At 38.4% G+C, this 114,876-nt stretch overlaps 2 protein-coding genes across 4 annotated transcripts; one reads left to right on the forward strand and one right to left on the reverse strand.

The window, feature by feature from the left end:
* Positions 1-584: 584 nt before the first annotated feature.
* On the reverse strand, positions 585-71,446 carry col5a3a (collagen, type V, alpha 3a). 2 transcript variants are annotated; one of them, XM_051887454.1, is made up of 67 exons: positions 71,107-71,446; positions 52,891-53,058; positions 52,568-52,781; positions 51,011-51,173; positions 43,752-43,874; positions 40,964-41,413; positions 39,347-39,466; positions 39,128-39,253; positions 37,922-37,972; positions 37,784-37,825; positions 37,560-37,622; positions 36,574-36,648; positions 36,206-36,289; positions 33,024-33,080; positions 32,807-32,860; positions 32,646-32,699; positions 32,373-32,426; positions 29,619-29,672; positions 29,394-29,447; positions 28,979-29,023; positions 28,239-28,292; positions 28,093-28,137; positions 27,201-27,254; positions 27,034-27,078; positions 26,648-26,701; positions 26,295-26,339; positions 25,770-25,823; positions 25,155-25,199; positions 24,865-24,918; positions 23,179-23,286; positions 23,029-23,082; positions 22,692-22,745; positions 22,533-22,577; positions 22,317-22,370; positions 22,162-22,206; positions 21,984-22,037; positions 21,848-21,901; positions 20,811-20,864; positions 18,780-18,887; positions 18,469-18,558; positions 18,225-18,278; positions 18,033-18,140; positions 17,823-17,930; positions 17,691-17,744; positions 17,542-17,595; positions 17,340-17,447; positions 16,910-16,963; positions 14,798-14,851; positions 13,824-13,877; positions 13,592-13,645; positions 13,397-13,504; positions 13,272-13,325; positions 13,120-13,173; positions 12,986-13,039; positions 12,854-12,907; positions 12,661-12,768; positions 12,460-12,513; positions 12,266-12,319; positions 11,867-11,974; positions 11,420-11,473; positions 11,203-11,238; positions 10,877-10,930; positions 10,483-10,792; positions 7,783-7,895; positions 7,604-7,672; positions 6,703-6,936; positions 585-4,588 (listed from the first exon to the last, which is right to left on the reverse strand). In XM_051887454.1, exons 1-67 carry the CDS (start codon positions 71,183-71,185, stop codon positions 4,442-4,444), a joined length of 5,667 nt encoding a protein of 1,888 aa, XP_051743414.1. In that variant the 5' UTR covers positions 71,186-71,446; the 3' UTR covers positions 585-4,441. The 2 variants fall into 2 exon arrangements, with proteins under 2 accessions (XP_051743414.1, XP_051743415.1); XM_051887455.1 differs by lacking the exon at positions 40,964-41,413 and having other exon boundaries at positions 71,107-71,445.
* Positions 71,447-91,172: 19,726 nt separating this feature from the next.
* On the forward strand, positions 91,173-104,361 carry rdh8a (retinol dehydrogenase 8a). Of its 2 annotated transcripts, XM_051888712.1 has the most exons (6): positions 91,177-91,484; positions 95,030-95,191; positions 97,707-97,886; positions 98,080-98,173; positions 101,902-102,085; positions 102,273-104,361. In XM_051888712.1, the coding sequence occupies exons 1-6, from the start codon at positions 91,376-91,378 to the stop codon at positions 102,498-102,500; spliced, it is 957 nt and encodes a 318-aa protein (XP_051744672.1). In that variant the 5' UTR covers positions 91,177-91,375; the 3' UTR covers positions 102,501-104,361. The 2 variants fall into 2 exon arrangements, with proteins under 2 accessions (XP_051744673.1, XP_051744672.1); XM_051888713.1 differs by lacking the exon at positions 97,707-97,886 and having other exon boundaries at positions 91,173-91,484.
* The last annotated feature ends 10,515 nt before the right edge of the window (positions 104,362-114,876 follow it).

The raw sequence follows: 114,876 nt of genomic DNA on the forward strand, positions 1-114,876 counted from the left end.
CCAACAACATGAAGGCAATTTATTCACTTTCAAGAGGTGAGCGGGTATCTCTTTCTGGTTGCAGAATGCTTCGTTTGTGTGCTTATAAATAATTGCAGAGGTTGAGAGGGGAAAAGAACAGCGCATTAGCAAAACACGCAGCAGACAGGGACAGACGAAGGGGAGGTGAGCGGGGTGGGCTGCCAATTCCCTCCCCTATTTCATTGTGTCCCTCCGCAGATATGGTTAATTCTCCTTGGCTCACTTTTTAATCCAAAGCCATTTCATTATTTACGCACACACATACACACAAAGGGCTGTTTGCTTCCCCTTCTCCTCGTGGTTCCTCTCCTGGGGAAGGAAACAAAAGTTAATTGAAATAAATGAACTGGGGAGTGAATCAGAGTTGATTACATCTGCGAGGTAGGAAGTGATGTTGATTACAAGCGCAGAGAGAGCGAGAGAATGTAGCTGCGGCTAATGAAGAGACATGCTTGTCTGTTGCCTTTAGAGAAGACATCACAGTGCCTCTGATCCTCTCCAAAAAGACACTCGCCTCAGAACCGAAAAATTGCTTGCGCTCTGAAGACAATGAAAAGGTCTCCTTAAAAGAAAAGAATTTTTTAATTCGCTCATCACTTTTTCACAAATACAACTGTCAGGCAACGGATTAGTATTATCATTCATACTTTAGAATAACTGTACACTATGTAAAATTAGTAGCACAGACACTATACCAGGGGTGGCTAACCCTGGTCCTGGAGAGCCACAGTCCTGCAGAGTTCAGCTCCAACCCTAATCAAACACACCTGAACAAGCTAATCAAGGTTTGAAAGGTTGCTAGAAAACTATAAGCAGGTGAGTTTTTATCAGGGTTGGAGCTAAACTCTGCAGGACTGAGGCTACCAGGGTTAGCCACCTCTGCACTATACACAAGAGGGTTCAGAGGTCAGGATGGGCAAGACTGAAGTTAAGGATAATAGCAACAAGGTCAATTGATCGGTCAATATTTAGCCATTTTGGGATTGTCAGATTATTAAGTTTGTTTGTTCCACTTAATGTCGTTTCAAATCTAACAACCGTGTCAATAGATAAACATTTTTTTTGGCTTTATTTATTTATTTACTCTTTGGCATTGGCAGATTTGGTAGATTTTGTAGTTTGCTTAATTTTCCATATACAAATATCTAAACATTCTTAAATCAAGATAGCTATATAGATTTATCTCTGAATTATCGTAAATGCGAGTTTCCTAGGAAAAAAATTGCACATGAACGCCCTACCATTTCAAAAACTTGAATGCGATGAGCTCGTAATCGCGATTTCAGAAGTGGGAATTATCAAATTTTCGATAGCACGTGAAGGCAGCATTACTTTAGAAGCAAAATGACATGACAAGTCTTGTTTTCTGAAAACAATTTATCAAAATTAAGTGAGTTTATGCTTAAAACAAGAACAATTATCTGCCAATGGGGTAATAAAAACTAGAATGTACATTTCCTGAAGAAAATGTGAGTGGTGCTTGCAGTGGCAAAACTCAGCACTGGGCAGATGCTACAGTGATGCATGTAACTGCAAGAGAGCCAAACCATAAGTCTGTATAATGTTCTGGTGCTGAAATATGGCTTCTTTATGTTGCAATATGGTTGCTAGGGTGCTCTAAATGGTTGTTTTGCAGACTGGTTTCTCACCCGAAACAAAAGAGCCCACCCCTATGTCTGTACGATGCTCTGGTGCTGAGATATGGCTTATTTGTGTGTTTGTATGGTTGTTAGGGTACTCTAAATGGTTGCTAGGGTGTGATTATACAGTTTATAGGTTGATACTTAAAGACCTTTTGCCAGTCTGAGTCAAAAAAGCCCATCTCCATGTTTCTACAATATTCTGGTGCTGAAATATGGCTTGTTAATGTTGTTATACGGTTGCTAGGGTGCAGTAAGTGGTTGCTAGGGCATTATTTTCTTAACTCAATGTTTTTGTCTTGTTTTCCAGTAAAATAGCTAAAGATTCTTAAATCAAGATGCATTTACTTGAGAAGCAAAATTATTTAAGATATGTGACCCTGGACCACAAAACCAGTCATAAGTCGCATGGGTGTATTTGTAGCAATATCCAACAATACATTCTATGGGTCAAAATTATCGATTTTTCTTTTATGGCAAAAATCATTTGGATATTAAGTAAAGATAATGTTCCATGAAGATATTTTGTACCGTAAATATATTAAAAATGTATTTTTGTGAGTGGATATGCGCTGCTAAGGACTACATTTGGACAACTTTAAAGGAGATTTTCTCAATATTTAGATTTTTTTGTACCCTCAGATTCCAGATATTCAAATAGTTGTATCTCGGCCAAATATTGTCCTATCCCAACAAGCCATACATCAATGGCTTATTTATTCATAAAAAAAGACCCTTATGACTGGTTTTGTGGTCCAGGGTCACATATAAAGTTTTTTTTTTTTTTTAATTGATCAAAAGTAAGTGAGTTTTTTGCTTGAAAGAAGAAAAAATATCTGCCAATGGTGTCAGAAAAAACAAACATTTTAATTTATTTTATATTTTTAAGTTGTTTTCTCTGACTGCACTGACAGATTTTATTTTCTTGTTTTCAGCAAAAACTCATTTTTAATACATTTCTCAGGAAACAAGATTTTGCTTCTCAAGTAAATGTATCTTGATTTAAGAATGTTTAGATATTTGTACTGGAAATCAAGACAAAAATACTAAGAACCCCCTTTTTTTTTTGCATTGAAGTAAAAACGAGTATTTTTACCCCATTGGCATTGATTGTTTTTCTCGTAAGAAAGTGAAACCTTTAATTTTGATACATTTTCAGAAAGCAAAACTTAATATCTTATGTTATTTTCCTTCTCAAGTAAATTTATCTTGATTTTAGGATTTTTAGATATGTGTACAGGAAAACTAGACAAAATGCTGAGTAAGATTTTTTTTTTTTTTTTTTTTCAGTGAACAGCTAATATTAAAAATAACCACATTTTCTGTTTTCAGTTTTTCTTTGAATAAATATTGTGTAAAATGTGTTTAATTGATCTCCATATCTACTAACAACCTTTTCAACAGACAGTAGACTTTCTTTTTTTTCCAATTTGATGTGAATTTTGAGTAAACTTTGTAAAATGCATTTAATCTCAGCCATTTTGTCTACGTCTTTTACGAATTTGCTAGTATATTTTATGCACATTGCCTTTACATCATCGGTCAACCTATCAGTAAAGACGTTCAAAGACAGTAAAGAAGCTACTGACGTTCTAGATGATCATGTATCTTGCACCATGCAGAGTGTTTATCCCTCCATTAGTGTTAAGCACCACAGACATCTTCCCTTTTCCTACCTCTGCCCCTGAGACAACAAATTATCATTACACATTGCAAAAACAAATCTCTTTAGCACCACAGTGGGAACACACAACAAACAAGACAAACCAACACATATACACAGCACACAATACTCTGAGGTTGACCATCATAAATTCAGATATGAATGAGTTTACATCAAAAAGAAGCATAATTTAGTCAGTCTTCAGTGTAATGCTCATATGACACCTCTTTCCCAATCTAACACAGCAATTCTCATTCAAATATGAAGCAATTGAGCCATGTGGAGCAAAGGTTGATACGCTAGCACCATGGAAACATGGATCACTGACAGGAAAACATACTAGGCTGCCCGCTAACAAGACAAGCAGCTTAAGTGAGCGGACTACTTTACATATTAATAAGCAGCTGGGCTCCATTTGAGTCATGCACATAAACTGCTTTGCGTTTTGAAAAGCTTGGGCCTTATTTAACATTGTTTATGTATGAGCGTACACTGATTAAAGATGAGTAACACTGCAAGTTTGATGTGACAGGAAATATTCGAGCGAGGAATTACAAACAGATCAGGGTGGTATTTTCTTGTCAAAACTAGTAAAGAGGTATAACTTCGCCTCAGTTGGCATCACATTGCAGTCAAGGCAGGAAAATGGGTCTCAGAAATATTTACTCTTCAATGTCGAAGGCGATCCCTCAAGTGGCAAATTAATTTCAAATCATCGCTATCAAATGAGACAAACAAAAATGAGATCCGTGTCACGGGCTGTAAATTCAACATATATGCTTTGGGCTAGAACGCTCGGTGGCGTAGATGACAGACAAATGATGTACTGGTTTTTCAGCCGGAGCAGTTCTCGGAACTCTAGTGGGTCACGCCTCATAATTTAATCCACAGGTGAGTAGAGTATAGAGACAGGCAGGAAACGAGATAAAAAGACTTCCCTTTGATAAATGTGCTTAGTTCATCCTGGTTGGCATCCTTGTGTTGCAACCATGGAACTGAGGGCTTTTGAAACCCATCAGATGTTCAAAAGTCATTTAGAAACATGCCACAAACCCAAGGTTTACATATTACGCAATAAATATCACTTGTGGTAAGTCCTGCGATGAGGTGCTCTGTGTTAGCCATTAAAACACACTGCTCCAACATGGAATCCAAACTTCTGGTTGTTATTCCCAAAGTCCGATACTGCTACATCTATGAGCGGAAGAAGCTCTGATCGTGGAGAGTCAATCTGCAGCACGGTCCTCTCTTGACCCTTACGTGTCTGTGGGAAGAAAATGAAACATGAGCTGAAAGAAGCTTCCTGGTTTTAAGTAGCTTCTCAAGTGTATTTTTGCTCTGAAATGAACTGCTGAGTGTATCCCTGTGAGGTTCTGCGGCTGGATAATGCATTAAACTCCTGCTGAAATAGGCTTATTTGGGTGCTATTTTAGAATTAGCGTGTTCTGATTGTTTTTAGCTCCTCATTCTCCGCAGACGGAAGACTAATTTGGTGATTCATTAAAACTCAAAGAAACTAAGTGTGGGTGTGTTTTTTCTTAAGGAATTGTTAAACTAATACTTCCCATACAGACGAAATTACTGTTTGCAAACAAACACATGGTGACGGCATAACCAGGTTCTTCAGAAAAGAGCTGTTTTAGATCAGTGCTTCATTTAAAGTAGCTGAAAATAACCTGAAAATGTCCCTTTTTCAATTTTGATCTTGATCAGTGGATTTGGTCTGTGGATTTGAGCACAGATTTGCTTTTCATATACTCTAGCTCATCAGCTGGGAAATATTTTTAGTGTTTACTTTTACATGCCTCATTTCTTTTAAGAAATTGCACTATACTACACGTTTGAGGGTGTTTATTCACCTACCTGTGGACAAACTGGTTGCCTGAGAAACTAAAATTCTAAATACAGTTATATCTGGTCTTGTTGATAGTTTATATAGAGCCTACATATATTTCTTCACTCCAAACTAAACCACAAAATTAACAAACATTATAATTACATTATACACTACAGTTCAAATGTTTGGACTTATGCTCACCATATAGAGTAGTGCAGGTATGACATCAGAACCCAGAGGTCTGGTTCCTTCAGGATTTTTCAATTTATGAGTAAAATAAAGCCTGTAGTAAATATAACATGACAATACTTTGACATTTTGTTCTACAACGTACACTGCACACACTCACACGCCAAGCTGTCTTATCTAGTTACTTATTAAAAATTTATGTTTTCAAAAATGAACATGACTGCTTCAAAATTCATGTTTTCCATATGGATGTGTAATTTACGTTGTAGAACAAAACGTCAAAGTATGTCAAGTTATGTTTACCACAGGTTTTATTTTACACATGAATTGAAAAACCCCATTATAAAACCTCATAGGAAAATCTTGAAGGAACCAGGGGCTAATTAGTCTTCTCAAAAACCCCCACAGATCATTTATTCTAGCTTGTCAAATTTTCCCCCATTTGGATGTGAGCAAAAACACGCCATTTTTGTGTGTGTCCCTTTAAATGCAAATGAGCTGCTGCTCCCGGCCGCTTTCCAAAAGAAGGAGGCGGAGCTCTAACAGCTCGTGCTTTGGTTGCTCAACAACAACAAAGATGGAGAATCTCACGCAGCCAAAATGAGGATTGTCAGTAACGGTGTTCAGCCTTACATTGTTCAAACCAGAGTAGGACACCGATGGAAAAAGTTACTTTTAGAATGCATCTGGACGTTTTTGAATGGTTAGTTGATAAATTTATGTAGTTGCTGTGGAGTTGATTCAACTCATTGACTAGCATGTGCCGTCATGGTCATTTGTGAAGCAGTCTGGCGTAAAATGACAGCATGTTAACAACACTCTACTACGACAACTCTTCCTCTTCTCTAAAGCAGCCTAACATGGCCTCACCCCCTTTGTTGCATGTTCTCAGGGGCAGGGTTTATGTAAAATTTGGGGTTTGTGATGTCACCAACCCAGGAAGAAGCTCGTTGTAGTCCCTACCAGCCATTTGTTGAAGTCCTTAAAAAGAGATTTCTGTAAAAGAAAATATCTCCCTTTGCATTGAACTTTGAGCATTGTAAATTTACAGATGTTGTTTATGCTCAAACAGCAATATTACACACTAACTAAAGTTAAAAAAGTGAAATCATAATCAAGAACCCCTTTATTATTTTTGTGAAAACTATGATCATGTTTTTTTCAGGATTCATTGATGAATAGAAAGTCCAAAAGAACAATATTTATTTATCTTTATTTATTTACCTTACTGACCCCAAACTTTTGAATGGTATTGTATATGTCCAACAGAAACACTGCAGTGCTGCTCAGTGTCATAAATAAAAGCTTCTTGTGTGAGATCACTGTAATCTCACCTATAAAAATCACCTCACCTGACAACCATCATACAGTGACGTGATAAAGGGCGATTCGGCTTGCGTCATCTCCTCGTCGTTGCTGCCGCGGAACCGCACGGCATGTTGATGACTGTGGCTCGTCACATCGTACCAGCCGATGGAGTTCTGGCAGCTGTAGGTGAAGGTCTGCGTAGCTGTGGCACTGAGGAGCTTCAGGAAGGTCAATTGGACCACGGGCACTGGGTTTCCATCAGTGTCAATGTAAGTGAACTAAAGAAGTGGGGAATTATGGGTAAGCAGCACTTAATCAAAGACAATTCTGTAGACAAATTTATTGCGTGACATCCATACAAACTTGCACACCCCTGCTAGATTTTATTTCTAATGAAGGCAAGAGAGAGTGACATCTGTCTGCCTAAATCTCTATAACAAGGTCAGATGTCACACCTTACGAATGAGCTGCAAGTGAAACAGGCCTTAGCTGTTAGTCTCAAGCATCATTTAATGAGTCGAGACGGATGGAGGTCGCTGGCGTGCACTCAAGAGAGTTTGGCTCGAGGCGTTTCAGATAGAGACGCATATAAATTCCATCATATCCCTCTTCTAGACCAGACATAGCATTTATTTTTTTATTTTCATCAAAGACACACACCCATTGAGTGATGCATCTCAGTTGATTGTTTGACAGATTGTTTGTCTCTTTTTTCCATTTTTTTGCCATTTAATTTGAGAGTAAAAAGCCTCCATAACAATTGGTCTATTTATTGCATTAGACGATACGTTTCTAACACTTTGTGCACTTTTTGTTTATCGACAATAAAGAATTTGGAGGCAAAATGCTGTATAAAAAGGTGTATAGATCTAAACTTGGTGCTGCATACATGTTGACAGTCAGACAGTTAAAAGATGAGAGGAAAATATTTGATGAGAAAAGCACCTGTTTGCCCTTTCTGTACTGGCTGTACCAACTGCCCGGTTTTTCTTTGTTCCAGGCGGCCAACTTCACCTGTATTGAGAGATGAGGAGACAGATCAGACGTGTTTTTCTTCAGACTCCAGAAGGCCTGTTGAACTGAGACTGCAGGAAGACGTGTGTAGTGTACGTGAGTATGGTCACCGTTTCAAATCTTTTATCGGGGTGCAGACAGGTCTCCCCCTCCGCGGTGAAGTTACAGAAAACCTTGATGGAGTCTCGATGGCAGCCTTGGTTTGGGTCAATCCAATATTCACCTAAGAGAGGGTGGATTGCAAGATCTCTTTAAATAGTTTTAAACACTCGTTTAGCTGGGAAGACTAATATGGGCGCCAATTCAGTAAACTGTCACTTTTACTGAGTATTTCATTTCTAGTATCAATTAAATGAACACACAAAGAGCACAAACACAGCGTTTTTCTATGTAAATGTGAACCATTATAGATTTCACAATAATCAGTGCTATTTGCCAAGGTTATGTGGTAAATTACAATTCAATTTCTGAAGTTGAACTGAAGTTGAATCAAAATGAAAATAAAGACATTCTTGTAGCTCAAACAGTAGAGCATGGTGCTAGCAACACCAAGGTCACTGGTTCAATTCCTGGAAAATGCATGAACTGATAAACTGTATTCCACTAATATAATCCAAGTTGCTTTGGATAAAAGCATCTGCCAAATGCATATATGTAAATGACTTGAAGTTCAAAGAAATTCATATAACCCATTCTGGGAAAAATGGGGAAAATTTGTCAAGAAAAAAATTGAATTTTATTTTGATATATTCAGATGGTGTAGACAAATGCACATTCAGCATTTTCAAAAGCTAATTTAGGGATCTCAGTGGAGTGGAGTGATGCTATACAGTCCCAGTGAAGTACACTATATTGCCAAAAGTATTGGGACACCCCTCCAAATCATTGAATTCAGGTGTTCCAATCACTTCCATGACCACAGGTGTATAAAATCAAGCACCTAGGCATGCAGACATGCCTTATACAAACACTTGTGAAAGAATAGGTCGCTCTCAGGAGCTCAGTGAATTCAAGCGTGGTACAGTGATAGGTTGCCACCTGTGCAATAAGTCCATTCGTGAAATTTCCTCACTACTAAATACTCCACGGTCAACTGTTAGTGGTATCAAAACAAAGTGGAAGCAATTGGGAACAACATCAACTCAGCCACGAAGTGGTAGACCACGTAAAATCACAGAGCGGGGTCAGCACATGCTGAGGAGCACAGTGCGCAGAAGTCGCCAACTTTCTGCAGAGTCAATAGCTACAGACCTCCAAACTTCATGTGGCCTTCAGATTAGCTCAAGAACAGTGCGTAGAGAGCTTCATGGAATGAGTTTCCATGGCCGAGCAGCTGCATGCAAGCCTTACATCACCAAGTGCAATGCAAAGCGTCGGATGCAGTGGTGTAAAGCACGCCGCCACTGGACTCTAGAGCAGTAGAGATGTGTGTTCTCTGGAGTGACCAATCACACTTCTCTGTCTGGCAATCCGATGGACGAGTCTGGGTTTGGCGGTTGCCAGGAGAACGGTACTTGCCTGACTGCATTGTGCCAAGTGTAAAGTTTGGTGGAGGGGGGATTATGGTGTGAGGTTGTTTTTCAGGGGTTGGGCTTGGACCAGTTTCAGTGAAAGGAACTCTTAATGCTTCAGCATACCAAGACATTTTGGACAATTTCATGCTCCCAACTTTGTGGGAACAGTTTGGGGATGGCCCCTTCCTGTTCCAACATGACTGTGCATCAGTGCACAAAGCAAGGTCCATAAAGACATGGATGAAGGAGTTTGGTGTGGAGGAACTTGACTGGCCTGCACAGAGTCCTGACCTCAACCTGATAGAACACCTTTGGGATGAAGCGGAGACTGGGGTGGGATGTCATTAAAGTTCATGTGCACGTAAAGGCAGGCATCCCAAAACTTTTGGCAATATAGTGTATGTCAGACTAATGCGATTATAATGGGATTTTGGCAATATTGCGATGAAACTTTACCTCATGTAAACGCAATACTAAGATCAGACGAATGCAATTAAGCTCATAATCGTAGTAACCATAATCGCATTAAACTAGGTGGTGTACGCCAATTTTAAATGCAATAAACAGGCATGAAAACACCTTAATTGCATCATTACCAATTCTGACCAAAGTGCGCATATGCTTGGACGTACACAAATGCCGTGTGTTGTTCACACAACTTCATGAATGAAATCCGTGACATTATTATAGTTTTCTCTACTCCAAATCGCTAAACTCTGTCAACACAACTCACTGCACAGTCTCTGCTCCGTATCTTCATCCAGACGGTGCAAAGAACGCAATGGCAGCGTAGGCAAACCCGGAATTGTGATGTTCATCACGGGGCCAAATAGGCTAATATCCAGTACATCCATAAATGTATATTTTGAATTTGATGTGAGTAGATTAAAACAATGGCTGGTAACATGCAAACTGTATGCCTGTCTGAGTGTGGTATAACCATACTTATTAGCAAATAATCAGAGTAATGAAAATTGCATGTAAACTGGAGTGAAGAGTTGTGCTCATGTTACATAGTACTGCGAATAAAACCTTACTCTGATTATTAGAAATAATCTCATTATTACTGTGGTAGTCTACATCTTCCACCACCAAGAACTGGCCTGCAAGATGGCGAATTGCACTGTGATATTCAGATCATATTTTGAAATGTTACCTGATTTGCATATTTCCTTTAGTGAACAGACAGCATGTGCAAACAAAACAAGACAGGCACAACCAGCAGGCATTCTTAGTGAATTCCTCCCTGTGGAAGTAATTAATTAACTATAGGGAAATGTATGAAGCTTTCCTCACCATCTTTGTATTCTGGGTGACACAACATCAGCTCCTTGCATGTGCGGGCAGGACTCTCGAAGGTCCCGAGTGGTTTTCTCATGAGCTCCACCTCTGTTTTCATTGAGTTGAGCGAAGCGAACACCTCCTCCATGCCTTCTGGGTCATCCAGAGACTCGTCTGCCTGTAGAAAATCCTCCATGTTAAGCTGGACTACTTCCTCCTCTTCAGTCTCTGCCCTGGCTCCGACTCCTTGTCGGTTTGAATGTCTCCTTCCCTTTTTACGTCCCTCTCTGATTGGCAGTGGCTCGATCATGGTGGCTGGTGGGCCCTAGGGAAATAGAGTGATGGAAGTCATGAGGAGACAGGATAAAAGAAACAGACAGAAAAGTAAGAAGAAATCAAGGTGGCTCACAGGTGGTCCAGGTGGGCCAGCATGTCCTGGATCTCCTCTTGCACCGATGGCTCCCTTTGTGGGGGAAAAAACAGAAACAGTTTAGTCAGGCATCCCTAAATTTGGAACCTTCCTCAAAGGCCACTGCCAACTCAGTGCTTCATATGGCGATCCGTTCAGAGGGATTATCCAAGTTGGAGCAGCAGGATACAACTCTGGCACTGCCAATGCCTTTCACTCAGGTTTCATAACAGAAGCAAGAACTTGGATCAGAACAAACAAATACTATATAAACAGAGAGAGGCTGAAAAACAAGATTGCAGAGAAAAAAAAAAATATATACCAACCTGGTCTCCTTTAGATCCTTTCTCACCTATTGCACCCTACCAAGTGAGAGAGAAAGTGATAGTAATGAAAAAAAGCAATATGATTTCACAAATCAATTTAAATATCACAGGTACCTTCAAAAGCAGTTGCTGTTCCACAAACAAATAAATAAATAAAAAATAAGGGCTAATGAATAAATGTAGTGAGAAAAGTAATGCATCTGAAAAGGCAACTCACAGACAACCCAGGGGGTCCAGGTGGGCCAGTAGGGCCAGGGGGGCCACCAACTCCCTATTATCAAGAGATCAAAATAATGTTTCCACTTAGACCATCATTGATTAATGTCATTCATGACAAACAATTCATCAATTCATCATTCATCAACACTTGACAAACAATCTGAAAACAAAATAGATAGCAGTTTAAATTCAAATGCATCTCAACTTATAAGATACTGGCCATGTAAGATATAATTCAATGTTTTTATTTCTCATGTTGAAATGCTATTTTCTTAGGTTTCTTAGCATTTGCTCAATGAGTTCTGATTGGCTTGTTTGTGGTGGAGAATTTCCGTGCGTTACAATTGCCTACTCTACTTTATTTATACATAGACAACTCAGAAAACTGTATATACATATACTGTATCAGTTATATTTTTTTATAATAGCAGAGATGTATACATACACCATCTCCTTTGGGGCCTTGTACTCCCTGATTTCCTGGCAGGCCTCGATCTCCTTTCTCTCCAATCTCTCCTGGAGGTCCAATCAGTCCAATAAGCCCACCATGACCCTAGACAGCACAAAGAACAGCAGAGCTAAAATGTGCACCAAGCCATTACAATTTCCACATGCCATAATTTTGCAGACACAAAGAATATTTCAGCATGAGCACATTGCCCGAGAAGGTATTCTTTAAGAGTTTTATGGATGGCTTTAGTGAGAGATGTAATCGACATTTTCAAGCTTACATTCTCAGCTCTCACAGGCTGTATTGTTTGTGTCTTATGTAAAAAACGAACATATCTATGATGCAGTCAGGTATCATACCTCAAACTGTCAAGTATTTATGATGCTGTCATACCTTATCTCCTTTAATGCCAGGATCTCCTTTCAGTCCTGGTAATCCAGCTGGCCCCTATATAAAGCCATTCACAGAATGCAATTTCATTGCGAGGCAGAATTTGCTGCAATCCTAAAATCATTTGTCTTCTTTTCTTAGACCAGTATTTGATATAGTTGTAGATCGATATGGGAGAGAAGTGGTGGAATCCTTACCATAGGTCCTGGGGGTCCTGTTTGCCCTGGGGGACCGTTTAACCCTTGCTCCCCCTGGAGAAGAACCAGGCAGAGCGATAAGTTCAAGATCGATTAAGCAGTCAGAGAGGTCATTAATAAGTGCGGGTGAGTCACGTGGTTAGATATCTGCTATCTACAGCAGACTGATGTACTGTAAAAAAAAGATGTGCTTAGACTCACAGCAGAGCCTGGAATCCCACGCAAACCCTCTGGACCAGGGTTTCCAGGGTGTCCCTGTGGTCCGACAGGCCCTATCTTCCCCATTGGACCCTCTGTACCAGCAGAACCCTGAAGACAATATTCTAATGTAAAAACATGTACATGCTACATACAGTATGAAATTTTAGATGAAGATTTATTATAAAAGACTTACCTTTGCCCCCTTTTTTCCCTGTTTCCCTTCTTTTCCCTCAGGACCTACATGTCCCTGTGTAGAAGCAGACTAGTGATTAGATAACACAGTATGGAAATCATTCTGTACACAATCAACAGTAGCCAAACCCACCCTCCGTCCCGGTGGCCCTGGAGGGCCAGGCTCCCCTGAGGCTCCTTGGGGTCCCTGTTAAAAACAGAATATTTGTTTTAATTAGTTTCACAAATTATCATTGACATCACAAAGTGCTCAAATACTCTACTTACAGGGTTACCGGGATCGCCATTATCCCCTTTAGCTCCTGGTCCACCATCAATACCCTATAACCAACAATTATTCAAATCACCATGTGAATTCACAATCAAAATGTGTAAGTTTTAAAGCCTGAATTGATTCAGGAGTTTTCTTGCGCACTTACATTAGCACCTGGCTCTCCAGGGGATCCCGAGTCTCCAGGAAATCCAAGGGGACCCTATTGAGAGAAATGGATGATTTCAGAGTAAAATCCTCCAGACAGTTTTAACTATGGGAATAGTTACTCACTGGGTTCCCTTTGGGTCCATCTGATCCAGGTGTGCCTCTGATTCCTGGGGGACCTGCAGCCCCAGAGGGGCCGGTATCACCCTTCTCACCCAAGTCACCTTTTTCTCCCTTGACATAGAAGCAATAGGGAAGTTAGTGATACATAGGGGATGAAATACTAATGAGAAAAAGAGGTAACAAGAAGAAATTACTTACAGGGGGGCCAGTTTCACCCACATTTCCTGGATTCCCTGCTTCTCCGTCCTCACCCTAGACAGAGAGCAAAGGAGACAAACAAAGAGAACAAAGCAAAAAGAAAGCGATCATCCATCATACTTAGGCTTACATGTTTACATAGTTACAGAGGCAGCACCCTCCAACATATAAATACAACCTCCCCCATTAATCAGAAAAACACTTGTACATAGACACAGCGAGAGAGGTCTACCTTTTCTCCCACCACTCCTGGCTGGCCCACTCCGCCCGGCATGCCCTGAGGACCCTTGCCACACAGAACAAAACTGAGTCAGTTTCATACATAATGCATGCAAGGCTGTCTCCTCTACTTGCAGTGTGTTGACATTACAGTGATGAGATTACAGACTACTGAGCACAGTCTCTGTATATATGTAATCACATTTTATTAAGTTAAAACGCCATATTGTTCAGCTTCCTCCTGGCTGAGGCGTTTATGGCTGCAGTGGCTGAGTATGAATGTCTAAACTAAAGTGGCTGCCCTGGTCTCTGGAGTCTCTCTGCTGAGTGCCTTTAAGTGGGGTGAACACATGAAGCCAAATGGATGACCAACACATGTATACAGGCCGCTTTCTTCATCTCTTATCCTGACTACCTGTGCCGTGTTCATATGATGGGCACAATCAGCCCCGTTGCACATCTCCTGTCTTCTCCAGCTCTGGGAGAGTGCTGGCGTACGGGTCACTGCCGCGTCTGTCTCTGTTCTCTCACTTTTCAATTATTAACACATGGGAGATGTTCAAAGGCGGCCATTAATAGAGGTAAATATAACTCTCTCTCAGGGATGATAGTCTAATATTCCTTAATCATTCATAGAGAAGTAAATATAACTCTTGCAGAAGGATCATATCCCACTTCTTATTAATAATTTAACACTCAAAATCAGCAGAGGGTGGGCAGATAGAGATACGGGGAGGATGAAAGACTGAGGAAAGAGAAATGAGGTGTCGTATGTGACCCCATAACAGCCTAGGGGGGTTTCATCTACGGCACGGCAGAGTGTTGATACACAGGACGAGTCTTTGGAGTTGTGAGACAAAGACTCCTCATTATGTCTCAGCAGTACTGAGATGTTTAACTACAAAACAACCCCTAATCAGCGCTAATATACTGTCCTGCACTTGAACCCAGGCTGATGGGCAGGAAGGAAAACACAAAGACACTTACCTCTCCTCCAATGGGTCCCTGGGGGCCGCGTGGACCATGTTGTCCTGGAGGGCCCTGATGAGAAGCAGAAAGATTAAGCATTTCCTACATATCGTTAGACATGTACTCTCTTTCGCTCTCTCTCCTCCTCTTTTTACAATCAGCACCTTTCTCGATTTCATAGAGGTGTTTTTTTTTAACATCTCTGACATGGCGGTGACAGGCTATTACGGGCGGGCTGATTTTCTCTCTGTGTGCTGTGTCTGGGTTTTAATGAGGACCATCTTACTTCTCCATTCTCTGGTTACACTGCATGAATTTTCAACTCCTGAAGCATACCTCTTACTGCTGCAAAGGGCGGAACACGAGCCATTAATCAAACTGGCCGAAACCCATTGCTAGTGTACAGCATGCGGTCTCCTTCGTGAGATATTAGTGCTTCGCAAGGCATCTAGCTGGATAGACTACAGCGAGGATCAACACCAAGGCTGAGTGTGTAGTCTCAAAAATATACAACATCCCACACTCGAGAATCCATTACAGAGGCTTAACACAAACCAGTATAGAGAAAACGGGAAATTCAGTGGCTATGCATTAGGTCCTGGAAATCCCATGATCCACGGCATTCGCTCATGGATGAGACATTCCCAGTGAGGTCTTGTGGCTTTGTTTTTGCTCAGTTTTGATGCACTTCATCTAATCGTGCAAGTGTGTGGAACCGTTGAGAATCTTGTTTTGCATTCCTTCATGGTTGACGGAGCCGCGAGAAGACTGTCACAAAGGAGCGCTCTCATTAGACAGCCCAGGCTCACGGTAATCTGATTAGCAGCTGTCATGCTGCCTTCCACTTCAGAACCAGCATCACTCTCTCTCTTCTGTCACTTTCGACTCACACGGGCTTGACGCTCATACACATGAATGATGCCCCAGTCTCACACGGCTTCTCTAACGGTTTCCTCATCTCTCACCGTATTATAGATCTCTACTGACTCCTATTCTACACACACACACACACACACACAGTGCCATTGAGAGAAATGCTGTGCAGGTTTGGAACGATGGACTGACTTGGTTTGATACTTGAGTGAATGATTATTTCCTTAAAGGGTTAGTTCACCCAAAAATGAAAATTATGTCATTAATTACTCACCCTCATGTCGTTCCACACCTGTAAGACCTTCATTCATCTTCAGAACACAAATTATTATATTTTTGATAAAATCCGATGGCTCAATAAGGCCTGCATCGCCAGCAATAACACTCCCTTTTTCAATGCCCAGAAAGCTACTAAAGACATATGTAAAACAGTTCATGTGACTACAGTGGTTCAAGCTTAATATTATAAAGCGACAAGAATACTTTTTTGTGTGCCAAAAAATAAAAAAATAGCGACTTTATTCAACAATATGTAGTGATGGGCGACTTCAAAACACTGCTTCATGAAGCTTTAAAGCTTTACGAATCTTTTGTTTCGAATCAGTGGTTCGGAGCGTGTATCAAACTGCCAAAGTCACGTGAACTATTGAAGTTTCAAAACACTTATGACGTAACGAAGCCTCGTTTACTGAAATTATGTGATTTTGGCGCTCCGAACCACTGATTTGAAACAAAAGATTTGTAATTTCATGCTGTCAGCAATGGCACCACATGGAAGAGAAATGTCACAAGACCTGAGAAAGAAAATAATTTCTTTACACCAGAAAGGTACAAAGTACTAGATGTAGTAGTTTTTGTTGTGGGGTGTACTCATTTTTGCATCACCCTAATTTGAGTAAAACTGAAAAATGTGTAATCTAAGTTATATTATTAACCTTACTTTCATGTTATAAGTTAAACAAACTTAGTCTTGTCAACATTTTGGAATTTTTTTTTGTGTTCATTGAGATGCACTGTATACTTCTTTATATTTAACCATTTAATGGACTCGGGTGGAGAAACACTTCAACACAGACTACAATCAGTTCAAATTCCATTTCAGCTTCTTGTGAGGTATGGCAAATTCTATTCAATTCTTCAATTTTGCCCAAACCTCCTCCATGCATTGTGTAGCATATATTGGTATTAAGAAGATTTTAAAAAGTGATTCTAGTGCCAAAGTATTCATATAATGACTTTATAATGTGCAAATCTTACCAAAGATCCAACATGGCCACTCTCTCCCTTCTCTCCAGGGGGTCCTGGCATTCCCTAAATAAACAGATTTAAATTTAGAGCCATACCGTTTCAGAATTAAGGTGGATTAACCCCCTCAATGAACTGTGAAAACTATGTCCCATCTGGATGAAGATGAACTAAGATTTTGCAAACACAGGGCATTCATGCTTGCAGTCAATAGATAAGGACATCTGGAACTGACAGAATGCTCAATATGACATGCAACAACTCAGGGATGCAGGTTTAAAATGGCAGTCTAGTTACAAAAATGTCCAGCAAATCAAACAACCCTCTATTATTGTTTTCTCATAGACCACAATTTGATTTTGTCGGTTTTGTTTTGTTTAACCTTAAGAGTCACAGTGCGCAAAAGATGGTCTGAAAAGACAAATGTATGTGGCGACTGTACCTGCAATCCTGTTGGTCCAGTCGCCCCTTTAAATCCACGTGGACCTTCATCACCTTTTGGGCCGTACATCCCTTGCTGTCCCCGGGGCCCTGGTTCTCCATCCAGACCCTGAAAGAGACATCAGTGCTGGACTGTGAACACACACAGAATTCAAAGCAATCTCTCACACATTGGGTCACACACACACCACACTAATACATACTGGTGAACCTGGCTGTCCAGCAGGTCCTTGGCTCCCAGGCGGCCCTGGGGGACCCTGTGAGATAAGATACAGAGATGCAGTGTTACATACCTCTAATGAAATTTCATGTAATATTCAGTGCTTATGACAAGATAGAGATAGATACTCACCCCCTCTCCTTTGTCTCCTTTGCTGCCTTTCTGCCCTGGTCCTCCTGTCTCCCCCTGAAAAACATACCCGTGCCCATAAATAACAACCAGAATGAACATGCGCAACTGTTGAAAAACTATTCAAAACTGTACCTTATCTCCGTCTTCTCCAGGTGGACCAGGTGACCCTGCAGCACCAGGTAATCCCACAGGCCCTTGTTCTCCATCTCGCCCAGCCGGGCCAATCGGACCTTTCTCACCCTGAAGAGGAATGGAGATAATTGGTTAATTACCCTTGAAGCTACTCTAGCACAGCAGTAAATGTTCTCATTGCACAGAGTACAATATCCTGTTGACTCTCACCGGCTCGCCCTTCTCTCCCATTGGTCCAGGGGGGCCGACACCTCCTGTACGACCAGGCTGACCAATGGCACCTGCAGGCCCAGAGGGTCCTCTCTCTCCTGTGGCACCCTGTGCAGACAGAGAAATGCAACATTTTAGTTAGGTGAACTATATTGTGGGAAATAAAGAAATGACAATGGAAAAATCACTTACAATTAGTCCTGCAACACCAGGGGGGCCCTCTCCACCCTTCAATCCAGCAGTACCCTAATAAACCATAAATGTAAGAAAGGGGGTAGCTGAAAATCCACGTCACAAAATCCAACAGCAACTGTTATCTGCCTATTTGTACAAAGCCTGCTTTCATACTGGAACAGTTGTGAGCTACGCAAAGGCAGCAGCCATCACAGTGGGGATTATGAGAAGATATTCTCTCAGATACGCTGAGGTACATTACCGGAGTGCCAGGTAAGCCTCTTTCTCCTCTGAATCCCCGACGACCAGCAGGACCACTCTTCCCGGGAAGCCCTGCGGGGCCTGGATCTCCCTGGAGACCAGAGAACACAGAAAGATGGATCTCTGTTTCCACAACTCTCTCACTCATTAGGAGTCATCCATCACTCTTTATAGGCACTGAGTCATGCTGGGAGCTCTATTCATATTGAATGAGCAGAAACATATGGAGTGTAATGAGCAATGTAACTTATAACTAGATGAATGTGTTTGGTGTGTTTTGTGATGATGATAATTCTAATGCTGATATCTAACCTTGGTTCCCTCTTTGCCTGCAGATCCTGGCAGACCTTGCTCTCCAGGGGGTCCCGGGGCACCTGGGTGTCCCCTGTCACCAGTGGGGCCAGTCTCCCCAGTTTTTCCCTGAAATAGGAGACAAGTGAGACTAGGGCTGCTCGATTATGGCAAAAATCATAATCACGATTATTTTAGTCAATATTGAAATCACTATTATTTAACACGATTATTGCTGGGCGATAATAATCAAAGTCTTATTGCATATTATAAAACAGTTAGTTCCTGTCCTTGATTCTGATTGGTCAATAGCTGTGTTTTATTCACGATAAAACATGGCTATGACCGCTTCACCCAACGGTTCTGTGTATCACTACACAACACCCTTAGCAACCACTCTTAGCAACGTAAACTGTATGTTCTCAATTGATATTGTTCATTGAAGCTTACTGTATTATGTAGACTATTGTGAGAAAGAGATCAAGTGAGTGAGTTTATTATCTGCATTCAGATTTAGCATTTTCCTTCAGGTCAGTCCTATGTTCATAATAAAAAATCTGTTTAAATGTCCGATGTATTATCCTGTCCTTTTAACAGTTAAGGGGATTTCCCGTGACTGACAGCGCTAGTCAAAGCATTTGTCAGTTGCGTCTTGTACCGCGTTCACAACAGTTCAGACTTTTCAATATAAAAGTCTTCGCTACTGACTGACACACTCATAAAGACAATATTTGCTGCCATCTAATGGCGTAATAATGTAACTTCTGTTGCTGTTCACAGTCAGGGACTATTTTGTCCTGGCGGAAGGAAGGCTTTTAGTGAAACTTTACTTCATGAGAGTTGCATTGATAAATATTTTTGGCTTTAATATTTGTATTGTGTGGTAACCGTTTTATAAAAGCAATAAGGTACTCGGGGCTAGTGCTGTATCGTTAATAAGTCACGGCCGAAGGGCTTTGCGTCGTGCCTAACTACGCCTTTCAGCCAAGACTTATTCACGATACAGCACAGCCTCTCGTACCTTATTGCTTACATATGAGTAATTTTAGATATCAGTAAAATTTCACAATTATCAATAAGCTACTTCAGCAAAAAAAAATGAATACTAGGTCAACTAATGTAGCTACAGTAAGTAAAATGTCCTCAAAACAGTTACAGAAGACAAGTAAACAGTCAGCAATACAATAAGAACAAAAAAACTAATTACAAACAAAATGGACAAATAAATACAACAGAACAAAAATACAAATTAAATAGACAGCACATCTTCCTGAAAAACATAAAGCACTAACAGTGGTATTCTGGTAAGTTATAGCCTACAACAGAAGTAAACAAATGTAAAATAACACTGCATAGTCTTCACTGTATACATTAAATATAGATTCATCCTTATTAAAGTTACAAACGTTACTCATTCAACACAGTGATTTTATCTTTGTCTTTTGTTGTTTGATTAGCATTAATGACACAGACTGAAGCAGTAATATTGGGCTGCTGTCACTTTAAGATCTGCATTGATCCAATATACTGTTACACACGTGTACATTCACTTTTGTGTGTAGGTTATTTGACCGTTTAGGTGCGAATCCAAAGCCCACAGTATACTTTGCTTATGCGCGTTCCGCTCCGTCTCGGAGCGCACACACAGAAAGCTGCCTGGGGAACAGTGTCTCTTTCGCGGTTTAATGCGCTTTTAATGACACTGTTTAATGTTAGGCACGTCCCGCAGTTTAGCAACAGTAGACTGCATTTTACAACACTCACTTATTCAGCTGAATTAGATGTTAAGTTTGGCTTAGGAAGGAACTAAAGTGCACTGCTGTGAAGGAAAGGATGTTGCCCTGGGCAGAATGTGGCAGCGGCACAATAATCGTTTTACCTCAATTATCTTGTATTCATAATCGTTGGAAGCCAAAGTCGAAATCGAAAAATCAATTAAGATTAATCGCACAGCCCTAAGTAAGGTAGCTTTATTGGATCAGATCAAACATTCATAATTGGTGAATTGTTTCAAGGAACTGAACAAAGACCAAGCCTGTATGATCAACTCACCTGTGGTCCAACCACTCCTGCAGGCCCGGGGGGACCCGTCTTTCCTTGAAATCCCTATATGAAAACAATTGAATGTGAACATAAAAAAAAACAAAAAAACTATTTCAGAAGCAAAACCAGCTGATCTTAGCCTGCAAAATTTGCTTTTCCTACTGTTTTTAAAATAACTAATTACTAATCAATGTATCTAGTTATGGGAATTCATTTAGACCTGTAAGGTTAATCAACCCCAAATGCTGTCCTAAGCATACACTTGAGATGTGATGCCTCATATACTGTCGGGTAGTAGTATGCTGTGAAGTCTGCACTAGCTCGGCATTAAGGGCACATAATGGCTCTTATGAGCATTTGTAAGTCATTAAATAACAAATGGGACACACTTAGCGCTTTTCCACTGCGTGGTACTACTCGGCTCGACTCGGTACGGCATGGCTTGGCTCGCTTTACTTTCGGTTTGTTTTTCCACTGCAGTTAGTACCGCTTCAAAGTGGGCGGGATTATAGACAGATCGTTATAGTTGCGCCGCCTCTACTGCCATGGATCTGCTCCTTATCTACCGAGTCTGCACCTCATCTACTGACCACAAAACAGCCATTTCTTTTTTCAAGTTGCGTGCGACGGTCGTTTAAAGCAAGTCGTTTCGTGAACAAATGATACTGCGGTGGCTGTTACTGACTATTTAAATCTAGCGGGTTTGGTGTCTCGTGTTTCAAATCCAATGACGCTGGTAGTGACGATTTTCTCTGACCAATCAGTGATCTGCAGTGTTTACACATCACATTAGTATCGGTTCGCTTGGAACCTCACCTCAGGTGGTACTATTTAAGCGAGCCGTACCGAGCTATCCCATGCAGTGGAAAAGCGGCAATTGTGGTCTCAGGGTCTTTGCTCAAGTTCACAAGTGTCCCATGAAGTGTCTTATTTGTCATTTAGGGATTCAGAAGAGTGCTCACAAGTCACATCAAATGTGCCATTTGGGACATGACCTTGGTCACCTTTCTTTGAAATTATTCTTTTTAAAATATGAACTGACTTACTGGTTCTCCCCGTTGGCCTGGGTGACCTGGCAACCCGTCCTTTCCCGCAGGGCCCTGAAAAGAAAGAACAAAAAATGTAAGAGATATTCTCTCTTTCATCCTCTCAAAGAGTTTTCTTTCTTTACTGGTCACTTACATTTGGTCCCTTTGGCCCAGCCTCTCCATTGCGTCCTTGAGGTCCTTGAGGGCCCTAAAGCAGAGCGGAAGAAGCACTGGTATTCATTTATCTCCGGCAATGAAAAGAAATGTGAAATCTCACATTAGTCTGGTAGATTGACCGTGTAATATGAGGAGAATTGTAATAGATAACATACTCTCTCTCCTGTGGCACCTTGTGGGCCGTCATGACCAGCAGAGCCCTGAGCATAAGACAAAGAAACGGACGTCACATGAATTTAAACATATACAGTACAATCTATTTAAAAGGGCTTCTATAGGATCATTATCTGTATGAGGATGGATTTCTTACCTTTGCTCCTGGCTTCCCTGTCGGTCCTCGTGCTCCTCTTCCCCCACGTGAACCCTGAAAACAGTAGGAACCAAACGTGCAAATATGCTTAGAAGCAATGCATGATTAAAATGATTGTTCAATCAATTATTATTGGCTGTTTCCTCATTAATCCCTGCATGTGTATAGTTTAAAACAGTTGAGGTGTCACGTTTCATTAGCATGCTAAAGACTTACATTTGGACCTCTTTCACCATCAGCACCGGCCTGTCCAGCAGGTCCCTGTAAAAAAAAAAATATATATATATATATATATATAAAAACGAGCGCACACACATTAATGCAGCAGGGTGTGTGAAATCCCTCGGACAGTGTACAATGGCACTGGCCTCTCACCCTTTTTCCCTTCTCTCCTTCCACCCCAGCTGTTCCAGGAAAGCCCACTGATCCCTGTGGACCAATGCGAAGGTTAATCAATTACCACATTCCATTCATTAATCAACCTCTGCATTTAATTAACCACAAATTAACCTCTGAAGTCCAATTACCATAAATAAGCCAAATAATAATTGCAGCTTCAGATAAGCTATTAATAAAACAGACTCTAAATGGCCATTAATCATCCTCAGTAAAAATGTAATATGGAAATATAAATATACCATGACTGAGACCTGCGGCTTTCAGATTTCAGTGTAAAAATCAGGTTATTGTAATTTCAATAATGGTGCTTTACCTTGGACCCCTGTCTGCCGGGATATCCAGGCAATCCTGGAACTCCAAGTTTGCCCTGCACATGAAATGAGTAGTCAGAAAATTAAAGAAAGCAAAATAATTGGAATATACACAATGCCCAATAGACTGTTGGTATAGAAGGAGCAATTACCTTTTCTCCAGCAATGCCCGCAGGTCCAGGCTCTCCCAGGGGTCCTGACTGACCCTTCGGCCCCTCTGGTCCGTCTTCGCCACGATTTCCAAGAGCCCCATTTTCACCCTAAGCATGCATACACACAAAGTTACTTTTAAATCTACAAATAAAATATACATCATGCCATCTATAAAAGTACTTTTTTTTACATTTTCTGAACAAACTGTGTGTGGTCAAAAGTGTGAAGTCAAAAAGGTTTAGATCCACTGTTCTAGAGTGTTCTGGATGGTTGCTTTGCTGTTGCTAAGTGTGGTTGTTATGGGACTGATAGTGTACGTGTTATAAGTGGTTAAAAGGTGTTTGCTAATTTGGCCCAAGTTAATATAGTCCACCTGTGTCTAATGATGCTTGGGACTCAACCAAAATGGGTTTTTGCCTGTTTTGAAAAAAATTGTAAATCTGATGCCTTTAAAAATTAACAAAATACTAGTGCAGTCAAACTGATTAATCGCAAATAATCGCATCTAACATATATAGCTATATATACATACATATATATATATATATATATGTACACAGTGGTTAACATTTGAAGTGGATCAAAACCTTTCATCAAAGTTGTCCTAAAACCTTTTTCTTAGGACAACTTAGTTCTTAGGACAACTTTGATGAACTTTTTTGATCCACTTCAAATGTTGACCACTGTATATATACAGCATATACTTCTATAGGCTAAAGTAGCAAGTATATAGTAGCAAGTAATCTCCCCTTAGACTTGAGCAATAGCAGGAACCTGGCTCTCCTAAACCTAAATGGGATGGGAAAGGACTGGAAGGCCAAGAAAACTTTCAAAATCTGAAGTCTCTCAGATTTTCTTCTTAAAAAATAAAAATAAATCAGTGGTTCAAACTGCCAAAGTCACGCCCCCCAGTGGTGAAATTGAAATTTCGAAACATTTATGACGTAACGAAGCCTCGTTTACTGAAATCATGTGACTTTGGCAGTTTAATATACACTCTGAACCACTGATTCGAAACAAAAGATTCGTAAAGCTTTGAAGCTTCATGAAGCAGTGTTTTGAAATCGCCCATCACTAGATATTGTTGAATAAAGTCGTTATTTGTTTTTATGGCACACAAAAAGTATTCTCGTCGCTTTATAACATTAGGGTTGAACCACTGTAGTCACATGAACTGTTTTAAATATGTCTTTAACACTTTCAGATGCCCAGAAAGCTACTAATCATCTTGCTGTCAATGCAGGCCTCACTGAGCCATCAGATTTTATGAAAAATATCTTAATTTGTGTTCTGAAGATGAACGAAGGTCTTACGGGTGTGGAACGACATAAGGGTGAGTAATTAATGACATTTCATTTTTGGGTGAACTAACCCTTTAAAACATTGCTAAAACAACAAAGCTGCTGGTGGTTTTTGACTTTTGCACAGTGCTGTATATATTACAAACTTTTATGCTAGATGTGATTAATCACGGTTAATCGTGAATAATAGCGATTAATCGGTTTGACAGCACTACAAAATACCTCTACTCAGCAAGCTGCATGGTATGAAGTGTAATTTGTGTCTGTAGCTCATACTAAGGGCATGGGGAATTGGTTGAAACATTATGAGCAATAATAATAACAATGTTTGCCTTAGCAAGCACCACTAATTACGGCCTATTCAGGCTGAATGGAAAGACTCACTCTGTCTCCTTTAATGCCCATTTCACCCTTGGCCCCTGGGAAACCATCTTCACCCTGTAACAGACAAAAGGAATTCAATTATACAGAACCACCATCAGATTGCTCCACACAGATGAAAACATAGAAAACACAGACACACTCAGGAAGCGGCAGAGAAAATCATGCATCAAGTGAAGCCACTATCTGTAAACACTGTGCCTTATCTCAACACTGATAACTGAACTTTTTGTCTTCTCTTCTCTTGGCTTTGTTATGAGAAAACAAGCGGATTATTTTTTTTTTTCTCTCACCTTCTCCCCCTTGCTACCCTTCAGTCCCCTCACCCCATCTGCGCCCTGTTTCGAAAAAGAACAAAATGTATCAGTGTGTGCCACAGGGATCTCTGCACAATCTCCAAACCTCAGTTAGGGAACGTTCACCTGAAAGACAGAATCTCAGAAATGATTTCTTGACATGAGTATACCAGCACTGACTGTTTCAAGTAATAAAAGTCACAGCTTGCAAAATGCTGGAGGTAAGACATACAGCTACAAATATAAACAACCATTGTGACAGAACATAGACATAGACGATAATAATCTGGATGACGCCATCAGAGTAGATTTATGTGCTAGCAGGATAAATCCGTTTTTTATTCTTTGACCACATGCTGAAGGCATAACACACTTCTATACAAACAAGCCCAGACAGGTTTCGTTTTCCTCCTTGTTGCGTTTTCGACTGTCCATCACGAGTGCTTCGCACTGTCAAGGTTTTTCCGTGGAGAATTAAACAGATCTACCTGAGCCAGTCGTCTGCCATGCACCCAAAGTCAGACTGTCAATCAAAAGTCTGCCATCCTAGACCAAATGTCTTTGAGTGTCTTTGGAGCTAACCGAACAAGCTGCAATCTCAAAACTGCTCACCTTCACTCCACGGGGCCCGGGATATCCAACCGGCCCTTGTGCTCCTGATAAACCCTGAATAGAAGAAGAGACAGTGTCAGTTTAATGTTCAGGCAGTGAAGGGGAAAACACTGCACTAACAATACCCTGTCATTAATCTACGATTGAACTATTGCGGCCCATGTGTGCCAACGACAATACATTAGAATGAACACTCAGAGCTGAAGACGTAGCGCGAGGGTTCGAGGTGAAAATGAAACAATGGCCGCACAATGCCGATGGCTTGATTCAAGTGTGCAATTACTGCGATAGCGCACACATAAAAGCACGCCGATATGCTTTGTGAACTGTGATAATTTAGCGACTGCAGCTGGAGCGCCTATAACAAAAGGCTTCAGACAGAGGGGACGGTGAACAGGGCAGAGCTTTTCTGTGTGGTGCCGCATTTAGACTCTTGGCTCTCTCCGTTTCCTCTTCAAATTGTCACCGCTTATTCAGGTCAGTGGAGCACAAGTGTGTGTGTGTGTGTGTGTGATTGTAACCCACCTGGTGTCCCTTCTCCCCAGGGGGTCCCTCTCTTCCAGGATGACCCTGTGATTTGAACAGGATAACCAGGTGTTAGCATGACAGCGGGCTGATTAGGGGACATCCTGTTTCTGTGAGAGAGCTAATGAGCCAACACAAAAGGCCAGGCCTGGACTAAGGACTCAGCATCATCGCTTTTGCAGCATTCTGTGCATGAAAATTATGCTGTGAAGATTTATTGGGAATGTTCGTGGTAGATGCCAATATGTACATGTCCATATGCACCATAGTGGCCCCTGCTGGCTGGTAGGAATATATATTTTTTTTAAAAATTTAAATTTAGTCCTATGATGGTTTTGGAGAACAGTACTTACTGGAGGACCATCAATCCCAGGAAGGCCCTGCATTCCAGGTTTGCCCTCGGGGCCCTGTTTAAAAAAACACACACACATGCTTAATATTGAATCCTCTGGTCCAAACCACAAACCAAAACCTCCTTTATACCCAGCATGCCCAGCTTGTTAACTGCAATCAATATCCATAATGTGCTTAGGCACATTTGAGAGAAGATGCGTGTGCATGCGTATGCGAAGTTTCGCTATTGATTATCTGTCTAGCTTCATTTGGAAATCTGAATAAAGGCACGCACACAACAATGCTCACTCACCCACACACAATGTTTCTTTTCAAATACTATCTAACTAAAGGGTCAAAGGTCAGTGCTTTAATATTGAAATAAAGCAAGACTTGTGGAGTTTACCTTCTCTCCTGGCAGACCTATAGGCCCCTGCTGACCAGGAAAACCCTGAAAAAGAAGAACATAACTCTTTATTCAATGGCAAAACAGTGTGTTTTGTTCTAACAGTGCGTATTTGCATTGCTGGCATGGATTCATTAGGCAGCACTGAAATGAAGATGGATGTATACCTGTATGCCTGGGTTTCCCTGTTGACCTGAAGGTCCAGGTTCGCCAGGGGGTCCCTGCGAAATGGGGAAGAATGATGATAATCATTATTTTGTAAAGTCTTTAGTTTAGTGAAATCCTTCTGGGAAGAACCTATTATTATGATTAAAATTGACATGGTTGATAATTTCATGTATATTCTCTCTTTTTCACTTTCTGAAAAAGATTTGTAGCACTAATACCACAAATTCATGGGCAAAGTATGTGCATTATTGGTGATTTAACTTTGTGTTTTATCACTCTCTGGCTGCCACAGAGAACGATGGGAAATATAGTTTTGTTGTGCAAAGCTGCCGCCTCATAAACTGGCTAAATGAGTAGTATTTTCTGCCAGGCTTTATAGCTGATCTTAATCAACAGTACACAAAGTGCATACAAACTAAAATGTACAGTCAATAAAAATGTAAAGGAATAACTTGAGCTCTATCTGTGGCATGCTGTTGATTACCCCAATTTGTAACCAATATCAATTAGCTTCTCTTATGATTCTTTCATTGGAATGCCCCCAACTCTGAAAGTCAGGGCTCAAAGAAAATCCCATCTTGGCACTGGTAATTAAACCACTGTGGTTGCCAATCAAGTGAAATCATCTAGTAAATACTATCATTCCGACATGACTTGAAGGCAGTAGATGTCAGCTGAATAGATGAAGGCTTGAGATAACTTTCTTCTACAGTTCTCAAGGGCTCTGTTACCCTGTCTGCCAGTGCGGGTTACGGGTTATTTCTCAATGGTGACAACATCTAACATGTTGTTTCAAACAACCACACTAAACCTCCAGCTGCTCTTTTCTGGAATTATTTTATCTGCAGATATTGTGTAATACATGCACAGAAAACTTCATAGCAGACTCACCATGTTGCCCTTTGCCCCTTGAACACCATCGACGCCTTGAATTCCCTAAAAGTAAAGCACAAGGTTTTGTTTCACAATCTTAATAGTACCATGTTGTGCATGCAAACTAGCCATAGTGTAACTCTGATGGATGGTAATTGTTTTACCTGCTGCCCAGGTGGACCAGGTGGCCCTCTTGGCCCCACAAGTCCTCTTAGCCCCTGTAAAGAAAAAACAATCAGAAACTCATCATAAACTCCCATTAACACAAATTTCAAGTGCAGTATGATCGAACAGTGCGGTATGATCGAACAGTAATCTCTACAGATTAGTGTTGTTATATGCACGAGGGTGCTTATGTACATCTGTTTAAGTTTGTGCTGATGTGTATGTTTATATATACGTGTATAGATCCCCTTGCCTCTAGTATGTGCATGTCTGTGTGTGTGTGTGTATGCATGGCTGGCGTGTGTGTTTTGTTTTTGTCAGTCTTGGTCTTTGTACACCGGCCAAGCCACCTGTTCCAGAGCCACATCTGTGATCTCCAGGGAGGTGATTGATATGGAAATATAATCATGCAGGCCAGGATTTCATCTCTTCCCTTCACCAATCTCCCAGCTCATCTATCTCCATCCCCGCATTTATCTCTACAGCATCTCTCTTTCTCTCGGCAGGCACGGAGCTGTAATAGCGCTCAAGTCTCTTTCTGCTCTGGGTGATCCATTTAAACAGCCGGCGCCCAGTGGATCACAGCTCACCTGCCGAGACTTAAATGGTGCTTGAGCCACCGTTAATCAGGCTGTGCCAAGCAGGGACACGGGGCTGCCCATGGGATGTCAGAGACGTGTATGTGTTTATGTGCCCGTGTGCATGTGTATCTATCTGTGGGTTGGGTTGCGTCACTCACAGGTTCTCCCGGTTGCCCTCTTGGTCCAACAGGCCCATCCGAACCCTGTAATAGGAAATATCAATCAACATCAAGTTAGGAAATATAATCATCTTCATTGTGGTAGACAAAATTATGTGAGATCCAGCCTTAAGTCTTTGAGGAAGGATGTCAGAAGGGTTATGTATGCAAAAATATTCCCATTCTTGAAAGCTGTGATCAATGTGAATCGCTGCTGCATACATTTTTCAACTTTGCATAATGAGAACATCCCACACAGTGCACAGCTTGTCTCTTTCATGCGATTTGTGAGTACACACCTGAGGCAGTGCAGGCGATCTTTAAACGGATTATTAGCAATCTGATAAAAGCCTCATTTAGGGAATTGCACAAAGCTCCGAAAAACACGATAGAAGAAAAGAAGAATCTGTATTACCTTATGACCGGGCTCTCCAGGTGGACCCTGGGGTCCAGGTTTTCCCCTGTCTCCCTGAGGAATGTTCACATGAAAGTCACATTTAGTCACAATATTAAGTCTAAAATAGATCTGAGGATCTATTAAAAGTGAAGCAGAGCATTTAGGCACATCTAAGAGCCACTCTTGACTGAGCAGTAAACAGACTGTGTGATTTGATTAAGCAATTTGGTGTTCCCTACTCACTCTATGTCCTTTGTTCCCTGGAAGACCAGGTAGTCCATCAAAGCCCCTGTCACCCTGCAAAAAAGACAGAGATCCATAAGAAAGACTGACAAATCAGCCGTTTCAAACACACACATCCACCAGCACACTTCATTAACTAAACAGAACTCATGTTTTTTCACAATGTCATGTGCTTTTCTTCGAACGCACAGACGCAAGCAGTGACTATGGGCCAGAGGTGTGTGTGGCATGTGGCAGCGTTTGACAGGCTGCCTCAGAGGAACCTTCCCATCTGCTGTGATTCTCAGCCCGCATCCGGTGCTGGGACTCGGAGAGCTGCGGGAGTACCTCACACTTCCTCATCAAACAAACTGCTGTTGTGCTAAATAGCTCTGCGTGATTTATTTACTGACGGGTCTTGCAGCTGGACAGGGCTGAATGCTTGCTATTGTCAGCGCGCACAATAAAACACAGCCCTCAATAGCAAACGGTTCCATCAATGGCCCAAACTATTAGGGTCAAATTAAAGTTTCCGGTGTTCCCATTTAGCTCTGGCAGCTGAATCTACAATTTGAGCACATGCATACACACATAAACTAACCAAACACAAAAACTGGATATTTGTGATATTTGCCCATGCAAACTTACCAACATATAGAGCGCTGCGGGAACGAGTCCTAAAACCAATAAATTAGCATTTTTTCACTTCTGGTTCCATTGTCTTAAAATAAATGGCTTTTTTGAATGGGTTTTTGGTTAACACAAGCTTAAAATACCAGTGGTAGACGAAGTACAGAAATCAAATACTTGAGTAAAAGTACAGATAACCTATTAAAATATTACTCCATTAAAAGTATTAAGTACTCATTTTACTACTATAAAAGCACTTGATTGTATCAGTATTAAAAGTAAAAAGTACTGATTAATGAATGTTTGTTTATTTTGCTATTTTATATACTCTATCCTCCTGCTAAAAATACACATGTTGGGGTAATAATGTTCCAAGTTAGTAACTTACATTTCGTGCTGTCAGTCGCATAAACTCTGATTATCTCCTGTTTTGAGTCTGACTTGTGAACTGCAATCCGATCGGTCCAATTCACAAAAGAATCTTTGAGTGATTTGCAAACCATTTTAGCAGGTTCACTGAAAAGAATCAACTTGGTCACAAATCGAACACCGATATCACATCTTGGAGCAGGTGATGATTTCTTCAGTTCAAAATAATGAGGAATAACATGTTTTTTATCAAATGTAGTGGAGTAAAAAGTACAATATTAGGCTTTGGAATGAAGTGAAAGTAAAAGTTTCATTAATATTTTTTAACCTTTTATGTCTTGAAAAAGGTGGCTAAATGGGACTACAGAGGTTGTCACGGATAAGTAATGTTAAACTCATCAACTCACTAGTTCACTTTTATAGCCTAATTGTGTTTATACTCGCATTCTTGCAAACTATTCTAACCCAAACTTTCAAACTTGTAGATTTTAACCCTCTGGTCCTCCTCGGTCAAAAATGACATTTTACATTTTGAAATTTTTAATTTTTTTGCTTCATCAGAATGGGTTGACACTTGGTGACTTTTGTTGCATTAGCTATGTGAACACACACACACACACACACACACACAAAAAATCACAGACATGATTCGGATATGTTAAAAAAATAGTCACACTTCAGTCAGTATGTCAGTCAAAAATGACTGACATAGGAAATGAATGGGAAATACGAAAAAATGCGAAAACTCAGAGAATCTTTTGGTGGTACAAACTACAATTCAGCCACTGTGCAGAAAAAAAGTGCACAGCAAGGAAGGGGTGACACTCTAAAATGTCAAGAGCGCAAAATAGACACAACTGACTGTAGTAAAATTAATGCAAAAACCGACACTTCAAATCAACATTTAAAAAAAAAATAAAAAAAATAAAAAATCTAAACCTTTACAAAAAGTAGTCTTTGAGAATGTTGAAGTATAAATCCAAACCCAAAACTTAATAAAAATAAGTATTTATGTCTAAAAACCACTACAGAATTTATAAGCCACTTTAAATAGAACTATATAGCAATCTAGTGGTTACACCATGACATTACATAAGTTTTTCTCTTCTTACTCCCACCTGATGGCACTAATCGATCTAAAAAAAATGCCTTGTCTCCATGGAATACTGTTTTGAAAAATAATTTAAAAATATATTAATAAAAAATTTTGTATGATTTTCAATGTGGAAAAATAGCTAATAAAAATTGTATAAATATTGCATAGTATCATAAAATACCCTCAATATTAATCACAAAATATTAATGAACAAAAATATATTACATTGGTTTTCCTCAAAAACAAAAAAATCACATTTTAAGGCTTCGGTCATTTTAAATGTGACCCCTAAACGAAGAGGATCAGAGGGTTAAATAAAGATTTAAAGAGTTGGTGTAGTTTGTTTATATCGTAACTTTTCTTCTGGGCATCAAAATTCATTAAGTTGTGTTTATTTGTGAAGATTGTCTTGATGAACAAATGTGTAAGAGTCATGGTCACAGAGCTTTTTTCTGCAGAAATCCAAAAGCCATTGGAAAATGGTTTTGTCAAGGAAAACAGGGTGAGGCTAACTTCCAGATTGGCCTACAAAGATAAGTCATCACTGCAGCACTCTTGTCACAGGTTGAAGTCAGAGAAGTAACTCGAATTGGAGATAAAAATGATGTTTATGGTGGAATAAAACCACAGTCCCTATTATCGTGCATGGTATGTCCTAATGGGACTATATGGCGAATCACCTTTGCTCCTGTCTCTCCAGGAGCCCCTCGACCTCCATCTGATCCTGACCGGCCCTGCAAGGTGAAACACAGAATACCACTTCATCATCATATTCTATGCACCACTGTGCACTCCTTATGCAATATTCATGAACCAAAAAACACAGCACATCAATATAGAAACTGTTATCGCCCAATTCATATTCATGATGAGTTTAATTATATGGATCACACTTGAACTCTGATCACTCCACCATTGATTTTTTACACTGTGTGTGAGATGTTCAGTCTTACCCTCTTCCCAGGTTTCCCATTAAGACCGGCAGGACCTGGCAACCCACGTGGCCCCTTAAATGAGAGGAATAAGAAACAGACAGAGAGATGGAGATGGTGAGTGCAAGTTTTTTTAAAGGCTACTGAATGTAAAGAGGAAATATAAAAGGAAATGTCCTCACTGGAGGCCCATTCTCTCCACTGTCCCCTTTCAGTCCACTGGGACCTGGAAGACCCTGGAACAAACATACATTTTCAAAGACAGAAAGTATCCACTGAACCCCCCAAAAACCCCCAATGCAATCAAAATTTGAAGAAGATTGCATAGGCTGTGCTTTAAAAAAAAAAAAAAAAAAAAGTCTGAAATAAACTAGAAAAGAAATGTGAAAGATTTCTTACCACTGGACCTGGCCTCCCTGTGAGACCTAATGGACCTGGAGGACCCTTCAATGATAGCTAGAGGCAAAGAAAAATAAAAACATACAGGAAAAAGTATTACATTTTTCATCACCCAACAGTAAATAAAACACTGTCAGCAGAAACAGCCGATTAGTCACGTGGGTTTAAAGTTCGCTACGTGAGAATTTATTCGCCAAATGCTTCTCCATCTCCCATTATTCACATTAACTCATATTAACAAGCTTTTTTTGCGAATTAAGGGATTTTTATTCAAAATTTGGCACTCGTTTTTGATGCGATACTTCAAAATGCGCATAAAAACAGTGATGGAAACAAAGCTAGTAACAGTAAAGTCTTGTTATCCCGCAGCTTATACCATGGTCATTTGCCAGCATTGACACGTTAAATCTGTCATTGATGTATGAAGCGATACATTTGACTGGAAGTGTTAAAATGATGGTTATTTTCATCAGCTACCACTAGTTAGATCTAGCATTCTGTCCACTTTGAATCGGACACAGAGATAAAGTAGTGCAGTAAGATTACATTTATTTGATTGAATTATAACTTTTATTTGAATGAATTAGCTTATCGAGAGAGTGAGAGTGAGAGAGAGAGAGAGGTGTGTGCGTGTGAATTAACTGTGTCTGTACAGCATCTCTCTACTAGCAATGAAGCTGTGAGTTTAATAACTTCAAAAACAGCGACGTTACAACCTCCTTGCTGAGTAATATAATATAGTGATTCAGTAGCGACGTTAATTTATTAATAAAAGTCGCGGGGCAGTGTTGACAGGGGAATAGCACTGAATCTTGGGCCCTTTGCCACTTTTTTGATCACTTTTTTTTTATGAAATAATAGTGTACAACTATACACATAGCACTCACTGACAGAAAAATGGCTGTACTGTATATCATGTATACAGTGTAACACTCATATTTGTGTATGAATTGTGCAATATTTAGAGCACCCCAGTATCTCCTTAGACATAAAAAATACAGTTTAACAATATTTGATTGGAATTGTGTCTTATTAATAGACATTGTGCCTTGTATTGCAAAATATTACAATGTTTCCAAACTATTTAACAGTGTAGGTACCTCTACAAACATGATGGACACAGGATTGATATTACCGTGAGCCATAAATGACATGTCTGATGTTTATGCTACTATCAGTGACATGTGTATAGTTTAGGAATAATAGCTGCTAAACAGTATAAGTGGTAGTAATAATGGCACTTGTGATATTACTTTAAAGTGCCCCTACTATGGATTTTTGAAAATTACCTTTCATGCAGTGTGTAATGTAGCTGTATGTGAATGTAAACAGTCTGCAAAGTTGAAAAGCTGAAAGTGCATCATAAATAAAGTTATTGTCTCTCAAAAAAAGAGTCGACTCTGAACCGCTTAAACAAGTCATTTGTAATTCGAATCACATTTCCACGAAGTTCATACATCACGAGTTATTACATTTTTGTAATGCCCACCAACGTTCTGCGTGGTCATCCCACGAAAACTTCAACCACTCTCAAACGCTGTAGCTCGTTCGTGTGGATAACATGTCGACAAGACACCGTGCTCTGCACTGTGAAAGGAAATTTGGTTTATTTTTACTTCCAAAGGATGAGGCTGTGAAGAATCAGTGGTTAAACATGGGACATCCTGCTCAACATCCTGCTCAAGTCATCCTAGCGATGGAAGTTCGGGTTGAATAACTAGTTCTTCCAATGTTTCATCATCGGACTCGCGCTCGGATTGATATGGTAAAATACGCCATTGTTACTGTCTTTACAGTGTGTACAATCGCTGAGCTTTAGGAAGCATACGGAGCTGAATCAGTTATGGTAATGAGCGTTTGTTTCCGACTTGCTCTGTAAGCAGTAGACCAATCACAAAAGACTGGGCCATCTGGCCAATCAGAGCAGAGTAGGCTCACGGAAAGGAGGGGTTTAGAGAGACTGATTCATCTGACGAGTCGTTTGGGAATCATTGAAAAATGTGGTGATGTGCAATGTATATTATGAGAAAATGAAAAGTGTTTTTTGACCTTTGATGCATGTAAACCTGTTGTAGGAGACCTCCTAAACAGAATTAGGAACCTTTTAAATAGCATAATGGGGCACTTTAATTTTTCATGACTGTTACTGAGATGGCCAATTTATATATATATATATATATATATATATATATATATATATATATTTTTTTTTTTGGATTCGTGAACAATAGTTGCCTAACTACAGGGCTTCTCTTTACTCATTCTCAGCAACATTAATAGGAGCTGCAGCTCCAGTAGGATCTTGTGATGAATTTTGTGAGTGTTTTAATGTTTTTAATAGTTTTTGATTATATACATTTTTTTTTTTTACAGTTTATTATCATCACGTTACCTTAAAATGATATGACCAAGTTTGCTCATATTAATATTTTAATGTAAGATCCACAGAAACATCACTTACATATTGTTTTCCATATTTACAGTTTATCTCTAACGATTTGTCACATACTTTTCGTGTTACTTCGGTGTTTAGGAGTACAATAACAGCATTCATCACCAGCTTAGAAACAAGTTGTTTCTCATTATGCAGGAAAATGCAGACTCCCGTGCAGAAAGCATCTATTTACACAACATAAACAGCAGCATATAAATATAAAATAGGTATAGGCTTTTACTTAAAATTTGTGACGAATTGTTTTCCCTTATTATGTTTACTTTCCTCCTCTTTTTGCCTGATCTTTGTTTGAACATTGCATGTGGCAATTAAACTTACTTGTAACTACCTGTGCATTAAACTGTTTAATTGCACACCTTCCAGCCAATCACGATCGAGTATTCAGACAGACCATGGTATAAAAAACTATATGGCTCGAATCCTTCAGTGCAAGTTTACAGGATTCTTCCACCCATTTTATTTTCTGCAGGGCGAACTATTATAAGTCTGATAGTTAAGAGGAAAAGACACCTATTCTCAACAAGCAACACAATTTAAGGGTAGCATTCATAGCTGTATCACTAGCAGTGCAATATGAGTTACAGTATACTCCAAAGTTTGATATTTTTTGGTTTATTCAAATCCCTAAACCTAAATATGAGAATTAGCAAAAGTGATGATTGTGTCATCAGCTAAACAGTGCTGATAAATGAGTATGTAAGTGCCAAAGACAGTTTGGGTGTCTTACTTTGGTCTGTTGTAAGATGGCTTGAGCCTGCGCCTCTTGAGAAGATATGACAGGTCCCTTCTGAGAGTCTCCTCCATACTGGAACTGAGGGGAAAAAAAGAGATTACTCACTAAATATTTCATACACATCAAGCAAGTCACTATTAAAGATATATTTTAACATGTTTAGCACACAAAAAATGGAAATATACTGAATGCCATTAAGTCTGACTATATCACAGCTCCACCATGTGGCCAAAAAATGCTATTGAGGCTCAGGCTTCATGTTTTGTGATGTAAAATTTTAATTATATTCCTCTGGCAAACAACTCTTACTAATATGATGCAAGTGGTTTAAGTGCATTACTGAAGGAATGATCTCATCTTACGGGTAACATGAGCAAAGTGCCTGGAGGACCCGGTATCCCATCAGCACCGGGCAGCCCTGGACGCCCCTCCGGACCCTTGTGTGAGGAGAGACAATTATTTCAGTTCCTTGATAGAGCATTTCTGTACGTGCATGTGTGCACAATTGTGTTAGCAATACCTATTTGACAAAACAATTGCATGAGCAACAGCATTCTTTGCTTATTCCCTGATATCCATTGGCTTGTTACATGAATGCAAACTAACACCTAATGATTGGGGTTTTTTTTTTAAAGTGTTGCCTGTATCAAAGCATGCTGTGCTCATTTGTCTGGTGTAAAACTTTTAGCAGCTCAGCTAATCAAAGCTGTCAGTCACCAGTCCTCTCCCAACAACACAACTCTTCAACCTTCAAAAGAACAGATAAAACCTCCGGCTGGAATATTTTCCTTTGCCTTTCAGCTTCGGAAATGTAAGACCTCTATAGAGGTACAAGGCCAAAAAGAGCTTACATCTCAAGTGAACGCGCTTTCACAGCCTGGTCTGATGTTTTTACTAAAACTCAACTCTTTTGTGAAGCTGACACCCCAGAGAAGTTGATTCACAGCCGACCAGAGGCGCTAAACTGAGCGGAGACAAAAGAATAATCTATCTTCATCCCCACTGTCAGAGGTAAATGATGAATTTAGGCTCTTTACTGCAGTTGGAAGTCTGCAGTTTCTCTCACCCTGCTAAGGGATTGTGTGTAAAAAGTGAGTCATGCTACAAGAACAGACACACTGTCCAGAACAAATTAGGTCAAACTTTCAGATGAGTCATGGCTTCTTGATGCCTAAGGTCTCCGTAGAGGTTGGTGGTCCCTTCGAGCGGCTCTGAGTCATTGGTGAGGTTTGTTCCATCTACACACGAGGCCAGTCATCTCGCCCCGTCCCCCTGGATGTGTCCTGCTTGTCCTCGTCTCGAGGTTCATGCTGGGTCTTGTGGGTCAGGTGATTATGAGAACACTCACCATATCACCTGGGTCTCCGCTGGGTCCTGGGGGGCCTGTGATGCCAGGAATTCCTGGAAGACCCTGGGGAATAAACAGACACAAATTAAAACAAATGTTTTTTTTTTTGATAAAAAAAAAATGCCAGACACCACATCAAGACCACATGCAATCACATGAAAACTAAGTTTTGTTCTTATGTTTTTGCAAATCATTCTCAAAAACTCAACAGTATTGTGACTTACTGGTAGTCCTGGTGGGCCAGGAGGTCCTTCAAAATATGTGCCCTGGTTAGTACAAAAAACAAGGAGATTAGCATCAGATTGCCAATGTATGTTTGTGAGTGTGTATAAATGTGTGTAACTTCACACTCCAGCACTCACTGGTTCAACGACAGCTGGCTCTCCCTTCTGTCCTTTCTCAAATCGCATGCCCTAAAGAGAGGAAGAACAGGTGAAAGATGAGATCTTGGTTACAAGTGGTTGAGATTAGAGTTGTTACAATATTGTACATTTCAGTAGTTAATGACCTCTGAAGAAGGCAGAAGGGTGACCTCTGGCCCTATGTGTGACGTAGGACGTAGGACGTAGGTGTAGCGTAAGCTCAGGTGAGAATTGACGAACACGGAAGCGTAGAGAATGGAGCTAAACAAAACGCCGGTCATGTATTAGAAGTCTAAAACGGATACTAATGCAAATCTACAGTATGGCCAAAATAACTCACTTCTGTTCGCTGTCTTCCTTTGTTGTAAACAACACGTGGTTTTCAAGAGAGGCGTCAATTCTTACCTAAGCTTACGCTACACCAGGGTTCCTCAAATCCAGCCCTGGAGGGCCACTGTTCTGCAGAGTTTAGCTCAAACCATGACCGAACTCACTTACCTGCAATTTTCTAGTAACTCTGAAGCCCTTGACTAGCTTGTTCAAGTGTGTTTGATTAGAGTTGGAATTAAACTCTGCAGGGCAGTGGCCCTCCAGGGCTGGATTTGAGGAACCCTGCACTACACCAACGTCATACGTCGGGTCAGAGGTTACCCTTCCGCCGGAACTTCACTCTCTCGTGAAAGTGCGCCCGGCTGTTGCCGGAAGCCATTGATTATAGTTTATAAAGTTTTAAACATGGATATTTTTCAAAAACCCATCGCTTCACTTCAGAAGGTATTTATTAAACCACTGAAGCCGTATGGATTACTTTTATGATGAATGGATGCACTTTTTGGAGCTTCAAAAACTCTATTCAATGTCATTACAAAGCTGGGAAGAGCCAGGATATTATTTAATATAACTCTGATTGTGTTCGGCTGAAAAAAGAAAGTCATATACACCTAGGATGGCTTGATGGTGAGTAAATTATGGGATAATTTTCATTTTTGGGTGAACTATCCCTTTAAGAACATGCATTTCGGTACTTCTCTATTATTGTTTTTACGGTTTGCATATTTTGAAATAAAACTGATACTGTATAACTGCATTTTAATTTTATTTTAGTATCAACTTTGTACCAAAGTCATCCTTAGTTGGCATGAAGAGGAAATCCATATTTGCCTGTGTGTTGTCAGTAATTTTTATTACAGAGGTACAAAACTGTACCTCTCCATCCCATGTGCCCGGCTTCTCCCTCGCTGCGTGGTCAAATCGGTCCTCATAAATCTCATATTCCTCATATTCCTGCTCAAAGCTGTCCGAGCCGTTTTTAAATTCATCAAAGTCCATGATCTATGAAAGAACAAAACATATCAACAGCATACAGTCAGGGTTATCACCTTGAAAATGCTCGCAAAGCCCGGAAACAGAAACCAGAGCACATACCTCATAGCCTGTGATATTGGGGCCAACTGTCACTGCAGAAACCAAGAGCTCATTGTGTTCATCGCCATAAAGGTCATCACTAAACTCCTCGACCTCTGGTGTTTTAATCGGCCTCTCCTCCTGCACACCGACACAGCAGAGTCAGAAGTGGCACAACCATGGCAACCGCAACCATGGAGATACCGAGCACAGTCCAATCTACACTAGTTTGGCTTCACTGGGCATCTGAGCCTTAGAGGCTCGAAATATAGTCTACACAAGTACATAAATGCAATGCGAATGAGTTGCATTCTCAGCGTTGCCACAAGGGGGTGCTATATTGTGAGTCTTACAATAAAGTTGTCTCAATCTGCACTTTTTATCCTTTCAAGTCAGCTAGTGTCATGGCTGAGCAACAGTATGATGAAAATCTTGCTTGAAGTTACAGCATTAAAGAGTAACAGATGTCTGAATATAACTCTATCACCCCCTTGAGTACTGAGATTTGTTTGAAATGCACTTGCACTTGAATTTGCAGCTGCATTTGTGTACTTTGCATGTTTCTAGCCTAACTGTGCTCCACATCTCCAGGTCACTGCTGACTAATTAAAATGTTATGGGTTATAGAAACGTTCTGGTTACAAAGCCGGCTTCAAGGCATAAATACTGCTGAGCTGGTGAGTGTGGGGTAGGAGGTTTTAATAACAACGGAAGATGTCAGCACGAAAGCCGTATGTTCTGGTGGCAGCCATAACAGCATGAAAAGAAGGGTGAGCAAACTTGGCACAGTGATACTGGCATCTGAGTTTTACCTCAGCAGAAGCTTGATTCATACAGTAAAAACTACATCTATCAGAGCTGTCAGAGGGAAAAGTATCAAAAAGATGCATGAAAATGGATTTATGTCAGACACAGTCCTATTTTTCATTCTGCCTTGGAGCACATCTTTCAGTTTCAATCTATAAAGTGTGCCAAGTCAAGAAATAAAAGTACACTCTAAGTGTAACTCTATGACAAAACCTGAATAATATATGCATCATGTCTCACATTCAACTTGTGATGCGCATCAAAGTGTCACTGTTGAAATGAGCCATAATTCATATGCATTTTGAGTCAACACATCTCACTAAAGCTGCAAACTATGACTACCAGTGTTGGGGGTAATGCGTTACAAGTACGTAATCAGATTACTTTTTTCAAGTAACTAGTAAAGTAATGCATTACTTTTAAACTTAAAACAAAAAAACTGAGTTACTTTATCAAATAAGTAACGCAAGTTACTTCGTTTTCCCATTTGTTGACTGACACTTGTCCTATCCTCATGTTGAGAGAAATCATAAAAAGTAAATAAGTAACCCAATTAGTTACTTTTTTAGGGAGTAACGCAATATTGTAATGCATTACTTTTAAAAGTAACTTTCCCCAACACTGATGACTACAATATAGTTATTTTATGACCACAACATCTGGGAAGAAGAGTATCGGTGGAGTTATTTGGGTTGTTATAATGGCAGAGGCTGGTTAGTGCAATGGATGACTGGTGGTTAAAATGTGCGAGGGAGGGTCAGTGATTGGTCAGGAGAACGATAGTGAGGGAGGAGGAAGTATGGGCAACCACACTGGCACTTAATGTTCTACCTCCACCTCCATATTTGGGGATTCAGAAAATGCAGTTGCCAATACAGACTGGTCCTCAAGATCTGTCACAGTAGTGGGTCTGGTGTGTTCGTCTTGATAGGTGTCGGGTTCATGAGTGGGCATGTCGGGTATGGAGTCCATCAGATCCACTGTTATTGTTGGAGATTGTACTGGTGACTTGGGCTGCTCCGTCACAGGTGGATTCGGTTGCTCTGTTGAAGATGGTAAAGCTCCTTGGTGAGCCAAATACTCCGGCAGCTTAGACGAAACCTCAAGGAAACCTTCTTCAAGAGCTTCAGCCTCCTTTCTCTTCTTACGAGATTCTTTTTTGCCTTTCTTGTCTCTCTTTTTTTTGTTCTTTTTGCCTTTGCGTTCTTTTTTGGAGCGTTTCTTTGGTTCTGCAGGCTCGTCTCCCTGCATGACGTCATCAAGGTTATGGATGGGATTGGCCTTTTATAGATGGGGCAAGAGGTCAGGGGTTGGGTATAGATGAACAGAATTAAAATTGTTACGTTCAAGACATTCAGACAGTTGGACAACACAACATACTGACACATATATCACTGGCAATCTCTGCATAATTTCATCTTAAATGAAGGTGGCTGACTGATTCCACTAGACTGTATTATTCTCTTTGCAAATTAGGTCAGAGTTCAACTTGTTCTCAATTCAGATATGCGCTACATTATCAGCCCACAATTCAGAGGGTCAGAGTTGAGCTACTTACAGGCTATTATGAGAGGCCCTGACTGAATGGGCTTGATGAGGCCTGTCGGGGGGGAGATTATATGAATAATGTGAAAACCAAAGCGAGGTGTTGAGATGCCAAGTCGGGCAGTATAGAATCGGATCAGTGTGAGCTCTGGTAATAGGTCAGTAATGTGAGCAATGCTGATGAATCCCGCCATTAGTCCCTGTTCTCTCAGCTGTTGTGAGAACTGAAAGCCAACTGGCTCTGCCTTTGAATGGCTGCCGATAGACTCTTTCCCTTGGGCCGACTTGGAGAGAGACATACGCAGACATTTACATTCAGCACACTTGCACAAAACTGGGTGTGGGATTTCTGAGGAAAAATGAATGTACGATGACCTTAAGCGTTCCTCCCAGAAGGCCGCAGAGAAATGCTAACCCACTGACATGATTACTCACTGGGCTGACTCACCCGCACGTGCACGTTCACAACAAACACAAATCATCGAAATCGGAAAAAACATGTTCACAATGTCCACACACACTGGGGCAGTCTAAGGGGTCACTACTGATTTAAAAGACAAACTGGTGCTGTTCACATTGGAAGTGTTCTTGCATCCTGTAGATAGCTATTTGTTAGTATTCTCATTCAACTCAATGATAGTTGCTAGGCTGGCGCAGAACCCCCATAATTATGCGATTTGAAATCTGCCATCTTTGATTAAGAGAATACAGAACTTTTTGAGCCAATCACCTGAGCCGTTAAATCCATGTGACTGGAGCCGTAGAAAAATGTCATGACAACACTCAGACCCTGTTTACACCTGGTATTAAGATGTGTTTGGGTCGACTGGATCACAAGTAAACAATGCTAAATACAGGTGTGAACGGGGTCTAAAACATATTGAGCTTGTAGACTTTCGACCACTTCCAGTGGTAGTCGAAAACGCATTCGACCGAATTGCTTTTGTGGTGTAGACGGTCATGTGGTCGAATGTATTCGAACAGCCACAAAAGACCACCTACTTTCCAACTACTGACCTAATGTGTAAACATTATGGGAAGCGATAGCCAGGTGGGATTTAAACTTTGTCGGCTGAAGACCTAAGTTTGGTTTGAAAATGTTGAATAAATGTACCAAGCACAATGTTCTCTCACCATTCCTGACTTCTAACACACACTCACTGCGTTCGGCTGGTCTTGTAGCTATCAGAGCAGAAACAAAAGCTGATGTTCTCCATATGTTTTTTTGTCATCTCCGGGCACGTTCATATGTAAATTGTGCAAGCTTATTTTGTCCATTATCGAAAGATCTGAAAAAACCCATGCCTAAAGACCCTCCCCTCAAAGAAATCAGGACAGAAGTGATTGAAAGTGGACAAGACCAAGACAAAGGAGACCAGGTGTAAACGGGAATGTGTCTCCCTCGTCTACTTGAGATCCAATCGACCAAAACTGATATTTTATTGTTATAGTCTAATGATTGTTTTCTTATTATTGTGCTAAAAAGCAGAAATAAAAAAAATAAAAATCTGTTCTGCAGTTGTGCATTTAAACATAAAAATATCTCTATTATATTGGTTAAAATTGGTTGATTCCTAGAGCTAACGGTGCACTAGTGCTTCTGAACTAGGGGACAAGCAATTTAATTCATATGCATTCCTGTGCTGTTTGTTGGCTCGCTGAGATGAGTGTGCCGGGAGCCGAGCCCAGAAGCCAGAACAGTAAAAAGTGCAAACAGATAAATGTAAATGTGGAATTGAGAAGCCAAGGCAGCTCAACCACTCAAAGTAAGTTTTGACAGGGCTCTTCCAAAGAGAGGAAGACATTTTTGTCAAGCTGGAACAAATTATAAAATTCTTCATAAAATTAGCAATTCTGTGGAAAACTGTGAGGCTGGTTGCTCAAGGTTCGTTGGAAAAACAAGTGTCTCATGTTTGCATATGAGGAGGACAGTACAGGATGAACTGAATGGAACAATTAATCTGGGCAGAAAAACAAGATGTCATATAGATGTAAAATAAATCAGTTGGAAATAAGAAGGCAGTGAGGTTTTTTTGACTACATGAGGAGTCACACTCACAGAGGAATCACTAACCTCGTCATGATCCAGGCTCTGGGTACTGTAGGGCAAAGGGCTGTCGCAATCGGGAATGTAATCTTGGCAGTAGTCAGCCGCAGCCCGAGGATCATCCACGAGCAGAAGCTGCTGGATCTCGCCCTAAACACACAAATATACCATTCACGTTGACTGGGTAAAATTCACATGTACTAGTGTAATACTGGTGATCAAAGAGAAATAAGACCCCATTTAACACTTTATAACTGGAGAACATGCCGATGTAAAGCAGAAAAGTCATTTAAGGTGAATAATAACTTGTGCAACACTGATGAAATCAGGGTAAAACTGGTTGAATGCATTTTGTTTGCATATAGCATTACATTTTGAAGTTTATGCAATATTTTTTATGCAAAAAATACCTTTTGACAGTTTCTTGACTTCCCTCTCACCCACTGCTCCTCTATCAGTTGACATTTCTCAGTTCTTTATGTTTATTTTGTTCTTTTATTCATTTCTACCTGGCATTGCTTCAGCGTGAGAGCGTCTCCACTCACTGCCATGTTTCCCTGATGCGTGTGAACTACGGTAAGTTGTTAGAGGCGGGGAAAGGTAGAATGATAGAGATGATATTGCACTAGCTACAGTTTAAATGGTGAAAAGGTGCAAGGTAAGATGTAAGTAGCTAAATATTTAATACTTGTTTTACAATAGAAATGTTAAATGACCAACAGTAATATCCAGTGAGGCAAAGTATTTTGTGTCAAAATTTTCAATTTTTAATTGAAAAGCCTCTATCATTTACATGATTCATGTAATTCGTAATAGAATAACGGACATGATTGACTAGACAAGAAACATTAACAGAGCCATTTTTGCCATATTAGACGTGATTATGTGCAACAGCAAGAGTCATGGTGTTTCAGTGCATATCTATTTATCTAGCTACCTACTTCTTATTTAAGAAGCAATACCATAGGAGAGAACGCCCCCTATTGAAAGACACTTATAATTCCACTAAATTGGTTAGACTTTTTGAACAGCCTAATGTTCAGACATTAGCACAGAACATATGATATCCACAATAAAGAGATCTTTCATCATAAGGACAGCGGAGAATCTGTGACTCATCACTGAGGTCCTGCCAGTACATCAGTGGGTGGAAGAAGAAGAGGAGGTCAAAAACTGGCAATACCCAAGATACCACACAAACTCACTCGGCAGTCGAGCACAGCCAAACCACAGCATTTCTCACATTAATCTGACATGTGCTGGATCTTAAAAGAAAAATAAATCAGTATACCTAGCCAACTAATTACACTCCACTGATCCCACCAGTTTATCTTTTGGCTGAAATTAGGGTCTCCTTATAAGACATGCTTGACAACTCAAGGACTCAACAAGCCAGTTAACACAGTTCTGTGTGTTTTTAAAACAACCATTTATGATCAGTGAACCAGAGTGTTCGTTTTCTGTGTTCTTGTTCTAGTTCAGTTCTCCAAGACTTCTCCAGCTCTTGAGTAATTTGTAAGAATCTGGAAGCAATAGTCCTGACCATAGTCCCCAGGCTCCCGAGCAGCTCTCCCACGCTGAGAGATTTGGACCGGAACATAAGCCCTCTGGATTCCCCTTGAATCCAGGGCCTGGGAACTGGCCTCAGATCAGGTCAAACTTACACATCCCCCAGTACCAGCCTCACCCAGATCACTCTGACCTCATGACCCAGATGCAGCTCTATTGGACCCCGAGAAAGATAAACAAGGCGAATTATTCATCATTTATCACAGTGGTTCTGTACAAGGATTTATGAGTTTTTCTGTTCTTTAAGAGCACAAGACGTGGTAGAGACTCTTAATCATGGCACAAATCATGTCATGCTGCTATAGTGACTGTCTAAAACCACAGGCTTTGCTGCCCAGTTAGTCAGTCAATGACTTGCACATTTATTTAAGGAAACTGGCTTCAGACCAACTTCTAAGTCATTGTCACATCTGGTTAGCCTTAGGGTTAACAAAGTGACTATCTAATGACTAAAGGGTTTTTCCTAGTAGAAAATGAATCGGCGCATAATGAAGCTATATTATGCACATTTAAGTCTTGATTTTGTTTTTGAAGTCTACTAGAATAGATTTTCATGCTGGAATTTTCAAGAAAACATTATTTTTCACACATTTACATTATTGCAGCACCTCTCTTTCCAGTTTGTCAGTAACGCTCAGTTTTATTTGAGTGTTTTTGGAAATGTCACACCCCTTATCATTACACTACTAACTCAACCAGGCCTTCACAGTTCTTTATTTGTGTATACCTTGGGCTGGAATTATTGAAATGACGACTATTGTGACTATTGTAATATTGGACACACCCTTCAGCGAAAACTCTAGATCTTCGCAATTTAACATCACAAAGGCTTTTAGATTAGACTGAAAAAATATGATATTGATCTGATAAAATCTCTAGGAGTAATTTGTTAAAGTAACATCTGGAAAAGGCAAAAACTGCAAATATTTTGCAGAGAAAATTCAAAATATCTCACTTCCTGTTGGGTTTTCAGACTTTGCACCCAGTGACTTTTTTGTAGGTATTGGGCTGATACATGTGTCTACCGAATTTCATACTTGTACGTGAAACTTAGGCGCTTAATTGAAATATTGTAGGTGGCGCTATCGAGCCATTTTGCCACACCTAATTCTGAAACCCTTATCAGACGTAAAGTTTTTCCACTTCTGACGCGTGTGCAAAGTTTCACGAGTTTTCGAGCAAGTTTAGGCCCTCAAAAATGCAATTCATTTTGGAGAAGAAGAATAATTGACTGAGCAATTACAATAGGGTCCTCATACCATCGATGCTCGGGCCCTAAAAATAACCTTCAAAAATTGTCCAGATTTTATTGGACAGTATATTAAGAAGATATTGGATTGGGATGTGCCATGATTTTTTCAGGTTTTGGACAACTATAGTGAAGGAAGCTCTTAATGTGGTTTCTTGCTCTTAACAAGATTTAATGAGACATTGTTTTGGGCTGGATTTTGGCTATACTGTAAGTATGGAATGGGAATTGTGTTTCTTTGGGTGGGGTTCCGTCAAAAACAGCTAAAGCTACAACAGGCAAAAGTATTGCATGGGAGGAGTTGGGGAGGTAAAGTTATTGCAGTGGGCAGCTGGAGGAAATGTGGCGTGTGCTACATTGTACTTGAAGAAACATCTGTTTTTTTGTGGTGGAAGCAGATAGAGGACACTTAAATGTCCATTAGACTGACAATAGCATTCCCTTTGAGTGTTTCTGTGGCTTTCTACATGAAGCCTCACTGGCCAGAATGTTAGTTGATGTCCTGAGGGTGCAACCCCTCCCTATGCTCTCTGCTGAGGTCCAGCAGACATAAACCCGACGATACAGCCAAAAGCAGTGATGGCTCTTCAATTCTAATCTATATCTAGCTAGAACCATCAAGCACAAGCCAGAAAAGATTAGTCATGGAGTTTCAGTGCATGTTCAAACTTATCAGCTTATTCATCTGAATGTTATATAAACACACATCAGAGTCATCTAGGCTGATATGAACCCAAGCAATATCCAGCATTTATCAAATGTTGAAACTCATGAAGACTCCAGAACTGTTAGTCAAGATAATGAAGATCTTCTAAAATAGGCAGAGTAGAAGAACAATTTGAATTCATTTTGTCACTTTTTTCTATTTAATGACACAAAAGCACCATAAAAATATAATATATTTTTTTTAAATGAAAGTATTCTCTATGACTTGTGATGCTATATTCTGAATTGAGAGTTTTGGGTGAAAAACAGACCAAAATTTAAGTCCATATGCACTGTTTATCTTCCACTGTTAACCAGTAGCTTCAACCAGATCAATGAACTGAACTTGTGAACCAGAACAAATTCATGGTTGAATAAGTTAGGTATTGAGAACTGGATCGACCAAAAGATCTGAATCTGACATTGTTTATTCTCTCATGAAAGAGAACCAGTGCACATGTCAAGATAATATCTTGCATTTCTGTTGTAGCATGACTTCAAGAATTTAATGTTACTTACATGGTGTTTTTTTTTTTTTTTTTATCATTTTGGAGCTTGACAGCCCCAGTCTTCATCCACTTTTATTATACTGAAAAGAGTGGATATTCAAACATTCATCTTTTGTGTTCCACGGATTAAAGAAAGTCTAGACATGGGGGTGAGTACATCATGACAGAATCGGAAACTATCCATTAAAAGTCTACCTTCGCCGATTTTCAACACACTTTGTCTTGTTACAATGTTGGAAGTATATTTAAATGAACAATGTTAACTCGTTATCCATGTTACCTGGAACTGGTTTATTTGTCAGCAAAAAGACTTTTGACAGCTCCAGGGATTTCGTGAAAATAGTCATAGTTTGACTAAAAGTTTGCTAAGAAGTATTTCCTACTAAAGCAAGGCGGTATTTAGCTCTGGTCAAGTGTCTCCACAGCAGACTGGTGGGAGTGGCCTTGGATGGCATAATGCCAGTGCATTATGGGTGTTGACGTTTTATTACTTATTTGGCCTTTTTCTCAAGTCAGGTAGCACCGATTTAATTTTTTTTTTCTCCTTCTACTGTATAGGCAGCCAAGTTTTATTGAAAGCCCATTTTGACAGCAGTGAACTACCCCTTTAAGGGGTGTTGATGCTGGGATAAACCAATAAATTAAACTCAATGAACATTCTCTTTATAAGGCTCCAGAAAAACACACTCTTCAGCAACACATTTTGAAATAGCCTGAAATAGCCCTCAAAAATGGACAATGAACAAACAGGGAAGGGTCATCTAAAAATCCAATGAATGTGTGCTCATTCAGACAGCACTAATTCACAGGTGAGCAGGGTATTACTTCTGTTTTTTCCTCTCTGAGGAGACAAGACCCCAATGTTCTCATCCTCTGATCCACTCTATTTCAAAATATTCAATTAAACATAAAACAAACAGACTGCCACTGCTTATTCCATTAAAGCAAAGCAGGGAAATAAACACATATGAATTTTGGATGAACTTAAATTATACTGATCTGAGAGTTCCTGTCACCTCTCAAGAGAAATATCCTGTTTGCTGTTTGTTTGAGACTCACAGGGGAGTATGATAGGCATATACTGCAGCATTTATAAAGATGTTGATGAGAGGAGGGTTGAAGGAATATGAAAAAAAGAGTAAAGGGTGAGAAAGAAAGAGTTTGAATAAGCACAAGAAAGCCTGTTACTGTGTTTAGCTGTTCGATCTCACAAAGCCTGTCCAGAACATCTCTCATCATATTTCACCTCAGCCCCAATATAAACAATATTTGAATTAAAAAATCTGTAATGTAAAAAATAAATAAGTACACAATGAAATACATTGTATTGTAATGCCTTTAATTTTATTCAAATAAGTTAATAATTATCTTATTACATTAAGAATTGCAAACATTACAAAAGTAAAAAATACAGACGCATTATAATTATGATTGGGGGTGCTTTAAATGAAAGTAATGTCACAAAAAAATTATATTATTATCCCCAAATGTAGGCTTTATTTTCTATGTGCTGAATTTAATTTTTTTTTTTTGGGGGGGGGATTTTGGGGTACATAGACCTAGACATTACTTTGTGAGATTCATTTAATCAAAAGGATTGTTACTTATAGGTAGATTTCAAAATCAATGCATATCTTTAAAGGCTGTTTTTTTCAAAATTAGAGCCAGAAATCTGCACTTCAGTAGTACATACATCAAAATTGACAGTTATATTCCCATCTATATTCTGAAGGTTTTCATAGAGGGGTTTGTTCATATATCATTCACTTGATTTATAGAATATTTCATTCCCTAAAACATGGTGGTGAGTTTTTTTGGCAGCTGATCTGAGTGCAGAGGGGTTTGTTCATATCTCATTCACCTGATTTATAGAATATTTTATTCCCTAAAACATGGTGGTGAGTTTTTTTTTGGCAGCTGATCTTTAAGTGCATATAGCGATAGATGCTATTTACACCAGATGCTGTTTACACTAAGTGACAATAGCGGCATTTTCTTAGCAATATGCTGTTTACACTAGGTGAAAATAGCGATAGATTCTATTTACACCATGTAAAAGTATCAGTTCTTTGCAATAAGAGTAAATAGTAATTAGATGCTATCTATACTTCATATTGGCAGATACTATTTGCACCTCAGTATTTTTGTACATTAACAGGATGCAATAACAACATAGAGTATAAATGATTATATTTATTAAAATTATTAAATGGATGCTGCCTTATTGGGAGAATAAAAACCCTCATTACACCTTCCCCTAACCCTACCCAATAAACACGTAAACACTTGTTCGCAGTTTATGAATAAGCACACTTTTAGAACATTATTTTCATCTTTATGAAAAATAAATGCGAGCTCGGCAAAAGGCAGATTCGAACTTGTATCGATCGCGTTAAAAGCCAGGTCTACGAGCCTTACTCACTTTTTGCTGCGCTATTGAAGATGTTGAATTCTGTGTCTTTTTTAAAACTTGAGCGGCCCAACCAGACATTGGTAGGCGGAGCTAGTGTACATACCATCTGCCAATATGGGACGCTATTTGCTCGTAGTGTAAATAGACACTCTGTTTTTTTTTGTTTCCCTTGTTGTTGACAGTATTCCAGACATCCCACCCTGCAAACACTCATTTCCGGGAGGTTATAATATAATATAATATAATAACAAATTTAATAATTCTCGTAAGCCACGTAACACGAGTTCGTTCATTCAGTAGTATTTATGTGCCGGAAGTGAAAGTGATGTGGTGTAGTGTGACAAATTAATAGGAAACCCGAAAGCAAGTGGTCACAGGAGACGCATTTGAAACGCATCTTAATCCAGGTGGAAACAGGGCTTCTCTCTCGCATGCTCGATTTCTGGGATTTTGTCAGTGTTTATATGTGATTAAAAGCCTAAATTCAATCTGTTCATCATATAAAGTGATTGAGTCTCTTCAGAAAATTTGGACTAGACAGTTCAATTCATATGGATTAGTTTATTATCTCTTTGAACTTTTTCAAGTGTCAAAGTGGTAGTTACATGGACTGTCAACGGAGGGACAGAAATCTCTCAGATTTCATTTAAAATATCTTCATTTGTGTTTTGAAGAAAGTCTTATGGGTTTAGAATGACATGAGGGTGAGTAATTAATGACAAATTTTTTCATTTTTGGGTGAACTAACCCTTTAACCTGTCCTAACCTGGCTTTTTGTGTGCATGTGAAAATATTTACATGTCTTTGTATTCCAAACACCAGGATATCTGATGATTCGTACCTCAAATACTTCCTCATCTAGTAACCGTGTCCCAAAAACAACGACTCCATCAGTGCTGACCACAGGGTTGTCTCCGCGCATTAATTCCAACGTCTGCACCTTCTTACAGTCCAGGTAGAGTGTAACAGACTTGCCCTCCACACTGTAGGCTATCCGATGCCATCTGAGAAGAGATGACAGCAGGGTTAATCGGTGTCAACAACAGCAGAGCTTTACCACAGTGCAAACCCAAGGGTAAACATGATATTTACTGATCTTCCAAGAGCATAGCTATTAGAGGTGGATTATGGGTCGCCTAAATGTGAAAGAACATTCTATAAATGGGCACACTGACGCTGCAGTACCATAGTTTGCAAGAGACACTTTTAAAGATCCCTCTTCTTCCAACAGTTATACATGTTGGAATATGTCTACTAGTAATGATTTATTAATGAATGCATGGCATGATTCATAGTGCATAAACTGTGATTCATAGTGTGAAGAAGACTTAATTCCAACACTATTTGACAGCAAAAAAAGTTCACTTTCTCTGTTTACACCTAATATTAAAGGGATAGTTCACACAAAAATGAAAATTCATTTACTCCCCCTCATGTTGTTCCAAACCTGTATGAGTTTCTTTATTCGGTTGAACACAAATGAAGATATTTTGAAGAATGTTGGTAACTAAACAATTGACGCACCCATAGTATTTAGTCAATGGGTGCCGTCAACTGTCTGGTTACCAGCATTTTTTAAAATATCTTCTTTTGTGTTCAGCCGAAGAAAGAAACTCAAACAGGTTTGGAACAACTTGAGGGTGAGTAAATAACGACAAAATTTTCATTTTTGGGTGAACTATCCCTTTAACATCTCAGCTGATCTGATTAAAGTGCACAGCACTAAATACAGGTCTACATGCAGTATAAAACATTTTGTGATCAAATCACTCAAACCATATTCTAAGGTAATCAGAAAATTATGAACATATTGTATTTGTACTGTAATAAACTCTTATATGTTCTGATGCATCACGAACAACAAAGAATGACAGTTTACTCACCAAACACGAAATTAAAGACATGTTAATATCAGGTGTAATCTGTAATGTACCTCAGCAGATGACATATAATCTGACCACCTGAGATGAATATTAATATCAGATGTTAAATAAGGTCTTTAAATGTTGTTACTCACTCAATCCCCATTTAATTTACACATTTGCATGAGTGAAACTGAATCTAAGTAAGCTAGTTTTCCACTCTGATTTAATTTATGAATGAATGTTCTTGGTCTTATGGTGAACAATTCAACCACACATGTTGTTCCACAGAAATGTGATCTTGTAATCGTTGGATAATGTTTACCAATAGCCCATATATTATTATTGTTGGCTATTCAGGCATTATTTTGGCACCATCCCATTCAGTCTAAAAAAAAAAAAATCAAGTACAACATTCCTTCCGTTTCACTATGAAATACATCAAATGGGTTGTGAAGGGCAAATTTAATCTTTGTTCAAAGAAAGAAAACTTCAGGGCACTCCAAGGCTAACTAAGAATGCATGAAAGCACTCACTTCCCATCAGCCAAATTGATTTTCTTAAAAATAGGGTAGAGCTCTGGAGCCGGCTGGCCTCGGTGGTCTTCATAGAGGAATACGGGTGATCGGCCCATCTCCAGCCCCAGCTGTTGGACTCCCTGATCATCATACAAAGACACCAGGAAGAACTGAGAGTTCTTCTTAGCATTCACCGTAGTCATCAGAGAGAAGTTCTCAGGGAAAGCAGAATCTATGAAGAAAACAGCAAAGCATTGTCCACATATAACACAATTTACACTTCAAAACCCAATGGGCTCAAAAGCTTGAGGTTGTGAAAGTACATTTCAAAGAGTCCATACCTGGAAAGAACTGTTTAGTTGGGGCGCTGAGTTGAATCTTTTTGTCTATCCTGTAAGCCATGTCTATTATTGATGTGTCCTTTCTCTCGGTGCACAGACCGGCCTCGACTGACACTCCCTCCATGTCTTCAGACAGCTCCAGGACCCGTAATACATCGATCAGATTAGCTGGAGAGAAAATGTAAACATACTAAGTTTCATTTCTAGGCCACCATAAACTACCCTTGTGAAAAAGAAGTATGCTTTAGTATACTTTAAAACTTATTACGGAAATATTATACTTGAAAAGAATATGCTTAAGTGAGAACTGAATGTAATGTTTTTGGGCATTAACTGCATGTTAAATGCAATTAAACGAAATGTATGTATGAACTATTATAATATGCAATTATTTGAACTTTAGAGTGCTTTTCTGTACATCTTTATATGTAATTTCATTATTACTTCTGTTGTCTTTGAAATATGCTTAAAGTGTATGTACTGACAAGCATATGTGATCAACTAAAATATATTTAATATATTTAAATATATTTGTAATCACATATTTGTAATGATGAAGTTGCAATTTAGTACATTTAAAATATATTAACTTTAAATGTAATATGGAATAACACAAAGCAGTTTAAAATTAAAACTGCACGCGATTTGGCAAAGGCTGCGGTTATTTTATGCGCAACTTGTCAGTGCTGTACGGCTCTGTGATCAGTAGTAAATGCTTCTCCATGTGAAAGCCAGAGGGCGCTCTTGCGCAGAAACTCCAAATATGCCCTGCCGCAGAAGAAGATAACACGTGTTGTATCGCTGTAGCTGAATAAACAGAAGATTTAAATGCTTTGATTGATTAAACATGACTAATAAACACACGACTGCCTTATTCTGTGTAAGAAGCCACATCATCTCACAGAAGGATGCTCAACTGATGTTATAAAGTGAGTTTAGAGTAAAAACATGTTATTAAATGTTGTCTTTTGTTGGACAAGATGCTAATAAATGCTTCTCATGTCTGGAAAGATGTTTGACGCGTGTTGCTTTTTCAAATGTACATTATAAGCGATTCAAACTCGCAGTGCTTTCAGATGGATTAGCATTTGGAGCCATAGTTCATTGACAAGCTGCATATATAAAAACAATCGCAGCCTTTGTGATTTCATAATCGCACTAAGAATCGCGTTTAAGTTCAATGTTATTTTTCGTATCGTGCAATAAATCGTGCAGCCCTACCATAATAATCAAGTACTTTACATGTGCTTTAGTTGTGCATGCAACACATCAAAATAAATGTACTTCTTTAAAACAAAAGATTAAAACATAAATGTACATTAAAGGAGCTATATGTTAGAATTTTCATGTATTAATCACTTTTTTATTGCCAGTGTGTGAACAGCTTGTAACAAAACTTTAAAAAATTAGACATTCCCCGACTTCCTAGGCTGTCTATGAAAGCCTGAAGACTGATTTTTATGTTAATTTTTATCATTTTTTATCATTTTTTTTTTTTTTTAATCTTTTTCGGGACATTTTTACTGAGAAAATCAAAATGATGTTATGGTTACGCGGACTCCAGAGAGCCTGTCTTCAGTTCAATGACACATGAAATCAATGCTTATCCAATGTTCAGGATAATGCCAAAAGAGACATTCTGTACTGCAATGTTGACATTTCAAGCAAAGAAAACAGATTAATTCAAACTATAGTCTCACATAGTCAGATATAGTCCCACATGCTTTCTTAACTGCTGCTTTCTCACTGCTGTCATTTTTGTGTTTATTTTGTTACTGAAAGGAAAGCGCACCACACAAATTTACATTCATCTAAATGTCGCTCTCAGCAGCGTGGACGGCGTTGGGATGTTCGTTAAAAGTAAATTGCTGCAAAGGTATTTCCAACTTTTAAACGAAAATTAAAAGAACTTTGTCATGAGTATATCGGGGCCTTGAATCACATTCAGTCTCTTGTACGCCACGTGTACTTGAATGCGAACCATAATTCGCTGGCTGCAGTTTACTTAACGGCCACTGGTGTCGCTAATAACAAGGGTTTCTGAATTCTACATACAGCCCCTTTAAAAAGTAAAACTTTTAATTTAACATTATTACAAACTACACTTCTCAAAAGTGTACTTAAGCGTGTTAAGAAACAGTAATGAAAGTGTATTTAAGTACACTTAAGTGGCATTTTATTTAAATAATATTATATTATCTGTAAGTATAGTTTTTTTAAATATACTTTTTATGATTTTTTATGACACTAAAAGTGCACATTCAATACAAATAAGTGCACTACTTTTTCAAAAGAGTATGGCTAGGCTAACATACTATGCTGTTTGGCAGAAAAGTTCTGGAAAGTCTACTCAATGTTACATGTGTCTCTATCGAAAGAGTACTAGTTAGGAACACTACAAGGAATTTGAAGAAAAAGACTAGAGCCCGATGGCCCTGCAGCTGTATTATTCACTAAGCCAATCCCCTTTGGGTCACAGCAAGAATGAACAACAAGCTGAGAGTTTGGCTGCCGTTAGTTTGCTGATTTGCAGCCAGCTTAAAGTGTGCTGATCTACTTGGAACCTTCAAGATACAGTCACGTTCAAATCAAGGTCACAGATGGATATCGATGGGGTGTCATTATAGGATAGAGTTATGACACAGTCTAGCCTGAGATAGTTAAACACACACCTGACAGCTGACACCTGCCAACACCTCTTTAAAAAAAAATGTCTCCCTGACTTCCACTGTCTAATGTTTACGATGACTTGAAACTTAATGCACAGGAAAGTTATAAGAAAATACTTTTTTGGCATTGTTTAATAACTGCGGTTTATGTTTTACTGATATTATAGTCTATAATTGAACAGGCTAATCTAATAAGACTAACCCTGGGAGTTTCTGATGACTGAGGTTTGCCTAACCACAACCCTTGGCATTGTGTGTCAGATGCAACAAGGATCCTAAATTTAAATTGCCCTCCTGTTTCCATGGCCCTCCTTTCTCTCCTCTGTTAATTAAACATGTGGGAAGAGTTTGTCCATGCCAACTAACTGCCTGCCTGAAAAAAAAAAAAAAAGAGTACTGCATTTTATGGCATTATTTATTTGTTTAACAGATGCCTTTATACTGGGTTTGCTCAAAGCATGGCAACAGACTTGTAAAAAGGCAGTGCTGAAATCAAGGCGAGACTCAAACACAATGGAAAACATCAGGTACTCATTTTCAGACAGGGCTGTGTCATTTCATCTCCCATTTATTACATTACAAAGACCTTGTAAATAAACAGTTCTTGGTTCAATGCCCATTGTCTCACAAACACGCATAAATGCGCCACCCAACTCAGCCACATCTGTTATTGTTCACTGGTTTAAATTCATCAGTCTGAGGTGAAATGTATTTGACAGTTCAGTAACTGGGAATGGGATATGGATGATTGGGAAAATACAACCAATTGAGAGGGCTGATGTCTGTTTTTTTCCTTTCTATAAACTATTCTTATGCTATCTTTTAAATACACATGTACACATACATACATACATATATATATATATATATATATATATATGTGTGTGTGTGTGTGTGTGTGTGTGTGTGTGTGTGTGTGTGTATGTACTTCACAGGGGTTGTCAGAGGCAATTTTTTGTTTTGTTAGACTTTGCACTTGACTGATTGTGGATTAAACAGCAGTCAGAATTATGGTTTTGGGTCACATGTGACTGAGATGTCGAGTCAAGATGTCTGATGTTTGCTAGGCTGAGTCCTGTGATAATTGGGCCTATTCTGACGCAGATTACATGCAGATTACATGTCTGCTGCTCAGACATATAAACACCACTGACTTACGGACCTGTTTCTGCATGTGCTTGTGAGTATGTGTATACAAATATATATATATATACCGTTCAAAAGTTCAGGTCAGAATGATTGCCTTTTTCAGAGTGTCTATTTACACTAAGTGCAAATAGTGTCCCTTGTTGGCAAATGCTATTTACACTAGCTCTGCCCACAAATGTCTGGTTGGGCCACTCCAGTTTTAAAAAAGACGCATAGAATTCAACGTCTTCAGTGGTGCAGCAGTAGCTAGTAAAGCTTGCAGACCTGGCTTTTAATATGATCAATGCGGGTTCGAATCTGCCTTTTGCTGAGCTTGCATTTATTTTCAATAAAAATGAAAATAATGTTCTAAAAGTGGAAATAAACAGCGAACAAGTGTTTAATAATATTAAAAGTGTTTATTGGGTAGGGTTAGGGGAAGGTGTAATGAGGGTTTTTAATTCTCCCAATAAGGCAGCATCCATTTAATAATTTTAATAAATATAATCATTTACACTCTATGATATTATTGCATCCTGTTAATGTACAAAAATACTGAGGTGCAAATAGTATCTGCCGATATGAAGTATAGATAGCATCTAATTACTATTTACTCATATTGCAAATAACTGATACTTTTACATGGTGTAAATAGAATCTATCGCTATTTTCTCCTAGTGTAAACAGCATATCACTAAGAAAATGTTGCTACTGTCACTTAGTGTAAATAGAATATATTGCTGTTTTCACTTAGTGTAAATAGCATCTATCGCACATAGTGCAAATAGCCGCTGCCTTTTTTTTATTCAGCAAGAATGCATTAAATTGATCAAAAGTGACCATGAAGACATTCATAATGTTACAAAAGATTTTTATTTCAAATAAATGCTGTTTTTTTTTTTTGTTTGTTTGTTTTTTTACCATATTTTTGATCAAATAAATGCAGCCTTGGTCAGCATTAGAGATTTATTCTTTTTTTTTTTTTCTTATTCTTTTTTTGTAGTTTGCTTAAAGGGATAGTTCACCCAAAAATGAAAATTTGATGTTTATCTGCTTACCCCCAGGGCATCCAAGATGTAGGTGACTTTGTTTTTTCAGTAGAACACAAATTATGATTTTTAACTCCAACCATTGCGGTCTATCAGTCGTATAAGGCTGAACAGTATTTATATCATTTTTCACCTTTAAAACAGCACTATGTCCAACTGCCTTAAGCATCCGGTTGGTGAGGTCTGAACGCGCTCTGACAACAGAAGTGATCTCTCGCACTCATTGAAGTATAAGCGCGAGACATCACTTCCGTCATCAGAACACGTTTTCAGACCTCACCAACCGGATGCTTAAGGCAGTTGGACATAGTGGTGTATTAGAGGTGAAAAATGATATAAATACTGTTTGGTTTCTCGCACAAACCGATCATTTTGTGTCTTAGGACATCAATGTGTCGTCACGAGCCGCAGGGTTTAATTTGGATTTGTCTGTGCATATTTTTTTGACTCTTATAGATGGAGTTCCCATTGACATGCATTATATGACTGACAGACCTCAACGGTTGGAGTTAAAAATCATCATTTGTGTTCTACTGAAGAAACAAAGTCACCTACATCTTGGATGCCCTGGGGGTAAGCAGATAAATATCAAATTTTCATTTTTGGGTGAACTATCCCTTTAAATAATCCTGCAATGTATAGGTTAAAAAATGGTCACATCATTAAAAGCTATACTCTAAAAAATGCTGGGTTAAAAACAACCAAGTTGGGTTAAATATGGGCAAACCCAATGATTTGGGTTGTTTTGACCAACCTGCTGGGTAGTTTTATGTAACTCAACTATTGATTAAAAGTTACTATATGGCTGGCTTAAAATTAACCCAAAATAGGTTGGAAATTAAAAATCAGACACATAATTACTAGAGGCAACAATAATAATCAAAATGTGAACATTTATTAATAACCAGTTTAATAAATGTTTATTATTTTATTATATATTAACTATTATTTATTAAACTTATTTAAATTTAAACATATTAATAAATGTTAATTTCCAACCTAATTTTGGGTTCATTTTAGGCGAGCAATATAGTAATTTTTAAACAGTAGTTGAGTTTAATAAAACTACACCCTCTGGTGTCCATATTTCATTTTCTCTATATTTAACCAAACTTGGGTTGTTTTTAACCCAGCAGTGTACACAAGAAATGATACAATTATACAAATGTTGCTAAAAATAGTTTTAGATAATGTATAGAGTCCCAATGCAGTTTCACTATTTGAAATGTCATTTTTACCCACTTATAGTTAAGTTACCCACTTATAAACCTTGCTGCTCAAAGTGTCAATATCATTTGTTTACCAAACGCTGAGACTGAAATTCTAGAGGGAATGGTTAAAACACAGCACTGTTAAATATCTGCCCTCTGACCTCAGAGAAATTCACATGACAGTAATAACAGTAGCCCATTGGTTTGAGAACAGGAGTAGAAATGCCTCCTCTGAGTGAGAATTCTTCAACACATTCCCAAGATACTCATAATGAACGTGTTCATGAATGCTCTCAAAACAAAGCATCCCAGACACAGACCATTATGTTACTTCTTAAGGAAATACAAATAAATGGTGCATCAACATTTATGACATTAAACCAATAACATCTCAAACTAACTGCAATATTCTATGAAGTAAGTATACCAATGTTTGAGATATTGCATGGGAAACCAGACTATTATGCCTACAAATAACCTTAAATGGGTACAAAGTCAATGTGTTTACAAGGACATCAGTAGTAGGATAGGAAAAGAACTCACATGCCCAAAATAAACCCTGGTTAACAAATCTTTTACAAAACAGACCGAGATCTCCTGAGGTCTGGGGAATGTTCCTCCCCCATCATCATCATGAAGGGGCCTGGGGCAGGTGGCTGGACGCCATGTTGGATATCCGGAGCCGGTCCAGAAGTAACATGCTGATGCTCTGTATGTCTGCCAACAGCCAAACTGAGCCAAGTCTACAAATCACATTCATCAGAGGTTTTTAAACCCAAGGCGGTGCTACCTGTCTGTTTTATTCACCTGTACACTTCAGCCAAGTGCTGCTCTCACAGATCTACCTGTAGCTATGTCACCTACACCTGTCTGGGTGCGGTCGTCTGAAAATGCTTCATCTGCGGGGCTTATACAGTAGAGAATGCTTTCCAGCATCACCTCAAATAACTGCTGAATGAATTCAAGATTTATGTGAGTTTAACAAAAAACTGTAGCAATTGCAAATTACTTTGAATGCTTGATGAATGAACCTGCTCACCCCATAAACATATTTATCTGTGTATCTAGCACTAAAAGGTATAGTTCAGCCAAAAATGAAAATTCTGTCATCATTTACTCACCCTCATGTCTTTCCACTGAAGAAAAAAGTCTTTGGCTAGACATCAGGATGGGTAAATGACGACAGAATTTTGGGGTGAACTAACCCTTTTGAAAAATAAGTGTGCTTAATTGTATTGGATGTGCACTTGTAGTGTATTTCAAATTTTAAAAGTGAACTTGCAAATAATAATTAAATAACAGGCCAGTTAAAGGTGCAATATGTAAAATTTTCTGTCCGCTAGAGGTCGCTAGAGGCCTATTCAAAACAAAGGCATAGCTTGATGACATTTGAGCGCGGAATCTTGGGACATGTGGCCTTCACCTCACAGCCGGTGGAAAATAATCGGGATAGGACTCAGATATTAACGTTACTGTAATATGAAGCAGAGCGGGACCGAGTGTTGTGGGACAACACGATTGCACAACACACACCGCAAGCGGCGAAACTTTTATTATGCCACAGTCGCCGGCGCCGCTGCCGCTTTTCTGGTCATGAGTATGAGGTAACACAGCTCTGTTTATCATATTAGATACATTTGAGAGTGTTGAAAATGATGTTATAAAGTTACTCTGTGCGTTCGCTCAGCGGCTGCTGTGAGACACTTGTTGCACACTGCAGTAAGATAGATCGATTTTAGAATATCATATTAAATGCTGGATGGCTTGTGTTGATTCATTGTGTTGATGCAATTCATTTTAAAACATATTGTATGATGGAGAAAATGCTGTATTACTGTTACTAAAAATAAAGCTGCATCTGATTATGCTATGTTAGCTACTTGAAAAATAGTGTTTTTCTCTGAGGCATGGTAAAGTATGGTACTCGCAAAAAATCAAGAAAATTAGATTTAAATAATAAGACTAAACGTGTTGAGCTATATAACAATAATTAGTTTTCTTTCTATAAATATTTCAAAACAGTTGTTCCCTTGTCTATTAAAACACATAATATATTAAAGCATCTTTGGTGTTTCCATGGTTTCTACAAAAAAAAAAAAAAAAAAAAAATCCATATTTATAACTATAATCACTGGCTTCCTGCATTGGCCATACGCGAGTCTAGTTCTGGCGGAAGAGTGACCTCTGACCCAAAGCATTACGTATTGACTAACGCAAAAGTGCAGAGGATAGAGCAAAACAAAGCACCGATCAAGAATTAGAAGTCTAAAACGAGAATGTCGGAGGATTTCGATATAAGAGAAGAGGAGCTTGAGTTCGTTTCCCAGCCCTATTTGTTTGAACAGTGAGAGGCATCTATTCTCACCTAAGCTTGTGCTACATCCTACATCATACGTCATGCGTCGGGTCAGAGGTCACTCTTCCACCAGAACTCGACTTGCATACGGCCGTTGCCGGGAGCCAGTGATTATCCACCTTATTCCTGACGAGCCGACTGTGTTTTGAATTATGGGTGGCACTTCCGGTTTGGGGAACTTCCATTCAAAAAGACTGAAACGAATAATTTTAATTCATAAGGTTGCCCTACAAATAAAGCTTATCGGTCAGTTTGACTGACTGAGCTGTCATTATTCCTTAATGTTTTATTTTCAGATATCACGAGAATAACGTAACGCTTAGTATTTAGACATGTTATAACAAGAATATCTATGGCAAGAGCTCTTTTCAGTCGCTGCATTTTTTTCCGCAGGATTATTTTCTCTTTTTTTTTTCCGTTTTGCATTCTGCTGTAATAGTATGAAAAAGGACAACATATACTGCACAATTGTGGTCTGTTCTCTAGATTTAATTTACAATTTATCCCATTAATAATTCACTAGAATGCAAGAAGAATCTCTTGTTTTTCTCCTCAAATCCTCACGTCTCTTTCCAGGTTTGTTTCCACAGGTAAATACAATTTATCATCTGTCAAGATGACGGAAATCACTTTGAAATAGTATCACGCAACATAATACAGATTACTACAGTGATACCCGTTTGTTATTGCTGTGGAAAGAATCGCGCTTTTGGGGTTATTCATGGTCTGTTGAATATCTTGTTGATGCTTTTACACTTTTAAATGTCCTTTTAACGTTATTTGGTTCAAGGGTGAGTAGAATAATTGCCATTTAAAAAAAAAAACCAAACAAACGTATTATTGCATTCATAGAGCACTTAACGGAAGTTACACCCATAATTCGCGCAAAGCGCCATGGGGCTTAGGAATAAGGTGGTTTATAAAGTTTTAAATATGGATATTTTTCTTACAAAAACCCATCACTTCGCTTCAGAAGGCCTTTATTAACCCACTGGAGCTGTATAGATTACTTTGATGATGGATGGATACGCTTTTTTGGGCTTTAAAATCTTGAGCCCCATTCACTACCATTATAAAGCTCGGAAGAGCCAGGAATTTTTTTAATATACTGTAACTCCGATTATGTTTGTCTGAAAGAAGATACTCATATACACCTAGGATGGCTTGAGGGTGAGTAAATCATGGGATCATTTTCATTTTTGGGTGAACTATCCTTTTAAGTGTTTTATTCGAAATTACATTTAAAGTCAGTACATTTCAAATGTACTAAATTGCAACATCATCTGTACAAATGTGTGATTACAAATACATTTCAATACATGATATACAAGCTTCAAAAAAAATGATATTAAAATATATTTTAGTTTATCATAAATGCTTATCAGTACATTCTGCAATGCACTTTAACCATATTTCAAAGAAACACAAGTAATTGTGAAATTACATATAAAGATGTACTTAAATCCTACTCAAGTGGGTCAAAAAAAGTTCAGCTAGCTGCATTTAATATAAATTTAAACTATATTAAATTTTCATTCCATTGCCATGTTTCTGAAAACATTACATTAAGTTCACACTTAAGTATATTCTTTACATTATAAGTACTCTAAAGTATATTATTTAGTATACTAAAGTGCACTTTGTTTTCACAAGGGTATCCCTTTAATGGATATCCATCATTGGGTTTGTCACATTGCATCCCTCTTCCCCTATGCAGGGGGTTTCCGCAGGGGGTTTCCAAAGGGGTCAGAACAACATCAAAAACAGACCAACTCAAACACTGAAAATATTTTTAGAACATTAAATGATTACTATTCCAATCTATCCCAGTAAACTCTGAATGAACTAGTAAAGTACTTTGGTTAAATTCTATTAAAACATTATGTTACTGATCTAATATTTGTACTAATATCTGTCACATAACACAGGATGGTTTACACTGGCTACACTCGCCCCGAACATCCTTAGAGCATCATCCTTATTTTCCTGCCGTCTACGCAGTTCTCACATTGTCTTGCATCTTTATTTACTGAAAGCAGTTCACTTGGGATGGGAGTCTTGGCTAAATTATTAGCTGTAAAATACACTATAATTTAAGGGAACTCCCTTTAGTGTTCATCAGTCTGTGTTTATCCTCCCACATTGATTCAAGACCACAGGAATATTTACCACACTGTGAGAATGACTCCAGTGGTCCACACAGTTTCTGCCCACAGCTTTTTAAAACATTATACCACAACCTAATATATATATATATATATATAAAACCATAAATATTCTGAATAATCAACCTAATATGAAACCATATTGTAATTTAACATACAACTGGAGGCGGAGCAATATCTGTACTAGTCTAAATCTGTGACAAACAACATTCATCACCCTTCTGAGGCTGGATATAATTGAATTACTGGTCCTGACCCCTGACCTCAAGAGGCCTGGAGCCAAACCCTGTAGACAGCAGAGGCAATGAAGCAAGGAGAGATGGAACAATACAGCTCAGACACGCCCAAAGGCACTCCAGAAACGCTGTCCCAGCTCACCACCCCTCAGTCACGGTCACACACTTTAACACTCTTTCCACATTAGACAAGCAGTTCAAATCTCAAATTTCGTTCTGTGTGGTGTTGGGTCCTATTTCACATTGTTTGCCTTTCAACAGTCTTTAATTTGTTCATACTCCTCCAAGAAAGCGTAGGATGTTGGTTATATGCGTGGAAATAATCAAATGAGATCTCCCCTATGGACTAACGTTAAATGAAACAGATGGACAAACTGCACAACAAAAATGTTTGTGAGCTTGGAGCATAAACGTGACTGAGATTTGAGTCCGGGTCTGTTTCATGTTATCGCTAATGTTTGGAAGTCGTTCAGACTGGTGGCTGGATGCTGTTAGAAAAACCTGGAATCTCCCCCACCACAGCAGCGAACTCTTCCCCTTTTGGAGTCACGCTCCACTAAACCCACAGTTTGGACGGAACAAGATTGTTTAATACCATCTCATTTTGCGCAACATGCAACCAGATCCCCAGCTGAAAATAAAGGAACAGGGAGTTTGCAAAATGTTCTATTTCTCTAGTGTCTTGAATTGAAGACAGTGGGAGCAGTATGTGGGCTTAGAGACGGCGCTGTGGAGCACTGTGGGATTCTGTATCCAACGTACTTAAAGTCTGGGAACTGCTGAGTGGACGACACTATTGTGCCAGGGAGCTGAGCATCATTACACATCAGTCTCACATTCCTCTGACTGTAAAGTAGGTTCTGTGATATTTGCTCACTGCGAGACATCCCTGTATGTGGAACCACAAAGGAAACACCTGCATCTCTATGTCCCTCTCTGAACACTGCTGTCCCCCACCCCAGTATACACATTAAACACACAAACCCTCCCAGTCTAAGATGTGCAAGCGCACTGGCACACCAGACAAAGCTTTCCATTAAGAAGTTACTGCGGTTTCCACAATGTACAGTTGTTCAGCTGATTTTCGAGGCCAAAATCTAGTAATTTAAATAAGAATCCACACGATCGGGAATTTTGTGTGAGTGGAAAGATTTTCCCACGCAGATTTAGCAACGAGTTCAACTTAGTCATGCAGACTCACCACTCTGACCAACAGAAAAATGCTTGGTTTGAAAGTGACGTTCATGAGTTTGCACTTACATATAATCAGATATTGTATAAAATATCTGTATTTGTCATGCTGTCCAAGGAGAAGGCTCCAAGCTCGGAATTTGGCCCGAAACCTGGGGGCTTGAGCCCCTGCCCCTTTAATTGCTAATAGTAAAGTGCGCATTTGGTTGTACTGCGGTGTCCCTGGAACACTATTTTGCCCCAGTGGAGGTCTATGCACACCACTGCTTCATACATCACTTCACAATTGACCTTTTTAGCCAATGAAATTTCAGTAATGTGACAGCACCTTAATCCATTCGTAGATTGGCTCTGTGGTGTTTTCAATATTTCTGTTTGTTTGAGTGGCCCAACAAAGTAATTTTGAAGCCCAAAGTGTACTTTACTTCTTGGGCCTTATCAGGTGCAACGCAAGTGTTTTTTGCTAGTTTCAGCCTGACACAGTTATCAAATAGCAAATGCATTTGTGTCCATTTGTGCACCCATGGGTGTGCTGGTCTGAAAACGAGGTGTGTTCAGGTGCATTGTTGGCGTGTTGCTATTTTAAGGCAACTGAAATAGACTGCGCCATTGACCAACTGAAACCTGCTCTAAAGTCAATGGTGCAGTATTTGTTTTGTTATTTAAAGAGCGCGTTAGTAATATGCGCCTATATACGGGTGCACAACTCACATACATTCTGCTTATTACACACACAAGGAAGCGCAACAGCACACACACATGCCAAATATTAAAAAAAAAAGGATTACAATATAAAAGATTATTATTGTGTGAATAAAGATAAAAATGCTTTGGTGGAATCCGGCTTTTCCCATAGATGGTTTGTTCGCACACTTAAACCTTGCGCACGAGCAGATCCGTCTCCTCGCTAGAGAAGCGTCCAGTTTTTCTGCTTTCAAATTCCGCCATGTAAATAGTGAATCCGCTATGGCGCAAGCGCAACTGGCTTTTAAAGGGAATGGGAGATGAGACTCTGATTGGTTTATTGTATATTACACCCAAAACACACCCATTACTCATTAAGAGAATATGGACAACCCTTTTAGACCATGCGGCGGGCGCGCCAACCATTTTTCCCGTCATTAAACTAGCAAAAGTGGATTCGGACATGCCCAAAGCCCACTTGCGGCGTGCGCTTTAGACCATGCGCTTAGATTATTAAAATAGGGCCCCTTATGTGTACGCTAGGATTCGAGTCCTACTGAATCGCCTACAGTGCATACTCTGGGCCATTGATTCAAGGTAGTCAATGAAAAAACTGAATAGACAGAACAGAGAAAAATGCTTGCAAATTTCAACAACAATGGATGACTATGTAGATGAGAGGTTGTTCAAGGAGGTTAGAAAGTACCCACATTTGTACAACTCTACACTTTAAAACAATGATGGGTTGTTTCAACCCATGTTTGGGTCAAGTATGGACAAATTTGATGGACAAAAATTTAAACCAAAGGTTGGGTTTGTCCATATTTGACCCAAACATGGGTTGAAACAACCCAGGATTTTTTAGAGTGTAGCCTAAGAGATTATAAAGATGTGAATATGGGTTATAACTCCTGGTGAAAGTTCTGTTGACAGAGTGGAAGTTGTTGTAATGCACATGCGTCGACCGTCTGTGTGCGCTTACACATCAAATGGAGTATACTTTGAAAGGCTATGTGTACAGCTGTGCGTGTAAATTATATTTTGGGCTTGACTCAACCAATGGTGTGATTACAGGTTTGACCGAACAGTGTTCAACAAGACTGGAGTGTTTAAAACTCCCTTTGGTGTCTCTAGATGTGCCGAAATCTTTGCTTATCTAACTTATCCTTGATAATCAAATGGCATTAAAGCAGAAACAGGCCACTCATACATATATGAATGGGAGAAATCACAAAGTTAATAAATGGAAAAATCCCAAGAGAGTCCTCACACCATTGGTGCTCGGGCCCTAAATATGACATCTGTAGTCCCATATTAAGTGAAAGTGACATTACATGTAGTCATGTATGGTGTCCCATACTTTGTGCTCTGCATTTCACCCATCCAAGTGCACACACACAGCAGTGAGTATTGAACACACACTGTGAACAACACACACCCTGAGCAGTGGGCAGCCATTTTTGCTGCAGCACCTGGGGAGTGATTGGGGGATAGGTGCCTTGCTCAAGGGCACCTTAATTGTGGGTAAAGAGAGAGGAAGAGAGGTCTGTTCATTCATTCCCCCCACCTACGTTCCTGCCGGTACTGAGACTCTAACCCGCAACCTTCGGGTTACAAGTCCAACTCTAACCATTGGGCCACAATTCACAGTTAAAGTCAGCATGAAACGGAAGTTGCGATAAACTTTTCTTCCCTATTGTGATGTATAACCAAAACGGCTTCTCAAACAAGAACAATTTATTTGATTTTGTCCATTGGAATTGATTGGATGGTTGATGTTTGCTATTGCTGTGACCTTGTGAGTGATTTTACGATAGTTGTCAGATTTTATTTGTGACTTAAAATGTTTTTGCATAATCTTTGCCAAAAGTTTTGATTTAATCTTTCCCCATTTAAGAAGACAGGAGCTGCACTTGCATGACTAGAAATAGTTATCTAGGGTAGTTATGAATAAGGCTACAAAGTGAACTGAATTGGGCACTTTGGTGGAAAGCAGCAGGAGAGGAGATGTTTACATGGGGACTTTGATGCAAAATACAGTATATGGTCATATAGAAAAGAGCATGGAGCTCTGCTTCTGTGAGCCAGATGTTTGTATTGTTATTGGATGGATGACACATTTTGCACAGCAGCACCATTGGCCCACGTTCATCAGCAGCAGGGAGGCATGTCTGTTTAGAGAAAGAAAGGGCTCTTTTGAATGGAAAATCCCATACTCATCGGCCTCTTGTCTTCAAATATTCTCATCCATACTGTTTCATGTATTTGTTTGTTCAGTGAGATCAAAAGGAACATGCATGGCTGCTCTACTGCAGGAGTTTCCAAACAGGCCGTGTGAAAGGTGAGGATCAGGGGCGGCAGAGCGGGAGGCACGAGCAGGCATGGTAACACATGATAACCATAAAGAGAAGATGCAACATCAGAAATAGTCCGCCCACAGCCTTAAGAACTCAAGGCCTTTGAAGACAGATAGATTAGATATAAATATGGTGAGGAAGAGAGAAAGAAGAATCACAAACAGAAAAAAATGCCTTTGTTCTCCATGTCAGACATGACAACAAACTGTATTTCCAAAGACTTATAAAACACATGAAACTCACACCAGACTTTCTCGGGGCGATCAGGCAAATACCCGACAGCTGACTCAACTAACCACATCCTGCTCCGTCATATAAGCATCCACTGCTCACCAGACAGGAGTGATACCACTGTGGCTGCGCATCTCCTTACATCTCTGCAAATGGCCTTCATACTGAGATGAAGTCTGACTTATCTGACCCGATCAACATTTACAAGGAATATTACTATTAAATGGATATTGATTGCAATTTTAAAAAATCTGCCAATTTATCTGTATCCTCCATTCACTTTAATCACAGCAGCACTCAAGCTGCATGAACTGCATGATGATCTTGTTCTCCGGCATGATTTGAGATGAAGAGCATCTTGAGTTTCAACAAAAGCAAGAACATCAGACTGTCTGTACAAAGAGTCACATGATCAAATTTCACTAAATTAATATAAAATTTAAATATCTCTTTTTTTTTTACATCATAATGTTTTTTTGTTGCTGTTTGTTTCAATTTTTTAACTAGGCTTCATGTTTATGCCTAATACAGGTTGCACCCCTCACTTAAAGGGTTAGTTCACCCAAAAATGAAACTTCTGTGTTTAATTACTCACCCACGTCGTTCCCAACATGCAAGACCTTTGTTCATCTTTGGAACACAAATTAAGACATTTTTGATGAAATCCGAGAGGTTTTTTATCTCCCACAGAAAGCAACGAAATTACCAAATTCAAGGTCCAGAGAAGTATTAAAGACATCATTAAAATACTCCATGTGACTGCAGTGGTTCAACCTTAATGTTATGAAGTGAGGAGAATAGTTTTGTGCGCAAAAACAAAACAAAAATACAAACAATTTCTTCTCTACCCTGTCAGTCTCCTACGCAGTTGACGCAGTGCAGCGCTTACGTGTTTATGCCCGAACGGCACCACAGCGCATGTGTGTGATACTGATGCATGAGCCGGCCAATACTGAATCGATGTTCTGACGTAGAACGCAGAAGTTCTGCAATGTGTCTTCAACATAAACTGCGTATGAGAATGACAGGGTAGAGAGGAAATTGTTGAATAAAGTGGTTATTTTTGTTTTGTTTTTGTTGCACAAAAAGTATTCTCGTCGCTTCATAACATTAAGGTTAAACCAATGTAGTCAAGTTGACTATTTCAACGATGTCTTTACTGCTTTTCTGGACCTTGAATGTGGTAATTTTCGTTGCTTTCTATGGGAGATAAAAAAAACGTGGATTTCATCAAAAATATCTTAATTTGTGTTCTGAAGATGAACGAAGGTCTCACGGGTTTGGAACAACATGAGGGTGAGTAATTAATAACAGAAATGTCATTTTTGGATTAACTAACCCTTTAAAAGGACATGTGAGAACTTAGATGCACTGCATCATGTTTAAAAAAGTAGTGATTATATGCTGTATACTCTATATAATCACTATAAACATACCACTGACCTTTTCACACTAAACATAATAGCAGCATGCATCGTTTAATATTTTTTATGCTTGTCATACACGTAAAAGACCACCATAACATTACAATTATGATTTTTTTCCCCCTTATAGTTAATAAATCAATTTAATTGTATAAGATACACAATACAAAACCATTTTTCAATTGAAATTGCCCACATCTTACTCGGCCTGCATGGTTTGGGGTGATGGTGTTGACATATACACCACATTGTACAACAGCACAGTTGGCCAAGTGCCCAACAGGAATTTTAATCTACTGGAGTAGGTCAGTAAGCACTCATTCACGTATGTCTCAAACCAACGTTAAACTGTTTCACAGCAAACCTGACATGGGTCACGAGCAAACTCAACCATGACGTGACAGTCTGCTGGAGAATTCCCTTCCTTGACTATTCCAACTATGCAACTGCACCTGATCAATGATGTTACCCTAAGAGCATGGGCTACTAAAGGGTTGAAAAAGCAATTTATTGGTATAATAGAAAAACAGGACAGTGTTGTGAATTGTAACACCATCAATTTAAGCTATTAGATAGGTGAAATCGCTGTCACATGCACATGACCACTAAAGTGACAGTAGAATTAAACCTTTTTTCAAAGTAATGGATGTTACAGTAAATGATAGAACTACTAGTATCTGAATCAGCAAGCTTGTGAGTTTAATTTGATATATAACCAAAATCAGTTTAAAATAGAAATGTCAAATAGAGGTCAAATAGAAATGTCATGTCTGAGGAGGATTGTAACATTTTTGTACTTCTACTTGACACACAAAGATTGCGCACAGTTTAGACCTACATTTGACACAGTTGTGAGACTGAGTAACAAATGCTAACTAAAATTGTAAAATAATAATGAGGGTGGTTGGGGTTAAGTTTTTATTATTATTATTATTATTATTATTATTATTATTATTATTTGATGATTACCACAAAAATCCCAAAATTCAATTAAAAAGCAAGTTTTATTTGAAGAAAAAGAGGCTATTTAAAAATTTTAAAAAAGCTGAAGTTTATATTTAAATACTTGAGACAGCTGCAAAGCACCGAATAAATTACGCCCAGATAATAAAAATGCAGTTACTATGAGTAAGTAGAGTAGTAAAGTGTGTTGGAAATCGGCCTTTTTAGGAAACATAAAGCGCATTAGCGGCTGTCAGTCATCCTAAAAAACTCAATGAACAAGTTCAAACCGGCGGAACACTGAATATTCAACATTTATCTCAAGCCTCCCCCACAGTGGAGCTCGTTATAAAATGATTAAGGAAAAACTCTGAGTGATGCGCAAAATTCACACGACAACGCCACATTTTGCACAACTTTTCTAAAACAAATGCTATTGACTCGAATCCGCATCTGTAACAAGTGCACAGGAAATAACTATGTCCCACGATTTAAAAGTATTATGATAAGGCTATTTAAAGCTCTGGTGGGGAAAAAATATATTGTTTTAAGTTTTCATTTAGGCTACTTTACCTGTTTGCGTCGTTGTGGCGCACAGAGAGAGAAGCAGCGGTACTATCGCGCAGACCACCGTCTCCTTCAGCCGCCTCATGTTCAGGACCCGTTACCTCCACTCAGGCGCTTTATCACACAACCAGGAGATTAAGACTCAGAAAGCCCAGAAGCCATATGCGTAGAGAGAGAAAGAGAGACAAGTGCTCCGGACCCGGTCTGTAGCTGCACAAGATGGAGAGGCTTTTTTTCTCTGAGTATCCTCCTCTCCTCCAAGACCTCTAAGCTCTGTCCCTCTCATTCAGTTTCTGCCTCCAGTCACTCCTTTCCAAACTTTCTCCCACGTCCCCTCCTCTCCCTCCAATGATGCATTTATCTAAACTCCGATGCTTAACTCCATAGGACACGTGTCAGAGATTGATTGTGATATGACGTTGCTTTAAAATGTATGCTGACCATTGTTTAATTCAACCTAATGTAGTAATACACTAACGTTTTAAAGTAAACAGAAAAAAAAAACATCTTAAATAGCTTGATTTACTGGTAAGTCCGGTCTTACTGGTTTTAGAGGGGTTTTGGGCACTTTTCAGCAGCACGGCCAGAGTGCGAGACCATCTTAAACCAGCTAAAAACCAGCCTAACCAGCTAAGACCAGCAAACCCACTTAGGCTAGTTTAATGTTTTTCCCCAGCTATTTTACTCAGTATTTACTCAAAATTCAAAAGAATAAATAAGATTAGTATACAACAGAAAAGAAAGAGAAATTGTAATACATTGTCAGAAGGTTTTCGACACATTGGTTTGCTAAAGTGTTTACATTATGAAAGTGATAACACTTTTGTATGGGTAACAATTCTCACTTTTAAATAGATGCTTATTAGCTTGCATATGGGCTGTTATTAATGCTTTATTCTTCTTGACCATATTCTACATACCTAAATCCTACCCAATACCTGAACTTAACCACTACAACTACCTTACTAACTATTATTAAGAAGTAAATTGGGAGCTTATTGAGGCAAAAGTTGTAGTTAATACACTGTAAAAAAAGAATTGCTGGTTTAACCTAAAAAAAAGTAAGTTACCTGGTTGCCTTAAAATTTAGAGTTCATTGAAATTAAAAAATTGAGTTAATACAATGAAGGTGATTGGTTTAATCAACAGAAACTCAAAATATTATGTTATCTGAACCACATTAAAGGGTTAGTTCACCCAAAAATTGAGAATTCTGTCATTAATTACTCATCCTCATGTCATTCCACACCCGCAAGACCTTCGTTCATCTTCAAAACACAAATTAACATATTTTTGATGAAATCCGAAGGTATCTGTTCTGGACGTCAAAAGGTGCAATGACATTGCTGCCTATGTGTGGATCAGATACTCTTGGATTTCATCAAAAATATCTTAATTTGTGTTTTGAAGATGAGCGAAGGTCTTGTGGGTTTGGAACAACACGAGAATGAGTAATTAATGACAGAATTTTCAATTTTTGGGTGAACTAACCCTTTAATTATTGAAGTTGATTTGACAAAAAAAAAAATATTGTGATAACAAATCATGAAAATAATTTTTTACAGTGTAGTAAATATGTTCCCCAAAGTGTTACCATGAAAGTCGTATGAGAAATGCCATCGGTGTTCAAACCTTGAACTTCAGTAATAAAAGAATGAGAACTTGAACACCTCTGCTCAGTTAATGAAGCGTAGTGAAAACAGTGGAAAGGTTATCTGCTGATCTCTCTCCTCTCAGACTAACAATGCACCCCCAGCAGCAACAAGATCATGACTCCATGATACCACACAAGGTGGACAGTGGCCCCAGGCCCCTCTAAATTACACTAGTATTTATCCTAACATATCATTAAATTGCACAGTGATTATTTACCCATTACTCATTCTCCTCAACGTATCAAAATTCCACACAGCAGATCATGTCTAAGCAGAGTGTTTTTTTGCATGTCAAGGCTGAGATATTTTGCATAGAAAAAAGGGAAAGCCCACTGGGGGCTTCTTCCTTTGACACAATATATCCTTTTTATATTGCCTTGCAGAGTTTGCAGCGCCGCTGAGGCACTTTGGCCAAAAATTCTGCTGCGGCTTTGGTTTGGACTCGCAGACTGACAAGCCTTTGCGAGATAGATTCCTCTAATTGACAAAAATTAATGGAGCTGACATCGCCATAACCCAGGCTATGACAGACCTTTGTGGATGAGCCAGCACTCAGAGTTTAAAGAGAAAGACATGATAGGAAAAGTGACGCTCTTCCTCTGACAGCCTTCCTACTTGGGAGAAAAACACAGAAAACAAGCGTGGGACACACTGTGAAACATAACAAACTCTCTTTTCTTCATTCTCTCTCAGTTGTATCCTGCAGCCCCCTCACAGCATGGCCTTGTACATACAGTATTTGTCTATTCACAGGAAATGCTTACTGCTCTCAGGTCACTTTTCATGTCTTTCTCTGATTATTACAAATTATTAATGCTAAATACCATAAAAATACATCAGTTTTGGGTGTAATGCATTACTAGGTTATTCATTTCTGTAATTTAATTTCTTTTCCCTTGAAAAAGTAAAGTAAGGGATTACTCTTAAAGGATTAGTTCACTTTCAAATGAAAATTAGCCCAAGCTTTACTCACCCTCAAGCCATCCTAGGTGTATATGACCTTCTTCTTTCTGATAAACACTCTCAGAGATATTTTAATAAATATCCTGACGCATCTGAGCTTTATAATGGCAGTGAACGTGACCCACGAGTATGAGCTGCTGAAAGTGCCTCCATCCACATCCATCCACCGTTCACTGCCATTATAATGCTCGGATGTGTCAGGATATTTATTAAAATATCTCAGAGAGTGTTAGGATGGCTTGAGGGTGAGCAAATGGGCTAAATTTCATTTGAAAGTGAACTAATCCTTTAATTTGTTGTAATTTAATTACAGTTACTTCTGATGCAATTGATATACAGTGGGTACGGAAAGTATTCAGACCCTCTTAAATTTTTCACTCTTTGTTATATTGCAGCCATTTGCTAAAATCATTTAAGTTCATTTTTTTTCCTCATTAATGTACACACAGCACCCCATATTGACAGAAAAACAGAATTGTTGACATTTTTGCAGATTTATTAAGAAAGAAAAACTGAAATATCACATGGTCCTAAATATTCAGACCCTTTGCTGTGACACTCATATATTTAATATATTCTCATATATTAATATACACTCATATATTCAGGTGCTGTCCATTTCTTCTGATCATCCTTGAGATGGTTCTACACCTTCATTTGAGTCCAACTGTGTTTGATTATACTGATTGGACTTGATTAGGAAAGCCACACACCTGTCTATATAAGACCTTACAGCTCACAGTGCATGTCAGAGCAAATGAGAATCATGAGGTCAAAGGAACTGCCTGAAGAGCTCAGAGACAGAATTGTGGCAAGGCACAGATCTGGCCAAGGTTACAAAAAAATTCTGCTGCACTTAAGGTTCCTAAGAGCACAGTGACCTCCATAATCCTTAAATGGAAGATGTTTGGGACGACTAGAACCCTTCCTAGAGCTGGCCGTCCGGCCAAACTGAGCTATCGGGGTAGAAGAGCCTTGGTGAGAGAGGTAAAGAAGAACCCAAAGATCACTGTGGCTGAGCTCCAGAGATGCAGTCGGGAGATGGGAGAAAGTTGTAGAAAGTCAACCATCACTGCAGCCCTCCACCAGTCGGGGCTTTATGGCAGAGTGGCCCGACGGAAGCCTCTCCTCAGTGCAAGACACATGAAAGCCCACATGTAGGACTCCAAGATGGTGAGAAATAAGATTCTCTGGTCTGATGAGACCAAGATAGAACTTTTTGGCCTTAATTCTAAGCGGTATGTGTGGAGAAAACCAGGCACTGCTCATCACCTGTCCAATACAGTCCCAACAGTGAAGCATGGTGGTGGCAGCATCATGCTGTGGGGGTGTTTTTCAGCTGCAGGGACAGGACGACTGGTTGCAATCGAGGGAAAGATGAATGCGGCCAAGTACAGGGATATCCTGGATGAAAACCTTCTCCAGAGTGCTCAGGACCTCAGACTGGGCCGAAGGTTTACCTTCCAACAAGACAATGACCCTAAGCACACAGCTAAAATAACGAAGGAGTGGCTTCACAACAACTCCGTGACTGTTCTTGAATGGCCCAGCCAGAGCCCTGACTTAAACCCAATTGAGCATCTCTGGAGAGACCTAAAATGGCTGTCCACCAACGTTTACCATCCAACCTGACAGAACTGGAGAGGATCTGCAAGGAGGAATGGCAGAGGATCCCCAAATCCAGGTGTGAAAAACTTGTTGCATCTTTCCCAAAAAGACTCATGGCTGTATTAGATCAAAAGGGTGCTTCTACTAAATACTGAGCAAAGGGTCTGAATACTTAGGACCATGTGATATTTCAGTTTTTCTTTTTTAATAAATCTGCAAAAATGTCAACAATTCTGTGTTTTTCTGTCAATATGGGGTGCTGTGTGTACATTAATGAGGAAAAAAAATGAACTTAAATGATTTTAGCAAATGGCTGCAATATAACAAAGAGTGAAAAATTTAAGAGGGTCTGAATACTTTCCGTACCCACTGTAGATACTGTATAGACTATAGAACAATACTATATAAAGCAGTAGTGGATTTAACATCAAATGTTCATCTAAAATGTCTTAAAATGTATGCTTTTAATGTAACCTTCTCCCATTAAATACTTTGGTCAGTTTAAGAATAATTTATGCAGTTTTATATTATTTTTTGAAAGAATTAAAAGTGTAGTGTTATGTCTATCCTTGTACTGTTCAACTGGTCGAGGTTGATATGGGATTTAGACAGTAATTAGTTATAAGTAATGCAATACTTTTTAGAGAGAGTTATCAGTACAGTAATCTGCACTGTTGAAGACATAATTAATAGCTAGTATATTTACTTTTTTAGTGTAACTTACCCAACACTGACATACATCACCAATCTGTGGCTTCTGATTGGCTCAGGGAGCCTAACAACGTTAAGAGCTCCATGCAATACAATAAACCTACTGTTCAGTAAAAAGGGGCCTTTCTCAGATTCATAAAAACAATCTAGTCAGAGTGATAATCCACCCTGTGGATGTGAAGATAAACATGGGACGGTTTTTTGGAAGTGCACAAAGGGCACAAAAGAAATAAGAGCCACTGAGATATTCAGATATCTTCACAGATCCCAACTGATCCTTTGTGTAAACTATACCCTCACACACGCTTTCACCTCAATTTAGTCAGGCTCTCATAAGTTAGACCTGCATTCCTTGTGGTTTTAGCAGATAGTTACTAAGAATGAAGATGGACATTTAAGCAGAAAGTGAGAAATTCCAAATTCTCGCAGTCAGAAGGATTCAGGAAGTCTCAAGACAATTCAAGATGGATTGGACTAAATGTGGTCTGTCCAATCAAGTCACAGATAATTTGCTTTAAGTCTATCATTATCTACTCTCATGTCGCTCAAAGCTCACATGAGTCTTTTTCCAGGAAACACTAAAGTATATTTTAAAAATGAAACCATCCAATGCAAGCAAATCACTGGCTGTCAATTATGATGGATGGATGGATGGATGGATGGATGGATGGATGGATGGATGGAAGGAAGGAAGGATGGATGGATGGATGGATGGATGGATGGATGGATGGATAGATAGATAGATAGATAGATAGATAGATAGATAGATAGATAGATAGATAGATAGATAGATAGAGATGTTTTTCGATATTACATCATTATTCAAAGTTAATATTTAAACTAAATTGCAACTTTGTAAATACAAGACATGCAAGTTTTAATAGAAATTACATTTAAGTATATTTGAGTTTACCATAAATGTTTGTCAGTTCATTCAGCAGTACTTCAGCCACATTCCAAAGACAATAGAAGTAAATATGAAATTACATATAAAGATAAAAAAAAAAGCACTCAACTTAATACATTTTATATATTCATTTAATTGCAATTATCATGCCATTAAGTAAGCAATAAGGTACGAGAGGCTGTGCTGTATCGTGAGTAAGTCACGGCTGAAGAGCGTTGTCAGGCATGACGCGAAGCCTTCAGCTGTGACTTATTCACGATACAGCACTAGCCTCGAGTACCTTATTGCTTTTATAAAACGGTTAATACATTTATTACAGCCAAAATTATGTATCAATGGAACTTTCATTAAAGTAAAATCACTAAAAGCCTTCCTTCCGCCGGAAAAAACAGTCCCTGACCGGGAACAGCAAAGACTGTCTTTATGAGTGTGTCAGTCAGTAGCGAAGACTTTTACATTGAAAAGACTGAATTGTTGTGAACACGGAACAAGACGCAACTGACAAATGCTTTGACTAGCGCTGTCAGTCACGGGAAAACCCCTTAACTGTTAAAAGGACAAGATAATACATCAGACATTTAAACAGATGTTTTATTATGAACATAGGACTGACCTGAAGGAAAATGCTAAATCTGAATACAGGTAATAAAATCGCTCACTCTATCTCTTTCTCATAACACTCGTCTACATATTATAGTAAGCTTCAATGAACAATATCAATTGAGAACATACAGTTTACATTGCTAAGAGTGGTTGCTAAGGGTGTTGTGTAGTGATACACTGAACCGTTGGGTGAAGCGGTCATAGCCGTGTTTTATCGTGAATAAAACACAGCTATCAGAATCAATAACAGGAAGTAACTGTTTTATAAGTGTTATAAGTGTTCACATATTATTTCTGTAATGTGTACACTTTATGCTAAAGTGTACTTCTTTTTCAAAAAGGGACACATTGAATAATGATACATTCTTTTGCCATTTTTCAATCTTTTTGGTTTAAAAAAAAACCAGCTTTACTTCACTCTTTTTCATATGAGACCCACTCCACTGGCCAACAGCAGTCTTTGAATTTGAGAAAGACCTCAGCTCCAATGAGAATCACTTCACATAATCAACATTAAATGCCCAGACATCTTAAGAAAGTTTCTAATTTCTAAATAACACTTCTAAAATTTGCAACAAGACTTTGAAATTTGCTGCTTATATAAAGGCAATACTCACATTTGAGTAATTGTCTAGAAGCTCAAAAGTCATCAAAACCAATGTCTCTTCAAGCCATATGTTAATGATTAAGTTGTGAAAGGACCTTGCTGAGAGTAAAGAGCGTAGATCAACACAACTCATGCACTAAAGGCCTGTGGTACTCTAATTTCATAAATAGAGAGCTTTGCATTTATATTGTGTTTAAAGGCTTCATGTTGCATTTGGCACTTTCTCTGTTTGCATGAATCACTGAAAAGTGACAGCCGCTTTTGTCTACCCGGGACGTTCATGGAACATATGGCACACCACGCAGTTACATTAAAGCACATCTGTAACTCGACACAAATTAGTCTTGTGTAACAGTTCAGAAATGTACAGCAGATATAAGAGCTGGCAGGGAATGAAACCATTAGATTTCCTTGACGAGGAACCACAGAACAGCCACCCATAGAGTGTGATAAAGAATCCCCATCTTGACTGCACTTCTCCGTTTTGAGGTCGTATCAGTGACATATGTCTGACAGGCACTTGAGTAAAGTGCTTTTGCGTATCTGCAGCATTCATCTACACACGTCTCTTCCTGCGGAGTCTCCATGAGTTAGTGATGGTACAGATTTCAGGGAACCTCAGATAAGAGAAGAACTTGTGGAATGATGCATGCAGGTGAGATACTGCTGACAATATAGAGGCTAATATTCCCACAGAATTAATCCCATTAACCACAGCAAGAGAAAGTGAGGGTTGATCTGAACATCTGGAAATAACAACTGCTTTCTTTAATGCTTTACAAAGGTAGAGCATGCTGGGACAGGACAGCAATCTGTTCAAAAAAGGAAAATATGCATCTGATGTTTCAGTGTAATAAAGCAACTGAGTCTCCACTGCTGCCAAAACATAATTTGAGGGATTTTGAGGAGAAAAAATGTCTTTGATATTTATCTTTTCTCGATGGGAGCCTTTTCACCCGTAAAGAATATAATCCTGTTACATAATTCACTGTGATACCTACATGTTCACAATGTCAGACGTTTTGGCAAATTTCATTACCTCAGAAGTCCAAACAAATATAGTGAGCATACAGATTTCCAAAAATATTTATGTCCTGAACCATATACTATATAAGTACACATTTAAAAGTGCACTTTGCAATAATGTCAAATTAAAAGTTTTACTTTAAAGCACACTTTTAATAATCTTTTGTCATGCTTCAAAGTATATGTTGTGTTGATTAACATAATAAAGCACATGTGAAATGTTTGATTATACTTTTAACTGCAGAGTATTATTCAATATTACATTTAAATTTCATATATTTTAACTATACTAAATTGCAACTTAAGCCCTACTTAAGTGGGTCAAAAAAGCACTCTAAATTTCAGTTAATTACATTTAGTATTAATTTAAACAATAACACATCTTCATTTAAAGGGGTGGTTGATTATGATTTTACTTTTTTAACTTTAGTTAGTATGTAATGTTGCTGTTTGAGCATAAACAACATCTGCAAAGTTATGATGCTCAAAGAGACATTTTCTTTTAAATGATTCGCTGTTTAAGGACTACAACAAATGGCTTGTACGGATTGCAACGAGCTTCTTCCCGGGTTAGTGACATCACTAACCCTAAAATTTACATAAGCCCTGCCCCCAAGAACATACAACAAAGGGGGTGAGGCCATGTTGGGCTGCTTTAGAGAAGAGGAAGAGTTGTTGTTGAAGAGTGTTGTTGCCATGCCGTCATTTTACGCCGGACTGCTTCACAAACGACACTGGATTTGAAGAAAAGATTAACATGACGGCACATGCTAGTCGATGAGCTGAATCAACTCCACAGCAACTACATAAATTTATCCACTAACCGTTCAGAAACGTCCAGTCTCATTCTAAAAGTTGTAACTTCTTCCTGAGTCTCTCCATCAGTGTCCGACTCTGGTTTGAACAATGTAAGGCTGAACACCATTACTGACAATCCTCATTTTGGCTGCGTGAGATTCTCCAGCTTTGTTGTTGTTGAGCAACTGAAGCGCAAGCTGTTAAAGCTCCGCCCTCTTCTGGAAAGCGGGCAGGGAGCAGAAGCTCTTTTGCATTTAAAGGGACACACCCAAAGGGTGTGTTTTTGCTCACACCCAAATAGGAGCAAATTTGACAAGCTATAATAAATTATCTGTGGGGTATTTTGAGCTGAAACTTTACAGACACATTCTGGGGACACCAGAGACTTATATTACATCTTGTGAAAGGGTCATTATAAGTCCCCTTTAATTGTAAATGAAATGCAATTAAGTGTCTGAAACATTCAGTTTACACTTATTATTTCCATAATAAATTCCATAAAATTGGGTAAATTCCTCTTGTAAAACGTATGCTAGAGTGTACTTTTTTTTACATAACTTTACAATCCATATTTCAAGCAGAAAAAAACAACACTACGCATGTCATATTGATTTTTCATCCAATCACAAAAGTGTTGATTTGACAAGCATGCTCAGTGTCCTTGAGGGCAGAACTGTCAAAGTGTCTGCAGTGAGCTGTAGATGTATGACAGATTTTCTGTAATCTCACACTGTTGCATAACTGCTTTATATGCATGATGGAAGGAAAGATCAATAAGAGGGAGCCAGCTAAGAGAAAGGCTCCTGGTATACCTACAATTAGCTCCATAAGTCACACATGACCAGTGATTTACTGACAGACTGTAGTAGTATATTTCCACACATGGTAATATATGATTCACAGCAGATTCCCTACAGCATATCAGATTCACCCTTGTGCTGTGTTGAAAACTCTGTAACACCTTTTGTGTTCCAGGTCAAAAATGACCAGCCTTTTAAAAATCGCTTGTAAATCTCTCATTATGCTATATTGTCACCAAATATTAGAATCAATCTTTTGGTCAACTTGTATTTTTTTTTTTTTTTTTTTTTCAATTTGGACAGGTTTTGTATTTCTTTTTGGAGGCCTCATTGATCTGAGGATAAATTTCATCTCTGTGAAAAAGAAAGCCTGTAATACTCAAAATAGTTTGTGTACATGAACTAGTGTGTGTGTGTGTGTGTGTGTGTGGTAGCGTGAATATATCCACACATGCAAAGGTCTGAGGCCTTTATTTTTGCAAGCACAGATGTAAATATGTGAACATGATGAACGCTAAATGTTTCTCTTATTTTCAATCTCCCCCATTCATTTTCAATCGATGGTCATTATTGACCAATAAAAGCTCAGATCAATGAGGCATACAATCAGTCAATTTCAAAAATAAATACAAAACCTGTTCTAATTAAAAGAAAACAAGTATTTTCTGATAATATAGCATAATGAACACAACCTGAGGGTTAAATCACAAATAAAACATCTTATTTGTGAAATGTTATCATCTTATATTTCACGGCTACCTGAAATTCTTGATTCTGATTGGTCAGTCAAGGAATTCTGCAAATATTGTAAACTCTTCTCATTTAATAAAATAAAAAAATTGACATTTATTTGGTAAGCAGCCTATGTTTCACATTGAGGGCTAATAATTCAACAATAGTGACCAGCTTACTGTACCTTATCCCTTAATTATTTGAATAATAGCTTATCATGGCGTAACCATATTTTAAAAGAGCCAATCAATGTCCTCCTTAAATCCTGGGTAAATTCCCACACAAACTTTCTCACGATCATTCGTCAAGTGTCTGAGAAGAAAAAAATTTCACAGCTATTGAGGGGGTCATCTTTAGGACGAAGTTTGTTTGTTTGTGTGTGTGTGTGTGTGTGTGTGTGAGGAGGTGGTCTGGACTGTGCTGAGGAAAATCTACATAGGTGTAGATTTGATGAGAATACTGTATGACTTACAAGCCCAGAAAACACCTGAAATTGCTCTATTAAACATCTTTGATTTCATTAGTTTTATTTTCCGACACTTCAAGCACCCAAGACCCAAAGATGTACAATTACAAACTACTCAATGCAGGGGGAAAAAACAGTCTCAGCTCCTCACTGTAATTGCTTTGACCTCATAAAAACACTTAATACCTCTTAAAGAAGAATAAAACATGAAATTCTTAAGGACGAGGAGGACCAGACTTCCTGTAATGAAGCACAACTCATTCTTAATGTGGAAAATGCCTGCTGTAACAACAACACAACAGATTTTTCCACCTCCGTTTTGGTCCGGATTGCTGCGTTTGAGGGTGGAGTTCTCAGTGTGGTGTTTATTTTGATAATTACCAGTGTGGTGGTGCCCGAAATAATTAGCATGCAGGATCAATTTTTTTAATGAACCGCTAAATCAATGAACACTTCTAGGCAGTGTTGTCTTCGTTTTCCTCATCTGTCTGCTCACTTCCTACAACTTTCCATTCTCTTTCTTTCTTCTGTCCCTCTCGGTGAGCTCGCCTCCCTTTATTTAAAAGGCACATATTCTTTTTCTTTCTCGTCGTTCCTTCCCTTTTCTTCCCCCTGCTTTTGTGAAGTTTGCATTCCACACCTCCTCATCAGACAGCAAACAAAAGAGCAGAAAGCACCACTCTTGACCTGCAGCAAACATTCTTGTGAATGTCTCTCTAACACGCCTCCAGCTGCCCAGACAGAATGAGCCGAGAGCCTTGTGTGCTTTTATATACAGTGGATGTATAAGAAATATTTCTTACTCGCAATTCAGTGGTTAGAAAACCAGCTGTGAATAGTAAAGTATTTTAACATAATCATATTTAGTAATTTTACCATAATAGTAACCAGCGTTGGGGAAAGTTACTTTTAAAAAATAATGTGTTACAATATTGTGTTACTCCCTATAAAAAGTAACTAATTGTGTTAGTTACATTTTATGGAAAGTAATGTGTTACGTTACTTATACATTACTTTTTCTCACCTGGTCTGGGCTTGCTTGTTTTTTTTTTTTTTTTTTTTTTTTTTTAAAAAACCTAAACTATTTTTGACAAATGTAAAGGAAATGCAAATTCACTCCTGTACAGTAGAGGGCGCAGCTCAAACAAACCTTTCAGCTGTTCTGCCATTCTGGATTACAGAAGAATAGGACACAGGAGTTCAACACTATTACTTGACATTGGTTAATAAAGTGAAATTAAATTCAAGTATATTTGTGTTATTTAACATATTTAATTATTGCAGGTTTGCGTAATATTCTAAGTTTGCATTTCACTGTTTTTATTCATTTTGAGAAATACGTGCAAGTGAGACGAGTAAATGCATGTTCACATTTAGAACTACAATAACCATCATGTTTACACACAACACCTCTGCACTTACTCCCGATTTCTCTCAACATGGGGTCAGGAGAGCTGTCAGTCAATAAATGTGAAAACAAAGTAACTTGCATTACTTACTTGAAAAAGTAACTCAGATATTTTGTTGTAAATTTAAAAGTAATGAATTACTTTACTAGTTACTTGGAAAAAGTAATCTGATTACGTAAGTCGCATTACTTGTAATACGTTACCCCCAACACTGATAGTAACAATTTCATCATGATACACATATGGAAATATAAAAATCATTTAAACTGACAGTATTACAATTAAAAAAAAAACTTTAATCCTTTGGAAATAGTTTAATTTTAATTTCATTATTTTACATTTATTTTATTTCAATTTACTTTACTTTCTTTTATTTTACTTTATTTTTACTTTAATTTAATTTTTCTTTAATTTTATTTATTTGTGATCTGTGTGATCTGTGACCAAAATGCTATCCAATGGTCAGTCCAATCAAGTTCCACAGATCATTTGCTATAAAGTGAAAATTCTGTCCCACCATTATGTTGCTTAAAACTTTTCCCCCTGGAGCATAAAAGCAATGATACCTTATACAACCCGAATTCCGGGTTGGGACATTTTTAAAATTTGAATAAAATGAAAACTAAAAGACTTTCAAATCACATGAGCCAATATTTTATTCACAATAGAACATAGATAACATAACAAATGTTTAAAGGGAGAAATTTTACCATTTTATCCACTAAATGAGCTCATTTCAAATTTGATGCCTGCTATAGGTCTCAAAAAAGTTGGCACGGGGGCAACAAATGGCTGAAAAAGCAAGAAATTTTGAAAAGATTTAGCTGGGAGAACATCTAGCAACTAATTAAGTTAATTGATATCAGGTCTGTAACATGATTAGCTATAAAAGGGATGTCTTAGAGAGGCAGAGTCTCTCAGAAGTAAAGATGGGCAGAGCTGTGAAAGAGTGCGTAAAAAGATTGCGGAATACTTTAAAAACAATGTTCCTCAACGTCAAATTGCAAAGGCTTTGCAAATCTCATCATCTACAGTGCATAACATCATCAAAAGATTTAGAGAAACTGGAGAAATCTTTGTGCGTAAAAGACAAGGCCGAAGATCTTTATTGGATGCCCGTGATCTTCGGGCCCTCAGACGACACTGCATCACTCATCGGCATGATTGAGTCAATGACATTACTAAATGGGCCCAGGAATACTTCCAGAAACCGCTGTCAGTAAACACAATCTGCCGTGCCATCTGCAGATGCCAACTAAAGCTCTGTCACGCAAAAAGAAAGCCGTATGTGAACATGGTCCAGAAGCGCCGTCGTGTCCTGTGGGCCAAGACTCATTTAAAATGGAAAGTGTTCAAAGTGGGAAAGTGTTCTATGGTCAGACGAGTCCAAATTTGACATTCTTGTTGGAAATCACGGACGTCGTTTCCTCCGGGCTAAAGAGGAGGGAGGCCTTCCAGCGTGTCATCAGCGTTCAGTTCAAAAGCCAGCATCTCTGATGGTATGGGGGTGCATAAGTGCATACGGTATGGGCAGCTTGCATGTTTTGGAAGGCACTATTTCCTGAAATCGGGTTGTAATTATGTTAATCATGCTCTTTTCTGCACAATAAAGATGCACTAGCTGTCAAGTTCAGTTGCCATCTTGGTTTAAGACAAGATAATTATACATTAGGTCAAGATTTTAACATGGGTCTCTAGGTTTGCTAAATTAAAATTTTGTCACAAGACTAACACGACTTTTTAAGTGAGCCGAGGTAACCACTAGTTCCTCCTCAAAAAAAGGGGGAAAAATGATACTCCTTTGCAGGTCCCATCCTCAGACAGAGCAACCAGAAGTCATAGGTAATAGATGAAAGGTCAAAGGTCATATCCAAATGCGGTAACTGTCAAACAAAGTCAAAAATAATACATTCTAATTGTAAATTATGCATGTAGAAAAGCTGACGTGGACCCATAGTGAGAAAGAAATATGCACATGAAAGTAGACAGAAAAAGTGGCTGTGAAGACAGCAAGCAGAGGCCTGTACTGCTACTTATTTATTCAACACACACTCTCCTTTTCTCTCTATCCCTCTCTAAACCTGTGTAAGTTGCCAGAGTGATTGCTTAGAGGCTAAAATTCCCTCTCCGGCACTCAGGCTCATCCATTTAGTCCTTCTACCTAACACACATGCACACAAACACACCTGTCTACTTTCTCCCAAAGCCGGGGAAAGTAACCTCATACACAGCCACCCTCTCACCTATCCATTTCCCTTATGCAAATTTAGATGCAACTGGTTAAATCTGAGCAAGGAAAAATTAAACACTAAATTCACCAAACAATTAACATCTTGTCAAGGCACCAGGCACAGAAAGCTCATTGTTCGTGAAATATAGAAAGAAAAACATAAATATTGAAAAGCGGGTAGAGGTTTATATGAATATATCTATGAAAGGGAACTGTCTTCAGAATAGTTTTGATGGCATTTTCTTGTCCTTTCACCTCCGTATATAATAGTGTTATAAGCGCAGAGCTGCTTTGTGTACAGCGGTAAACAAGGAAACGCTATATAGCTGCTTTTCAATAAGCGCCACCGACTGACAGAGAGTGAATTTGCATTTTCATTCAATCCGTCTTCTGTTTTTGTTATGTGCAGGTGTCTTCTAGCATAATTATAGCATAATTTCACAAAACAAATGTCAGACCATTCTGTTTTTGGTTTGTGTTTGAAATTATACAATCTAATTTAAATAAAAAATAACTGCTTATGCTACATGTGTCACCATAATGTTCTGCTAGTTTCATTATCATGGACTTTTAGTTTGTTTTCATTCTCATCATGTGCTCCTTTGTTCTGTTTTCCTGCTCCTCATTTGTATTCATATGTGTCAGCTGTGTTTGATTAATCATCCTCGTTTGTACTTCCTATATAAGTTGTTCCCTCACATTCATTCTCTGTCCGATCACCATTACGTTGTGTTATTCTTCACCTGTCTGCCTGCCTAGAGTATTATAATTAAACTTGGAGTGTTTCGAACTGGATCCGTCTTCGTCTTCCTGTCTGAAAACAACGTGACAACGTGTGCAGCATCTTTGTTTGCATCATAATTAAAATGTAGTGGTTGCCTCTAGTTTCAAATGGCTTGCTGCAGATATTTTTGCTCAAGCCCAGTTTGGCCTGTTACAGACCAAATCGACAACAAATAAATTTGCTTAAACAAAGAAAAAAAAAATTGTCAACCGGTATAGGAATCGCCCAAATTTGCTTGTAAAAAGCTACCCTGCTAGCTAGAAACAACAAAGCTAATGTTTGACAAAGATATCAAATGTTAGACAACAGAATAGTCATCAAAACAAGACAGATTTAAATTCATAGACATTAATGTTTAAGAGAGTATGAGGAAAATACTGTAGATGAAAAAAATTACTTTATACCTCAAAAATGAGTCTTTGTAGAAAAACTTTATTATGATTTAGAAGATTGTCCTTTGGCATGCAGAGAGGGATCTCCACAGAGCACAAGCAAAATGAGTTTCATGGTTCTGTCTCGTTTTTGATTGGTGTAATTTGAGATGTTACAATTGCCCCCTGTTGCAATTGCCCCTGGTTTCCCCTATTAACTGCCAAAACTAAGGTCAGAATAATTTGCTATTATAATATTTTTCTGCTTTCTTGTGAAAGTAGGATAATTCACAACAAACTTTGCTCCAGTGGATGCGGTGTGGTCTAAAATATGAATTCTGATCTATTTCTCCTTTCGCTGAACCTCTCCATCCTCTTTTGTCATGACCATGTGGGTTTTGTGGCTGCATTCTGACTGCGAGGCTAAACTTGTGTCCAGTGTGCAACTCTGTCAGTATGCAGGATGAGGGATGATCCTAAGAGGGACAGAGCAGGCCAGGAATCCATGCTGGGAAAACTATGCCTGCCCTCAGGAAGAAACTTTAAAAGGCTTGACAGAAATCAATAACTACAAACAGTGAGGCCTGTGGCGTATCAGATCATTCTGTAAACAAACCAAGCTTCCACAGAGCAGATATGCAAAGCAACAAACTCGACCCTTTCCATCAACCCAAGCTGATCTGTTATGCTAAGTGTCATAGCAGTAAACTGCAGAGTGGAGCTCTATCTTTTCTAGTCCTGTCTGTGTGACTCGTTCAAGCTAAGAATTTTACTTTTTGAAATGTAAAACTTTGTTTGGTTGTCTTAATTCTTCAGTTACAAACCTGCTTAACAGCCTTGCAGCTGTGGTCACAACATAGCCAACATGCCCAAACATGTGTGACCCCTGCATTAGCCCTCTCTGTTCTTATCTTCTGCACTTTGACACCTCTCATTGATGTCCCGAATTCAACTCAACCCCTTGCCGAAGAAATACCAGAAGTTTTAAGAAAAGGGCATTTTCACTATACTTGTGACATGTAATCATTGTGTTAAAGACTTTAACCTTGAAGCTTAAAGTTTAGCAATTCCTTTTTTATGATTGGATGAGGTGTCCTTTTCACATTTGTTATTACTATGGATTGTTGTATTCAGCATTGATGGGTGAACTGCTGAAGGTGTTTCGACCCTGTGAAAAGTATTACACTTTATCATACTTTTAGAAATAAAATAATAAATAATAAACTTCAAAAGAATATAATTAAGTGCAAAATGAGCATAATAACTCCAGGCATTTAATTGCATGTCTTTTGCAACTAAATGAAAATGCTTTTGAGCATAATTTCGAGTGCTTTTTCACCCACTTAAGAAGGCCTTGAGTACATCTTTATATGTTATTTCATAATTACTTCTATTGTCTTTGAAATGTGTTAAAGTGTACTGCCGAATGTACTGACAAGCATTTATGGTAAACTAAAATGTATCTATTGGAAACTTGGATGTTATGTTATTAAATATATTAGTAATTCACCCCAAAATGAAAATTCTGTCATCATTTCCTCATCCTCAAGTTGTTCCAAACCTGTATGAATTTCTTGACTTCCATAGTAGTAAAAAAATACTATGGAAGTCAATGGGGTCCATCAACTGTTTGGTTACCCACATTCTTCAAAATATCTTTTTTTGTGTTCAACAGAAGAAAGAAATTTATACAGCTCTGAAACATCTTAGGGTGAGGAAATGATGACAGAATTTCAATGCTATCTCACGACCTATTCGTACATATTTTACAAGGTGGCTAATTCATACGATTTGTCTAAACCCCAGTGACGGGTAGGTTTAGGGGCGGGGTTAGGGGTCATTTATACGAATTCATACGATTTTGGCAACTCGTAAAATACTTACGAATTGCCGTGAGATCGGGTTGCAGAATTTTCATTTTTGGGTGAACTATCCCTTTAACTCTAAGGCTATGTTCACACTGTCAGTCCAAATCCAATTTTTGTGCATATCCGATTGAAATCCGATCAGATTTAGCAAGTGTGAATGGCAAAAACACGAAATGCGATTTTTACAAATCCATTTCCAGCTACATCCATATGTGATTTGAAATCCTATTCAAATTGCATTTCTGGAATCCGTTTCAGTCTGACTGCTCTGATCGGATTTCACGTGGTTTATGTGACTTTCTCACGCCACGTAAAACGTAAACGTCAGGCGTTGAAACATGCTGAAAGTCGCTGCAGAAACAAGGTTGTGTTGTTGCAAAGTGTCGGACGAGCAGAAAATGACAGTATAACTGAGAAATGTTTTGAAACCGGCAGAGACGACAGCACGGAATAAAGCCATACCACCCTCCTATGTTGCTGCCGCTGCCTCAGAAGACGCAGTTGTCCAGCGTAGCGGCTACACATTGTCATGTTGTAAGACAACATATGTATTGCAAACCCTTCCATGCTGCGGTTGTTGTTGTTGTTGTTGTTGTATGCCTACCAACGCAACGCCATTTTAAAGGGGCTGTGTGTAGAATTCAGAAACTCTTGTTATTAGTGACACCGGTGGCCGTTTAGTGAACTGCAGGCAGCAACTTATTTCTCGAACATTCAAGAGACTGAACGTGACTCAAGGCCCCATTATGTAAATATGTGCTGCAGCTGTGCGCTTTCCTCTCAATAACACACACACACACACGTTTGTTTTTGTGAATTGTGGGGACATTCCATAGGCGTAATGGATTTTACAAACCGTATTTTCTATCCCCCTACACTAACCCTACCCCTAAACCTACCCATCACAGGCACATTTTTACTTTCTCAAAAAAATTCATTTTGTATGATTTATAAGCCTTTTGAAAAATATCCTAGGTGTATATGACTTTCTTCTTTCTGATGAACACAGTCAGAGTTATATTAATAAATATCCTGATGCATCCAAGCTTTATAATGGCAGTGAACAGGGGCAATGAGTATAAAGCTCAACAAAGTACATCCATCCATCATAAACATACTCCACAGGCTCCAGAGGCTTAATAAAGGCCTTCTGAAGCAAAGCGATGCGTTTGCGTAAGAAAAATATCCATATTTAACAAGTTATGAAGTAAAATATCTAGCTTCCGTCAGACCGCCTTCCATATTCAACTTACAAAAAAGCATAACTGACGCATAGACTTACCCTGAAGGAGAGTCTTAAGCTATATTAGGACCAGAATTTATGACATGAGGTGACTGAGCTCGTTTGACTTTAGCCATTAAGCAAACATCTACAGTAACAACAACACAGAACCCCCTAGCAATCACCTCACAGTGCCTGTAACCGTACAGAACACATTCACAACAGCATAGCAACCCCTTGACAACCATCCAGAGCATCTTTGCATCATGGTGACAAGTTTTTACACAGGCAAGCATGATTCACATTTTCTAGCTTCTCTAAAAATCAAGTTTCCTAGCACAATTCTTAATATTTATTTTGGCATGGTCACTAGTACTGTAGGCCTACATGATGACATTGAACTATCTTGGAAACTTTTTACTATGTTCGTTTATTTATTATTATCATTTATTATTTTCTAGTTTTTTTTCTAGGCTTTTATGAATTGATTTATGAATCATTACATTTAAAACAATGATCATCTAAAGAATGAAATAATCATAAATCATTTCACTATTTTTTGTGTGGAAATTATCTACCTATCTATTTTTTTTATTTTTATTTTTTATACTATATCCCTAAGTTGTGGCATCATTTCCATCACGGCCAACAATTTCTAGTCCAAGTCTATAAATTTAGAGTGTTGTATTGAGTTTTACCAGCAGGTGGCAGTACAGACTAATGTAATTCCTAAGCAGCTTACTGACTGTGGAAAATGCTTATGGTCATATAGGCTTATTAACTAGCCTATTAGATAATATTAAAAATAAAATGAAACTTGGAAACTTAATGGAAGACTAGAGTGCAATATCAAACAAATGTGCTTCAAAAACTGAATAATCACGAGTACAATCAGCAATGATAGCCTACCATTTACTAGTCGAGGATGGCAAAGCAAAACCAAACTCACTTTATTACCATAACAAACTAAAACTAATATTATGAATATAATATATCCCTCCACCCACTTTTGAAACATTCTGTAGGTTCGCTGAATAATATAATATAATATAATATAATATAATATAATATAATATAATATAGGCCTATGTTGTACAATCACCGCATCATTTTAAAATCATGCTCACTCATGACACTGATGGCTGACACTTTGGTGTATGCCTAATTAAATATTAATCGAATTAAAATTGTTAACTTGTAATCGTTTGTTGATTGACTTTATTTATTATTCCTCGCCTTAGACCCCCGTCCCCTCCCCAAACACACACACACACAAACACACCTCTCTCCCCTTTGCACCCACAACTGCGTTAATCTGTTTGTTTTTCAAAGCAGTACAGTAAACGCTGATGCTAACGTAAGTAAGCACGCGTGTTTACGTCCTTCTTTAACTAATCGATTCTGCCTGCCATGTGACTGCATAACCCGCTCACATGAGCGCCGAGTTGCATTATCCGCTTTAAGTTTTTTAAAGTCCTCTGATCCAGCTCGCAGCTGAGACTGACAGGAGTTGCCATGGCGAGTGGCTGCGAGCAGAAAGTGGTGCTGATCACCGGCTGCTCCTCTGGGATCGGACTGCGGATCGCCGTGCTGCTGGCCAGAGACGAACAGAAGCGTTACCATGGTAAACGCGCTCATTTGCGTTATAATTCCTTCAGCGTTCAAATGTCTATAAAACGTTTCGCTTTGTGTTTAAACATATTTAAAAAGTTGTAGATATTAGAAGTTTGCACGTTTATAGTCAGTTTGGAGTTAGTCGATAGCCTGCATGTCTTATTTTGTAACGCAGCTGGTGGATATTTTCATTACTTAACACGCTGTACATTTACGCATTAGTTTGTCTCTTCAAGATTATACATTCACTTTTCTCTAGTTGAACCCAAAGGCTCTTTATTATCATGTGAAAGCGCAGTTTCCAGGGTACGGCTCCGCGAGGATACCGCTTGCCAGGCGGAGATCATAAAGAGACTGCCAGTTCTCTTTCAAGTGACTTCTCCAGTACAAAGCTCCCTTTATGGCTGTGAATTGTAGACCGCTGCCCTGGTTTAGTGCCGTGTCTAATGCGCCCATAGTTCACACACTGGAATGAGTGTTGGGAGAGGGACAAAGTTTGAGACCTGTACAAGTGAGGGCTCTAAAGCGAGGGTCGTCTGAAGACTTCATCTGCACTCTGAGCAGGGCAAAACCATTGGACATTTGTTATCTCCTACTCAGCTTCATCCAGAGACTCATTAATGTCAATCAAATGGTTTACACCAGGGGTCTTCAAGCTTTTTCAGACCCTTGGTGGATTAAGAGATGAAGCCTGGCCTGGATTGTTCGCCCAAAAATGAAAATTCTCTCATCGTTTACTCACCTTCAGGTTGTTCCAGACCTGTATGTATTCGTCTTTCATCTGCTGAACGCAAAATAAGATATTTTGAAGAATATGGGGTAACCAAACAGTTGATGGACCACATTGACTTCCATAGTATTAAAAAACTATGGAAGTCAATGTGGTCCATCAACTGTTTGGTTTCCAACGTTCTTCAGCAGAACAAAGAAATTCATACAGGTTTGGAACAACTTGAGCGTGAGTAAATTAAGACAGAATTTTTATTTTTGGGTGAACTATCCCTTTAATGTATTGGTTGCACTTTATTGCACAGTACGTGCACTTTCATTGTACTTACAGTGTACTTACCAAGAAAGTACTGAATAATATTAGGTAACTACATGGGTTAAGATTAGGTATACGGGTAGGTTCAGGACTTGTACCTAGTTATTACCCAATTATTGCAAAAAAAAGGACTGTAAAATAAAGTGCTACCAATGTATTTACATACTTTGTTATGATGCTTACTGTAAACGTACTGATGTAGATTCATGTACTTCTACATTACATTTTAAAGGGTTAGTTCACCCAAAAATGAAAATTCTGTAGTTACTCATCCTCATGTCGTTCCACACCCGTAAGACCTTCGTTCATCTTCAGAACACAAATTAAGATATTTTTGATGAAATCCGATGGCTCAGTGAGGCCTGCATTGACAGCAAGTTAATTTACACTTTCAAACGCCCAGAAAGCTACTAAAGACATATTTAAAACAGTTCATGTGACTACATTTTGTGCGCCAAAAAAAAACAAAATAACGACTTTTCAACAATATCTAGTGATGGCCGATTTCAAAACACTGCTTCATGAAGCTTCGAAGCTTTACAAATCTTTTGTTTCGAATCAGCGGTTCAGATCGTGTATAAAAAACGGCCAAAGTCATGTATGCTACTGAAATTTCGAAACACTTACGACGTAATGAAGCCTCGTTTACTGAAATCACGTGACTTTGGCGCTCCGAACCACTGATTCGAAACAAAAGATTCGTAAAGCTTCGAAGCTTCATGAAGCAGTGTTTTGAAATCGCCCATCACTAGATATTGTTGAATAAAGTCATTATTTTGTTTTTTTGCCGCACAAAAAGTATTCTCGTCGCTTCATAATATTAAGGTTGAACCACTGTAGTCACATGAACTGTTTTAAATACATCTTTAGTAGCTTTCTGGGCATATCTTAATATCTTAATTTTTGTTCTGAAGATGTATGAGGGTCTTATGGGTTTGGAACGACATGAGGGTGAGTAATTAATGACTGAATTTTCATTTTTTCATTCTTTAGATTTGGTTAAATTTATATTGTGATTTTAACACATTTTTAACTGTTTTGAGATTGGTGGACCTCCTGCAGTAACGCTACAGTCAGGCCCATTATTTTCCTACACGAAACGGATGCTTTTAAGAAAGCTGAAATGGAGATGTTAAAATGAAACAGTCATAACAGGAACTTCTCCATCCACAAAATATCTTTCATTCTTTTTCATCTTTTAAATGAATTCCATTTGAACTTTGTTCCCATTCTTAGAGGATTGCAACAGTGGGTTTTTCGGAAAGAAAGAAAAAACAACAACAAAATCCTTTTCATTGGTTCTGGTTATAATGAGAAGCAGTGATATATGCCAACTTCAAAGAAGCCAAAAAAAAATCCAATTACAAGTGAGAGTGGCTCATTCAAGAATGTTTAATCTGCCTCAAGTCTTAAAACAACAGCTCTAACAATGAGGCGGTTGTTCTCGCAAACACATTTATGTTGTGCCCTAGTTTGGCCACACAGGCCTTGTGTGTCGTAAGAATTAAGTTCTTCTCTCATCAAGTACAGCTTATGCTTAAATATACAAGTGAAATCTAGTATAAGAAGACAGGAATGCAGATTTCCCAGCTGCTGCGTCTCTCCATCATCACCTTACAGATGCACTACGGTTTCCGCATGTTCACTGGCACTTTTCAACAGCAGCTGGGCTGTGACTGATCATAGATGCTGTCTGTTGATAGACTGCAATAATTTGACAAATGAATGACGCTTAAACAAGCTACAGAGTCTCCTCTGCCTCATCTGTAAATTTTGACTTGATCAGCAAGTCAAATCTCAATGTACTCAAGGTGTGCTAGTGCCACAGAGAAAGAGACAGCAAAAATAATGTCTTTCATCGTCAAAGATGAAGAGTAAACCTATGTTGTAAATGTTGAAGTTCAATTTGAATATTGTCTGTATTCATTTAGCAGACACGTTTATCCAACTTACACCCATGAGGAACAGTGAATCATGCTGCACAAATTTAAATATCGACCTTAAATATGGAAAGGTGGTAAAAAAAAATGGCTTTGCTTCTCATGGAGAACATGCCAGCACAGCTGATCACTGACATCACAGAGTGAACTGGATTTCTAATGTTTTCATAAGGATAAAGCTGATTACTCCAAATGCAACAACATGAATTACAGATGAAAAATGTTCTGCTTATTATTAAATCTGGGATGGGCGCCTGATTTAGGTCAGTGTCCCACATGTGTTCAAAGTTCAAAGTGCATTTAAATGTTAATCTCTTCAGCTTATCTTTCAGCCACAGTTTAATTAAGCAACACTTAACACTGATTACATTGAGTGATTTGTTTGGGTCAGCATATATCAGTGCTAAAAAAGGGACAAAATTAAATCAAACTGCAATCTTCTGCGCTGATTTCAGGACAAAGCATCTAAAACCTCTCAGTGGGACCCCTTTTAGATATTAAGCTTGCATTTTTGAGTAATTACTGACGCTTTGTTGATGATATGCTTATTCTCTCTCACTTGTTTTGAAGTTATTGCCACTATGAGAGACCTGAAAAAGAAGGACCGGCTGGTGGAAGCAGCGGGTGACGCGTACGGCAAGACCTTGACACTGCTGCCGTTGGATGTGTGCAGTGATGACTCAGTCAGGCAGTGTATTGACAGTGTAAAGGACCGCCACATCGACGTTCTCAGTGAGTGCAGGATGCCTTTGACCTCATTGGCTTTGTTCATACTGCAGGGGAAATCCAATTTTTTAGATGGGCTTTTCAAATATATATGCAGCAGGATCAGATTTGGACTTGTGCGAAAAGACTATTGGAAATGTGCAAGTAGAAGTGCACTTTAGCATACTTTTAAAATGAGTGGAAATAATATACTGTAAAATAATATACTTAAAGGGATAGTTCACCCAAAAATGAAAATGATCCCATAATTTACTCACCCTCAAGCCATCCTAGGTGTATATGACTATTTTCTTTCAGCCGAACATAATCGGTGTTATATAAAAATAACATCCTGGCGCTTCCCAGCTTTATAATGGGAGTGAATGGTATAGTACCCTAGATTTTAAAGTCCAAAAAAGTGCATCCATCCATCATAAAAGTAATCCATACGGCTCCAGGCGGTAAATAAAAGGGTAAATAAATGTGTTTTTGTAAGAAAAATATCCATATTTATAACTTTATAAACAGTGGTGCACATAAGTTTTTCAGTCTGGTTCTCACACTGCACAAAGTGTGACCCATTAAATATAACTATAAAAAATAAAAAAAATTAATAATAGCATTATTGCAGTTTATTTAGTTCGTTTTTTAAAAAAATAAAATAATAAACAAAATAATAAAGTGTGATAATACTATTATATTTTAAAATAAAAAAATATTATTAAATAAAAATACAATTATTTTATTATACACTTAAAATACAATGCTAATATTTACATTTTCATTTTTTTTTTTTTTATATGAATTTTTCTACATTTTCAAACCAAAAATCAGCAAGCTTTTATTTTGGCGGGTTGCCAGGAAGAATGTACTGCTGGTTTTATCTCTGCCAAGTGAAGCCCGTCATTAAATGTCACTCACAGCTTTGCGTTTTGCTCTGCAACCGGCAGATTTATGCATTCAGTTCAAATGAAAATCTTATACAGTATTACAGTTAGTCGATCTAAAATGGTGATTGTGCATTAACAGCTGTCAACCATGTCAGTACGCAAATGAGCGGTCCGAATTTATTTACCCAGCTCATTTATTTTGGTCGTCTATGCCCACCACTTATGTGCATCCCTGTTTATAAACTATAATCACTGGCTTCCTGCACTGGCTGTATGCTAGTCGACTTCCAGCGGAAGAGTGACCTCTGAGAAAGTCATATACACCTAGGATGGCTTGAGGATGAGTAAATTATGGGATAATTTTCATTTTTGGGTGAACTATCCCTTTAAGTGCAAACTGAAAGTAATATTTTGGGCACATGTTAATTGCAATTACATGAAAATATATTATAGCTTAAATTTATATTATAAGCATTTAGCTGAACTTTAGAGTGCTTTTTGGAACCACTTCAGTAGGACCTCTTGTAATTTATACTTCTATTGTCATTGAAATACGTTTAATGTGTACTGCTGAATATACAACCAGGTGAGCAGTAAACTAAAATATACTTTAATGTTATTTCTATTGGAGCTTATGGCCCGGTTTCACAGACAGGGCTTAGCCTAAGCCAGGATTAGGCCTTTGTTCAATTAGGGCTTTTTTTAAGTAGCTTTTATAAATGTACCCTAGAGAAAAACATTACTGGTGTGTATCTTGGGACAAAACAATGGCACTGATGTATTTTAAGATATATCAGTGCAAGTTGCTTTCAGTTAAAACTGCTCAAACATGCATTTTAGTCATGTATTTAAATATATTTGTAATTACACATTTGTAATGATCAATTAGTACATTAAATTACAACATATTAACCTTAAAAGTAATATTGAATAACACACAACAGTTAAAATTATAATCAAGTACTTTATATGTGCTTTAGTATGTTAGTCAACACATCAAAGTAAGTGTACTTCTTTAAAGAACGACAAAAGATCATTAAAACATGTTTTAAAATGTACTTTAAAGTAATACTTGACATTTTTTATAAAGTGTACTTTTTAAAAGTGTGCATTGTGTTAAGAAACAGTCATGAAAGTGTGCTTTTTAAGTGCACTTAAATGGCCTTTTATTTCATTAATATATTATCTGCAATTATAGTTTTTATATATATTAAAGATTAAGATTTATATAAAAAAATAAGATTTGAAGTACACTACAAATTCACATTCAATACAATTAAGTGCACTTCTTTTTCACGAGGGTTCACTACCTGTTGTTGTTCTTAACAAAACACCTGTTGTATTAACGCGTCACATGATTACTAAAAAAAAAAACCACACACATGCATTAAATCCTACTTTGAGACGCATTATCTTTAATAGGATTTGGTTTAGGCTTGAATTGGCATTGTAGAAACTGAACAGATCTTTTCCTGCCTGTTTTAGCAGAGATACAAGTAGATACTACAGATGACCAGAGACATGAGATTGCTAGAAACTAGAATAAGCATGTGTCGAATGATAAGTGCTGCTCACAATAGATCAATATTAGCCTAGTGCCTCAGGGAACAGTCAAGTCCATAACCACTCGTGTTTCCTGTCTGATTTTCCAGTTAATAATGCAGGCGTGGGTTTGCTGGGCCCTGTGGAGAGCATCAGTATGGATGAGATGAAGAAAGTGTTTGAGACCAACTTCTTCGGAACTGTGCGCATGATAAAAGAGGTCATGCCAGACATGAAGAAGAGGCGAGCTGGCCACATTATCGTCATGAGCAGCGTAATGGGCCTGCAGGGTAGGAAGGACACACCAGGCTTTAGAGGCCTGACTGAAATCTTCTGTGTCACACAGCTGAATGCTTGACAGTCAGATGAACAATAGAGCCATTCAGAGTTATGCACTTGGCTGTAGAGCATTATGACAGACAGAAATGCCACACATGGTTTGGGAAGCAGAACTGAATATATCTCTATTGAACTCATCTGCAGGTGTGGTATTCAATGATGTCTACACGGCCTCTAAGTTCGCCATCGAGGGCTTCTGTGAGAGTATGGCTGTGCAGCTGCTGAAGTTTAATGTGAAGTAAGTGATTTGAAGTCATATGATTAAAGGGTTAGTTCACCAAAAAATGAAGTTTCTGCTTGCTGAAATTACTCACGCTCATGTCGTTCCACATCCGTAAGATCTTCGTTCATCTTCGGAAAACAAATTAAGATATTTTTGATTAAGTTTGAGAGGTTTCTTTCTCTCCATAGGGATCCAACGCAACTACCACTCCAAGGTCCAGAAAGGTAGGAAAAAGACATCATTAAAGGACTCCATGTGACTCCAGTGGCTTAATCTCAATTTTATGAAGCGACGTGAGTGCTTTGTTTGCGCAGAAAAAAAATATAATTCACCACTTAAAATATTGATCTGCAATGTGCATTCACAAGAGCTTCACGACGCATGCATGTTGTGTTCAGACTCGCACGTCAACGCACATGCGCGAGTGTTCACGAGAGCATCATGATGCATGCGTAAATAAAGTGGTAAATTATGTTTTTTTGCAAAAACAAAGCACTCACGTCGCTTCATACAATTGAGTTTAAGCCACTGGAGTCACATGGAGTACTTTAATGATGTCTTTTGCCTACCTTTCCGCACCTTGGAGTGGTAGTTGGATTGGATCTTTATGGAGGGACAAGAAGCTCTCAGACTTCATCAAAAAGATCTTAATTTGTGTTCCGAAGGTGAACGAAGGTTTTACGGGTGTGGAACGACATGAGGGTGAGTAATTAACAGTGTTGGGCACGTTACTTAGTAATTAGTTATAGTTACTAGTTACTTCTCAAAAATAGTAACTGAGTTAGTAACTGAGTTACATCATTATAAAAGTAACTAATTACCAGGGAAAGTAACTATTGCGTTACTTAAAAAAAAAAAAAAAAAACTCAAAATATATATATAATATTAATGTTATGTCTTAAATTCATCTGTTTGATTATGAAAAGTGAACAACATGAGTAAGATAGGACACATCATAAGATGCGCAATATATTGGGAGACATGGAGTGGGTCAAACATGATTTTGACCACTTCATTAAGTTTTGTTTTGTAGAAAGCCTTTCTTTAAAGTGAATTTCATTTTGTAAAAATTGCATCTTAATTTTAATCAATGTTTCAACCAATTGCCTGGATTTAATAAATAAGAAGCAAATATAGCAGAAAATATAATCATGACAATATAATCATGGCGCCGGCGCGATCACTTGGCAGGTGAACTGGAGCGCGTCTTATTGGCTAAATGAACCGAAACTCAGCGGCTGCTTGCCTCACAGACATGAGAAATATATCTATAGAAAGCTTGTAATGTCTACTTTTAAACAAAATAATTCAAAACGAAAAGAAATAGGCTACTTTCTGATTATGTAATCCGAATGAAATGTGCATTTTCTCTCTAAGTGCGTCCACGGAGATGATGAGAGTCAGCAATGTCAACTTCAACTTTGCAGCCGACATGGATTCAGAAAACATTAGTTTATTAATAAACAATTAAAATGTCTCCTTACTGTTTTTGTCACATTCATAATCATTACTTTTGCAGTTTTTTTATGGCAAGCTTTAAGCATGTGCTTGAGTGATATATAGCCTATAGCCTATATTACGTAAACGCTCATTATTATGGTTTATTCTCTCCAGTTTGTAAGAAATCAAATTAATATAAATGTGATTAGTGAACTAATGGCTTAAATGAACAACTACTAGTCCAACACACACACCAGAGAAAAAACTTTGCAGGTCCTATGGCTGAGAGAGAGCCTACTCGGATGAAAACCACTTCAGTGAGCTCAATTATAGTAACGCAGCATATTTTATTTGTCAGTAACGGCGTTGTAACGGGGGAAAAAGTAATTTGTTTGATTACTCGTTACTGAAAAAAGTAACGCCGTTAGTAACGGCATTTATTTATAACGCCATTATTCCCTTCACTGGTAATTAATGACAGAAATTTCATTTTTGGGTGAACTAACGCTTTAAGGGCCTATTCACATCTAAAGTCTAAATGTTCTGCAAGAAAAAAGACTTTAGATAAACAAATACGATACACTCATATTACTATCAAAAAAAAGTGCAACATGCAACAAGGCAGAATAAGTCCCGCCTTCTAAATAAAAGAGCCAATTGCCAATTGGTAAAGTCATTGCATCAGCTGCCTTTAGAAGATCCAGTTACTGTAGAAACAGTCAGTGTTCTGAGACGCGCGCTTATAGGCCAATTTACACTGCACTGACAGACGCAGGCCAATGCTGACAGTCACCAGATCACAGCACATCACTTCTCAGACATTCTAAATCTGATTCAGCATGTTCAGTTGGTGAAAACAAACTCCGACAGACGCCAAGAGACTTGAGTAACACACTGATCTGACAAAACCCGACAAAGTGTCTGTTGCCGTCTGTCGGTGCAGTGTGAATTGGCCTTATGACTGCGTCATGCACATTGGCTGGTTCAGCCTGAAAAATGAAGTTTTTTTGTCATGATTTGAGTGTTTAGAAACAAAATTTATGAGACAGTTGTTGTCAGATTTATTCATAAGCTTGGTGAACAACAGAATTTGATGTTTCCCCATTAAAAGAGATATGAGCTGTACTTGCATGACTGAAATAGCTGTCCGAAAGGCGTTTTCAAGATGGCCACCTAGTGACATGACTTTGGTTTAAAGCCATAACAATGAAAATATCAATGAAATATCAAATTGAGATGATCCACGATTAAAACTGTGATTTTGTTTTTCAGCGAATTACAAAAATTCTGCATCAGAAGGTAGAAAAAATAAAAAATAAAAAATAAAAAAAACGGTAAAGAAGTCATAACATTTTGATACTGAAGTAGTAATATTTTGGTAAAACTTTATAAGTATACAGTAATAAAGTATTCAAAAATCATTAACAAACTATTAGTTTATAGTTATTGTAGTCTCTACATTGATAATTTATTTATTGGCTATATACAAATTGTGCGTTCTTCATTCACTGTCACTATGATTAACACAATTATTATTGTTTAATTAGCTCATTCGTTTTATTAGAAATTAATTGCATTCATATTCAGTGTTCCTTAAAATGTTTACAAATACATTAAGCACACAAATACACACACACACACACACACACACACATATATACATACATATACATACATACATATATATATATATATATATAAGTATATTACAAACACTTAATACTAATGCAATTAATGGCTAATAAAGGATGGTTTAAAGCACTTAATTCATGAGAGAACTATTTACAGTTAATAAGTTGTTAACAAAGACATTATAAAAACATTATCTAACTCTTTACATATGAGCCAATTAAAAAATAATTATTTTGTTAATTACAGTGACAGTGAAGAACTCACTATTTTTATATATTATTTATATATTAACAATGTAGAGACTACAATATACAAACTATGAATTAACTATAAACTAGTAGTTTGTAAATGATTTTTAAGTAATTTATTATTGTATACTTATTATAAAGTGTTACCGAAGGCTTTAAATAAAGCAGCTTTGTCATAATTACAGCAGAAATACTGGAAATATCTCAGCCTATATGGGAAGGCATTTGAATATTGTCTCGGTCAACAGGGTACTTTATTCACAAAATTTTGACTTTATTCTTGAAAAAGGCCAATTACGAGATTTATTCTCAAGATTCATTGATTGGTTTATCAGACTTGGTGTCCACAGGCTTCTTATAGTCCATCTTATTGACATTAAAGAGCGCTTCAGTTCTAATGTAACATTCCCTCTGTACTCCCAGACTGTCTATGATCGAACCAGGCCCAGTGCATACAGAGTTTGAAACAAAGATGATGCAAGAAGTAGCCAAGATGGAATATCCTGGAGCAGATGCAGACACAGTCAGATACTTCAAGGATGTATACATTCCATCGTCCATTGATATCTTTGAGGCATTGGGACAAACCCCAGAGGACATCGCTAAAGTATGTGCTACCATTTGACTGCAAACATATGAACCCTATGAATTCATTCCATTGAAAACAATTGCAATCACTAATTTGCTTACACTGCCCTTTAAATCTCTATTTTTTTTTAATTTTCCATGCATTTCTGTCTGTTTATACACTAAACCTGTTGTTATTATTCACTTCCTAATTACCCACATTCCAGTGCACCAAGAAAGTGATTGAATCCAGCCAACCTCGATTCCGGAATCTGACCAACAGCCTCTACACGCCCATTGTGGCCATGAAATACGCGGATGAGACCGGAGGACTTTCAGTGCACACCTTCTACAACCTTCTCTTTAACTTTGGCTCGCTTATGCACATTACCATGAGCATCCTCAAATGCCTGACATGCAACTGTCTGCGCAGACGCACCATTTCTCCTGACTGAAGAGGGCAGCAGTGAGACGCACACACTCACACTTCCCTCAGTTTACAGCAGAATAGGACACAATTCAATGCAACAAACAGAATACAATACCTCAAAGGAGTATTCCACATTAAAACACATTATAAAAAGAGGCAGATTTGGATTTTCCAACAAAAAAAGAAACATGTACATGTATCATTGTATTAATGCTAACACCTCTATTCATCAGAACAACTCAGTTACTGTAAAGCACATAATGTTTTAAAAGAGTAGGTTGGTTAAGTTATTATCGTGATTGTGAATTACGCAGCATCTGTGTCTACAAAAAAAAAAAAGAAATTGCTACATGGAATCAAACAGTACACTAGTACACAAAGGTAATCGTGAAGCTTATGATGTTCATATTCAAGTGAAAAATAATCACATAGCTGCCTTTATTTGTACTAATGACGTACATGGAGATGGTTTTATCTGTTTAAAATCTATTTTGCTCCTTTTATTAGCCAAGTCTATGTTTTTTATTTGAATTAACTTGAACATTTAGGCGGTCTTAAAGCTTTATTTAAAGATGTGCTGATTTTGAACCTAAATAACAATGCAATGTGATCATTTTGCTCAAGCCTGGAAGCGTATTACAGTTTTTCTCAATTGATTTGACACACAAGATATATCAGGAAAAACCAATTGCAGCTCTTTTTATTTATTTTTCAAAAATCACAATCATTTGTGCACCATTTTTACAACCACAACAAACAAAACTGCTATTTGTTAAATTCTCAGTTGTACTTGTAATGTTCTCAATGATCTTGAAGGGGAAAAGAAAAACAACAACAACAAAAAGAAGAATGGGAAAAGGAAGAGGTGTAAGAGTGAGAGGTTTTGGAGAGGTAGAGGAAGGGTAATACTGGGAGGGAGAGGAACAGTGGAAGAGGTAGAAAGAGATGAGGGGAAAGGAATCGATGGTATTGGAAGATGAGATGGAGCAAGAAGAGCTGAGGATGTTGGAGAAGCAAGAAGAGTTGAGGATGTTGGAGAAGCAAGAAGAGTTGAGGATGTAGGAAGAGGAGAAGAGGGAGGTGTAGAGTGGGTAGAGTGGAGGTTAATGGTATCAGTGGAAAGAGCAAGAGAAGAAAATATAAGAAGACATGGACAGAGGGAAAGGGGAAAGCAAGGTGTAAGAGGAGGTAGGAGAGGTAGAAGGATAGGGTATAGACAGTTTTCAAATGAAATCAGAGCCAACCTAATTGACCATGTCATAAATTATGGTCTTTCCTTGAGCTGGACAGAGAGTTCAGTCCAATATAAACATTGTGCCACGGTCAATGTCCCTGGACGACAAGTGCTTCAATCCACTGATGGTGTGGCACACAACACAGAAACGCTTCTAAATATTTAAAGCTCCCTCAATGAAATCCTCTTTCCACAGGGTGATCAGGAGCAAATTGAGCGAAATTGTGTAGTTTTTTTGAGACAATGTCCAATTTCACCATTCAGCATTGGTGCAAGAGGGGTTTGAGCATCACCCACATTTCAGAATGGTGTTCCTTCCAGCATGTTCTCCTCTTGGAGATGGAAACTATATGATCACAATCCTTACAACTAAATAAGTCTTCCTCAAGCAATGGAAGAGGCCTGTGGAGAAGTTGAGGCACAAGGAAGGATCCAGCATTTACAGCTTTTTCCCACGATGCATGACCTTGTGAAAATAAATGCTGCCTGTGATGATAATGGTTCTTTGACCAGATGTAAATAAGAGGCAAGATCTATAAAGTTCACTGATTCAATGATTGCAGTACATTTATTTATTTACGTTTATATGTTATTATTTTAGTTTTTTTGTTTTGTTTTGGGGTTTTTTGGGTTTTTTTTTTTTTTTTTTTTTTGTTATACAACAAAACTTGTCATAAAGAACTTTGAAGAACGCGATTAAAGAGGAAGAAAAACATGTATTTTCACTCATGTATTTGTGTACCTACAGCTAAATTTGTTGTCAGATCAACAGAGAACACACTCGTAGTTTTGATGTTAGTGTTTATTTTTGATAAATGCATTACTAGAATAAACTGCAATGCTTCATTATACAGTGAATACCTAAACTGTTTTGCCAACATGTTTAGTTTGCTGTGTTAATTGTTTTGAGAGCAACTACATTCATTTGGAGAAATGTGTCAAATCGATTGAGAAAAACTATAAAGTGTAGTTTTAATTTGTTGCATGTCTTTCTTGTTCAAAATGCTGTTACTTTTTGCTTGTGCCACATTCACTTTCCTTAATTCTGCTCCTTTAATTTAGAAAAACCTAAACAGTGAATACACCACTCAACAGAGTGGAACTGCCTTAACCACATTACTGTTGTGGTCTCAGGAAACTTAACATTAGCTAAGGACAGACTGCTAGATTTTCACATTTTAACCAGCAGAGGGCGACAGAGTACACTAGCAGAGTAAAGAATGAGGACACAGAGGAATACTCTGAGATTTGTGGTGTCATTACTATGGGTGCTTCTCAATTGGAAAGCTGTATCCTAGTTAGGCTGTGTCCTTTCTAGTCCAATCCTAAGGCTTCTATGCTAGACTTGTCTCAGATGGTCTATAAAATGATCACGTCTTCGTCCTTAAGTATTCTGCCACTGTGGTCACAGTACACTTTATATTAAATATCTTTATATGAACTGAATATAAAGTGATTGAATTGGAATTTGTGCAAAGAATTGTAGGTGACTGATTGGTGTAAACTTGATGCATCCTACAAAAGAAGCCAAATGAAGGACGAGAAACAAAGGCCGCCTTCCAAGGATCCTTCAATTTGAGACAGCCTTGATGATGTGGCAGTCCAGATATGCAGCCTTCCAACTGAGAAACACACTATGGCTGTCTCCAAATATGCATACTTCTCTACTATTAAGTAGGCAAAAAACAGTATGTGAAAAACAGTATTCATAAAACAGTAGGCAAAAAGTACTTGGATGACATCAACTTCTGTCGGGATTCTGAAGTGCACATCCAGTGGATACTTTGCTATCCCATTTGTGAATGGCTGTGAAGAGACGCGACTGCTGGTAGGTCACAAGACAATGACAACATGACAAATGTAGTACGTGCGGAATATAATTATATTACACACATTCATACTAAATATAGCCTACTTTTTAAACAATCATCAAGTAAGTACTTATTGTCGATGCCGATAGCCTCGTGGGCAGCATGCCGTCATATAGCGTTGCTGCGCTTCATGCGACCTGAGTTCGAGTCCCAGTGTTGTGCCGAATTCTGATCCCATCATATTATTACCCCCTAGTATTGGTAGGTTTAGGATTAGGTGTGGGGGAGGGGTTAGGATTAGGGGTGGGGTTAGGATTAGGCAATCAGGTAGACACTTCAACAAGGGGGGTAATAATTTGGCAGGGAGCCGAAATTCAGCACAACACCGGCTTGCAGACCTTTCCCAATCCCGCCCTCCTCTATCTGTCCCACTTTGCTACATACTGTCCTATCTTAATAAAAAAAAGGCAAAAATGCCAAAAAAAGGTAAATACTTGTTCAAAAGGAGCACCTACTCAAAGTATGCGATTTCAGATGCAACCAGTGTGTATTGAGGATCAAATTAGGCCATAATGAAATCGGAGTACAAGTGTTAAAATCCCTGACACTGTGTATAACCCTGCCTGTACTGAAAAAAAAAAAGTTTTATTTATGATTATACAGAGTACTCCCTCCAGCCCTTGTGCTGATTTAGTTACATAGCCAAGCTATTTGTCTTAGTCACTATGCAAGGAAGACAAACAAAAAAAACTGAAAAAGCGAAAGCCGGAAATAGAAAGTGACAAAGTGAGAGCAAAAGATGCAGGAGATCTAAAGATTGTGACAGCGAGCAGAGAGACTGCAAAAGCAAGAGGGGCAAAACGAGCACATAAGTACATTCCGACGCATTGCAGATTGGACAGCGCACACCCGGCCAATGATATGTTGATGGATATAAAGAGGTCATGGCCTAGTCCCCATCCGCCACCCTCCCTCGGCACCCCCAGCCCTCTCACACACACACTGCTTTGTGCGGAGTGAGAGAATGTGACCTGGTTCCCATCCCTGAGGAGCTGTGTTAATGACAACCACTTCAGACAACATTGAGCATCCCTTTCGCCTCCCCCACCAGCTGTCCCTCTCAGCAGCACCACCTCAGCACGCCGCAGCTTGCAGACGGACTGCGCGAGGTTCGTCTGGTCTGCGTACGCAACCATGTCCTTGGTTTCTAAACGACTGGAAACTTACCTAGCGCAGATAGCGCTTTCACGTATCGGCGATGACAGACATTTCAGTCCGGCGCAACAAGGCCAAGGTGCGCGAGCAAGAGCATGCTTTCCTATGCATGCATGTGTGTGTGTGTCTTCATCAGAGGCGACAGCTCAGTACAATGGGACAAAGAATCTGTCAATCACAATCAAAAGGGAAATGGAAGGCAGTCCAGAGGGGGAGGAAGGGGCCGCTGTGTGTCCCGAATCTTTGGACGGGATGTGGGCCACGGAGTGCAGGGGGTTGGGGAGTGGTGTGGAGTTGAGATGTGTCTGATTTGGGAAACGAGGGCTGAGGTTCCCTGCATTCAATAGGGGACCTCTTTACTAATTGAGAGATTGCAGGAGTTACAAATCTCATTAAACAAGACCATTATTCTTATCAAGCCATTGTGGTGTCGCAAAACAATTATGACATAATCAGCTACCATATTGTCTTTCATAGGTTTTTTGACTGAGTTATGGGAACATTTCACATGCGCAAAATAAAAGCAACTCGTTGCCGAGCAGACGTAGATTGGCGTACATTTTCAAGAGTTGGAACAGCGAGAGTGTGCAGGCTTCCAGCATTATCTTTGGCATGCTGGTTGTCTGACACATTCCTGCAACATCTGGTCTGTCCACAGCCTGGGTCATCTCTGGTTCAGCCCTTCGCAGTCTCAAACAACCTCAGCCTGCAGTGCAGAAGCAGGACATTACAGATCGTCAGTTGGTCGTCTGCAAGACCCGGGCCTCAGGGTCTAGACGCTCTCATCATTCTCATCTCAGGAGCAAACAGACAAGAGCTTCTCTTTAGAAATGCTGCTGAAGATATTCAAGCCAATCAGTGGTGGTGTGGCCTGTGCCCAAATGCCTACAGATAAATAATCAGTTGCTCATGTTTTCATTCAAGCTTTCTCACAGGTGGTTTCCTGACACGTGGTGCTTCACTAACCGTGGCTTAGTTGCTTTTGTAATGTGCCTGCCTCTATTCTGCCTTCTGTTCAGTTATACACACTGTAAAGTAGGCTAGAGTTGGAATGAGTAGGAGTTCTTCATACAAATTATGAAAGGTAATAAAGTGTTACATAGACCTATTGTGAGGGCCAAAGGTCTGACACAACTAGCATTATTTTCCATCACAATTTATGTTGTTAGAATAACTATTTGAGTGAAAGTTAAATTAGCATGAATGTCAGAATGTCTTAGTATTTGGTTTGTCTTCCATTTGCTTTAATGACAACCATCACTCAAGCAGCATGAGCTCGGAAAGTTTATGTAAAACCTGATGATCATGTTCTCCAGTGTGATTTGTCAATGATCAAAAAACCATTTTGGTTTAAAAGAAATATTTTTGATGAACATCACAGATATTCTTAAATGTCATAAATTTGATTAGTGACCTAGAAATAGCAAAATCCTAAATATTTCTTTCTTTGTTTTTTTACCCTCTAAATGTTATACATTGTTTATTTACAGGTTAAAATGAACAAAACGAAAGCCAAATTTCCAATATGTAGGCTACCATTCAATAAACTTCACAAATGTTGTGAAGAATCATTACTGGACATTTAGGGCATGAACTCTGAAGAGTCTCACCACACACGCAAGTCATAGAGTTTTCATGTTTAATGGGGACTTTCCATAGACATGATGATTTTTATACTGTACAAACTGTATACTCTATCCCCTAACCCTAACCATCACATTTTTACATAAAAAAAAAAACATAATTTAATATGATTTATAACTGTTTTCCTCATGAAGACCAGAAAATGTCCCACAAGGACAAGGATTTCATATATTGCCGTATTTTAGGGACATTTTGGCCCATAATGTAGGGTTTACAAGGACCACACACTACACACACACACACACACACACGCACACATGTTGGGTTTCCATGTTTTATGGGGACATTTCATAGACAATGATTTTTATACTGTACAAACTGTATATTCTTTCCCTTAACCCAACCCCTAAAAACAAGCTTCAAAGAAAACTTTCTGTATTTTTATAATTTAATAAAAAACGGTATTATTAATTTTTATGTTATTTTTACATGTATGAACATCCCCAAAAGGAGGTTTTAGGAGTTTTTGTCAGGTTTAGCTCACATGGGTACAAAATTGTCTGCAAAATATTAAGTATAGACCTTATGTAGCTCCGCCCCTTTTCAGCGTTGCGCTCATTGTCTTTTGACTTCCGGTTTGTATTTCCACAACGATCTTACGTATTTATTTAACTCATCAAAATAAGTTGTGCAATGTCAAGTTTTTTCTATATAAGTTACACAAGATTCAACTCGATTTTTAGTCAGTTTAATACAATTTAAGTTGAAATGACTTGTATAACCATGTTGATTCTACTTTAAAAACTGAGGCAGCAACTGAACTTAAGTTTTTAAGTTGAAATAGGTGGAAGTGGATACACACACAAAAGTAAAAATAAAATAATAAAAGTAATAATTTTCTTACTCAGTATTGTCTTGTTTACCCGTTAACATATCTAAACATCCCTAAAACAAGAAATATTTATTTCAGAAGCAACATTAGCCTACATATAATATAAAGAGGGTAGTTCACTTAAAAATGAATTCTGTCATAATTTACTCATGTTGTTCCAAACCTGTATGACTTTCTTTCCTCTACAGAACATGAAAGAAGATATTTTGAAGAATGTTTCAGAACTGTAAATGATATTTTCCAAAAAATATCTTTTGTTTCACAGATGAGAGAAAGTCTAACAGGTTTGGAACAACATAAATGTGAGTAAATGATGACAGAATATTCATTTTTGAGTGATCTATCCCCTCAAGTTTTGTTTTCAGAGAAATACAAGCAAAATATGAGGTTTATGCTTAAAACAAGAAAAACTATTTGCCAATGGGGTAAGAAAAATAAACTAAATTCAAAGGGGAAGCAAATTTATTTTTCTTACTATATTGGCCAATACTTGGACCTGATTAAAATGAAAACAAGACTTAATATGTCATTTTATTTATCTTGTTTTAGGATGTTTAGATATTTTGTTTAAATACTTATTAAGAAAATGATTTTTTGATTAAGAAAATGCAGAACACCTGGCATACATTACTGAGTATTTGCTGGCTGGAGCACAGCCTGTCAAAGCTGCCAGTGTAAACAACAGGGCAGTAAAGCACCCAGGGCTATCTCTTGTCTGTCTCTCTGCATGCCTGCTAAAGAACACAGAAATCAACATGAAATAAACAAACATGTTTTCAGAGCTCACTGTTGGATCCTTCTGTATGATCGCTCTAACGATCTCATCTACTGCTACGAAAGGTCACTTTGAGCAAGCGTGTTATGAAAACAAAAATTTTAATGTCATTACTACGCTGCAGTTGTTCGCTTTCCAGGCTCCCTCTCCAGGGATTTCCGTGAACTTAAAACAGGGATGGGGTTCAGATGACTCCGAAAGTCTGATTAAAGGACTCAATCTTCTGTTCCACAATTAACCTCGTCAGACCTCGTTTTGATTGCTGTGATTGTGCCAGGCTTGGGTGACGAATACAAGTAAACCGCTGCCACCCAGCTGGGACGACATACGATATCCCTGATTTTATTGCAGACACAAAAACTGAGCCCCCCACCCACACAAAACACAAACCCCATAAGCCCCTTTGGCTGGTGCTTTTATAGCCAATCACAGGATGAAAGGAAAAGGAGGAGAGTGGTGTCAAAAAAACGAAACTGCACTAATCCACTGGGCTCAGCTGTATATGCAGGTAACAGGCGGAAAGAGTGTTTTCACTCGCTTTTATCTCTCACTCCCGTCTTTCCTACTCCAGGTAATTGTTGGCACTCCTCCTGCTCCCACGATGCCTGGCGGATTGCTCCTGGTGGACAGCCAAACCACAGGCTCTGCCAATCATCTTCCTTCTTCTACAAATCCTTTCTCTTTCTTTTCCCACTCCATCCTGTCTTTTATTTACCTGTATCTCTTCCTCCCCAGCCAGGACACATTCCTTCAGCCGCAACTACTCTTTATTGTAAAACAGTTTCTTACTCCTCAACTCTACCCTCCACTTTGGGAATCTCAGATTTTGTACATCCTCCCTTTACAAAAGTCATGAAAGCACCCTTACATCACACATCTCTTTTAGGTTTCATCTTTCAGTTTTTCATTAAATGTGTGGAAACACAACCCAGGATTTGCTTTTGTTGCTAATTCTGTCATTTACTTGTCTCGTTTAAACCAGTAGTTTTTTTTTTTTTTTTTTTTTTTTTTTCCCACACGATTATCAACTTATCAACAAGCAGCTTTCCCAGAATTCCTTGTCCATGTCCTTGTCCATGTCCTTCTTTTGTCTGGAGTGAACACTCTTCACAGCTCTCTTATCACCAAGAGCATTAACTGTGTAGTCCGTTTGTAACTCCAATGCCACAAATTATTCTGAAGAAAATACTTAAAGGATTTGTCCACTTTTAAATAAAAATTTCCTGATAATTTACTCACCCCCATGTCATCCAAGATGTCCATGTCCTTCTTTCTTCAGTCGAAAAGAAACTAAGGTTTTTGATGAAAACATTCCAGGATTCTTCTCCTTATAGTGGACTTCAATTGGCCCCAAATGGTTGAAGGTCAAAATTACAGTTTCAGTGCAGCTTCAAAGGGCTTTAAACAATACCAGACGAGGAATAAGGGTCTTATCTAGAGAAACGATCGACCATTTTCTAAAAAACAATAAAAAATTATATACGTTTTAACCATAGACGGTCGTCTTGAACTAGCTCTCTTCTTTTTCTTCTCTATTAGAATTCCAGCAGTGTAGACACTGCTAGGTGTATTACTGCCCTCCACAGGTCAAAGTTTGAACTAAATTGTCATATACAATATGCTAGTGCAAGACTGTTAAAACGTGTCATCACAGTCTGTGAAAGGTTGAAATTCATGTGCGAGGTGCTGCAAAAGATGCGAGACGCCAGCGTAACAGTCATCCACGTCCTTCTAGCGTGTTTTTACATAGAAAAACAACGGAAAAGTAGCGCATTGGAATATAAAAACGCGTTCTGTGTGAACGGCCCCTATTTTCCTGTGAATGCGCGACACATCTACAGTAATAGAATGGTAAATGGTAAAACTATTTGCACTACAAACAAGTTTTTTATTATAATACATTAAACTTAATATGATAACAATAACAAATTTCAGTTTGCTACATCAACGTAATGGAAGTAACGTGAATTATGTAATCGGATTACTTTTTTCAAGTAATGAGAAAAGTAACACATTACTTTTAAATTTACAATAAAATGTATACTTTATGTATTTAATCGCACTTTATTAACCAATATCTTTGCTGCAGACCTTTGATGATCCAGTTCAAACATACCAATAAGCAAAAATGACTTTAGATAAACATTACGTTTGTGTTTCATTTTTTTTTTTTTTTTATTGCTGAAGAATGAGTTTTGAACTTTCTTCTCCTGGATCCTATTCTTCTGCGATCCAGAATGGCAGGTTTTGTACAGTACTGAAAGGTTTGTTTCCCTCTACTGTATAGGCGTGAATTTGCATTTCCTTTAGCCTGAGGTTTATTCATTTCACTTTTGGTGTGAAAGGGCCTGTACATTTGCCAAAAATATAACTTTTTTGTGTTATTCAAAAAAGCCTAGCCCAGGTGAGAAAAATTAATGCAAAAGTAACGTTCATTAAAAGTAACTAAAATATGCAATTAGTTACTTTTTAGGGAGTAACATAATATTTTAATGCATTACTTTTAAAAGTAACTTTCCCCAACACTAAAATGATCTTGTTTTAAGGATGTTTAGATATTATTACTGGGAAACAAGACTGATTAAGAGAATTATTTTCTGGAGTGCATTATTTCTCGTAGGTGTGTCTTTGACATTTTCCTAGCTTCATGGGCAGATGTCCAGAGCCTACGTGAAACTGTGCCAAGATTCTGAGCTCAAAACCTCTCTCACTTGCTTACACACTCACTCACTGACTGTCTTTCAGGGCTGGTTAGGGTGGGAACCACTCGTCTCTATGCCAGCTGACTGTACAGAGGCCATTTATCTCTCACCATTGCTTTTTTGGCTTGAGTGCATCACTTTTTGGTGACTGGATGCAGAAGCTCATTCAAATATTCCTCAGAAACTGTAAAAACAGACAAACAGAAATTTTTACTATAAGTTTTGTCTAAAATGTTTTCTTCATATAGAAATACAGAGAAAAGCTCCACTTAGATTTTGAAAGCTCCTTCATTTCTCATTCTCTCTTTGTCGATTGTTTCCAAGAACTCTCCGTCTCAGTTTGGCCTGGACCAATCAGAATGCAACCATGTGATTTGGCGGCTGTTCCTCACTTTCAGATGCATTCACACACACCCACACTTAATCTTTCTTCATTACCTCTCTCTTTCCAAATTTCCATCATTTTTTCACTGTCCAGTTTTCTTCTCTATCCCTGCCATCTCATTTTTTTAGATGTCCTTCCAGTTTGTCTGCTTTTTGTGGGCTACAGGCAATGTGAGTGGTTCTGTCAGAGATCCATACTGCTGTCTATGTCCTTTATTTTGCCATGCAGGGAGGATCAGGAACTCTTACAGCTGCTCTGCAGTGACCAAAGCAGTTTGGCTATGGAGGTCATTTCCTGCCCTTGTTGAAGAATAACAGAAAAACCAAACATCTGCCACTGCAAAAACTAAGTCTTATCTCTCAAAACCTGCAAAAACAAAAACGTCTCTCTCAAAAATACATGAGTGACAATAAGGGATCTCGTAGACCATACTGAATATGTCCAAAATTTGTGTGTTCCCACTGGAAACATCACAAATAAGATATCTTTAATGTTTTGTTTCTGCTAGACTGCATTTAGATAGAATCGAGCAAATGGTTTCCTGCTTCTCAGAAAAATACCACAATACTGAGACGTGTCTCACAAACTGCTCACATTTTCCAAGAACAAAGTCTGACAATCAAAAAGCAGAGATTTCACAATGAATATGCTATGCAATGTTATGCTGACCACAATAATTTTCAAGCTCAAAACTGTTACTGCATGCCATGCATTGTCGAGTTGATACTTAAATTGAAACACTGCAAAAAAAAAAAAAAGTTAATCTGAACTTCATAACAAGTAGCTTTGTCTAACGTCTAAATTACCGCCTAAACATAAACATGATAAATTTACTTGAGAAACAACACTTTAAATGTAATATTGCAACTTAAGTACAAATTGATCTTGTTTTAAAGACTTAGGGTATATGTTAACTGGAAAACAAGATTTTAAGAAAAGGCATTAAGAATTAATTTTCTGAACACAAATTAATCCTGTAAAGCCTGAAAAATCTTTAAAGAAACTGAACCTTTAGAGAAAAAACAAATAAATATGACTCTCTCTCTCTCTCTCTCTATATATATATATATATATATATATATATAACAGTTATTTCCTGTCCTTGATTCTGATTGGTCAATAGCTGTGTTTTATTCACAAACACAATGTTTAAACACAATGTAAACTGTATGTTCTCAATTGATATTGTTCATTGAAGCTTACTGTATTATGTACAGTAGAAGAGTATTGTGAGAGAGAGATCGATTGAGCGAGTTTATTACCTGCATTCAGATTTAGCATTTTCCTTCAGGTCAGTCCTATGTTCATACTAAAAAATCTGTTTAAATGTCCGATGTATTATCTTGTCCTTTTAACAGTTAAGGGGTTTTCCCGTGACTGACAGCACTAGTCAAAGCATTTGTCAGTTGCGTCTTGTTCAGACTTTTCAATGTAAAAGGCTTTGCTACTGACTGACACACTTATAAAGACAGTCTTTGCCGCCATCTAATGGCGTAATAATGTAACTTCTGTAGCTGTTCACAGTCAGGGACTATTTTTTTCCGGCGGAAGGAAGGCCTTAGTGAAACTTTACTTCATGAAAGTTGCATTGATACATATTTTTGGCTTTAATATTTGTATTGTGTGGTAACCGTTTTATAAAAGCAATAAGGTACGAGAGGCTAGTGCTGTATCGTGAATAAGTCATGGCAGAAGGGGCTGCGACAACAGCCTTCAGCCGTGACTTATTTACGATACAGTACAGCCTCGAGTACCTTATTGCTTACATATATATATATATATATATATATATATTATACATCA

This window comes from Ctenopharyngodon idella, chromosome 3, assembly GCF_019924925.1.
Source record: "Ctenopharyngodon idella isolate HZGC_01 chromosome 3, HZGC01, whole genome shotgun sequence".
Lineage (NCBI taxonomy): Eukaryota > Metazoa > Chordata > Actinopteri > Cypriniformes > Xenocyprididae > Ctenopharyngodon > Ctenopharyngodon idella.

Bases quoted from the DNA above. Each gene is read 5' to 3' on its own strand.
- col5a3a (XM_051887454.1), bottom strand. From the start codon at position 71,185: ATGAGGCGGCTGAAGGAGACGGTGGTCTGCGCGATAGTACCGCTGCTT. The intron at 26,702-27,033 runs GTAAACTCCACA...TTTTTTAAACAG, and splicing joins TAGGTCTGCCAGGAGAGAAG to GGCCCCGAGGGCAAACCTGG. The intron at 23,287-24,864 runs GTGAGTCTTTCC...ATGCATGCTTAG, and splicing joins TGGGCATTAAAGGAGACAGA to GGTGAAAATGGGGCTCTTGG.
- rdh8a (XM_051888712.1), top strand. From the start codon at position 91,376: ATGGCGAGTGGCTGCGAGCAGAAAGTGGTGCTGATCACCGGCTGCTCC. The intron at 98,174-101,901 runs GTAAGTGATTTG...CTGTACTCCCAG, and splicing joins CTGCTGAAGTTTAATGTGAA to ACTGTCTATGATCGAACCAG. The intron at 102,086-102,272 runs GTATGTGCTACC...CCCACATTCCAG, and splicing joins CCCCAGAGGACATCGCTAAA to TGCACCAAGAAAGTGATTGA.